This window comes from Lepisosteus platostomus, chromosome 7 (assembly GCF_059453375.1).
Source record: "Lepisosteus platostomus isolate fLepPlt1 chromosome 7, fLepPlt1.hap1, whole genome shotgun sequence".
Lineage (NCBI taxonomy): Eukaryota > Metazoa > Chordata > Actinopteri > Semionotiformes > Lepisosteidae > Lepisosteus > Lepisosteus platostomus.
The window spans coordinates 36,835,381-36,978,429 of NC_142617.1; the positions used below are offsets into that span (position 1 = coordinate 36,835,381).

The window sequence follows — 143,049 nt, forward strand, 5'->3', positions numbered from 1 at the left end:
AGCTTACAGCTGTGCCCTGGGTTTATCATGGGGAAGTTTTCTATAAAAATACAAGCACAAGCACTCTCAGACAAAACTTGACAAAACTAATTCATTATGTTTAATAACTGTTTTCTGAAATACATGTATTTATCAGTGATATCTTATTAATGAATTAATGAATTAAAAGAGTGTTCAGACATGAGGGAAAGAGATCTTTTAATCTGAAAGGAACTTGACTTATTTTTATGATTTATGGTATTTTATCATGGTTTTCTTTTTAAGTGTTTTATTAGTAAGTGGTATCCTTCCTTTTCCTTGGTCACTTCTTGGCAGCTTTGTTCGGTATCATTGTTTTTCTATGTGGCCATTTCATTTGTAATTATTTATGTAAGAGCATTTTATAAATGAACATTTTCAAGAAATAGAGGCGTGTTGTCATGATGTGAGAAAACATATTTGGCACAGTTCAGTCCTGGGTCTTTCAGATCTGTACTGTGCTTGCTGCAGAAATATTTCCATTAGAAAATTTTTACTTTTTAACTTATGTTACATAAGCAGTATATATTGATTTAATTCAGTCTATTTTATGTTTTTCTGCACTTCCTGCATAAGGTTATTCATCTCAAAGGCTGCTATTACAAAAATGTTACAAAACAATTTAAGGAAGATTACATTCTAGAAATATATGGCATTCCATTAAAATCCTTCTGGGTGGTTTGAGGTGTGTGGAAAGTACTTATTGAAAACAAGGGTCAGGAGTGGCATATGTCAGTGTACTGGAAACTCTTATCAGCATAGCTCATCCTTTCTTCTGAAGAGGTTCCTGGGATTCATCTGCAGGGCCACCAGCCCTGGTTCACACAGAGGACACCCAGGCACTATAGCAATGTAGACGTGATACTGGATAATCAATTGGTTAATATGCCAATTGGTTTATACAGTTTGTATACTGACATATACTGATCAAAGTGTTAGGAAGCTTGCACAGGATGTGGCATGCATTCCTCTAGCCCCTGAAATGTGTCCAGCCCTATCCAATTCCCTTTCTCTAGCACAGGGGTCCACAATCCTAGTCTTGGGGATCCAAACACCTGCTGGTTTCCATTGCAGCTGAACACTTTACATGAATTCTTAATGGAACAAACAAGTTGCTTGGTTAGAATCTTGGCAAGCTTTTTTTTTCTATTCAGATGTTGGAGTTTTTAAGTTACTAAAGAAGTGCATTAGTCAAAAGGTAACTTCCTAAATGCTTAGGGACTGAAAAAGAATTAAACAGTGTCTAATTAGACCTATTATTAAGATTTATTTAGGATTCCATTATTTTAATAGAGGAGCAAAAATTTGCAGTTTGTGGATCCTCAGGTCTTAGTAGGGAACCCATGCTTTAACACAGGGGTCTGAAGTCCTCATACTATGGTGGTTTTTCTGGTGTTCATATTTCTGGTGCAGCTCATAACACCTTAATTTGATCAGTTACCTAATTTTGAAAACCTAATACACTTTCTTGATTAAACCTACTTGTAAAAGCTGGACTGTTGCTCCCCAGGGTTAGGGATACCTGTGGTAGACAGAGACAGAGATAAAAGTAAGAGTGTCTGTGACTAAAATGCACATTTTATATTCCAGCAGAGCTCAAGAAAATGGGGATATGGTCATTTGTCTGGCCAGGAATGGTGATAAAGTCTGTCTCATGCCTTTACGTCCAATATGGGTTGCCTGCTAGTGAAAGGGGCAGATTATTTGACTTTGGGTGTCTAATATTTTGGCCATTGAGCATTGCTTCCAAACTGGATGATGGTTTTCTTTATACAGTATTTGCAGAAAGATACAGGGTTCAGATTAATGTTAGGTGTGACAAAACATAGCCTTCGAAATTGGGATTTCAGTCATTGTGGGATCCTTTAGGGAAATGTATGACTGGACTCTTGCACCATCATGTTACTAACAGCCCCAGGACGAAAAATGGGTCAAACAGTCTCTTCTAGTTTATATCCTAATGTATTGAAATATGTTCAGGGTTTATTTTCATAATAATCAAGAGTACTTTATAATAATAATAATAATAATAATAATAATAATAATAATAATAATAATAATAATAATAATAATAATAATAATGTTGCTTTATTAGCCCTATACAGTTTCTTGCATTAAGAATTTGTCTTTTCGCATACCCCAGCTCATCAGTAAGGCTGCTGTAACTAGGAAAACAGGGATAAAAAATCCCTGATGTCTTAGTTCATTTCCATTCTACTTGAACAATCTGGTTTACCTAATGCCCTTCCTTAAATCAACAGGTGCAGCAATCTCACTTCTGCAGTGTAGCACTGTATATGTAAAGTGCTTTTGGATCTTTTCTTACTGAAACTATAAATGGAATTAATTATTAAATTGAACTAATTAGTACCATGGGATCCTGAAACATCAATGCCTTTTATTTAACGTCAGCCTCAATGAACAAACAAATTCCATTAAAGAGTGGCTTTGCACCCAAAGGACTTTATGACTCCTAACTATATACCTACAGTAACTATATAAATGTATAACTATATACATTTACTAAATACCTAGACAAGTAAGCTCAGATGTGTTCTTAAATCCCCATGTAATGAAGTAAGGGCTTGCACAAGGCTAGTCAATTACTGATTCAGCTCACTTGGTCAGCTTGTCTATTCTCCTTTCGAAGTAACGAATGGGTAAATTTTGTGATCTCTTTTCCAGCTATTGAAAACCTGTAGGATTCTTTCTATCACATCCATGCAAAGGGTGTGCACGACTAGAAGGATTTCCGGTCATGGACTGCATGTGTCAGTTTAACTGGAAAATTAAATGTCAATCTTGTCAATGAAAACTGGTTTACATACTGTAATTTGCGAGTGGGTGGAAAGAGTGAATACTGTAGTATTACTAATTAAATGTGGTAAACACTGAAGTACTGTAGTAATTAGTATTGATCTATAATATATCAACAGAGTATTAAAATAAATAGAAAGTTATATAATCCAGGAAATGACAATTGTATTTGTACCAGGTGAACTAAAATTTTACTGAACAGGTTTGACAGTCCGGGCAGCAGCAAATGAATTCCCAGAATTTGATTAGTGTAGCACCATACGGTCTGTAGCGATTTCACACTATTGTCCAGACCATCTCACTCATATTGTACCTCTCTATTGAACTAGTGTGCTGTGTGATTCGTAGTCTCCAGGACCAGCATAGCAATGGCACGAACGCATTGTGCTCTTAGTAACAGGGTTCCTGTGTTAGCTGTTCTTTCTTTATTTTCACCATTCAACTGATTAAGTTGTCTTTAATGCTCGGTATAATCAAACGTCGAGGTCTTCCTTTCCTTTGCCCTCCTAAAGAACGTATTTATCTGCCACAATTCATGAGAGCGAAGCGCTGTAGCTGTTGCAAACGTCTATACTTGTTTCATAAATGTATAATAGCGGTAAGTGTCGAAAATCCTAAGCATAATTAATTTTTTATTCAGTCTTACTCATGGTGGTTCAATACGTTCATATATTATTTAATTAAGGCAGACCTACGCAATGTGGACTTAGTAGGAAGGGGGGGCAGGAAACAAAACGTAATAACATTTCTGAGATGTCCTGATTACTCAACTCTAGTGCGCTATAAAATTGACACGAGTTCGTTCAGTGAAACTTTAAAACTGATAAAACATTAGTGGTACTCACAGGGTGCCTCTAATAATAACATTTTGCAGGCTATTTCTTTGGCTAGGCGTCTTATATACATTAACTGAATTTAGAGGAGAAAAAACACATTGCCATTTGGCTGTTAATGCAAGGATTAATCTTTAGTTCTCAGTGATTAAACTGCGGCGAGTGACGGAGTTCGAAAATGCCTGGGACGCAGAAATCTCTTCTTTTCGAGGGGAAGGTGGTCTTTCTGCTTTTCCTTCCCATCGCCGAGGTCTTAGGTAAGAACCAAGGCAGCTATTGCTTTTGCTAACGTGCAAGATAAAAAGTAACGCTGTATGTTCTTTACTGATCTGAAGACAGTATTCAAAGGAAATGAATAACTGTTTACATAACTGATTTACAATGTTCCATCTTAAAAACATGTAGACCAATATATATATACTTATTGTATTAAGGATGCCTGGAAAGTAAAGAAACGTAGTCAGGGAAAATTCAGACACTTTGACGACGGACTGCATTCTTTACTAAATATAGAACTGTTTTCTTTTAGAGTCTTAGGTTTAAGAAATCAAATCCAATGCATACGAAAGTGGGGATTTTTTCTCTGCACATTATAAAATGATAAATTAAGAACCGTATCTTTAAAAACTAATTTTAGGAAACACAGAACATCAGTTGAACGTGTCGTTTAGAAGAAAAAAACATTGAAAACGTGGCAGCTGCAGTTCTCTGACAGAGGCGCTTCAGCACTGCTAGGTTCTTCGAGACTAATTGTAAAAATGTAAAAACACACCTTTCCGTATTTCAATACAAAATTATTCCAGCGAGGCACTATATCTGGAATATGTATGTGAAAATAACCCGACTGTTGCTGTAGCCTGATGGGTCATCATATTCATAGTTTTTGCCTTTAAGAAAACAATACTTATTTTAGGCGTGTGTAAAGTAATTGGAAGTTTTTTGTTTTTGTAGAAAAGGGGGTTTAAAATCATTTGAACAACAGCAGCACTGCAACGCAGATACTGTACACCTTTTCTCTGCACAGAAGGGAAATTGAAATACCTTTAACACATGCGCAATTAGCAAAGCGCTTTGTTGTTATATGAAAAAACGTGAAAAACGGAAAGCCGCTACAATAAATAGATCTTTATTATTCTGTAAGCGTTATTTTGTATTGCTTTCATATTTCAGGAAACTGTGGTCAGCCTCCGATGTATCCCACTGCACAGCCCCTGGAAGAGTACATGGGAAGAAAGGATTACTCCTCCGGGGCCAAAGTCACGTACAAATGTATAATAGGCTATAGACGACTGATGGGGTCTTCATCTGTCCAGTGTGTTGATGGGCAATGGACGCCACTCAAAATGATGTGTGAACGTCAGTAAAGTGTATTCAGCTTTTTAATATCTGATAAATAGTTTAATCTTGTAAATCGTGTTTACTCCTTAGGTTAAAGTGCCAAAATAAAGTCTTTCATAATCTGCTTTGATTGTATTTTCACTTTTATAACTGAGATTTACAGGTTCACCACTTTGTAAAAGAAGAAACAGAAGAATATTGTTTGACACAAATTTCCCTTTCTGCATTCTGTCTCTCATGCAGACTATTAAGTTTACCAATATAATGAATCTTAACTGCATCAGAAAGTTAAAAGTTTTCTTCACATTTCAAAGGCACAATTCGCCTCTGCCACATATTTTTTGAAGCATTTTGTAAAGTATGCTTGTATTATTGTTTGATATTTAGGCAAATCGTGCGGCTCTGCAGGAGAAATCTTGAATGGGCGCTTTAAATATGAGGATGTCCTGTTTGGGCACAAGGCTTTAGCCGAGTGTGATATTGGGTACGTTGCTGTCTGCTTTGAACTCTTTGTAAGGAGAGCACCCTGCTAATTTCTCATTTCTGGTGTGAATTGTATGCTCAACACAGTAAGGATAAAATCAAGAAAATATATTTTTCTAGTCTGAACAAAGATGATAACACATGGTCTTGATTTGGTTAATCAGTCCACTTAGGGGGCTTTAAGTGGCAAAAGGACCCAAGAACACATGTGCAAATTCAGTTTAGGACCATTATTCAGGACAGAGAAAGGGACACATCTTTACACAGAGAGGCTGAGGACTAGGGACATCTGAAGCAAATGTTGATTTCTGTGTGTTGGTTTCAGAATGTTGAGGCAGATTGATAAATTCTTGTGTCTGGTAAAACATTAAAAGTACTGTTTGAAATATACAGTAGTACAGAAGGAGCACAGTCACATTTAATCACTCCGTCTTCCATATATAATTTAATTACCTACTTGATATTTTTGTTTTTTTGTGTGCTTTTGACAAGGTACCATCTTGTTGGAAGAAACTACAGGCAGTGTCTAGACTCCGGCTGGGATGGGGATATTCCACATTGTGAAAGTAAGGATGTCAGGATGGTTCATACAACTTTTAATTGAAATTAAGTGAAGTCTTGTTCTTGTCCTATGTCCTAAATCATACTTGTTTTATTTTGGTTTGCACCAAATGTGGTTTAAACCAATTAGCTAATTTGTGTGACTATTTGAAATGTTCATGACCACATAGGTTTTAAAAAAAGTTGAAAGGATATTTAATTCAGTATAATTGGACTTTTTTAAGGCCAGTTTATTTCATCTGAAGAGTAGACTTGTTTTCTGTCTTTTTTAATTCCAACACAGAAGGATGAACTTTCATGTTCGCACCACTTTTTGTTCGGTTTGAAGTGCTATTGGACCAGTCTGATTCACATCTTTGTTCTGGTGTGTACAGCATGCTCTGTGCATTAAAAAAAATTTTGTTTAAGAAATCGGCTTTAGGGTTGCAGCCCGTGTACTGCACAAGGACCTGGAAGACTCATGGACTTGCTCTTTTATAAGGCCTGTCAAAGCCGTTAGTCTCGGGAGGTCCTGTGAGCACCACAGCACTGTAGCAGAGAGTTAGTGCTGAGTGGCTGTGATCGTCGCAGTTCCGCGCGGGGTCGTGCCCCCCGCCACCCGTTCCGTCCCCCACACCTGGGGTGCGAACCTGGGTCTCCGGCGTAACGCAACAGGGAACCAACCACGTGAGCTAAAGGAGACCTCCCCCAGCCCAGGCAGCTGAGGACCCTGCTACACGCAGTGAGGGTGCTGACATCACCACACTAGGTCCACTACACCCTCCCCTGCTGACCTTCGCCTCGGCGAAGGCGAAGGACACTCCACACTCCACACTCCTGCCCGAGTCACGGCACCAATGTGACAGTCACTGTTCCGCGCCGGGCCGTGCCCCCCTGCCGCCCTTTCCGTCCCCCACACCTGGGGCGCGAACCCGGGTCTCTGGCATAACGCAACAGAGCACCAACCGCGTGATCTAAAGGAGACCTCCCCCAGCCCAGGCAGCTGAGGACCCTGCTATGCGCATGAGGGCGCTGACCTCACCACACTAGCTCCGCTACATGGCGAAGGGGTGCTAACCTCCATGACATGACTACAGGCTTGTAGGTGGCTGGCAAGCTGCAGGAACTGCTTTTACTCTGAAACAGCGGAATAACACCAGACCCAATACCCTGATACCCCAAGAATGCCTAGGGCAAGAAAAGCCCAACCAATGCCTGGTGGGCATTTTGGGGGAATCCTCATTGACAGTCAGTTAACAATGTAGTCCAGGCTCAAGCCACCGTTGTGTGGAGTACAGAGCTTGACTTGAGCACTCTGAGACCCCTGGGAGCCTCAGCAAGCGCATGTCATAAAATCCAAAATCTGTGAGAGATTAAAATCACCACTTGAATGTCATAGGGTCTCGAGTGGGAGACATGCGCTGGGTCCAATGTTTTGTGGGTTTGGTTTTTGTGAAGATGAAGTATCAGAGGGACCTGTGTTTTGGCTCAGTGCTGCATTGTATAATTCAAATCAAAGGTAAAACCACTCTTGCTGTACTGTTGGATCTTGTTTTGCAGTTGTGAAATGTCCCGACCCTCCAGAGGTGACTGATGCTGAAGTGGCAGGCCTGACAGAGGGGCCCTTTGACTTCAACAGTGTGATCAGCTACAGGTGTCGGAGAGGGCAGCTCATTGGGGACAGGGAGATTTTCTGCACTGAGAATGGGACCTGGAGCAGCCCGCCTCCAGAGTGTAAAGGCAGGAATCTCTTTTTCATGCCTTTCGTTGTTTTTCTACACAAGCTTCTTTCATTACCTGGCCCAAAAAACTGATACTGAAATTATGTTACCCAACAATACCATTTCCCTTTGGTCATGGTAAAATTTGCTATTTTAATTTTAATCCATAAATGATGTTGCTGACTACAGTAGGTGAAGTTTGTATTCCTGCTTTTTTAAGAGATGTGGTACCACATAATTAGACCGTTACAACCCCAGAATAGCAGGACAATGCAGAATTCAGTGTAATGTTTTCTTAATTGACTCATAAACATTAACATCCACCAGGTCTGTGAAGGGAAATCAGTCAGTAATGTTGCTCCAGTAACATCATTGTTGTCACCTGACAATCCCCCGTCATTCAAGCTGACAAAAATCTGACGACGTTCATAAGTCATATGTGCCCCCTTTTTTGGGTGGGTTATGAATGTACATTACACAACAGCAGAATTAGTAAGTTTTACACGGCTCATACTGCACACAGTAGTATAATGAGCTACAGCACTTATTCGTGTACGAAGTGAAGTGCTCAGTTTTCATTTTGGATTTTTTTATCCCAGGATTGTAACCCCTTCCAGCAGGTCTTCAGATTCAAGCATCCGAGCGCCATGTGGTGTTTATGATCCATGCCCTGTGTTTGTTTCTTTTGTGCAGAGATTGTGTGTGCAAACCCCCGTGTGACCAATGGCAGAAAGACTCACGGATATGGCAGAACATATAAATACAAAGACATTGTTTCTATTGCTTGCAATCCTGGGTATCGTCTGAATGGAACAGGTCAGATTCTTTGTGGAGAGCATGGCCACTGGCTGCCTTATGTTCCACAGTGTTTGTACAGGAGAGGTAAGCAAGTTCCGTTTTCTGCTTTCGAACCAAACCATGCCACTGGGCTTCTAGCGTATGTCCAACCACATTTTTCCGCACAGACCTGACAAAAAGCATTGACTATGAAGAGTAAGAAAAGTTGCATTGCATAGAGGAGGTGTCCACTCTGACACAACATGTAGTTTTTTGTGTGTTTACAGCAGCCTTCCATTTCCTTTTCATTTGAGCTACTATGCTTCCTAGGAAGCTTCTTAAATGAGGTGGTGTCTAATGCTCGTTTTCACCTGTCACTTGTATGCTCGGACCAACATAAAATCATAACTCTTATGGTAATTTCGTAGAAAATGAAGGTGGTGGAATTCATAAATCTGCAAACAAAACAAATAACTAAGCCGCTTATACTGTAACAAAGCATTGTTGGAAGGTGTATAGATTAAAATCTGAAAATCGGGCTCAGTAACAATCTAATACTTGATACAGTTAGTTAAAACTTTCAGTCATTCTTCAGTATCACATTTTAAACCAGAACTATGCATTTTATATATTTAAATTATGTCAGCTTGACTATTGGTTGCGCAAATGTAATTTTGATTTATTTTATCGTGTGGCCAATTAAATGCAGCTTCTGGTGTAGAGTGCCTGCCCTACATGTGGACACTGGACTTCAGTAGTGGGTGAAGTGGGCACCTTTATATACAGTATGTAAATTACTTTGGCATCCTGTGGGATGAAAAGCTCTATATTAAAACAAGGAATTATCTATACCTGGGGTGTTCCCAGCAGATCTGCATGACATACTGACACCAGTTTCACCAACCTGTTTACATGGCTTTTGCTGTTCCTGTTGGTCTTGTAGCTATGACCTGTTCACAACCTTCTGTGGCTAATGGCAGAATGACCAGTCAACACAGACCCCTGTATAAATATAATGACAAGGTTACTTTTGCATGCGACGCTGGATTTCGTTTGAATGGGACTGGTAAAATCACCTGCAGAGAGTTCAACCATTGGGCGCCTCGCATTCCTCAGTGTGTACCTCTCAAAGGTAATAATTAATACATTTTCCGTCTTTGACTTGCCAGATCATTTTACTACACTTTATCTATTTGCATGAAGATGAAATTTGATTTTGATGAAAGATGATTTTATATGAAAAGGCACAGGGAGGTGAAATCAATATACTTTTATATTGTCCAAGCACAAAGACTAGAAAAAAGGAGGGCAGGAACAGGGAATGTATGTATATTTGATGCCACACTATCTAGTATGCCAAACATATAATGCACAGTATGTTTTCTGTCTTTGACTTACTAGATCATTTTACTGCACTTTATCTATTTGCATGTGTTTGTATATATTATGTTTTAGAATAGGAAAATGGGGTAGGAAGGTGAAATCAATATATTTTCATGCTGTCCAAGCAGGAAGACCAGAAACAAGTCTCATAATATGTGGAGGAACAACAGATAGTTATGCAGTATTTGATGCCACAGTACCTAATATGTCAAACTTACCTCAGTAAGAGCTCAGTAACTCAGATACAGAAGTGGGTTGATATTGTGATTTTTGTAAGTGCTAGTTGATATTATAATGACTGGGACAGAGACTGGAATTGAATCCTTGATCGAGGGGTTTTCATATAGATTAACCTACTGTATGATTCTAACTATAATTGTGAAGTTTTTTTTAACACAGAAGATAACCACTTAATCACTGAAACTTTTGCCATTTACCACTTGATTCTGTAGGTGCAACATTTTCCGAAATAGTGTGTGGCCCTCCTGGAAAGATAAAAAATGGGCGATTTGTGACAAACAAAACACATCTTGGGTCTGTAGCTACTGCTGTGTGTAACAAGGGGTGAGTACATCTTTATTTCTGTATGCAGAAGATCAATTCCAATGAATATCTGAAAAACATCTTTGTGTTATTTTCCAGTGTCTTTGTAAAATACTAATGATCTGTTGCATTTATATAGCACTTCTCATCCAATGGATCCCAGAGAGTTTAACATATTGGAGGGGACCCACTTTATCAACTATTTAAATATCAATGATTCCAAACTTTGTTTAAAATATTGGACAGGCATGTAGGTTGGGGTTATTTCCTCAGAGTAGACTTAATACACTTCCTTCTTCACAGTTTAAAAAGATGTAGTGTTAAAATTGTACTGATATATAGAGCATGTACCGAACAGCTACAGTATATACCTGCAAATACAGTAGGAAGTACTCTGGGAGAAAGTAAAAACTACTTTTGCTGTAGTAATTTGGCAGATAATGCATTCTTCCTTCATTCCATGCAGGAACATAATAATATTCCTTGTAAATTAAATAGAGGTGTGCTGTGCCCAGAGGTGTTAATTTGGAAAATAAGGAGCTATTTGTGAAAGGAAAGAAGGGGTGGACAGCAACCCAGTTGCCAGAGCGTTGCTTGATAAGGATAAGGATATAGAATTACAGTCTATAGCATAGAAAATCATAATCTCCTCACAGCCTCTCGTTATTTGTTTACTGTAGGTATCGCCTGGTGGGTCAAGGCCAGAGAAAGTGCTTGAATTCTGGCTGGGATGGTGATATTCCTCAATGTGAAAGTAAGCAGAGCAGCACTTCAATTGTTGGGGTACACAAAGGCGCCGATCCAGACCAGTTACTGAAAATGATCAGGACTGATTCTTCACACCACATTACAGAAATTGTTGTGTGCCTTGCAATAGCTTCATTTTTCTGTGATCTTTCACAAATTTATATATTTTACCTTTCCCGTTATTTTGCTGGTGGTGATGTTCAGTATGTCTTCATAAAGTTATCACTAAAAAGAATCTGCTGTCGAAAAAAATCCTTGCTCATTAAAATAGCATGCCAGTGCAGGCACACTTTCTCATTTTTGTCCTCAAAATTGTGTACCAGCTGTCACGCCCTCTGCAGCCAGAGGGCGCTCCTTCTCAGTCCTCTCCCTAGTTTCCTGTCTGCTGTCCTTCCGGTCTCTCTCTTTCCCTTGGGCTATATATTTCCGGGTCTTGCTCTCTGTCCTGTCTCAGCATTGACGTTCAGATGTCCTGAGACCCGCCTAGCACCAGGGCGCCCCACGTCCGCTCCCTGAGGGCATTGGTTTCTATACGGCATTCCTGAGCTCTTTGCACTAATGAGCCTGGGCCTTTTTCCCGTCTTGCCGCTAAGCATATGGGTCTTTTTCCGCTCTCCTACTCCCCACGGTTAGTCCCTTTGGACGTCTGTGACACCAGCATCAAAATCACCATGTGCCTGAGAGCAGGTAGAAAGTTAGTCAGCTTTACAAGTCCAGATTCCAAGTTATTTATTTTGTCTCATGAATAGGTATTTGGATAGACAGAAGAAAAAAATATTTTCTTAAAAAGTGGTGTGTGATGTTCTGTAGTTTTTCTGCTTCCTGCATTACAGCGGCACATTGTATATATTTCTGTGAGAAGGATCATTTCCATGGAACACACTTTACGGTATATATTAATCACATCATTTGTTGTCTTCTTTTCAAAATCTTGTCAGTAACTACCTGCATTTCTCCAAATGTGACAAATGGCTTCCAGAAAGGGAAGCTCAGTGACACTTATAAATACAGAAAGTCGGTGTCTTTTGCTTGCCATGAGGGGTTTCTGCTGAATGGACCCAGCAGTGTAACTTGTGATGAGAATGGCGAATGGTCCCCATCCATTCCGACATGTTCTGCACTCAATGGTAATCTGTCACTGACGTGCTTTCAGTCTTCAACTAACTGCCCAATACCTAACATTTGTTAAATGTTAAAAAAACATAAGCCAATTTTAAGAGATATTTATCTATTTATCTAAAACTTAACAGTTTGATCTTTATCAGTTACATTAATGCAGTATACTGGGAGGCATTATGCAGCTACTAATGCCTTTCACTATAAATTTGCTTTTAATGTTTTTACCATGATGCAGAGTGAATGCTCCTTTTTGAGATACTGCCAAGTAAATTTGAATTGCGTTCATTAAAATTAATGCCAATTTTAGAGAGGCATAAAGATTCACAAATGCTACAAATGCATTCCAATATGATACTTATTTGCTGCTTGGAGTATGTTCTGTACAATTTAAAAGCACCAGAAAAAAAGATTTGTGACTAACACATTAAGTGGAAAAGTTGTATTTGTCACAATAACGATGTCTTTATGTCCGAAAAACCTTTACTCTTCTGCCTTAGAAAAATGCAGTATTCCCCCACACCAGAACAATGCACATCCCCGAGTCGACTTCCAGACACAGAAGGAATATGCTTCTGGTGCTGAAGTGATGTACACGTGTGCACTGGGGTACAGGAGAGTGGGAGGCTTCTCATCTGTCCAGTGCATTAATGGAGAGTGGACACAACTGAAACTGAAGTGTGAACGTAAGTGATATGTCTGAATTTATTGAAGGTGTAGGTCTTATTCTGATATGAGCAATGAGTCCCTGCATCATTTAGGACAAATGAGTATTCTCAGCATTTGTTGATCTGAGGACTAACTTTAAAGCACATTTAATGGTTTACATCGATTTTAAGTAGTACTGCTGTAGCATGCTACTAAAGATTTAATATTATTTGTGGTAAAAGAGGGCTTCCTGTGATGGTTTTCAAGAGTAAAGATGGTTACCATTACCCAGCGGCAGCTAGAATGGCCAGCGTGATTACCGAAGTAAAACACATGGTATGAGAAGTGGCATCATTTGGTGTGTAAAACCCTAGATACATGGAAATAAAGCTTGATAACCATGCTGATGTTAACAGTAAATATAGAAAAGAACCACAGAACTGCAATAAGTTTGCGATTGTAAAAGCTCATCAAAACGTAGTAGTGAGACAACAACTTTGTTTCAGTCATTGAGGCATTCGTAGGATTAATGAATGTATCCCTCTGGTTACCCAGAAAAGCCTGTGGTTACATCCTACTTTTTTACAAATTCTATATGTTAACATACTACGACGATAGTATTCAATTATACGCTTTAACCAATTTTAAATGTAAATGTTGCTAGTGTCTTGACAGAAGAGTTTCAGAAAAATCCAGAAATGATTTTGAATTGCGCAAGTACTGGTTGAAAGGGAACCAATTTCATTTAATGAGTGATAAAGCACATGTTGTTCTGAATCCACTCACACTGACTTAAGGACGAAACCTGTGGTACAATGATGTGTTAAAGGCCTTTGCGTGTTAAAACAATTTTGTGGGGAAACGCAATATTTATGCCAAAAGTAATAAATACCGACAGGAACAAGACAAAACACTGGAGGGTTTGGTTACCAATGTGCACAGACTTGCAGAGCAGTGTAACTTCAGGCGTTTACTTGACCAAAGGAGGAAGAATTTCCTTGACAGAGGAAGAATTGTAGTTTGCATACTGGCAATACGGGCAGATTTGAAGATTTGCTTATGAAAAGAGATATTCACCTCTTGAGTCGAGATGCAGAAAAAACACAAGGAAGACCTTGGGAGAATAAACAAGTGCTTGGCAAGAACAAGACAGTTCCTCTGTTGGCCAGACCTGATGTGCATAACTGTATCAGGTGTGATCTCGTACACAGATGTGAGACCTGAATGACATCAAATGTTGTATAAGCAGTAAATCACCTTCTTAGGTGAGAGTATTTATTTGGCTCTGGTGAATGTCTGATGTTGGATGAAAGTCATTAGGGAAACACACAGAAATGAAGCATTGTTCCCTGTTTATCAAGAGAGCAACACTTTTGTGTTAAGGCTCTGTCACTTTCCATTAGGCTTTTCATTGGCAAGACATTACAGCCAAACACAGTCTGTTCACCAAGACCTCACCTCCCCTCACCAAGACCAACAGCTCATCATGCTTCGTCTTTGTGATAATTTTCACACTGCAGTTCCACTGCATCTGAAATGCCAGGTCACAAGCACCTGAGCATCAGCAGTATGAGGAGGCAGCAAAGCAGTTGTTGTTTGCAAACTGGATCACCACATGGTTTTAGGGGGGTCACTAGTGTTAATTAATGCTATAGATTATGATGGTGTGTGAAGCTTACCTGCACTGCCCAGCAAAGAAGTCCCTTTTTGCACATTAGGAGTGTCTAGTCGCTAGACACTGCACAGGACTATGTTCTTTTAATGACCAGTATTTTTAGCATATACATTCACCCAGCCATTTTCTAAACCCTTCATTCATTCTAGGGTTTCAGGGAAATGAGAGCCTATCCCAACATACAACAGATACAAGGCAGGAGACACCCTGGACGAGACTCCAGTCCATCACTCCGCAGACACACAAACACTCATACCAGACCCTACCCATATGTTTTTGGACTGTGTGAGGAAACCAGAGCTTTGCTGTGTCCCAATTCTTGTACTGAGCCCTAAGCCCTTCCTCCAAATCCGCAATTCTGTGATGTAGCTAAGTGTAGACTTGAAGTGTGCATCGTTATAAACGGGGTAATGGGACAACCTTGCGTGATGTCACTCGTTGGTTTCACGGCTCACAGTAAGAATGCTGTCTGTCGTTGATGCTTTTTTGCAGGTGGCTAAGTGCATGTCAGTGGATAATCTTTAAATTCTCCGCTTATCTATCCTTGCACAAAAGTAGTTACACATTGTGTTCATGTTGAGCATATTGAATGAAGTACAATACGCTAAGCAAAACTTGGCAATACCACTCTCTGTTTATTAAAAGCTTTGCAGTATTAAATGTATTTCATGTCGACTGTCCCAGTACAAAAATGACAGTACGAGGAACATTATGTGTTCATTCACATTCATTCAAAGTAAATTAAATAAGGTAAACTTGGCCATACTTCAAAGCTTTGTATTATTAAATACGCATACTGTTAACACAATACTCTGCAGGTAAAAGAATATTAATCAGTCAAAATGAGGTGACGAAATAAAAGCTTTATGTCAAAACGTTGTACCAAGAATACATAAAGTATGAATCGAAAGTAGCCTAATGAAATTTTGTTTTTACATAAATTATTCAGAGTTCGCACTGTCATGGTAATCCTGGAAAAGTTATGGAAAATTAAATTTCATTTTCCAGACCCGGAAAAGTTTTGAAAAATGATCAAATATCCATTATGTTTTGGAAAAGTCGCGGATTTATTTAAAATTGACCCCAAATTATCATGCCCTTTAATAAAAGCAAACTTTTAAAAAGATGCAGCGGCATTGCCTTGGCTAACATTGAAAAATAACAGTGTCGCGTCAGACCCTCTGGAGGGAATTTTAAAGTGAGCCGTAAAAGCTAGCTTAGTGCCCATGTCAAGATGCCGAGTAGATGTGTTTTCAGTGACCTCTGGTTAGCAGATGAAAAATACAAACTATGGGTCCAAAAAGATGAAGACCCAGGACGTGCGAGATGTAAATTATGCAGGGAAACCTTTGACTTGAAGAATATGGGTGAAGCTGCGCTAGCAAGCCACGCGAAGGGTAAAAAACACATTGACAATGATAAGGCTGCAAGAGAAACAATTGGAATCGGCACCTCTGTCAACTTATTTGCAGATAGCACAGCGAAGGTTACCACAATCACCTCACGGAGTGAGACAGACAAGCAAACACAGATATCAGCGTTTTACAATGATGTACTTTCTGCTGACGTTTTGTGGGCGCTGAAAGCAATTGATTCACATTATTCGTACAAATCGTGCGCCAGCGTTGGGGAACTGTTTAAAACAATGTTCCGTGACGGCAAAATGGCAGCTAAGTGTTGTTGTGGCAAAACAAAATCTGCATATTTGACCACTTTCGGAATTGCTCCCTATTTTAAATCGCTGATTGTCAGAGACGTGTCACGACAAGCAGGATATGCCCTGCATTTTGATGAGATTCTTAATCATGCACTGCAACTCATGCAGATGGATTTACAGTACTGTTCATGTGAGGATTTGGAATAGTGGAGAAGTGAAAGCTAGGTACGTGGGCTCGGAGTTTAGGGGACACGCAACTGTTGGGACATTATGGAGAAGATGCACAACCCGCTCTCATAAATCCATTCAGACTGATCTGATTTACAAATGAAAACTTTCAATATTAATATTGCAGGAACTATGTTCAGTTTGTCAACATGTTGAGGTACGTGAAATTATTCAGACAGAAAAGAGTTTGTGTTTACGCAGTGAAACATTTCAGGATTGAAAAAGGCCATATACAGTATTTCCCTAGCCTATGTGGTCTTACTGATGAGGAATGTTGCTCGTGTTCTAGGAATAAACATGCTGTTCAGGTAAAAGAAAAGTAATGCCATGCAAGAATGTATTTCAAATTAAAGTTTTATATCAGAAAAATCTATAGCAACTGTAGACACTTTTATTTATTGTTTTGATTGTTGTTGTTTTTTGTAAAAATTTCCTAAGAAATAAATCATAAGGGTGACCTTACACTGAGATATATTGGTCATTCTGTAAGTTGTAGTTGTATTTATGCTTAGTGGTATTGAACTGGCCTATGTATATTTCCTCTAACCAAGCTCTTGCACACCTGAAAGAACTAATAACCAAATCACCAAACCCTTAGTTGAAACAGGTGTGCAAGAGTTGGGTCAGAGGGAAAATGTGCAGGACAGGGCCCCCAAGGAATGAATTAACTACCACTGCTCTAAATCCCACAGATTACTGTTGCAGTTGTAAGGCCAATTTATTCATGAAAGTGCAGAAATATAGTCATGGAAATTTAGATAAAAGTTATGGAAAAGTCTTGGAATGTTGTTGGTAAAAATGAGTGGGAACCCTGAATATTGTGAATTTTAAAACTGGAAAAAAAAGTTAAATTTTCGAACACATGAATATTGTATTCTCTGTGGCAACGTCTCTCCGCTATGATAGGCTACAACATGAAAGGTCACCATGCCGCCAGGAGCTGGGGGCAATTCCCTTCAGCGGAATCCGTTCCAATGTGGACTTCAGAGAAGGGGGCAAAAAGGGCGCATTGGGGACGTTTTTTTGAGCACCCTTGTGAAACACAAATTTAGAAATGGGACACCCTGTTCCTTGCACACTTGAGCGGGAACCCGCATCTGAAGGACGCAAGACTGAAAGCGTGCATATTTGGACACGGCCTTTAGCATATACAGAAGACTTCTTTATATTTCTGACACAGCACTAAAAATATTCATTCATAGCATTGCAGCCAGACCAAAACAGAAAAGTTAATTGTTGTTTTTTTTCTTGGTGATATATTTTTCAGCGAAGTCCTGTGGCTCTGCTGGAGAGATTAGGAATGGGCGTTTCATGTATGATGGGGTCCATTTTGGTTCTCGGGCAACCGCTGTGTGTGATGAGGGGTGAGAAATAACAATTCCAAGGAAATCTTTTTTTTTTGCCTATTTCCAATCTGATATGTTTTAATTTAAGTATTGACTCAGATTCGGTTTTTAAAAGATGGCACTGTACACCGTGTTTGCTTAGAGAGCAGGATGCTAGAACCAGCATTAACAATGCTATGTCTTTAGTTTAGATGGTAACTAAATTATGCTCTCTTCGTCATTAGAAGTAATAAAATCTCCATCCCGCACATCTCTTTCCCTGTGTCCAGGTACCAGTTGGTGGGCAGGGGATACAGAGATTGTCTTGCCTCAGGTTGGAGTGGTGACATTCCACATTGTGAAAGTAAGTAGGACAACTCATCTGACACACTGAAGCTCTTACAGCAGGGATCCTGTAGGTCACCATTAAACCTTCAGTTTCTGAAGATTAAGTACAATGCCATTTTGATCAATTAAATAAATGATTTGTTAAAAAACATAGAGATCATTCAGGTCTAAAGTCTTAAGTACCCTTCTGCTCTTTAGCACTACAGTTCTTTTAATTGAACAGATTACTTGCTTACATTGTTCAGTAGCTCATGGATATTCCCAGTCTTTCAAAACAAGTGGTCTAGTGCTCTGCAGGACCAGGGTTGGAGACCCCCAATTTACACTGGAAACTTCACACCCAGTTTTGACCCACTGTATCAGTTGGGTGACATGGGGTTTCTTTGATGAAGATGAAAAATTAGGCCTTTTGGACATATTATCTCATACATTTGGTAAAGGGTGCCATTGAAGATGATGTACTATGGTGACAGCTTACATTTATGTAGCGTATTTTATAGCTAGACCTCCCCTCCCTCCTCTTCAGCTAAAGCATTGCAAGTAAGATGACAGCAGTGAGTCATTCCTAGCACACCACACCTTATAACATCACAGCAGTGACCAGGAAGAGCCATTTGGCTCATATTAAAGCAATTTCATTCAGGTCACATTTTATACATGAAACAGGGCAGAGTGCATGTTTTATTTTAGAAGCACCAACTCTGTACCACTTGAAAACACGTAGCATTTTTGTGAGGTTAAAAATGTCAAGCAATGTCAAACATCTGGGCTTGTCTGATATATTCTTACCTTTCGCATCCAGCTGTGAGATGTCCCGACCCTCCAGAGGTGACCGATGGTGAAGTGGCAGGCCTGGAGGAAGGGCCCTTTGACTTCAACAGTGTGATCAGCTACAGGTGTCTGAGAGGGCAGCTCATTGGGGACAAGGAGATTTTCTGTACTCAGAACGGCACCTGGAGCAGGCCACTCCCACAGTGTAAAGGTACAAGCCTTCGATTTTTGTTACTATTAGGTGGCCTGCGTCGGTTTTTCCATCTTCGTAATTTTCTTTACTTTTATTTTGTGAAATATAAATGGCTTTGAGATCATTGCTCTTAAAAGTACCTTTATAAAACCGTTATTATGTTAAGTATAGGCTATTAAAAATATGCTTTGGGTGGAAGAAAAAAAGAAATATTTTTTTTTGTGAAAAGGGAAATGAGAAGAATTATTGTTTAATTTTCTTAATGTTCCAAAACCACTGTGTCCTGTATAATGCAGTGGGGTTTGTGTCACTTGATTAAAAAAAAAAAAGTTTAATTTCAGTATTTTGATGCCAGCAGATGTTTTGTGCTGCCTGTGTGCCATCATGGCAAGACTGTGATGGTACCAGTACATCTTTATGACACACACTGTTTATGTGTTTCACAGAGGTTTATTGCATTAATCCTGTTGTGACCAACGGGAGACAGATAAGAGGTCGTAGATCAACATATAAATACAGAGAAACAGTGGCTTTTGAGTGTGATTTGGGGTACAAGCTGAATGGACCCAGCATGGCAATGTGTGAAGCAGATGGCAAGTGGTCTCATCTCCCAGCATGTGTTAGTAAGTGACTGTAGTGTTTGTCTCCCAACATAAAAGTGCAGATGCTGAGATGCATTACATGTAAGTTATGATAAAACCCTTATTTTATGTGAAGAGTATAGGAATTCTGAAACTCAGTAGTGCCATTGAATAGAGACAACACAAGTTTTAAATTACTGTTCAGAGTCAAAGATTATGAACTAAATCAACCTTTTAGATCAACCAAACAGGTAAACATGTATTTCATGCTGAAAGGAAAAGAAAAGAGACACCACATTTCAGCTGTGGAGCCTTCTTCAGGTGTCCCCCTCTTCTTATGTCCCTCATTGTAATGAAGCACTCTATGTGAGGTACTGTACCTTTGCTCTTGCTGGAGGTCATTCAGTTATGTGAAGTGCTCAGTCAGATAATTCAAAACAATGTCAGCATTAAGAAACTGAACAATGATTGAAAACGTATGTAATAACAATCAAGAAAGAGGGTGCATAGTGAGAAATTAAAAGCTGAAAAAGCCTGTAGAAATTGTGGAACAAATGTGGCATTACTGACTGTCCTACAGCAGCTGGACAAATAATTAAAGCATGTTAACAGCGTGAAATACTGAGAAGGCATTTCACTCTGTACAGGTTATGTCTGGGACACTTGAAAAAAACAAAGGTTTTGAGAAAGCATGTTCACCTTTGCTGCAGTGGCTAAACAAGTGCAACGAAAGGTGTGCGAGAAGGTGATATAATCTACACAGAATCTATTGCAAGATATTTTCAGGACACAGATTGACCCAGCCAAGGGACAAAAGGGTAATGGTGTCTACTTAAAAAGTCAAGTTACCGAAGACATCAGGATACAAATTCTGACTCCAGAACATTTACAAATTCAAGCACTGCAGGTAGAAAGGGTAAAAATGGGTCTTAAAATTAAAATAAAACTATATATTTAATATGTGATTGAAAACATATACAGCCTTTACCTCTATTAAAACAGTATGTACAGTGCCTCATACCCTTGCCATGAATAAAGCCTTGAATATTTTGGCACGGTGCATACTGTTTTAGAATTAAGTTACACATTATTCCATGTGAATGTGTCCTGTGTATATTTGTGAGTCTGAGTCTGTCTCTGTCTCTTTTCCTTTATGCAGAAGTTCAATGTTCTTCCCCTCTAGTACATGCTGGTAAAATAATTCAGGGTTCCAGTGGCCAATACATATATGGACACTCCGTAACCATCGAATGTGATTATAGATACCAGCTGAACGGTCACAGCAAGATTACCTGTGATAGAGATGGCCAATGGAAACCCTCCGTTCCCACATGTGAAAGTTCAAGTGAGTATATAGTTCAGGTCATCACAAGGTAAAACGAGAGCAGAAAACGTCTAAACCATGTCTTTTGCTTTTAATTCTGTCATAATTTAGAAAAGTTATACCTAATGTTAAATGTGGAGATTAGATTAAATGATTAATTTTATTGTCATCTTTACATCTGGGAAGATTTGTATCAGGGTGTTTTCATATTGTTTACATTTATTAGAAAAATCATCATAAGAGGTGACTTAAATTTCCTTCCATACCCATTGAATACTGATAATCAATGGAGTATTTCCCAAACATGTAGTGGAGCTAGCTCAGACACGGTGACATCATCACCCTCCCTGCGCGTAGCAGGGGCCTCAGCCGCCTGGGCTGAGGGAGGTCTCCTTTAGCTCATGTGGCTGGTTCCCTGTTGCATTACACCGGAGACCCAGGTTCACGCCCAGGTGTTGCGGGACCAAAGGGGCAGGGTGGAGCGGTGGAGGGCACGAGCCTGCGCGGAACTGCAACGGCCACAAACAGCAACAGTAAAAGGCTGGGAATAATACAAGTCCCAGATCCCTCCTGTCAGAGGCTCCAGGGTATGAATACCTACAGATGGATGTTTCGTGTCACTCATCAAGCACTGCCTGTAGAAGAGTCTCTTTCTTTATTACTAGACGTTTGGGTCGTCACTCAAAAGTTATTGTGTTAAAGCCAAAATATCAATATTATTCCGCAGTTAACTTTTTTTTATTTTGCCTCTTTGGAATGCATTGATAAAAGTTATATATAAACATGTTGTTAATCCTTTGTTCTTTGTAAGGTGCTCTGCAATCGTTCTTAAGATACAGCCTCTGTCCCTTGTCTCTCTGCAGAAGCTGAATGTCCTTATCCATCCGTGGATTTCACTGGAATACAGGATGGGTACAAATCGCGGTATACAACTGGAGACACTGTAACCCTAAACTGTGGCTATGGATACAGGCTGAATGGTCCAAGCAGCATTTGGTGTGATCGAAACGGCCAGTGGTACCCTAATCTTCCCAAGTGTGAATATCTGTGTGAGTGTGGAGGCTGACAGTAATACTAGAAGGAAGAAAAACAACCTGTTGTATTTCTAACCACCAAGCATCATGTTTCCTGGCATCTGCCATTTCTGGGCTGGAAAATATGCTTCATTTTCAATAGTGTCACCATGTGTTACAGAAATGATAGTGCTGTTTATGTTTGTTCCGCTATTGAAAAATGTAATGAAAAGTAAAAAATTACTATTCATATTTTTATAATAGCGGTTTATAAAATGTTTGCCTTGAAAGGGCATTTTCATTGCTTTCACATATAAAAGTTCAAGAGATGTTTTAAAAACAAATTTACCCAGTTACTAATTTGAGTTGGTTAAAATCACTGATTGACAAGTCAAAATGATGAAGTAGGTGGCTATTTTAGTGTGTTGTTAATAGTCTAGACAGTTAACTTTGACTTCTAGACAGAATAACATTGCAGGATAAAGACAAGGAGAAATGGATTCAGTACTTTTACTATACAGTATATCTAATACCTATACTTATTTCCTATTTGTTGTATAAAACAATAAAATATCAATTTTCATCTTTTCTTAACAGATTAACAAAATTGCAAGATTATCAATGGAAACTCAACGATCTGGAACAGCACAACTTTTCTCCTCACTAGATTATAAGCCATGGGACTGCGTGGAATGAATTTATACCTGCACTCTGTATACAAAATCAACAACGTTAAAATATTTAATCGAATGTTTATTAAGAATGACATATTGTGTCATACTTGTTTTCACAACCGATTTGGTCAGAAATAACGTTTGTATTTTTATAATTCAGGTAACACAGAAGCCTTTAAAAGACTCTTGAGCACCTTACCATTATACCACGACCTTAAATATTAACACTAACCCTTGTTAACGGTCCCTTTCTTTATCCTGTGTGATTTGTTTACTTTAACACATTTAAGAGTCTTTAATGATTAAGAAATATACATAGAAAAATATCCAAAGAAGAGTTTGCATACTTCTACATATCAGAGGTACAGTATATGTAAACACACACTCTTTGGTTCCTGTTTGTGAGAGGCAACCCTTCTGCCTTTTTTAGAAGTCAGAATGTAATCATAATATAATTTCATGTTTATGATTAATCAAACAGCAGTCAGTGCTTCTGCATCACCGGTCTTGGGTCCTGGGTTCCATTCTAGCTCTAGATAATCGGACTGCATGTTCTCCCCTTTTCTCCTGGTGCACTGGATCCCTCCCTCAGTTCAAATACCCTCTGCCCAGACTAATTGGGGTTTCTAACTGACTGCATGGATGGGGAATGACTGTGTGCCCTGTCAAGACCTGGTCCAGTGTGATTACCTAAACCAGGTTCTGAAATGGGTTGGTGGAAACTTCAACCTAAAAAATTGACTACTGTGTTGTTTCGACATAGTGCTTGGTTGTGGGTAGGTGGTAATATGCTTAATGCACTGCCTTCGTGCTAGTTTAAGCAACACGTGTGCCCCAAACCAGTTTCAGACATTTTTAGGCCTCTTAGGCATTAAGAACAGTTTTTACTTATACAAAAATATAATTCCAGAACACAATTAAAGTAAACAAATGGCCCAGGATATTAATACAAATAAGGAATCGGATTCTTAATGTTTAGATATTTACAAGACAGTTTATTCCTTTAAAAGAAGGTCCTTTAAAAGAAAAAAATAATGATAATCTGGGAAAACTGAATTCCATAATGTGAAATTCCTTTCTTTCCTTGTCTTTCAAATTATTAATAATATATTTTTGATTATATGAAAACTTTATTTTTCTGCAATAGCTTGTTTAATATTCAAGTCAGAAGCTACTGTATATTACTAAAAAGCCATCACAGCATTAGTTAATAAATGGAATAAAAAATGGAATAATGTCTTTGTCTCATTTTTTATATATATTCATTATTTATAAGTGTATTTAGATGGACCTAATGGCCTCCATTCGTTTGGAAACTGCAGTGTTATATAATGAAAGAGAGCTAATGAATATGCCGTACTATAATTCGTGTGAGTATTCATAGTACATTTTTTTTAAGACTGTTTACAGTGCTATATAAAAGTACTATATCTGACTCTTCCTAGGATGTCCCATTTTATGAAATTACAAAGTGATATAGTATGTGCAGTTTCTTTGTACTTAATAGTTTATTCAGAACCCAAATGCTGTATTTGATTACTTCTTAGAGTAAGATAAAAGATAAAGTAAATGTCAGCAAAACTAGAAATAAAACCTGTTGATTGCACACGTTTTCAGACAAAAGTGTTTGGTGGGAAATAACTGTGGCAGTAAAATCATAGCCTTTTTGAGTAGAAAAATGGATGGAGCAATGTACAGGCAAATACTAGGTGGAAAACCTGTTTCAGTCAACTAAAGACTTAAAATTGGTGGAGAATTCATTTTTCCAAGCACAAGTCCAAAGCCACACTGGTGTGACTGAAAAAAATATACAATATGTTGAACATATAATAATAATTGATTATTATTAATTACTTCAAAGTGTTTTGACCGCAAACTTTAAAGCAGTAAGATGTAAAAACTGTGCAAGAATTTTAATACTTGTACAATAAACTACTGTACTGTATATACAGTAGTCTAACATTGTGAATCTATTTCCACTTATTTTCAGTTGGCGTTTTTGCCCACTCTGTGATTTTCTCTAAATCTTTGTAATTCTATTACTTCTATTTCTGTTAACCACAACCCCCATTTTTCCATTATCTGAAAAGCAGATCATTGAGGGACACCTGGCTTACTTCTAACCAATTAGAAGTTGACCTAAGATGATAAATTGGTTTGACTGTTTGTTAACCAGTTCTTGATCCATGCTCTTACAGTACATTACTTTGGATCCTATGCATTTTATTATGAAAATTAATCTTTTATGAGGGACCTTATCAAGAATTTCCTGAAAGTCTAAATATTTTGGGTTTTATGCTTATCTGTTATACTTGTTCCTTGTCTGAAGAACTGTAGTTAAACAAGACCCTCCCTTTTTAAATCCATGTTGACTGTCTCTTAAAATGCTATTGATATGCTGTACAGTATATTCTTGTAATTTAGGTCTGTCATTTTCAGAACTTTACCAGTAACAGATATAAGACTGACTGGTTTATAGTTTTGTACCCTTATTTAGAAATCAATGTGACATCTGGTACGACTCTCATTTTAAATAACACTTCAATAATCCTAACTAGAATTCCATGACTAGGAACCAATAGTACTTGGTGATTTATTGATTTTTAGTTTCGTTAGTTCCTGTAAAACATCAATGCCATTTATGTTAAAATATCCAATATTTGATAGACATTATTGATGTCTTATATAAACATGTATGAAATCTTCATATATAATTTTTACTGTATTTTTATCATCAATAAACAATTACCTGCTATGCTGCGCACAACTTATGCATTTACTGTTTTTTTTTTACTGTTCTAGGACTAAAATGTCACTTAAGGACACTGCTTTACTATACATTATTTATTAAGCTGGTACTTTTATCTAAAGTGACACAGCTGCACATTTTACTTCAGCAATGTGGGTTGGGGGCCTTTGCTCAAGAATACAGCAGAATACAAAGAATACCACTCCAGATCTCAGCCCCACAATCTTCCAGTTATGAGTCACGACCCTAAACAATACTTTATTGAGGCCCTGAAGATCTTTAATCCCAAATGTTTTATTCATAGGAGATAAAATAGAATGACCAGTTGAAGCTTATACAGTAAATGTGTGCACCAGTAGCCAAGTGATTCAGCTTTGTAAATAAAACCACTTATCTTTTTCTAGCTTCTTTTAAACCACACACTTCTGATTTCAGTTTAAAACCATGGTTTATTTTTATACAATGATGTTTCAATCTCATAATTGTCGAACACCAGTTCAAATTATACTTAACAATTTTAGTGATTTGTCTGTTTAGTATTTAAACCTCACTTGACACATACATGTTCTTACTTCAATTTTTTATTCCATGTAGGACTTGAAAAAGTGACTGACCTTTACACGTTTCATAGCCATGAAGACAAAACATTTTGAATTGTGCACCATAGACCACCTACAAAAAAATGAGAGTGTAAAATAATTTGTGTTAACTTTATATATTTATATATTTCTAACTTAAGTATTTTGCTTTATATAGCAATATGAATTGGAAAGGTAAGGAAAAAAACAAACTTACAAGGTTTGTCTGGACTTGGAGTTGTGGTTGTGACTTCATTGTCTATAAAAAAAACAGATTAACCAACATTTTTTACAATTGTATTTTTAAAATCATTTTCTTCTTCCGGACATTCTTCCATTTAACAGGAAATCCTTGGCCAGCTAATCTCACCCTGCCCTCAGCAGGTCACAGATATCTATTGACATTACCCTTGACATGGCTTGAAACCATGACTCCTGGCTTGTGGCATTCAAGCTGTGCCAGAAATAAGAGAAATATTCTATCTGAAAAAAAAACAGTATAATAACAAGTGTCCTATGTCCGATGGATGTCCGAAGAAGGCTCCACAGCCGAAATGTTGTTTTCCTTCTTCTCTTTCAGCATGGGATAAACTTATTGTTCCTTTGCAGCTTACGCATGCTGATGCAGCTACCCACCTGAACTACTTCAACCTACTTCGGCTGCAACCCACTATGCCTTCCACAAAATCTTTTTCTAGATCGCTTCGTCATTCCTTCTCTTCCTCCCTCTCTTACTAAACCAGCATTCTGTCTCTTCACAGCGATCTGTTCCAAGACAAGGTTTTCTAACCACTTCCTATACTTTACAGATGGTGTCATTATAATATAATTCCTAAAGGATTTTGCCTGAAATTTAACACTTTTTCTTTTGACTCTGTAATGTAATGTTGTAATGTTTCTTTATTAGCCCTGTACAATTTCTTGCATTAGAAATTCATCTTTTCGCATACCCCAGCTTTTCTCCATGGAGACACAGACAGGGAGAGAAGCTTGGGGTCAGAGCGCAGGGTCTGCCATTGTACAGCGCCCCTGGAGCAGTTGGGGTGAAGGGCCTTGCTCAGGGGCCCAACGGAGTAGGATTCCTCTGCCGGCCGCGGGATTTGAACCAGCAACCTTCCAGTCACAGGTGCAGATCCTGAGCCACAGAGCCACCGCTCCGCCCAGCGTAACACTCACACCCAAAGAAGGCTCCACAGCCGAAACGTTGTTTTCTTTCTTCTCTTTTCAGCATGGAATAAACCTAATACTTGTTCTTGTGCAGCCTACGCATTCTGATGCAGCTACCCACTGAATACTGTCATATGCCTGTATTACAAATCTTAAATAATAAAAGGAATTGGATCTTTCACTGGAGAACAATTTGAACTTTTTTGCGGGATTGGAAATTAGACAAAACAATCGCAAAATTTAATAAAAAATCTTTTGATGTTTTAAATATCACAATGATTTTGCACTTTTCTCTTATTATCATTGTATTTGTTTTGATTTGTGTGCATTTTATTATGTTTTTTTAAACATGTGTGAAAATACTGTACTGTGCTTGGGTGCTGTATCTGGCTTGGGTTGTGTTATTTGTGAGATATTACAGTTCCTTCCAAACATATTGGAATTGATCATTTAATTGTATTTTATTTTGAAGCAGAAAAGATATTCAGACAATTGTCTGATGGGTGTCTATTGATTGTCACAACATCAACTTTTTTTGTTGGATAATTAGCCATTCATATAAGAGCTGTGAACATCCAAATATCCTGTTTGACGATAACTTTGGTTTCTCAGGTTTTTTTCTAAGTTTCTCCATTGCACCATTTAGGCCATTTTTCTAGAAATGCGTTCAACTAGAGTTGACTTGTTTTTGAAACCCCAAGTTTGCCCAAGAGCTTTTGGATTGCCAAAACCACTAGAAGAATGTTCACTGAACACACAAGGCAAAAGTTCTACTTCTTGTCCAGAATAAGAAATTATCTTCTATCAAGCGTGATGGTGGGAGTATTGCGGTTTGGGACTCCTTTACTGCCTCAAAACCTAAACAGTTTGCTATCATAGATGGAATAGATGGGCTAATTCTGGAGGAGAACATCAAGCCATCCATTCATCAGCTGAAGCAGAGCCAAAAGTGAGTCATGTGGCAGGACAATGATCCTAAACATTCAAGCAAATCTACAACAAAATGGCTGAACAAAAAGAAATTTCACAAAGTCTGATCTAAGTAAGTTTAACCTAACTGAAATGTTATGGATGGACCAGAAATGATAGGTTTGTGCACATGTCCTCTACTTGAAGCAGTTCTGTAAAGAAGCAGGGGCCATAATTCCTCACTGTACCTTTGAATGTTATATCCCATCAATTCCAAACAATAAGAAATTATTTGCCAGATTTTGGACATCTTGTCCCACGCAGCTTCAATGACAAAGAACAAAGATTTGCTCCTTAGACTTACTTTTAATGCACCAAGGAATCTTGGGCAACCAGCCGTGTTCTTCACATGTGATAGTGCTGGATCCTATGAGCTTATATCCATAATTGCAAGTAAAAGAAACAATATCTTTGTATTTATAGGGTGGTAGACGCCCATACACTTTTTTGCCATCATGTACAGTAGGAGTTTTGCACGTAATATCTGCAGAGAAAGAGTGAAAAAGATCATGTTTAACCAACCACCATGATAATGTTTTCAATTAAGTATGTCTTTAACTGAATACCCTTGTTTAACTGAGCATTTGTTTCCGGTCCCATCATTCTCATATATTTTAAGTAAAGATATGGTAATAAATTGCAAGCAAAACACACATCTAAATTTAAAATTTCAAAAACACATGACAGTTCAAATATTTCAATACATTAATGGGACAAAATAGTTTCAATATTTTATTTTGCCTTCCTTATTGATTAGTTATACTTGCAGCCCTGAAATAACCAATATAATGAAGTTATATACACAATAATATTCATTCATTGCTGTACCTTTGCATTTGGGAGGAGGCCCACTGTAGTTCCCATCCTTGGTACAATAGATTTCTTTCTCCCCAATTAAGTGGAATCTGTTGCACTTGTACTGTATAACATCTCCATATTTAACATCACCGGAGAAAAAGGACAGGATTTCACCATTCTCAATTTCAGGAGGACTTGGGCATTTGACGACTGTGGGAAGCAGATGTTTTTAATTTTAAACGAGCACATTGGTTTTCAGACATCGGTCTTCAAACATTTATCAATATGCAGTAAAAAAGTGAAAAAAAGCATTTTCCCCCTGGGGATGGGGGCTTCTAGATGGCACAAACAGCACATGATGAGCCCTGTTCTGAGTAGCAAAATTCAGCTGGCAGATTGCCACTGTAGGATGATGAGTGCCAACTGGCCAGGGCTGTCTAGACTGTCACTCACAAACAGCCAGCCAGTCCTGCCTCTTGTCAGCAATGGCACTTCTCGATCGGTGTGAACTAGTCACTGTCACCAGTCAGGCATGACCAAGACTCCTTGAACAAGAAAAGGTTGGAATTACTGTAGCTGGACAGGACTCTATTTTCCAGAAAAAGGCATCTCGTATGACTTTCCTGGAGCCTTTAGTCCTCCAGGGATGTTGATGAGAAGCAGACAAACTCCTCCAGTCAGCAATTTGAAACGTGAACACATTGGAGTACTCATCCTCATTCATTCTGTGTGGGTTGCTGCCAGAAAACCATCTTGAACAACTGCTTCTTTTACATTTGCACAAATGTAATACAAACAAATGACAATTCTAAATTTTCTAAAAATGGTTCTCATTGTCTTCATTTTGGGAAAGTACAGTGCTTTTGTCTAGCGGTACTGTGCATTATCATTAGGTAACGTCTGGAATTGAATGAGATTCTTGGTTATTTGAGCATAATATAAGGAAAAAAGGAGTTAGTCGGGCACTGACAACTCTATGAGAGAAGAGATGGAAGAAAGCGGAAAAATATTTTTTTAGATCAAGCAAGTCACGGCACTTGGTGTGAGCACAGTAACAGCCTGTGCTGTAACAATATGACATTTTGCTCATTCTGCTGTGGTCTTTGTTACCTTAGAAACTACAGGTGCTTTAAATCTAACTTCTGAACTGTTACGAGAGCATGACTAAAATCTGTCTTAGCACATGCCATTCCTTTTGTCAATATAAACAAATTGTAGTACGCAAATGATTAAGAAAGACGTTTTATCTCCAGCTACATGGGTTCGTTATTAAATAATTGTTCTGCTCTTGGTTCTTTCTTGAAACAAAGATGCACAGATGAATGGATCTGGAGCCTGTGACAACTATCTAAAAAACAGACTCTGGGGCAGGTAATAGAAAGAATATGAGATGTTTTGCATTTGTATTTGTCTTTACTCACTATATTCCTGTGTACTAAAACTTGTAGTTTCCTCTGTCCTGTTCAGAATTTCTAACATCATCAGTAGGCCAAAGGAAACACAGATTAGCTCGATTCTTGTGTAACGAGGCTCAGCTGTGGGTGATTAACTTGTTTCCCAGGGTATAAAAGGGCACAGCCTATTGTTTTATGTTAGGAAGGTTTGAATGACTAAAGTTTCTGTTTTGTTGCTGAAAGAAAACTATGGAACAAAAGTTTGAGTTGAAAACAAATGAAGGGCTTCAAAGTTGGAGCCAGGTTTAATTGTTGCTGATATTAATAGAAGCTGGAAGCTTATACAATGCTTGAAGTCTAAATAGTAACAAACTAAGGAAGAAATGTTTGTGAGGTTAGTTCCTTTGGACCAGAAAAGACAACTAGAAAATCCTGGTCAGCTGTGATGTAACATCCCCAAGCAAAATATTAAACAACAACAAAAAAAACTGAAACCATTCAAGGCCTTGATTAAAAAAAGAAGGGCTTGGCTTCAGAGCAGATTAGTCTACTTACTTTCACATACAGGAATATTACTACTCCAGGCGCCAGCTAAGCACTCTCTGGTTTTTCTGCCTACCAAGACGTATCTGTACACAAGACAAACAAAAACACAGAATGGTAGGAATGGGAGGGGGATTATAACTTTAATAAAACAGCCAGTACATTACCAACATAAACAGGAACTCATTCCAGATATGCTAAATGAAACATGGTCCAAATATTAAAAATGTATTCCTTTTTCCATCCACTATAAAAGTACAGTTTTACAGGAATATTTCAAACACTAAAGAACAAGTACACTTTACTGGACTACCACTTCTCTCAACAGTCCCCCTGTATTGAGACTCATGCATTTCAATGACTCATAGGCTTCCTGATTGAAGGTTTGGAATGCAGTGTATACTGCAACTTCTAGCAAATCTTTAAGGACGCCTTTAAGGAGCATATGATAACAGTTCAGAAGTTAACTCTGTTCAGACTGTGGATTGTTGTCTGAGTACTGTGTTATCCTGAAACAACATACCTTACCACACTTTTCTGGACTATTGCAATATACTGCACTGGTGATTGTGATTAATTACTCCATGAAGGGTACAAGGCTTTAATGACACCAAGAGTTCTGATTGAGCAATGTTGTCAAATGTTGTTTTGTATCATGTATGGTACTGTTGTTATATTGTATTATTGTCATATATGTTATATGTTTATGAGTTCCGATTGTGCAAGACAAATTCCCTTGGAAGCAATAAATGTTAATTCAAATTCAAGTCTATGGCATTATGAACAGACAGCACTATGACATTCATTCACAGTTTGTACAGTATCTTCTCCCATCTGGTGTGCACCTCCTTGGATTGTTGGAAGATGGTTTCTGAATCTTTTTAACCCTCAACATAGAAACACAGCAACCTATTTCAAGTATTTAACTATTTTAAAGTCACTGCCGAAGAAAACCTGGTGGACGGTGAAGCCCAAATCAGAGGACATGAGTGCATACGACGACGAAGTGCATTTCAAACAATTTGAAACAGGAGACACTTTTTTACACACAGTTTTGTGGGGGTCTGGGGAACAAAGCAGCTCAGCCACGTTGTTGAAGTTGCTATCAAATGGCTGGATGAGATCCTCCAAAAAAATGTTCTACTAAAACAACAATCTAGATAGGCTGAACGTCTTTCTCTGGATCGTAACAGTTCTTATGTTGCTATAAAAATTGCCAGTGACAAAGGGTTCCTATAAGCAGTGCAGATGTGGCTCATACAGTGGCCAAAAGGTTTCTATCTGGACAGTTTCAAGAAAGCAGCCATTGGAATGTATATCTTTCAAAACCGGGGGATTGTGTAGAGAAGTGAAGCAGTCTAACAAATGAGCAAACAAATACATTTGTTTTTATGAGTCCCATTTACATTTTGAAATGCCATCATAGTAAATGTTGCATTTTGCCTAGATAATCACCCCAATGGATCTACACTAAATATTTATACAACATTTATCAAGATGTTGGCCCATCTTACAATTACCATATATTAATACTGCCTGTGATAGCATGCCTCCATTACCAAGACGAAATTGGGCCCTGCCAATTCTGCCCTAAGATGTATTTTCTGGAACCATGAAAGGCAAGTTATTGCTTCTCGAAGTCAGAACCAGGCTCTTTCTGATTTCACACACAAGATGGCACTCACCCTTCATCACAAGAAGCTATAGCATGTGACCCAAAAAGGACACCTTTTGGAAGATGATAATGTCCATTAACTATTTCTCCTGGGGACCCGCAAGACTTGGCTAGATAGAAAGCAAAGAAAACAGTATGACACTCACTCACTGTGTGACAGTAGAATCATTTGAGTTTTGTGAAAAGTTTGTCTTAACTCGCTTGGCTGAAGGCCAACCTGCAGGCTAGAGGACGGGGAGGCTAGGACCCCCCTGCTTAGTGAAAAGGTGACCAAGAAATAGCAGCAGACATGGACATGGGGTGGAGGAGGGATGCAAAAACAATCAAAGAACAAGAAAAGGTCACATGTAGTATAGATGAGGCAATTACATCAGGATTACTTGTGAGTTGTGGCAGCTAATCTGAATTAGTTTGGCTTCCTTCATCCCTCCCAAACTTTCTTTAGAACTCCAATTCTGTAATGAATTTAATTAGTCATGCATGTTAAAATCTATTAAAATTCCACCATCCACAATGCTTTCATTAGGGAACTGTGAATCGTTTTTTTTAGAACACAAGTATGTCGTGAGGAAAGCTAAAATGGAACATTTTCTCTTGAAAATATTGAAACTGCTACTGACACGTTTTTCCACTTTCAGGTGAGGCCTCCTTGCTCTTTTGCATTAATCTTATTTGCAGAAAAAAACTCTGAAGATGCATTTTAAATCATTTGAAGCACACTCACGTTCACAGCGCAGAGTCAGACTGGTCCAGCTTTTCTTACTACAGATAATTTCAGGCCATCCGCCCCTCTGACTGTATCCTGGATTACAGACGTAAATCACAGTAATTCCTTCTGGGAAATCCTTCAGGCTGCCAGACTCCTCTGACAGGGTAGCCAGAGGTACATGTGGAGGTCTATCACATTGTCCTAAAAATAAACAGGTATATTGTGGTAAAGATGCTAACATCTGCAAGGGCTGGTGTTCTTGTTCTTCTCTGACTCTTCTCTGATTTTAATGCAACAGGTTTTTGTTCAAAAACCCCACAAATGCTTTGTGAATAGGGAATAGAAGGTCTCCACGGTGGACCTGGACAATCCATCCAAGTCCTTGATTACATCATTTGAACCACTACTCGGGGAAAAGAAGAACAAGAAATTGACTTAACTTAGCCTACCTGGTTGAAGGAATGACAGCCTGACTATAAGGATGCACCTATCAGAACCCCAGTCTCCCTCCAAAGGTTTTTTTTTTTACTTGAAATAAGCCAGGGAGCTGCTGCAAGGTTGATGATGGGCGGAGGGAGGGATGTGAAGTAGTGATGCTGGAATCCTGGTTCTTATACTAACTACACCGGGAGTTGACTTCCTCTGGAACATGTGTGTAAAATTCCATTCCAGTAGCTTAGTCAAAAACAAATTCAGCAAGGATAAATGAATAAATTAAATTGGACTGATATACAAAATGGTGGCATGGTGGCGGAGTGGTTAGCATTGCTGCCTCAAAGTACTGGGGACCTGGGTTCGATTCTAGACGTAGGGTGCTGTCAATGCGGAGTCTGAATCTTCTCCTCTTGTTCGTGTGGGTTCCCTCTGGGTGCTTCAGTTAACTTCAACAGTCCAAAAATGTACTGGTACCGTAGGTTAACTAACACCGGGGAAAATCGGCTCTGATATGAGTCTGTGTATGTCCTGCAATGGACTGGCATCCTATCTAGGGTGTATCCTGCTTTGTCCTCGTTGCTTGTTGGGAGCCTAGTTTGTCAGGACAGGCTCTGGCTCCCCCACGATTCTGAATGGGAAAAACCGGATGACATATAAACTTTGTTGGTCATTGTTCCCTCAGTACAGTAGGCTGAGTGGGTCCCCACATTGCTGGTGCAGAAATGTTCATCTGCAGAGTTTAGACTGTGCTTGCTTTTTTGTGGGTCAGTATGAATGACGAGACTGGAAATCAAAGGATTGGAGTGTGGGGACAGAGATTCCTCATTAAACTGTGAAAATGCTGTGTCAATCTGAAATGAATGACCAGAAGAGTTCAGTGCTAAAGCTACTGTAGCTCATATAGTATGAATAAGCAGTGGTGAATAACAACATTGACTCTCGTAACTGTGATTTAGGTTTTCTGAAGTTAAAAATGAAAGTCGGCAATTTGATTTGAGTATCCAGGAATGCGAGCAGTGTGAGTTATGAACACATTGCAAACGGAAAGCCAGGTGAGGTGTCTCAGTAGGTTCATTATGTGCTGAGTGGGAGTACTATATTTATAATTTGCACTGAGACTTCCTGTCTGAATGGATGATGATCAGGATTCACTGATAATGTTCTCCAATCATTAATATTGGTTTGGTGTTCCTTAAGCTGAATTAATAGCACATGCAATAACACTCTTAGTTCTACTGCTATTAACACTAATAGCTATTGGGAATCTGTTTTTAATTTATAACTAACTCTGGGATCTGCCACATTTTTGTAATGAAATGTGCTTATAAACAAATTAGTCCATCTATTCCTTATCAGAAATCTGCTTATTTCTGGCAAGGGAACAGCAATCTGGAGACTATCCCATGTCACACAGTGTGCAAGGGGGGTTGACGTGGCCAAGAAGCTTCACTCCAGAAGACGAAGCAGTGAAAGTACAAAAAGAACCATGAATAAACTGGTAATAACATAACAGGACACAGCAGTGTTAAAAAGTGAAAGAATCAACCAGAAAGTACTTAATCACATAACTGATAAACCCATCAGATAAATGGCAAAATCAGATTGCATTGAAGATTCTTCCAGTCATTGGTAATAGCAATGTGTGTACAAATACTGTATATTTTTACTGTGTCTCACCACACCTTCTGAACCTCCATTTACAAACACAGTTTTTAATAACCATCACATTCCTTTCTTAGAGGAATCAAATCTGGTCTTAATTTATCATACAATCATACATCATACAATACAATCATCATACTGTATCATCATACAATACACTCATACAATCACTTTGGAAGTCTCTTAACTTTTTTCACAAATTATCTAATCAGTTACAGAATTAGAAATTAATCTCACTTCTGTGGTGGAAGTGCATTTAAAACCAAGATCAGGTTTTGGAGTGTGGAATTAGCTTCCCAGCATTGGTATCAAAGCAGATACTCTTGATTGTTTTTACAAAACAGCTGGATGCAATCTTGGGATTTATCTAAAATTCATTTAAATTAACTACAATTAATTTAATTAAAAGCTATTACAAATGAGCAAGGTGGGCCATATGGCCTCCTCTCAATTATAACCTTTTTTATGTTCTCAGCTAGAACAATAAATGTAACGATATTCCACACAACTAACCTTTATAAAATAAACCTAAACCCTCCTGTAAAATAATACAGATGAACAAATCCTACCAGCAGAACAAAATTTCTGCACTATGGTCTTGTTTGTCCTGAAAGCTAAAATATTATTTTAGTTTTCAGCCACTAAAAAGTATGCAAATATATCAAATATATCAGATCAGAAGTCTGATAGAGGAAGAAAGGTTTTGTATTGTACTTACCTCTCACCTCCGTAGAACACAACCACAGAAGAAGACACAATTTAAAAGCACAAAACACAGGACTACATGCACACATTATTCTTCCTTTCAATCAACTGTGAACTTCCAGACAAAAGTATCTTGTCATTTATATGGTGGAGCAAAATGGATTTTGACAAGAATGCATCATTTCCAAACTTGATGTTTGTTTTGGGTTGAACCTTGTCATTTGGTTGTTAATAATTACCATATGTGTCACTGCTCAGAAAGTATCACTGCATTATGTTATATCAGTTTACCAGTGACAAAACTAAACTTTGACCAGGAATATATATATATAATAATACATTATAGTCTACATATATAAATGTGGCTTTGGGCTACTTGTTCCAGTGCATCCAAGATTCAAACCAATATTTATTCTAGATTGAACCAAAATGAATTGCTCCAGTTCAGCCCTACCTGTTGAGCAATCAACATTGAAACGTATCTGCTGGCTCTCAACAACACATTCTAAGTATTCACTTTAAAAAACAAACTGTTGTGTCTCTTCTGGGAGATCTGCATAGTTTCAGTATGACAAGGTTTTCTCTACGAGAATATACACCATGTGGAAACAGACTATTTTGTTGCCTGAACTTGCCTGAGTGAAACCTGACCTTGTGATCATGAACTAAGGAAGAACAAACACCAAGTCTGGATACAAACACCAAAGAACATAATGTTTTTTGTAGTAAGTGTTAATGCTTTCAGTGCTTCTGTACTTAAATGGATATCAAAAGTTAATGAAGTCTTTTTGTTTATGTTTGCATTTTATATACTTTATAACATTTATAAGCCACCCTTTTCAACTTCTAAAACTCTCTGTGGTTCCAATTAAGGTTCTTAGACTTTTCACGCCCAGCCTCACTTACACTAACATTCCACCATCATTCCTACCACTTCTCATGCAGCAACTCTTTGGTTACAACCATCTGATCCATGTGGCCAGGCTTTCAATCCTCAAAACAAGTGGGTTAAAGTCAACATACAGAAGCACTAAATGCTGCCCTTACTGCAATCACCATTAAGAGTACAGCTATGCATGATCAATAACCACAGGAAAACAGAATGTATAAAAACATTTTTAATAAACCTTTTGTTTCTTTCTCAAAGTATTGCTTTTACAATTCAGTGCTTAGGGACTGAAAACCTTTCATGTAACAGTATCTCAAAGGTAGGCGTACAGTAAATGTTGTGTGTTCCCAGTCTGAACTTGGATGTATTCAACCTGTGATTGTTCAAACAGTTCACTAAGATAATTCAGTGTTCAACAAAACTTGGAAAAATATAATCAATAAATAGGGATAGTTTGTTTTAATCCAAATTAATGAGTGAATATCTGTTGTAAACTGATGTGCCAATGGTGTTGTCTATGAGGGGCTTGTGTACTTATCCCGCATGTGAGTCAAGAGACAAAGTTCCAAAACAAATGCTAGTTTAAACAAAAAAGATCAGCCCAGGGAGAAATTTCCAAGCAGGGATGAAAAAAGGCAACTCACTTAAGTAAATTAAGTACATCCTGTAATACACACAACTGATCTAGTGGATAACAGAGGTTTAAAAAGGTTTCCAATTCTGGAGTGAAGTATCAAATGTAGAGTTTTCTGGGAACATTCTGAATCTGGTGTCTCTTGAATCACGGAAAGCAGATGGTGTGATGTTACAAGGAATGGGATGTAATTGAATCACTTTGACCTCAGACAAAAAGATTTACAAAGATTTACACAACAAATGGCTAATTGGTTTACAAATACTTACATTAGTATTTATACATGATGAATTTTGCATTGCTCTGCACATCTGTAATTGTGCATTTTCTACCCACTTGTGATGTTCTGGTGTTAATAACCTTAAGGTATTACTGGATCAGTGGCTCTGCATTTGTTTAATTAACAAAAGAGTGGCATGTATTATTAAGTTGCCCATTAAGATTGGAGGCAGAACCCTACGGCCCTGGCACTGCCAGCTCAAGACTGGGTCATGGGTCTAGCCTTCTGTCAAGAGGGGTCTCCCAGAAGCAGGGGCTGAGCTGCCTGGAAGGCTGAAATTGATTGGCATGGGCTCTTTCAGCTTTCTATCAAACTAACTCCAGTGACATTACCAACAGGCAGGCCACTTCAAAAGGCATAAACTCTCCGGTAAGGCACTGCGGAGTTTGTAATGTATCAAATGACAAACAGCTGTACAGTGGGGAGTGTCAGTGGCGTATCTCATTCTGTGGTCAAATGCATCTCCTTCTCCCCCTTGTGGTAAGGAAGTTGCCACCATAAAGCTAAGCCATTTTCAACTGGCGATTCAAAACGAAGTGGGAATGAATATAAAAATAAATAGGTATTCCAAAATTTAAAAATTATTTTACTCCCTTCTAGGAAAAAGGAGGAAGGGCCTTGGGTATGAATGCTGGGTATTTGTCAAAATTAAATGGAGTGAGCAGCAGATTTAGTTACTGTTGTCCTGGGATTTTGACACCTGCCTGTCAGGATGTTTATAGATACCCAATACATACTAGACAAAATATATTAAATATATTAAATATTCAGGTTATCCAAGACCACAGATCTGTATTTATCTAAATAAATGTGAAGAAAACATACTCAGCAATTAAATATAAAAAAGCAGACATATGGTATGGAAGACAGGCACAAATCAAACTGTAGAAATTAAGTGGACACATACTGTATAGCAAATTACCTTAATGGGATGACACAGAAGAAAATTTAAGGTAATAAAAGTTCAGTGTTACTTTAACTGTGGGTACAGCGAGGAATGTCACAACTTTAGACTCTCACAGTCCCTAAACTGCCCACATATTTCAGATTAAATCTTTTCACTACCGAATTCAGTAGTCTGACATGCATGATGTATTTTGTGGAGCCAACAGAAGAATAGGTCATGCGTGTGTCAGCAAACCAGTGTCAGAAAATATTTTACCAAAATTTATGTTACCAAAAGCCAACTGCAAATAATGCAAAAACATGCCCTGTACTCTGTTTGAGAAGCTATACAGCTATACTCTATGTATTTTTCAAGTACTTTCCATTCTACTCCTAGTAATGTAACAGTTCATGCTGCTGCTAGTTAGTACACACACCAGATATTAAGAAATTAAATTAAATTACATTATACTGTTGCAGTATCTTTTACAGTTGTGTTTTTAGGTCTGTGTGGTTTGAATAGTCTATGTTTCTCTCCACCATCTGTTAAGGATTCAGCTTTGGCTAAAGAGTCATCAGAATGTGTGTGAATTTACAGGCTATTACGACTTCCAAAAGTTAATTTGAACATTTAGAGCCTTGAGTTGTTTAGAGATACGCTGAATCAGTTATCAATCGTTTTTTTGCTTATTTTATTTACGCTTACTATCTGTACGCGTGACAAAAAAGTCTATTCCAGCATTGTGCAAACTGACATGCTGCTTTCAGGGGGTTTGTCTGAAGGTGGGAAGAGTTTTCTGACCACCTAGCCCAACACCTTTATGGCTCCGTCTCTCAGGGGAAGTTCAGACCCAAGTCCATTATCCAGCCAGCTCCGAGCTCTAACTGTAGTCTCACATCAAGGCTTAATCTTCCACAGCTGAAATAAATGAAACATAACACAGCAGTTTTAATATACTAAGCACCCAAAACAAAGTTAATGCATTGCAGACATTCAAAATGTATGTTTTTAGTTAAGTTTGCAAGATTGTTTGTGAATTTGTATTTGTATTAATTGAACAGGATCTAAGAATCTAATTTTAAATCTGTGAAACTTTCTTTGCTTCTCAGTCATGATCTGCATGCTTAGATTTTGCAACATGATTCCTACTTTGAACTGACAGCAAGCACAACAATGTGATCAAGCACTAAAGCCAATGGTGAATGATTTGGGGTTGAAACCATATGCTCACACCATTGACCTGCTGATTTGTGTTACTCACTCTAATATTGATGCCCAAGAGGTCGCTGACAACTCCTGAGACCGCAGACAGAATGACCACCCGAGTGATGTTATAGATGAGTGGGTTCACCGTCAGTCCATACAGCCTGAAGGGAGTGTCCAGCTCCTGAGGGGCAGGGAACAGAGTGAGAATCTGAAGGCATCACTGCACATGGGGAGATCTTAGGTACTTCATTTGCACAATGACCACAACTGCACAAAGAGCAAATCACTATTGCTTTCTGCTCTGTGGCCACTGAAAGTTTAAATACACCTAACAAAACAGGCAGAACTTTGTTTTCAAGAATCAGAATTTGTACAACTCCACATCATGCACAAAACGCGCCCACAAACGAAATCTGTCAAGACCTTTTTTAAAACAAATGCCACTATCCAATGAATTCATTGAGGAATACATGTTGAAGAAAAAGTCTTTATCAATCTACTGAACGTCCAAAAATAACTATTACACATAAATGGAAAAGGGTATAGAATTTTAGCTAAAAGCAAACTGGAGTTCAGGAAAGGACTGTGTAGAATTAATATAGTGTATCAACATACTTCTTGGGGAATTTAAAAGTGGTCACAATTTTACAAAACTAGATTGTGCCAGTTAAGGCACAGAATTTTAGACAGAAAAAATGCTTTTTTCAAATGAATATACAATACTGTTTTGCTTTATCACTGGGTTATGTTTGCACTTGTCTTGATTTAAAGGTGATTCTGGCAAAGCACTAAGAACTTGTTATCCACTGACAGTGTCACTTTACAGATTAAGAGGAGTCTTCACTTCTTACTTTCATCAGTTTTGTAGCCAGTTTCAACACATTGTTCACAATGTTCAGCTCTTCTTTCTTACTGGGTTTCTTTTCCATCTTTAGATACAAGTTGATCTGATGGGCGGAAAAAAAAAATACTTATTTGAACAGTTTTGCTGGAGAATCTCAAACAGCCGAGATCACTGGTTTCACTTCTGTGTGGGTAAAATGACAAAGTGTTGTACAATGATTCTTGTGCCAGTTATTGACTGAAAGAAAACAACAGAAATTCTCACACTGCCTGTGGACACGAGCTATGTGTCACATGATGCCGGAGCCCTACCTGCTCAGTGAGTAATACTGACATGTTGCTGTACTTTCTGTTTGTTTCAGAGCCCAGGGTGGCCAGACGCAGCAGGAAAATGACGAGAGACGATTCCCAGATCAGCAGCTCCCAGTTATACATGGAGTCAAGGAACGTGTGATGACTTTGAAGAAACTAGGCAGAGAGCAAATTCCAACTCAAAAGATGAGCTCTGAAAGTATCTTGTAGTCATTTTGCCATATTGCAATAAGCTCTTCTACTATTTAACATAACCAATGAAATTGTACACTTTTCCCTTTTGTTACCTTTGTAACAGTACGTCACCCCTGAATGGCCATCTACATCAGGAAATACAAGCATAGTTATTACATATCAAAGGCAGTTTTATCAAATAAAATACCAGTTGCTAATAACATTAATCTAGAACATTGTACTAGAAAAAGATCATGTTGGGCTGAAGAGACAATTGTTTTGTGCTGGGTTTTATTGTCAACCGTATCTCCCAGTTTCTGCCTGATCAATTATTTTTTGTCATAGTGAGATACTGGCAAACAATGGCATACCTCAAACAACCCAAGTCACGCGTAAATGCACAAACACCTGCCTGCTGGCTCTTATCTGTGGACAAGCAACCTTTTCTCGAGTTGCTTCAAAGTTTTTAAAGCTGGCTGACCTGTGCACAACAGACGAAGGCGATCGACAGTGCGACCAGGAAGACAGAGGAAACGATTACATCCACAGAGCGTTGGGGTCCACGTCTCTGCAAGAACAAGTGCTATGTCAAGATGAGGAACACTAGACTGTTGCCATCAAGCAACAGGTGCAGAACACCGTAAAATCACAAGAAGAACTGCTGATCGCCTTCCAGCAGGTGTAAAGGAATATTTTATACAATAGCCCCTTGTCAACCATGGGTATTAAGACTTTTAAAAACCCCTGTGGATAAGAAAACAGCAGCTGACAAATACATTAACTTAGGGGGAGAAAAAGATTAGGTTCACAAGGTTGTGGTTACACACCATCAAAGACAGCTAGGTAATCGTTTTGCTTACTAAACACAATAAAATCAATGACCGTAATGTTATATGTTGCAATGAAAAAGGATTACTGAACAATAAAATGCTGTTTCGTTTACCTTGAAACCAAAGCACTGATTTGAAAACATCATTTTCCTCCACCAAATCAAAAAATTCTCCATGGGCACGACATGTTTCACAGCCTATTGGCCACATTTATTTTCACATTTTAGGGGCTTTTTTTTCCAGTCATACAGCAAGAGTGATCACTAACACGGTTAGTGTGTGATAGAGCAGCATGTGATCCCACAATGGCAGACAAGCTACACGCATCTGACCACTCAAAATAAACAGCTGCCACCATTCATACTGTAGCTTCCACTCCTGAATCTGGGATGAGAAGAAGTCCCACCAAATGTGGTAAAGGGTTCAAATAGTTTGCAAAAATTAAGTATATTTATATTCTACTTTAAAATTTCTAGTACTAGTGGCTTTTGCCATGTTTTTCAATTTATGCACACACAAAAACATCGTGTTACCGACAGGTGCCATTCTTTTTAGCTGTTGAACTAAACAAATGGTCAGAACCACGTTTGCTACCTTGAGAAAGGAACGAAGCGACAGCCATATCTTCACATTCTGCACGTTCTTCAGTCTGAAGTGCGGTATCTCAGACTTCTTGGCCTTGCGGGCAGATGTCAGGTGACTGAAGAGCTTGGCAAAGAGAAGCCTCTGGGATAAAGGGAAAAGAGGCATAACTAAGAGCGTTTCTGTTGTGAAGGCAACACTCTTGTCTCTTGCAAGACTGAAATATAGTATATAGTTGTTCTCTCTGCATTTGTGTATAGCAAGATATTTATTAAAATGGTGTATATTATACATTCAGCACATTGCACACCAATAAACCTTGCTGTGCTGTGCACGACAACAGCAAATAAGATACAAAAATGAAAACAAAAATCCTGAAATAGCTGGATAAGATCCTTGGATCAATAAGATACTGTACACGTAGATTTCTCATGTCCCTATAGATCAAAACAATTATTATGAAATATTTTAGGTTAGATTGAAAGGTTCTAGACAGCAAAGGTAGACACTGGAGATTTCCCCTGTTCATTATGGCCAATAATCTTTCATCTAACAGGGCCTACTTGTCAGTGACAATTCATGCCACCCTGATAGGACCTCGCAGCTCAGCCCAGCCGCTCACCTGCTTGTACGTCCTCTCGGCCACACACATCATGAAGAAGAAGAGCCAGGAGAGGCACACACGCTCCAGCAGGGTGATGAGGAGCAGGGCGTACCCCCGGGGGTCGGGTGGCCCACAGGCCAGATGCAGGAGCTCCGCCGCTGAGAGAGAAGCCAGCAGCGCCACATCCAGCTGCCTGGTCATCTGGAAGATGAGGGGCAGAAGCGCCAGCACTACCGTCACCCCTCCTCCCAGCATCAGGTACCCCAAACCCTGCTCCTCATCCTTCACCTGTATAGAGGGGCAACAGTCAACACTTGATACCTCCGCACCCACGTACGCAAAACACCAGCAGGCTTAGCTGGTCTAGGATCAGCGTTTCTAGTAACACAGCTACAGTAAAAAAAAAAAGTGAGGGCCATTTCATGACTTAATGAATCATGTAAAAATTTAATCCCTGCTGAAAAGAGAAGAAAAGAAACACAAAGTTTCAGCTGTGGAGCCTTCTTTAGCTGTCAGGATGGAGGTTTGGTGAGAGAAGGGGGAAAGTAGCTCAGGGAAGAGGTGAAGGAATGACGGAGAGATCTAGAAAAAGATCAAGCGGAAGGCATAGTGGGTCACAGCAGAAGTACATTGAAGAAGTTGAAGTAGGTAGCTGTGTCACCATGTGTAGGCTGCAAAGGAACAAGTGAAGGTTTACATGCTTAATGAATAGTCCTTCAGGATGGTCTCAGTCTCACTTGAAGGGGCAGGCAATGAAGGAGCATGCTCACGGCCTTGGGAGACATACCCGGCTCATGATGACGGCGCTGATCTCCAACACTGACATGTCCACCTTCTTGCACTCTCCATTCTCCCAGACGATGGTGCTCACTCTGTCTGTGGAGGGGTGGCACGACTGTAGCCAGGACAGGTGACTCTGCTTGGAGAGACACTTTTTACCTTCACTACAATACACTTAGTTAAAAAATAAAAGCCCTCTCCATGTGCAGCTTTAAATCTTTGGTGTGATGGTGTTATCATCAATTATACAAATGTTCTGAAAACATTCCACCTCCATTCACTCTACTCAGTATTACCCCTGAAAAGACAGTTCTGAATTTATTTATAGGCAATATCAGTTTATAAATGGATTCATAATTCATAGTGACGGCATGGTCTTTAAAGATACACCATTAACATGAGAGGTGCTCTTTGAAAGAAACAGCTACCCGTCTGACTCTCTAGATAAAGCTGGTTAAAGTTAGCTGAGATGCTGGGAATTAGAGGCCTTGAGAGGTTTGCCGGTGAGGGGAGAGGCACCTGCTGGAGGAGGTCTTCCTCGGTTGTCCTGAACACGGTGGGGGGCAGGCCGTTATACCACGGGCCCCCCTCCCCGCTGTCACTGCTGCCGGAGGAGGCACTGTCGGGGCCCTGCAGCAGCTCCTCGCACAGCATGTCATCCGTGTCAGAGCCCAGCCGCGGGCTGTCCGAGGGGCGCCGAGGGCTGCCCCCTGCCCCCCTGCTGGCCGGCCGGCGCTCCTCCTGTGCGGCAGGAAACACCATGTTACCATACCTTCCTGACACGGTCACAAGACACTGCCTGAGCCTTGAGGAACCTTAAAAAACACACAACTCCTTTTGAGTCCATTAATTAACATAAGGGTTTCAGGGTGCAAAATAAAATATGGAAAAAATAACTGACTTCATTCAATCTGCACCACATACTGCTCAAAAATAAGCTCAGTGTTACTGCTGATTTACAGTCATTACAAAATAAGACACAATTTTAAATCAACATACTGTATACAGTAAGTGCAGTGGCTACTGAGGCTAAAGCAATGAATCAGTAAGTGTTTTTAGTTTTTACTGGCTAGCAGCTACATAACCCTGCAGCTCACAACTGGAAACCCACTGAAGCTAAGCAGGTGTGAGCCTTTCCTGGGAAGGCTAAGGTTGCTGCTGGAAGTGGTGTAAGTGGAACCAGTAGTGGGAAGTGGGAATTTCTCACCCTGCAGTCCGTGTGGGTCCTTATACCCCAGAATAGTGACTGGGACACTATACTGTAAACAAGGCGGCTCCCTTGACATACAGTAAAACAAGTCCTGACTCTGGGGTCATTAAAAATCGGAGGGCGTTTCTCTAAAAGTGCTTGGGTGGTACCCCAGCGTCCTGGCCAAATTTCCCACTGGCCTTTACCAATAATGGCCTCCTAATAATTCACATCTCTGACTGGCTTCATCACTCTGTTCTCCAACCCACTGATAGCTCATGTGTGAGGAGCGTACTGACGCACTGGGGCTGCTGTCACGTCATCCAGGTGGGGCTGCACATTGGTGGTGTTGGAAGGGAGACCCCATTACCTGTAAAGCGTGTTAAGTGGAGTGTTCAGAAACACGCAATATAAGTGTAAGGAACTATTATTATATAAGAAGGAAAAAAAGAGACTAAAAGAAAGTATTGTAATTCACCAAGCCACCACACTGTGGAGCTGCAATCTGAGAGGTTTCAGTCAGTCTGCTGTCCTACCTGAGACAGGGGGCTGTTATGCATTGAGAGTGCCCTCCTGCTTCTCAGGACACTGTCAGCTGGCGCTTCTTCGACCCTGCGTCTGCGCAGAGGAAGTATCTCGGCGTCATCCTCACTGGAGTAGTCATCGGATACCCCCATCACAGAGCTCTTTGAAAAATCCTGTAACAAAGTTTTAGAGAGGATTCCACAGCTTTACCCAACAAAAAAAGACTCCAATGAGTGGCAGTCTGCTTATTACTTCTGCTGGACATTAGTTTCTAATTAAGGTATTACCCTGAAAAAGCGAGACAAGAGTTTCAGCCTGTTTTCTATGTCAGACAAGAGAAAATTCCAGAAACCAGTGTCATTATTGCATCTTATTGCAAGAATTTGTAAATTCCTAAAGACCTTTTAAAAATATTATTGAGAAGGTTATGTAAATTTTCAAACAATTGTTCTAAGAAGTGTTAAAAATGTTAAAAAGTGATCATGGCACAACTGTGATTTTTTTATTCTAAAAACTAAAATGTTTAGAAAACTCCATGATATTGAAGTAAAGGAGTCACCTTAAGATATGTTAAGATTCTCAGATAATTACAAGATATATTCTGCCCAAACTAATTTGTAAGAAATTTGGTTTTACTGTCAGGCACATCCACCTTACGAGACTGAGATTGACATTATGAGATGGGTTTGTGTGAAGGCCATGGGGGTTACAGTGAGCTTTAATTTGGAAACAGACTCTTAAAGCCAAGGTTAAATAAATCATCATTCTCCACACAAAAAGAAAAAAACATACAAAAATAAGAATTGATAATAAAAGCCTATGATGATAATATTTTAAAAGCTCACCACTCTGTTAGATACTGCTAGACACGTCCCAGCATTCAATGCATGCCTTATTAAGAACTTCACTGAAGGGGGCTCTGACCTGTCTCTTTGGTGCTTTGGAATACTTGTCATTCTGGCCCAGCAGGCAGTGCTGCAGCTCAGGAGGTCTGTCTGCCTGGGCGTTCAGGCTGCCATCCCTCTGTGCTGTCTTGTCACCAGGGCTCCTCTCCTTCCTCGGCCTGCGCAGGGAACACACAGCAATGCCAACACTGACGACAGAAAGGCAGAAAGCATGGCGCTTGCATTTCTAGTCTAAAACCCTGAGCATAATTAAGAGCATCAGAAAGGGCACAAATGAGAGGAGGCCTTCCGGTTGTAAGCGGCTAATTGCCGTGAGGATCTCATACCAACTTTTCGAGAAAGAAAACAGGGTTTTGGCTGCAGCAATATGGCTGGGTACCTCTTGCCATACCAGCCTCCTGTTTTCACATTTAAAAACAGTTTCCATTTGTGTTCTCTGGTTTGTGTTTTTCAGGGATGACTTGGCGTACCTCTTTGAGGGTTTCAAAAATGTCTTCTAACTGTCTTTGCTAGAATAGTTCTCCGAAGCCAACTACTTTTGTATTTGACAAACCAGCAGTTTAACATCAAAGCTAGGAGTACTGTATGTTCCCACTCCCCCCTTATTCTGAGAGAGCTGCAGGGCAAGACTCCGACCTTCTCCTGCGTGCCGGGCCAGCTGCAGGGCTGCGGCTGGACTCTGTGGACACGATCTGGCAGTGGACTGTGCCCAGCAGCAGCATGAGACACATTGGGCCCACCAGTTCACTGATGTTCACGGCTGACGTCTCCAAATAAAGGAGCACTGCTAACACTGCAAGGAAACAAAATGCCAACAGCAGTGAATCCATACCTGGCCTGCCTTTTTTAGCTGGCCTCCTCATCTTTTCTGTCTTTTCTAACAGGGAATTATGCATTTCTCTCACATTTCCTAGCCTCTGACCTTACAAGTTCTTAAAGCCTGGAGGCCGAGTCATTAGAAGGGAAGTGCAGTCCAATTTTCTCAGATCGGTTTTCAAATCTCAGTATGAAAATCAATTAATTGACGGTAAAGAAAAATTGTACGAATTTTGAATTGGGCACAAAATAATGAACTTTGTGAAAGTCACCATGTTGTGACAAACTCGCATTTGAGTTCCCACAAATTGTGATGTGAAGCGGCCCTTCCTGCTCACAAGTCACTGTAATGTCTAATGTAATGCGATGTGATGTATGTGTGAATAAGTACAGGTTTAGCAGCAGATATTTCACAGCAGAAATGGTGCAACGTGATTTGCATGCAAAATTAACAAGTTAACAAGTACGTAGCATTTGTGGGCAAAACTGTTTCAAAGTCGAGCACAATACAGTATTTCTATTGGATTAAAAGAGAAGTATTCACAAGCCTGCTTGTTTACAATGTAATAAGGCTGTGTCAGATCAGCAAAGTTCTGTTTTCTCATTCTGAATCCAGCATATTGCGCTGTGCATACTGTACCTGGAAATTTTGCCTATTTTGTGATGCAAAATGGAGGTTTTACATGTTACAGTGCACCTTTTACTTTTATTGCAGTTTGAAATACACTCGTCAATGCTTATTCTTTCTAAGCCCGAAAGATCAAATTAGCGTTGCAGTTCCCCTTTAATCCAGACTGGCCTCTTCATTTTAAAACGCTGGAGGCAGGCTGACTCACTGGCTTGCTCACTGTCACCTCTGACCTCGAGGAGAAGGACTCACCTTGCAGGCAGTAAAGCAGCAGGAGCCATGTGAAGATGCACCTGGAAGTGACCTGGATCCACCACTGGAAGAAGACGGGAAAGAAGAGGACCCTCACGAGGCCCTTCCGTGTCAGGGATGTCCATGGACTCTCTGGCTTGGCCTTGCTGAATGTGGAGCCTTACGAAAGAGTCGTTCAGTCACCCAGCTAGCACCGCCCTACACTCCACAGGCCTTCATGAATAAACCTACACTCTCCCTTTACTTGGACAAATAACATTGTTCTTCAGGCCAGGCACTTACCTCTTAAGAGATCAACATCAATCAGATCAGCTTTGATGCGTCCTCTCTTCTTTGGTTTGTTTCTCAGACCCTGCGATAGACAGGCACATAAAAATCTAGCTGGTCACTACAGTTGGGCCTCAGGAAATTCACCACGCTTTTTCATCTAGATTTGGAATCACTGTTTTTTGTATTTCTTACCTACCGAAAGTGGAATTAGCAGTACGACTTGGAGAGAAGGTGGATGGACGAGTGCCCTTCTCAAACATGTCCGCTGATCAGAGCCAATTCTCAATCAATATGCTCCAAGCTCAGAGTGCCTTACAATTGAGCGAACCCCGACTGGGGGAGAAGCACACTGCAGGCTGACACATGGCAAGCTGAAGCAATGCCTGCCCTGTCCATCCCTGGCACCCAGTCGAGCGTCATTGTATGGGGAATCTTGATCTCTATTGAATCTGAATCAGCTGCAACATGGTTTAGGCTCAAACCAGTGATCACCGAGCAGCTCGACTGCTTGAATTAATTGGCGACAAAAAAAAACTTGAGAGTAGATGCACGCTCTTCTTTTAGAGAAGCAGACTGGTACTGTCTCTTCCCACTGTTGAAATGAGGTTATTTTTAAAGTATGCAACGTATTTTAGGTAAAATACTTTTACCTTAAAGTATCAGCTGAAGAAAGACTCTTAGTTACCTTTAACTCAGTTTGTTCTAAGGATTTCTCCCATATTTGCTGATCATAGGCTCCTATCTGAAAGAACAAGAAATATCTTAGGGCTTGCCTTCCTGTATGCTAAATATAACAAAACTTTCAGAGCAATAGCAAATTTTTTTCTTTCCAGTCAATGAATTAAAACTTTACTTTCAACTTGATGGTTCCTGTGATGCTCAATACAGAAAAAAAAGTCATTATTACCTTTTCTTGATACCATGCTATCGCATCTTTTTCATTTGATGCCATTTAGATTCCAATCAGGTCATTTCACTGCAAAAAGAATAGCAGTGGGAACAGATCAGATACTGGGATTACTAGAGGAATTAACACTTTTCACAGTTTATAACTCTGCGAAGTGAAGGTATAACAAATATCAGCATCGAACTAATGCAACAAACGCAACACTACAAAATCAGACGAATGAATTATAATGCAGAGATATTAGCCTGGATATTAACCGCCTGAGGGAGTAACAAGAGAAATGCAGGGCTGCAGGTTTACAGCACATACAAAAGGCCCATTGGTGCCTTATGAATCAAAGCTGATTACAGCAGATCTGAAGACCTGAAAAAACAAGCACATAGAACAGTGGGCTAAACCAGTTAGGCTAGCTCACAAAATGATTTTTGTTTAAGGAGGTTAATTGCCATTAACCCATTCTGAACACAAGAAAGTGATGAATTATCATTAACAGAGTTGTTTTTGTAAAAGTAAATAGCGCAGGTGTATTACGGCCACACCTGTCGATGTCACAGTATGTTGATGCTGTGTACAGTAAGCCATGACAATGTCAGAGGGTCAGTGTACAAGTATATCAACAGCGCTGGCCTGTTGTAAACTAGGCTCACAAGGTTAAACACTATCGTCTTAAAATAATATAAATATGTCTTTTACCAAAGTCAAACGTTAAGCCTAAACAAGTGATGTCCTCGAAAATACTAATACGGACTCCGTTCAATGGACACCGGTGGAACTGTCTGTCCATTGCCTGTATTCACTTTTGCAATTCGGTCGAGAAATCGATAATGCATTAAAAAGTGTACTGCCAGCAGTGCTTAATTCACTTTGTATACTGTATGTTGTAACACCAACACAATATCGGTATTAAAGCACTTGCTTACTTCATCTCTTCACCATCAGGGTGCATTAGTGTCTGTGAAGTACACGCGCAGATAACGGAACGTCTATGCCTTATTTGAATATAAACAATTACCAAGTTACACGGAGGTTCAAGGTAGAACAAGGAAATCGGAACCTGCCAAAGAAATAAAACATAATACGGATTTCCATTTCTCTCCCACAATCTCTTGTTGAGAAGGGCATCAGCACAAGTTAAGAGCTTTAGTACAGAATTACATAATTTTAAAACGTTCTTTTAATTACAAATATAAAAGCATTCACTTACCAAACAAAAGGCTGGAAATGACACTTAACTGGGCTCCAAGATTCATATACTTAGCCAACGATAATCGGCACCACTACCGATTTTACTGCCGCCGATTAAAAACAAAAGTTCAGATCTTCCCCAATTCCTGTATTTATTTCCTGTTCAGATCACAATGTCCATGTTAATATCTATCGGTAGGTATACATGCCGCATTCCGCAGTTCCAAATGATGATTTTTCAAATATAATTGTTGTTTCTTGGACGTGTCTGCAATGTCGTTTCAGAAATCCAGGAAACTGACAAGTATCTAGGTCCCATTATCCACAGAGAGGCATTTGCAGTTGGGCAAGAGAGAAAAGTTTTGCATTTCTACGCACCGGTTTGCAGCGATCAGTTGCAAACTTATGTCCTTCTGTCTTTACATACAGTAACACTGTCTTTTACAACATTAAATGTTAGCGTTAGCCTCTCACAGGTCAACACGCCGTTTCTTGGTGCACAATACAGAACAACAGAAACATTGTTTTAGTTTTACTTCCTTTTTCCGGGTTCACGGACTGACCAATTACTACAAGTCTGCGGTTTGTTAGAAGTGACAGTTCGGGCAGCGCTACTGTATTTACTGTGTGGTGTGCTACTGATAAACCTATGGCGTGTTTGTCATTTTTTAAGGAAACAAACACAAAAAAGAAAAACTGAAATGTCCTGTCATAAGGAGATGTTGGACTACTTAACATCTTAACTTAGTTAAGCGTACTTGAGAAAAGACAAATAGCTTATAGAAACATGTACGGGTGGGATTTTAAACCTATTTAGACAATAATAATAAACATTTGAAAAGTGTACGAATGTATCCTAAGTGTGGTTGCGCCAGTATTTCACTTTTGAGATTGCAAGAAACAGGAAACACATGATAAGAAACGATTGCAAAAGAAAGAAGTCGATTAGGCCCTGCCCTAGATCGTTTTTAAATTACAAATGTTAATTTATGCGAGGAAAGAAGCCAAGGTATCGACTTCAACAAAATGATTGGGTGGCTGCAGTCTCCCACAATGTTTTGTGTAAATACTGTTGGTGTTTTTGTTTTTGATACACTTCCTCTTCTTTTTTGTGTTTTATGTTTTCTGGTTTGACTAACGATATTGAATTTGAAGAATCCCTACGATTTGATTTAATTATGTTTTTTGAGTATTTTGTATACTAAGTGTTCTTCTTTTGGCTTTTCACGGTAGGAAACAGTACTCCTTTGAGCCCATGAAAGTACAGTACCTCATCAGTCTTATCTTGACTGATTCCAGTGTAACACATATATATTTATTTATTGAGGTAACCAAAATGTATGTACGGTACTGAATGAGGTCTTCCTATTGTATTTTATTAAATATCCTAACATTTGGTTAGCCTATTTTATTGTTTCCCCACATTCTATAGAAGATGGAAATGATATATAAGTAGAAATACATGTCTTTTTCATTGGTTGCATCTTTAAGCTCAACATTTTTCATTTCTGATTTATAATTTATGTTTATGTTATCTGCATAACACGTTTGTACATTAAATACTATTCTTCTGACGACCTCACCTCAAGCATTTGAGCATTTACCTTTTATCTGCACTATTTTCTATCATTTAACCAGTTCTCAGTCCAAAGACATTTGAAAATTAATCTTTATGAGTAGTTTTTGCAAAAACCTTCTAAAAATCTCAACTTTAACCTCATACAGTGCTCTGTTTGCAGTTAAGCTAGACCTGTCTTTAAAAAGGGTTACAAACACCTAGAATCCCATTGACATATAGATCATTCTATAGTTTGTCAAATAATCCATCCATCCATTTTCTAACCCTTCGTCCAATTCAGGGTCACAGAGGAGCTAGAGCCTATCCCAGCAAGCAACGGGCGCAAGACAAGCTACACTCTGGATGGGACAATAGTCTGTTACAGGGGACACACAGACAAAAATAGACATACACACTCACAGTTTTGGGCCAATTTTCCCAGCAGCCAATTAACTTACCAGCATGTCTCTGGACTGTGCAACAGGTGCTCTCTTGTGAGCACAAAGGGTCCCAATCCTACTGTGAGAGAGGAGGAAACTCAGTTGAACTGGCAGCCCAGTATGTGATCTCCTGTCACAGCCTGAGGAACAGTGAGTCTGTCTCCCAGTAATGCTCAATATGTTCACAGTATATGTAAATATTTTATGATATGTCTTTCTTGTAAATGTCTGTAATACAGTATGCATGTAGATTTTATTTTAGTTTTAGTTTTGTTTCCTGTTAATTTGATTATTTTTATTTCCTGTGGCAACACCGATTGTACCCATTAAATTGAATTGAATTGAAATGAAAAAAACACACCTTGGAGAGAGAAGTCAGGGAATCAAGAGAAAAGCTGACCTGTTTCTGGAGTGGTAAGGTGATGTCTGTGCGACCCAAGGCAGGTTTGATGTATGTCACATCAACTGCAAAGAACGATACAGGATCGACAGGATGTGGCTTGAAAATCCCTGCACCATCTCTCAGCTATAAAGGAGATAGGCTTATTGGATTCTTGACTCGCATATCAAATGGGCTGTGATTTATGATCTACTGTATGTAAAGCCAAATTTAAATGTCAATCTGTCATACATCGAGTCTTACGATAAAAGTGCCACATGTTCTACTCATTATCTCCTGCAATTATTGAGAAAACCCTGATATGTATGCAAAGCAAGAAAGTTTTTCACCATGCTTTCCTATTAGCAGTGTTAAAATTCACTCTGAGGCTTTCAGCCACAAGGTGTCAGTTCAGCTCAAAGTCAGCAATTCCACATCATTGTGTAGTCAAGACAGGTTAAGAATATTGTACTACAATGTGAGTCTGTACTGTGAGGAACTTGCATTTGGAGTTTAATCTGTAATCACATTTCTCTCCGTCTTTACTACCATTAAACCTTTATTTCAAATTATTATTCATTTAAATTTACTTGCTGTGAATTTTACTTGAATTCACTCATCATTTTGTGCTTTTCCTTACGTGTTAAGAATTATACATACTTTTTCCTTTCCTCCGTAATTCATTCCTCAGATCAGGAGCGGAGGTAACTTTGAGGCACAGCTGTTTAGTGGTCCGAAATGATGAAAAGCAGCAAAAAGCAAAATAATGCATCCCATTGTTTGGAAAGAATTATGAGAGCGGCTACACTACAGGTGATGTGGCTTCTTTCGGGTTTTCTGTAACCAAATCAGATCGGGCGGGGTGTTTAACTCCCTCCCCTGTACAGCTAAAAGGCCAAGTCAGCTGCCTCCTTGTGTGAAATCAATAATTAACACTCCTGAGAGCACAGCCTACAGACAGGCATCAGAATAGAAGTACTTGACCTGCTCCACTTCTCTCTTTTAGAAGGGTAAGCTGTTACGTTTTTCCTTGCTTCTCTGGCTTATGAATTAATATATAAATCTAATAATGTCCAAAGGGTTTTATTTAAAACAATTTCTTCATGTTTTATTGCATTCAATTTCAGTAGCGCAATATAAAAAATCAATAGATGAACAAATGCATACATTAATCTTATTGTTTCGGGGGGGGGGGGGGGATTTAATAGTGTGCCTTCACATACATTGTGTTGATGTTTTTGCCATTGATATGGAGTACTTGGCTCTATATTTTCATCTGTCAGACATATTTTTAAACCTTTTCTCAGTAATATTGCCGTGGTTTAAAATCGCTAATTCCATTACGATTTTTAAAACAAATTTCCAAACATTGCTTCAAAGCTTATGTTTGAAATACTTTTTGAATTGTGTAGGTGACCGGGGTGATTGGGTGTGATTAAATGTGAGTGTGTGAGTTCTGGGAACCGTGCCGTATACTGGTACGCTCTATGTAGTACCTGGTCATCTGAAGGTTAGATAAAAGTATGGACTGTTATAGGCAATGAGAGGCTTGGCATGGAATACTTGCAATACTGCCAACACTGTGATATTTCAGACTACACCAATGTTTCACGTGAAAAAAAAAATAGTTTCCTGTGTAGTAGAGTCAAAGCATGGTGTTCAACTGGGAAAAGGTGAATACCTATGAATCCACCATTAGAAATATTAAGCCAGAATATCTATCCATCCAATTTCTAATCCCTTCACCAAAGTCGGGTTCGCATGTCTATCCTACCAAGCAATGGGCATGCCAGGGCCAATTTTCCCAAAAGCCAATTTACCTACACAAATACAAATGCCACGCAGACACCACCCCAGGTCTGGAATTGAACCAAGGACCCCAGACCCATGAGGCAGCAAATGCTAACCACTGTCTCACAGTGCCACTTCAGTATAAAAAAATGAAAGATTAAAGTACAAAATGCTTCCATTATGTACAGAATGTCAAATCAATTCCTTTTGAAATTGAAAGTGCACTGTAACTCAGATTGGAGAAAAAAAATGTACAGTCCATAGCAGAGTCACATCACCGGGCCACAGCTTATCCTGATTTCCACAGCTTTAAGCAGACTGAAGAGCACATGAATCCCAGGCTGGATGGGACCCCTGTTAACCACAGGGATGACCCCAACAATGCTGGTCCCCATTTATACAGGTGGGGGACTGGAGCAACGGAGGTACAGGACCTCACTCAAGGGTACAGCAGCAGTGTCTGCAGTAGGGACTTGAACCCACAACCCGCCAATCATGAGTCCAAAGGCTTACCTACTACACCCTGCTATTCCACTATACTGGATGAAAGTGCCATAAAATGGGGAAAAAAGCTGGTTCTTGTCTTCCTGTCCTGGGTGGGGGCGGCCATTGTAGCCAGTGTCACCCTTTCCAGCCTCCCCCTTGGATTTTGATTGGCTGGTGAATCCTCAGGGGTCATGTATCAACAACGCCCGCGCTACGTGATCGGGAGGCCAGCCTATTCCCTGCGTAGCTTTGATGAGGATTTCGACAAGAAGAGCCGAAGCTTCCCAGCAGCAGAGAAAGTGAAGAAACTCTTCAGGTATGGGGCTCCTCTTCATGCTAGCCCTCCATCGGGTACACTGAAGGTTACCAAGACCAAGGGCCACCCCCCTTGCTGGCTTGTAGATCCCTTTGTTAAGTTATTGGCCTCACCCACCCCACCCTTTCAATCGGCCTTCTGTCCTGTCCTTGCCATCCATTCACATCTTCATCCTGCCTCGCAGTCACACCCCCTGGCCTGGAGCACATCACCAGTAACCTTAGTGCAGTCAACACTTCTCATCCACCATCTCCCTCTCTCTCTACCTGCCTCCTTCTGCCTGCTCCACATTCAATTCACTTCACCTCAAAGTGTCTTAATGGCCAGGTTTTGTTTAAGTACATTTTTATCGATAGGTCCAGAGCAAGCAGAAGAGTAGAAATTACAACATATAATAATATAATTCCATGCCAGATAACTGAGATGTTACAAATATTACTGTAGATGGACATTAAAAAGGCAATATTCTAATATTCATATTTGTATTTGTAGAGTATATTCATGTTGATATCAATTCAATATTAATAATATTGATTTAATTCTTGTGGAGTGATATTAATATTTATATATTTATAGTACTTTGTGAACATGCATATTATTGTCGGAGGCACGGATACTTTGTATACGTGACCATGTAACAAGCTGTAATGAATTCAACTGCTGTTTCTGTGTGTTTCTTTGGGATTACACTTGGTTTGGTTTCTGTGCTTGTCAATCTGGGGTGCCTGCTAACTAGTCAATCTTGCCTGTGTGTCATCTGTCATTGTCCAGGCTCACACTTGCCACACAGAAGCATATCTCTGTATTTCCAGGTCTGTCTGTGCTGGCACCTCTTACTTCACATTCTCCAGTATTTCCCACACTAAACTCCACTCAGAAATCCCATTACCAGAAGGAGAAAAACACGATGTAAAAGATCCAGTCACAGTTGTAGTGGTCATTGAAAAACTAAAGAAGAACTAAATGGAAGAGAAATTAGGAAAAAATTAGATTTGTTTTCTGCACCTAACAGAACAGTCTTACTTGTCTTTGCCAGGTGTTCCGGGTCTTGTCTGAAAGCTCTGGCCCTCAGACACTTCCCCATCCTTAGCTGGCTGCCCAAGTACAAAGTGAAGCAGAACCTCCTTGTGGATGTCATCAGTGGAGTCAGTGCAGGCACCATACAGGTTCCACAGGGTCAGTTTGAGCTTGTGAATATGTAATAATCATAATAACCATAATAATCATAATAATCATAATAATCATAATAATTGCTTACACTTATATAGCGCTTTTCTGGACACTCCACTCAAAGCACTTTACAGGTAATGGGGACTCCCCTCCACCACCACCAATGTGCAGCATCCACCTATGTAGTCCAAGGGGGCACAACACTGGTAACTGAGAGCTACAGACCAATCTAGGTCTCTAAGAACCATGATCTACGATAGGCTTGTTGTAAAAAAAAATGTATTTAATCAAACAAGCTGTTAGATCAACCAGTAAAAACTCTAGTGGAATGAAAACTAGAATTAGAACCTATTGCCCTTCAGGACTGGAGTTGAGGGAACCACATGTACTGTACTTTTGTCAAAAACACAGAGTTACAAAAGTCGCAATGAGAGCTCTTTCTCTTCACTTAATATTTTCAACACATTATATTTCCCACTATCAAGGCCTTTTTTCTCATGACACAACTCAATATAACTAAACAAGTTAAGTTGCAATTCTTCCACTATTGACCTATGAGTTTATCAAATAATACATCAGTTTGTATATTATTGTACATTTGTTTATCTATTATCATTCAGATCATATCATTACATTACTGAAGTTGGAGAATATACAAAGAAGCGCAATACCTAATACCTAAGCAAATTAAATGTTGTGAAAGTCAAATCGCATTATAACAAATGACCAATACTTCATTACGAAGAGTTCTCCTTGAAAGTACTGAGCAAACACACATTCCACTTCTCTGAGTTTTGATTCAGAGGAAGAGTTCCAAGTACTTCTAGGGGAACAGATTTACTGAAAGAAGATGATTAGTTAACTGTTAATCTCTAACATGATTAAATGAGATTGTATAGCCCAAGACCTGAAAAGTCCAGAGCTGAGATCCTTTCCATTCGAAATGTTTCTGATCTAGTCTTGTTTCTGATTGAGATATGAACATTGAACATGTCATTCACAGGTATGGCTTTTGCCCTGCTGGCGAACCTGCCTCCGGTCAACGGCCTCTACTCCTCTTTCTTCCCACTCATCCCATACTTCTTCATGGGCACTGCCCACCAAATGGTGCCAGGTAAAATGTTCTCCTTGGAGGAGCAAAATAGAACCTCCGTTCAGACACAGAAGATCAAATGTGTGTCTCTCCCTTCTCTCCCTTAATTCCCATTTATCTTGGACACCCAGACAGGTGTGTACTTAAATTTTGTTAGTACTGCAGGAATGTCAAAACCCCAGTGGGAGGAGTTACACCTACTGATACCATGTAATCACGAGATTCATTGTAACTATTTCACAGACTTTTCTATTTTTTTTTCTGCAGTTCTTATTTAACATTGTCATAATGCAATATTCATGGGGAGCAAGGCTGTCTGCACAGCCACAGCACAATGTTGGAAATTGCTTGATATCAGAGGTAAAACAGAAGAATTTCCACAGTCTGTAAATGTATCTTTGTTACATTGATATAGGTGCCCAGCAGTGGTTAGTATTTGGATTAGGGAATTGAATATTGCAAATAAAGACATTCCCACAAAATATGTGTGGGTTATTAAAATTTCTGCCTTCAAAAACCTTACGTATCCACTTAAATGTCCCTTAAATCCACTTACATTTGTGAACTATCATCGATAGTATCGTAAGAAGCTAGTCATTGTTAAATTCTGGAAATAGCTCCCATTCTCTTTGTCCATTATTTTAAATAGGAATATTCTGTGTGCCTATATATGATATTTCTGGATAATCACAGTGGCCTTATTGCAGCTTAAATGCAGTTGGCACTGTGCTGTGAGTCTCTGCATTGCCCCACCATGAATCATTGGATCCTGGCCCATCTTGATATTATTGATATGTAACTTCAACTGCTAGGATGCATGGTGCCAGTGGGAGTGTGGAGCTCTGTTGCTGATGCAATGAGAGTCCTGTTGCAGCAGACTCCAGTGTAGCTGTATGACTGTTTTGTAGGGTTAAATAGAAACTTGTGGGGTTGGAGTACGGTTATTCTTGTTTTTATTTTTTTATTGTATATTATTGTGTTTAGGAAATTAAATTCACTAAAAGACCCACCTTCATATGTACAAGATATTTGTACAATAAATTGAAAAATGAAAAAAAAACCATTGAATGCTTTTGCAGATTTCTGAGTGCAATACTGTATAGTACAACAAAAGGAGCAATAAGGAGCCCAGTGTTGGGAGCAGTGAGAAAATCTTTATCAGTAAGACTTTATTTGGACTGACTGAGGTTGACTAGGAATGTTGATGCCCCTTTTCCAGTACTGTGCAATTAAATTCAACTTGGGAAAACATCTCAGAGCATGCAGTCACTCTGTTTGTGAACCTGGAGAATTCTGGTACACCTGCACTGCTGTACCTAATACTGAGCCGGTCATGTGTGAGGGCTCCCTTCTGTAATGGTCTACTGCGTGTGAAATTTGAAAAGAGCTCCTTCTCTGCAGGCACGTTTGCAGTGCTCAGCATCATGGTGGGGATGGTGTGCTTAGATCTAGCGCCCAATTCCCAGTATGAGCACTTCAATGCCACCCTCAACAGCACAGTGCTGGATGAGGCAAAGATGAACGCCGCCCGACTGCACATCTCAGGAACACTGGCCTGCCTGACAGCACTCATACAGGTAATCATTTACTGCTCATCAATTTCAAGCTAGCCATTCGTCTTAAAATGTAAAGATGAATTTCTCCTAACCGTGACAAGATTCTTTTAATTGAAATTTTAACTTGTAAATTAAGGGTGAAACCTTTGATACCTTCTCTCTTAAGGATTGGAAATGTGTGTGTCTTCCAATGTAGATTTTACTGTCTCAGATCATTTCTGCATTTTTTTCAGGCTACTTTGCCATGTTACTTTTTTAATTGCCTTATATTACCATTTACATTGAAGACCACTGTGTGAAATATGACATGGTGAATGTCCTCCTTTGCATCCTTTTGTTATATTCTTTCTTGTGTTCCTAAACTTCTGCATAATCCTATGCAAGCATACCCTGTAATGTAACATGAGGACAACATTTAAGGCCCCTGATCAGGTAAAAAAAATTCCTTCTCGATGATAAAGTGCTTTATAAATCTAACTGGGGCAGTGTGGAAAAATGGCTAAGAATGCATTAATTTCTATTGTGTGGTGAGTCCAGACCCTCAATGTGGACAATGCTGTTGTAGTAGAGAATCTTAAGAGGAGAAGATTGAGTGCACCAGTGCATCTGGCTGCACAAACAGGCAACAACATTGCTGGAGGGTTATCCTGACATGACCTAATATCATATCCAATGAGACACTTCATGCCACAGAATCCGAGATAACCTCTGGAATACTGAGTCAGTACGCCCACGAATGACTTTGTTCATGAAGTTTGTCTGTTTAGTCAACTGATAATCAAATCAACCAAATCAACTGTTTAATCAAATGTATCTGTTTAATCATGAATTTACCTGTTTAACCAACCGGAATGTGGAGCAAAACATAAATCTGACACATATCAAATGGGACAATGGGAAACATGTTCCCGTGGAAACCAATGCAATAAAAACACTGGTGAGCGTGAAACTGGTGCTTTGCAGTCATCATTGTGTCCATGTGGACTTATCACCAGTGACATCACCAGCGCCTTCCATCAACCGTGCTGTCATCCACAGGTGTTTACCATGGTCTCATCTGCATCTTTATCAAATACCCTTGCTCTATGTCTGCATGGTTATACTTTATATTAAGTGAAAATACCTAATACATAAAGTCCAGACAATGTTCTAATGCTGCACTTAGGCAAAGAAAGTAATTATTTTGCTTATGACTTGCTTCTATTGTTTTTTTTGTGTTTTTTCTTGCTAAAGTTGCATGCTTAAAACGATTCTGTTACTTTTGAAATAAAGGACCAAACAACTTTAAGAATCCCCCCTATTTGCTAACCAGATAAAGATAAAGACTGGTTGTGATTGTCTCTCACTTTCTGCTCCCTGCCTGTGCAGATGGGCCTGGGGCTGATGCAGTTTGGCTTTGTAGCAATCTACCTGTCCGAATCCTTCGTCAGGGGCTTCATGACGGCTGCTGGGCTGCAGATCCTCATCTCTGTCCTCAAATACATCTTTGGCATCTATGTGCCCCCTTACAGTGGACCCCTGGCTGTCATCTACGTGAGTCTGTCTATATCTACATTCACTATGTGGCCTGTCATCCAGTCTCTTTGACCTCATGCCTTAACCCCACACAGATAGCATCTACTTAGTCTTTATTAATGTTTATTTGACTGTTGTCTGGTTGATTTCTGACAATCTGCAATATCTCTGAGAAGCACAAGGCAGAACTGCCACCAGTTTCCCTCTGCCGAGAACCATCACCAGACCTCAAACTGATGGAACATACTGTTTGGTTTGCTTCTACATACTATAGCATCACCCTCATCCTAACCTCAAGTAATGTCAAAAGGTCTCTGAATGTTTAACATTGTGATAGGACTCAGTGTGCTGAGCAGGTTACAGAAGTGATGTCATCCTCTGAAATCTCGACAGTGTAAAACTCCTAGGGAGTGGAGCTGGGCATGCTTGGAGCCCACAAGAGACCAGGATCAAATCCCAGCAGTGACGTGCAGAAGCCCAGAACCTTTTTATGTGGACCTACATTTTTTAGGTCAATGAGTATGAGAAATATTTGAAGGGGAATATTTTGAGAGTTTATAAAATGCACATCTGCGGATAACAGGCCTGTGTGTCTCCTAGACTCTGGTGGATATCTGCTGTGGGCTTCACAAGACCAACATAGCTTCCCTGATCTTTGCGATAGTCAGCAGCGTGGCTCTCATCGTGGTGAAGGAGCTCAACGCACGATTCCGACACAAGATACCTTTCCCCATTCCCATGGAGATCATTATCGTGAGTAAAAGGACAGAGGACACTCACAAGGCTTCTCACAGGGAAGCTTCTACCTTTTACCATACAACAGTTGCAATGAGCATCATTACTCAACACAGCTGATGACATAAATGAAGTGTCAGCCTTGTATTCTTGTATTAGTTAGAAAGGACACGGTTTGCAATATACGATGCTTTGACTACACTGCACTTCTTCTGGCTGTTGTACAGATGTCACTGAAACAGTTGTTTCCACTCAATTTATCAACTCATCAGCTGGTACAAAACAATATATTTATTTATTTTGACAAAAGTCCATTCATTTAAATTGGGATTAAATTGCTTATGGTATAGTAACCATCAAAATAGTCTAAGGATATACAGTTTCTTTCTGAATAGACCCTACTGAAGGCTAGTGAGGCAAAATCATTGCATTTACTCCTAGTCAGTAAAAAAAAATGGATCTTTGTCATAGTGATGTTTTCATAGTATTTTGGCACTTTTACTATGGATTTAATTTAAATGTGTTATGTCTCCATAGGTATGCTACCCTTGCATTTTACTGCACATTACCACAGGAATACAATGTGATTTGAAACTTATGATACACTTACAGTACATACTGTATGTATAGTGGGAATGAAAAGATGGTGGAGAATGAATTGAATGAACAAGATTACATGTAATGTGAAATTATTTTTTTCTATGCTTTGAATGGACTATAATTGGTTCATGGCTTTTTGAACATGCCTAGTGTAGCTCATATGGTTTTTTCTAGTGAATAATAATAAGATAATAATTAGGTATAACAATTTGTTTTAAGTAGTGTTTACCATAGTATGCTACAGAACTCTTGGTTCACTGTGTTAAAATCATAGGAAAACAAAACAAAAATGCAAAGTCACAGTAAATGCAGAAAAATACGATGTTAAGTACACCATGCAAACATTTCCCTGGGGCCTTAATGAAGGATTAAATTCTGAAGAATATTTGTATAAAATAATGTATAATACAAACATACAAGAAACGTTTTCTTTTTTCAACTTGTATTTATTTTTTAGTTCCCCATTTACCGGTCGTGTGAAGGCTGCTGATTTTAAATTGCTGGATTTGTACCTTAATGCAGATGGCCAGTCACCCTGTGAGGCCGATACTGTGTCCATTGTGTCCATTAATCTCCCTCTGCTCTCTCAGGTGGTTGTAGCCACAGCCATCTCTGGGCCTCTGGACATGCCACAGAAATATCACATGGACATTGTGGGGCACATCCCTGCGGGGTGAGACTGATTGACTCTCATTTCTTCACAGACAGACTCTATACTAGATTTAACTAGATTTTTTATTGCCTTCCCTTGCTGTACATTTTCTTGGAAACACTTTAGGTTCTGAATAATGAACTCAATTATGGAAACTCCATAAAGGCTTATGTGACCTAGAGACCAGTTAGTATAATGCAACTTAATTGACAGTTTTGCATCATGCTCACATTAGACTTGGACAATATAATGGATGCTGTTAATTTAGAGGATGTTAAATGATATAAGGATAGTTCAATCAACAATGGTACAAAATAACTGTAAGTATCCTGAATAGGCCTATTGTGTTTATTTTCTCCTTAATGATTCGAAGACTTTACTTTAAAATTCACTTCACTTGTACTGTAGCAAACATGATCACTTCTTACAACTGATTCCCTTGCACCCCAACCCTCCAGGTTCCCAGCTCCCATCATCCCTGAGGTGAGCCAGTGGGGGGACATGATCGGCACCGCCTTCTCTCTCGCCATCGTTGGGTACGTGATCAACCTGGCCATGGGGAGAACGCTGGCGGCCAAGAATGGCTACGACGTTGACCCCAACCAGGTACACGCTGTCGGCCAGGGAACTCTAATCGAGATCGCACCCACGCTCTTTGCAGTGTCTCAAGATCCAGTGCAGGTTTATGTGTGAGATCACCGGCGCTGACCTCCTAATGCTAGTTATTGTAACAGATTGTGTTTCGTTGCCTCAGACCGTTTAATGACAAAAGTTACTGCTATCTGGGCCTCTTCAGTGACAGAAGAGAGGTTGTTTTCTGGACTCCAGAGATTTTCTCGTTCTAATATGTGTCGTGCTGTTTGTCAGCTGTGGCCTGTAAATCAGTGGCACCAGTGCGCTTGTGTGACTGTGAGCAAGAGCTGTATTGCCCTTCCAGCTGATGCCTTAACTCTACCGCAGGATCTTGGGAGGAAAAGAAATCAAGAGGTCCTGCGGCACTGAGCTGATAACGGATGCCCCTGGGGACAATAAAAAGGAAAACTGGTCCTTGATTGTTCGCTGTAGCATAATTAACTAGCACAGAATCGCCACTTCTTAAAGAATGCAAGTGTCATTTGTTGGGTCAGCTGGAGTTCAATTAATATCAGTTAAACAATTTATGTAATATTTGTAGTGGTGGAAAGAAAGTGAGTTGAAGTCTCCTGTCCCTTGAATTTCGTTCACACCACTTCTTTCAAGCAGTCCTTTGAATTCTCTTTTTGTGCAGGAAATGCTGGCTCTTGGCTGCAGTAACTTCCTGGGGTCGTTTTTTAAGATCCATGTCATCTGCTGCGCCTTGTCGGTCACGCTGGCTGTGGACAGCGCCGGGGGCAGCTCACAGGTGAGCCCCAGAAAGAGCCTTTTAAATCCACACCCCGTTGTGCTCTTTGAGCTCTTTCCTTCTTTCAGTTCCCAATATGGGGCTCCTTAGTCTCCGGGGAGGAGGGGCAGACTCTACATTTTCTTCTTCCCAGCCCTTATCAGATCTAAAGTGTCAGTCAGCTTTTTCAAATCACGTCCTAAAATGTCCTTTTGCTCTTTACCTTTTAATTCTGTTTAATTTCTGAATGCCTGCCGCTTTTGTTTTGTTACATCTTGAATCGAACTACCAGGAAAGGCATTATATAAAATTAAGGCTAAGCCTATTATGTTATCTAACACATTTTCTAACCCACTGAAATAAACATACTTTAAAAATGGAGGTTAAGATCTTGTGGGGGATAATATATTCCCAATTACAAGGAAACAACAGATGTGGTATGATAAATGTTGTTAAATATTTGTATTAATTTGGTCCTTATTGACTTAATAAGTGCTTGTCTACCACTGTATAATTATACCACTGTATAACTGTGGTGTAACAAAGTGATTCCTGATTTAATTATTTGGTTCCTCCCACAGTTTGCCAGTTTGTGTGTGATGTTGGTGGTGATGGTGACAATGTTGGCATTAGGAGCGTACCTCAAGCCACTGCCCAAGGTAGGACCAGAACCACTTGTAAAAGCACTTTAATTCCTAAAAGGAGTACTGTGAAGATTCTCCTTATAATATTTGACTTTTATAAAATTGAGAGTACTGTGGAATGCTGGGTAAAGCATGACTAAACATAAAAAACTCCGACAGAAGATTAAGCACATTATGTAACAAGCATGGAAAAGCACATTAGGCTGCTGAAGGAAACAAGATATCATATCCAGAAGCCCTTTATGTATTTTAAACAGTCACTCAAGATAGGGATAGTACACATTGCACTGGAGAATTGCTAATTTAACTAGGTAATTATAGACCAAAACATATGACTTCTAGTACATGTACTGTAATGTTATGAAACACTTGTTAGAACTAAACTAGAGCCAATGTAACAGCTTCCTTCAAGAAACAGCTAGATTAGATCCAGGATAGATTAGCTACTGCATAACTACCAGACAGGACCAAATGGCCTCCTCTCATTTGGAAAACAAAAAATTTCATACATATTTGTGTTAAGTTTTAATATGAATTAGAGCGGATAAAGTTTTAAGAACAAGCAAAAATCTGTGAGATCACAAACGTCACATGAGGAACTTTTCTAATAATAGAGCAAGTAGAAATATATCTTATTTTTGATGTATTTGCACTTGTATTAAAAATATTCACATCCTATGAGCCATTTGCTAATTAATGTAATTAAGGTGTGATGAGCGCAGTTCAATATGAATGCCTGCCTCTTCCCTGTGTCCCTGTAGTCTGTGCTGGGAGCTCTCATTGCAGTCAATCTCAAGAACACTCTTCTACAGCTCACAGACCCGTACTACCTCTGGAAAAAGAACAAGCTGGACTGTGTGAGTGATACACATATAATTACCTCATAGATGAAGGGACTCCTTAGCCACAGCTTATCTTCCACTTCGTAGTTTTAATTTACTGCCGAATGAGACAGGTCAGAATTTGTTAACTCGTTTCAGTGTTGTAAAAAGTTTTTAACATCTAAGCCTTATAAATTAAGTGCTTAAATGCTAGAATTCTTTCCTGATAGCATGTGCTATGGTTATCATAAGATGACGCACACAGTTTCATTGAAGAAGGGTGGGACATTTTGGGAGTAAGATAAATTAAATTTGATAGCTTAGTTTGGGCACGTTCAAAGCTTTTTTTTCCCAGTGATCATTCTGCTGTAGATCTGGAGAGTTAAGAACTACCACCTGTTTACAATTCTGCACTTGTACTGTTCTGAATGTGCACTTGTACTGTTCTGAATGCTGTACAGTACAGCAAAGTGTAAATAAAACGTGTTTTAATCATGTTTTAATGCAAAATCAAATCATTAACGCGTTCATGACATTCATGGCCCATTAAAAAGAGTTTGTGTGAAGTACTTCTAGATAGCTTTCCTTGAATCTTATCACATGTCAGTCACACTTGCCTTTGTCTGTGTTTACATGGCATTAAGTGTTTGAACAAGAGAGTCATAGTGCTGTTTTTCACCTTCGTATAAATGCTTACTGTATCAGATGCTAGGGTAGGCAACCTGCAGGAGTAAGCTTAGTTGTGTTAGTAGGCCAATACAAAGCCGTGCTTAAAAGTTCAAAATATGCAGAATGGAATAAGTAACTTAATCTTGTATAAGATCATCGTTGAGTAAGTACCAGCAGAGACAAATACCCCTCATTTGGAAGCCACATCCAAAATTTCTTCAATAAGGTGTACAACCTGTAAATATTTTCTAGAGCCACAGTACAGTGATGTGAGCTTTAGATGCCATTCCAACCTGATTTCACTCACAGATTCTTAGGTAGGCAGCCTGGAATAGATAATGAGATAATGGAGATGATGAATAGATTTTTTGACCGTGGATGGCAAAGAGGTTTAAAGCAGTCAAGGCTTGGACACAGGAGAGAGCATGTCTCTCTCTCTTTTCCCTCCCCTCTCTTTCTCTGCAGTCTGTCTGGGTTGTGAGCTTCCTCGCCACTTTCTTCCTCAGCCTGCCCTATGGAGTGGCCATCGGGGTGGCCTTCTCAGTACTGGTGGTGATCTTCCAGACACAGTTGTGAGTGCATTTGAATTGTCATTAAGAATTTTAGTATTTTCAATGCTATATGGAATATGCATTCCATCCTGATGTATTTCTGATCCTAAAATACAGACAGTGGTGTCCTCAGATTCTTCAGAAACTATCTCCTCTTGCTACTGATTGCTGGCTCTTATATAACCATCCATCCATTTTCCAAATGCTTCATCCACTTCAGCGTAGTGGGGGAGTTGGAGTCTATCCCAGCAAACAACGCACGCAAGGCAGGATACACCCTGGACAGGATACCAATCCATCATGTGACACATAAACACTGACACACCCACACTCCCACCAGGGCCAATTTTGCCAGAAGCCAATTATCCTACCTGTATGTCTTTTGGACTGTGGGAGAAAACTGGAGCATCTGGAGGAAACCCACAAGAAACATTATGAGAAGATACAAACTCCACACAAATGGCACGCCAGGAATGAAACCTGGGGCCTCAGCACTGCCAGACAGAAATGCTAAGGCTAGTAGGAGGCCACCTGGGAGTAGTGCTGATGGGAAGGATAAGATAAGAAGATTATTACATATACAGCATATATAGTATTCAGATATGCTGACTGACTACTACCTGATACAAAAAGGAGCAGACGATAAAGATGTAAAGAGGAGTCTTTCTGTGTGCCCTTACAGCCGAAATGGTTCAGAACTGGGACAGGTCCTGGACACAGATCTCTACAAGAACCCTAAAGTGTACAGCAAGGTAGGAAGAAAGAGCATTGAAACAATACAGTCTGTCGGGTATTTATGTAGTGAACTGCAACATAATGAATGTTTTGTGAGAGACTCCAGTCACAATATACCAACAACTGTCTGAGTTTATTTCTAGTTTGCAAAAGGAGCTCATCATAAAAACAACACAAGATGAGTTTTCCTTAACTATTTGAAAATTGCTGTTAGCTTGCAGCTTCACACAACGTTCTCAACATTCATCAATTAAACAGTGTTTTTGCTTTGATATGAGGGGCTTCTTTATTCTCCCATGCTTGATCAAAATGACTATTCATTCTTGCAGGTGAAATACATCGAAGGGGTGAAAATTGTTAACTATTGCTCTCCTCTCTACTTTGCGAATGCAGAAATATTCCGCCGAAAAGTCATCAAAAAGGTAAAAACAGGTTTCCTGATTAATAATTGAAACATGCAAAGTTTAGAGTTTGGCCACAGTTCTCTTTCTGGTGGCAACAGCACAGAAAGGCTAGATGCTGTTCAGTACAAAGATTGTGCTGCTCTTAATGACAGATTATCAAAGAAAGAGAATCTCTAAAAAGGTGAATCTCTTTGAGTTATGTGGCACTCCCTCCACCCACGTTCCACATCCTCTTTATCCAATGGATCCTGACCCAGCAGACACAAGGGCAAGACAGGATACGTCCTGGATCAGATGCCAGTCGATTCCAGGGCTCTAACATACAGATACACATAGGAACAACTCAGAGGTACCACTTACCTATATATGGCTACCATTGTCCAAATAAAGAAAGACAAAAAATGTACACCTCTGTGAAACCAAATAAAAGAACAACCTCTTAGACGTTTGTCCCATTTCACTCCAATATATACTGTATTATTTTGTACAAGTTTCCCTTTATGAGAAATCCATGGTGGGTCTTACAGCAAATTAAGGCTTGTGGCTGAAAGTGAATGATTTTTATTTCATGCCATGTATTACCATGTACAGTATGCCAGTACTGTTCCTGTATTGTTTTACATGTGTTTCGACAGACAGGGTTGGACCCTGGGAAAATGCTCCTTGCCAGGAAAAAATTCCTCAAGAAGCAACAACAGGAGATGAAAGATCAGAAAAAAGAGGAGAAGAAGTGGAAGAGGAGTTCTCTGGTCAGCATGAAAAACCAGGTGCGGATAGCCAGGGAGAAGAGGGGTCCCCCAGTCTAGGCAGGGTTAACCTTCTTGTCATCAGGTGGGATCTACATGACCACAGGAAGCTTTGAGAGCACACTGAACAAAAAAGAAAGCAAAAATTTCGCAAGATCTCAAAAAGGCAGGCCACAAAAGTTGCATGTTGAAGAATGGCACTCGGATAGGCAGAATATACCACTTAATGGCCAAACAATTATAGTACTCTGATAGATGTGTCGAGTTGAGGGCTTCGTGCTCATGTCTGAGATGTTGTCTCTCAGCAAAGTATGTTTCAGTCAGAGCAAGCCTGAAAATACCACACCTTCCCATCAACAGCTATTATCAACAGCTTTTCCCAATGTTATCTTATTTTGCTACAGCTTTGCAATGTTTCATGCTAAAATTTTCCTGGGATATATCGAGGTGCAAGCAAGTTCATTCAGTCACAGGCAGACCATGTTAAAACCATGTTAATCATAGGGATGAGGTGAGAGAAGACATCATAGGATACAGTCTGTTCCTGGGTGCTGCTCGAAACTACCTTTCATTTTCTCTCACACAGACCACCTCATTGCAGCAGCTACAGAATGACTTTGACAATGTCGGCTCCACCAAAGGCAGCAAGCTGGAAGACGGCCTGTCCCCGACCTACGTCAATTTTAACTGCAGTGTGATAGAACTGAATGAGCCAGGCCCACATGACTCACATCTCCCTCCAATCCCGGTGCTTCCCCCACCCCCGCCTTTCCACACCCTGATTCTGGACCTAGCAGGAGTGTGCTTCATCGACCTCATGGGCATTAAAGTCCTCACCAAGGTGCTGGCTTCCCCGTCCTCCCTCTGTTCCAACACATCGCCACACACAGACAGGATCTCACTGGGGCTAGAATGAGTCTCTACTGAGCTCAAGGAATTTTCGATACATGTACAGCCAGTTTGAAACAGTTACTTCGCTGTATTTACCTCCTCAAAAATATCTAGTGGGCAGGTGTGAATAGACTTGGCTAATCATCACAGCCACTTACACTGCACAGACAGAAAGTGTGGACCTCCTCCACATGCTCTCCTCTGGCGCACCTCTGTCAGAATTGTTCAACATATGACATGAGGTGAACCCCACAGGGCCTTATAGGAAAGTTAGCAGCTACTGGAGGAGGAGCATATCTCTCACTGACAAAACTGGACATTTCCAGGTGTCCGGCTCCTAGGAGTCACTGTTGAGCAGAAAGCTGAAAATATCCAGACTGAATGCCTCCTTTCTCCCCACCCTAGTAGGACTCTGACAGTTTTGTGCTGCCACATGGCGGGTCTTGGTCATGGCTGGCTAATGACACAGCCTACTGAGACACCTGGAGTACAGGGCTCAACAAGCACTCCATGCCAGCGCCTTTACCAGCTCGGCCTTCAGAGCTGGTCAGAGCTTCAGTCAGAGCTCCTTTATCTTTATAACAGCAATATTAAAGTCTCTTTAAGGTATTTGCTCTTCAAAGTTTTCTAAAGGATCCTAATGTGTATTTTTAGTGTAACAACAGGCCTAAAATTGATAGCAGTATTGTAACTTTAATAATATAAAATTTAATTTTCATTTGCCGATTTTTACCAATTATGTCAAAGGCAACTTATAATAGAAGGAACAATTGATTCTTTAAACAACCTTCAGATGTTTTGTCATACATATGAGTGAGATCAATTTAATCTTAAAAATTCATTCCTTGATCAGTTAATCAGTTCAATTGACAGAGGAAACAACTACAGTCCATGCAGGTATGCTTGGTATGGGTTGTAATGTAAGAGACATTCAGATGGCTCTTATATCAAGTAATGAAGATGTGTTACATGCGGGAAGTCTATACGACATTGACCAACACTGACAAGATCCTGTGGGAGAGCTTTCCCATGATGCTGCAAACTCACTATTGAACACTATAACCCAACACATCCCATTAGAGTTTCACCGGGTTCATATGGAGGCTGATCCAATGCTTGAATGTTGTGCGAATGAGGAAATGCCTGGCTCTGTGAGTTGAACCATATCGTGTCTTTGGCTGTCATGTTGCAATATTAAGTGTTAAGAGAACTAGCTACTAGATGTTCTCCAGATAACTCCTGGCAGTGAGATGATTGGAACTGAGCTTTAATTGCACCCTATAGTGCCCTATTACTCCTCCACAATACCGGTCTTGCTAAATTAAACAGCACTGTGCTAATCGCCATTGATAGACATGGAGTTATCAGCAAAGCCCAGATCAAATCTCACTTCATCACAGAAAATGACATCATTTTATGTGATATGATCAACAGTACCTCCCTTCGCTGCCCCATACTACCGTGTAAATTGTGACTAATGAGTAAGGATTTGCTTTGTATCCCTATCTACAATGCTACTCACTGTAGTTCTGTGAAACCGATTGCAAAAGTGTTGAAGAGGAATGCCAGAAAACGGTAAAATAAAGTATCTTTGAGATAAAAATCAGAAACATTTAGATGACGAATGGGAAATAGTTGATGTTTTAAAATGGATATTTAACTTATGTTTTTACCAAAGAAGAAACTGACAACACTGAGGAAATAAAAAGTTCTATATGAAATAGGATAGCCTTGAAGTGTTAAAGGAAGTAGCAATATGTGAGATAAACACATGTTGAGGACCTGATGGTATTTTACCAATTATACGTAAGGCAACAAGAGATGCTGTTCGTAGTACATGAACAAAACTACTCCAATAGTCAGTCAAGACAGACATTGTGTGCATTGATTGAAAAATTGCTAGCGTGGTGCTCAAAACTATACGAAGTAAATTTAGACCAATAAACAGAGTTCTATTTTGTGCTTGGCTAATATAATTTCTAATAAAACAGCAGAAGAGGACGTAAACCAAGCATGTGATGATATATGTAGATTTTCTAAAAAATTTGAGATTATCATAAAATAATACAGTCAAATTATAAGGTGTCAGTGTAAAAGGAAATGTATCCATTTGGGTTGAGAACTGGCTAACAGATATAAAGCAGTGCCTATAAAGAGTTAATGCTCAAAATGGGGAGAGATCATAAGTGGAGTACCACAGGGATCTGTGTTAGCGCCACTTCCTTATTTATTTCAGTAATCTAGGTTGTGGCATTGTTTGTAAACTAATTACATTTACAGATGACACCAAAATTGGAGTACTAGTAAACATTGTATATTCTACAAAGAAAAATCTAAGGGATATACAGTAGATAGAATTCTAGACAAAATATAAATTAAGAATCTTTTTTAGATTTAGGGAACCAATGAGTGGGAAGAAGCTGCTTATGAGAAGACTTTGGTGTGATGTTGATTTCCATTTTGTACACCATGTGCAATAAAAAAAACGGAAATGGAAGATACTGCATTTAAAATAAATTGTATATAGTTAAAAATGTAGAGTTAGAATTAGCTTCCTGTTCAGAGGGAAGAACTAAGCACAGCACAACATAAAGACTCGCTTTTCTTTTCTCCCCTGTTTGCCGCCTTGTCTCTCTCTCTCTGTCGAGAATTTAGTGTGTTTGTGTAGTCTGTCTGACTGATCTCTGGCTCTGTCTCTCTGTGCATTGTAGTTGCACCAGCTGGTCCTGAAGACAGGCAGAGCAGCATACACTAATACACTTTCCCTTAACACCTGTAAAACAAACAATGGAGGCATTAGAACATGCCAACTGAAGCACAAGTTTCCAGGCGATGTTAATAATCTAAACACAACCAAAGAGAAATTGTGGCTCACAGATAAAAAACAAAAACAAATAAAATGTTAACTTGTTGCTTGTTTTGTATTCATATTAAGAGGAAAAGTTTTATAGGTATCAAGACCTGTGAAAGACCTTCAGGATTCTGTACAAGTGAAAAAAAAGTATATTTGATTTTTCCTTGTACCTACTGTAGGTAGGTTCAGACCTTTGCAAACATTGGGAGTATATTGTTGAACAAAACCCCATTAAGGACAATGAGAATGCACAGTAGATCTTTATTCACCAATGGTGTTCTCTTCCTTTTTATTTCTCTTTACAGATGAGCTCAAGCTATGAGAAGTTGGGTATCAGGTTGTACCTGGCGAATGTTCAAGGTAAGGTGTTTTTCTTGCTTTGGTGGTGGTTTTGTTGACATGAGGCCCGAAAACAGGGAAATCAGGAAATTTTCAGCCACAGGAATGAGTTTTCCTTTCTAATTGTTCAACGTGTGGGAATAAAAGTATTTTTTAAAGTTTACTATGCAACATCATGGAATTGTTTTTTTTTCTGTTTTACTGTTGAAGCTATACATTAGAAACATTGCTGTAAGGTGATGGAGGGGAAAATTTAGCAGCTGTCTTAATTGTCCAATCCTTCACCTGGATGGCTGATATGTCAGCAGGTTTTCAGTTCTACCTCTGCCCTCTGATTTTAACTAAACGTTCTTACTGCATATTGTCTAACATCTCTGTTTAAAAGTCTTTTCCAGTATTAAGGAATCAATTGATTGCAAGTGATCTAGATATCCTGTTTTAGAAAGGTTTAGACTACACTAGTCCTGGACTGGACAGCGTTGTTCTGTCACGCTTGTACGCACCTCTCATTCACAACTTTTCCAGTGTGAAGTCAACACAAGACTGTCAAAGCACAGAGCCACTTTTTCTCAAAACTATAGAGCTAGCAGGAAAAGGCAATGAAAGGTAGTATATATTTACGAGATAAGAATAAGTTTGCTTTATGATTGGACACAATCAGGTTTTTGTCTGACAGCATGCACTTTGTTTAACTTTGGAGAGTTATGTGATAATGAAGGGGTTACTCAATCTGAAAGTTAAAAGCTGTGCACTTTCTTTCTTCTTTGTGCTTTTCAAAGCCCTATTGCCATGCAAAACCCACATCAAAAAGTAATCACTTTCCTTTTTTGTTTTCATAATCTTTCTGTCACTGACTTCTTGCATGCTGCTTTTAAAGTTTCATAAGTTTTGTTTATAGTACATGCTTAAGAGTATAGCTACTAAAAGACGTCTGCAGTACTTCTGCTTCAGCATGTATTGTCTGCACATGAAACGGAGACATCTTATTAGACTTTAATACACCTGGGAGCTATGGCAGTCACACATTAAAAGCCCTGTTGTGCCTTGGCCTCACTCTCCTTGTTCATGGCTCTGTGTATGGCCACACTGTAGCTCAGGTGTACGAGGAGCTGGAGGCTGGAGGGGTGTTTGAAGAAGGAAGTTTGGACCCCAGTCATCTCTTTCTATCTGTTCATGATGCCATACTTTTCTCTCTGGACGAAGCACAGCACAGCACAAAAGACCTGGACAAGGTAGGACACATTCTAACACTCTTTATACTGGCGTGCTCTCACAAACCACAGTAAAGAGCAAAGTTAAGCATGAAATGGTGCAAAAGACTAGAAAAGACCAGTGGAATACACCCAGAAAGAACCAGCTGGGCAAAAACATATTATATTATTCAGTGTGCACATTAAAATTATCAAAAGCACATCCATTCAGTGTTTTTCTTTTGATTTGAGGACAGCTTCTTTGGAATTTGTTGATACATAAACCGATCAATTATAAGCAGCAAGCATATTGTGTTTTGGGGAGAGAAATTGGGTGTTGAACTAAATATTAACACCTGAAGAAAGAATCTATCTGAAATATTTTTCTTAAATATCACAAAGCATAGATATCCTGTCGCTGATTCTGTTTGTTGCTACTTGGAAATGGAAGTCACCATTGTGTGCTGACCTTACAGTGAACGTGTCAGGCCAAGCCAGGCCGGGCCGGGTTACAGTCTCATTTATTCCTTGAAGCCCACCTGAGTGGGTCTGTGTGTGGGGATGGCTGCTGTCCTTGGTGGCATGACACGGCCTTGACTCAGCGCCATGGAGTCCAGCCAGCTCAAACAGCAGTGCAGCGACTCCTCTGAACCGAAGTGCTGCTGCTTGTGGGAGAGACGCTGAGCAGCCAGTGACTGTCAGGGCACAATAAGCCCACTGTTGTGTCTCTGACTCATGTGTGCTTTTGTCCACAAACAATTCCTTTTTTTTTCGTTGTTATCTGTACCAGAGGATGTAAACTTTTGCGGCCTTGGAAAATGGAAATGGTGTTTAAGAAATCCAGGTCAAGTAAAAATCAGTACTGAGGTTACAAGTGACATTTGTTTTTCTTGGAAATTGGTTTTCTAAAAAGATTGTGTTCAGAATAAATTTACTCATCTCACTAAGACATTTGTTTAGAATGGAAAATGTCTCTAAAATCAGATGCAACCAAAACACCCAATGCTGGAAAAGGGAATGTTGGTCAAATGGAACACTGTTACAAATAAGTAACAAATATTGTCGCTTGCAAATACATAGAATGAAAGAAATTCAGACAGGTTAGAAAACCTCTTTAGATCTAGGAACAGTGCCTGAAACACCTTTAGGAAATGTACAAGTCATTTACTCATCTAATCTGTCATTCATCATTGAATTTTGTGAAGCAAACACTTTAAATGGGGTGTTCTGTTCTTCAGGGTGAGACGGAGAGGAAGGAGCTGGCCTGTGACATTGAGGAAGGGCAGACAGATTTGGAACAGGTAAGAGACAGTGTTCAGTCATCTTTTTTTTTGTTTTCAAGTCAGTCACAAATAACAAAGGGTACTTTTGTGAAAAGGCACATCATAGACTTCCAATTAGACAAGCAGAACTCTGTTACTGTACTGTGACCCACAGTTTGATCATAATACACTGTGAAAAAAGATCCTACTGAAAACACAGTATAATTCTTCTGAATAAGCTAAAAAGAAGACGTCCCTGTTTAGCTCACACTATTGAATGTCAGATCAGACTTGTGAAAAAAATTAACAGATTCATGCACTTCCACAAACCTTTTCTATTTATACTGTGAAATCATAATTTAAATATCGTTGGTCATGTAATGCAATTTTAAATAACGAACAAACATTTCCCTTTTGTTCTGAAGGTACAGAACTCTTTACAAGAGACATCAAAAATAAATAATTAGTTCTAGACTTGTACTGTAGCTGCAGTATGTAAATGTTACTTAGGTGCTTTAATTTGGGTTGTGCTGGTTTGAACTGAAGTGGTACAGTAAAGACAAAACGATATATTTTAACATGTCTTAATTGTTGTTTTGTCTCACGCTGTGCCTCTCGGATACTTAGACATGGATGTGTAGAATGTGTAGGATATCAAACGTCTATCACTTCTAATAAGTAGTGTTTTGTCAAGTAATATTTAACAGACATTCATATTCTGATGGAAATCCTTTTTAGATTATTCAAAAATATCCTCAAAGCAGCTCTATTCATTTTAAAGACTAGTTGGATGCATTTACATCATTCCTGTCATTAATCAAAGTGAAACACCTGCTTAACAAATCACAGTGCCGCCACACAGCTTTTACAGGATCTGTTACAGAACATGGTGGCCATGGTCACATTCATAATGCAACACTGTACAGCGCACCTGCTGAAAAGGGCAGTATTTAAAAACCCAAGGGGAATGTCTTGTTATTAAAATCAATTTATTTTATTTATTATCCAATGCTCGTTAATACTGCAGGCTATTTTACTGGACCAATTTGGAGTCAAATTAGTTTCTCAGGTGTACAAATGCCCGTGTTCCACCCAGAAACCGAACCCACAACCTTTCCATTCTAAGTTCAGAAGGCACTGCCTCACAACTTCTACCCCAGTTTGGGTAATTGCTGTCTCCAGATTTGGTGTCTTGAGAACAAAACAGTGATATTGTCATTCACATCATTTTAAATATAAATATACAACCACTAAAGGAAAAATAAAATATATAGATCACTGATTGTCAACCTAGGTCCGGGGATGCTCCATATCTGTTGTAATTAAGTTATTGGTTGAATTATGTCTTCAAGACCTCTGTTATAATAAAAAACTTGAAGATCATGTGGATGCTCAGATACAGGAGTAAAGATCACTGGTGTTAATTAAATTGTGGCTATGAGCTTACTCTGAGCTGTAGGTATTGCTCAGTTTTGTTTTTGTTCCTGTTTGCTTCTTTAGGTGACACTGGTGAACTGTCAGTAAATATTATAGTATAAATCCAAGGCAATGTATATTGTTAGAGGTCAGACAGTTTCGGGTTTTGTGATGGAAGTGTTTTCACACTGAAGCAAAAAGATAGCCCACACCCGTCTCAGGAGGATCTGAATGGTTGCAGCGGATTTGCACTTTTTGCATCTTTTATGGTAAGCTGAGTCAATTTAGCCACTCTCATATCAACGCCTTTCTTTGGTTTTGACAGGAAATGTTCTGAAGGGCGTCCAAGAACAGATGGCTTCTCAACTTCAGACCGACAAAGGGGGGTAGAAGGTTTGAGTAGGTGCTCAGTAAATGACCACACAACCCACCCTGCAGACTCTCACATGGACCTTATGCATGATGTTTGATTACTATAATCAATTATAGTATAAGCTCAAAAGACAAAACAATTTAGAAACTTGTGGCTTTGACTATATGCAAATCTGACTAAGTAACTCCCTACAAGCATTCTCTGCTTTTATTTCTTCACATATTAGCATGACACTTTTTGCAAAAACTATAGGGAGGGAGTACTGATAAATGGAATATATTAATATATAGAATACAATTGAAAGAATCTGTTCTATCCTGGCCATAAAGTGAAGTCACACAATTCTGTTAAATGCAATATGCATCTTAGTTCACTCAAGTAGTAGACACTTCCGCTGGAATACTGTTTATACAGAGACTTTTCCTGAAAGCTCAGTTTTCTTGTTTCTGCCTATTATAGGTTTAATTAGTGAAGTAGAATAACCTGGTGATATGTAATTAGCTTCTACATCTTTTCAGCCAGATCATGTTACTTTTCAAGCTCCACAAGGGTCTCCATATGCACATACAGTAGTATGCATGAACAAATTACTGTATCTTTTTTCTCACTGTACAACTGGCTGTCATTAGGAATTTGTCTAAGTGTGGTGGCAGCCCAGTTTGACCTACAACATGCAAATAAGTTATATGGCTTGCACTTTTACTTCTCTCTCAGAAGTTAGAAGAGGAAATCCAAAGATTGAGACCTCAGGCATTATCCCATCTTCAAAGACATTACTAATTGTATACATTCACACATGACCCTTTCACTCAGTGCATGAAGTTAGGAAAACTCTAATGCAGACACCCACCCAAGCTGTATCCATGCATACAGTATTTCAACTGCTTTCAGTTTGGTAAAGACCATACATTAAATTCTTGGGAATATTTTTACTTTGTTCAAAGAAACCAATGTATTTAAAAAGCTGTTAACTGTTAATGCTGTTAACTTGACCTGATTTACTGGGTGACACACACATCCCAGTTGTACAGTTTTGCTAGTCAAAATATAAATTATACGGTATTTTTGCAAGATGCTGTACATACGGTACCCTCTTATAGTATTGGGAGAGAAAAGTAAAAAATGTAACATTTGCTTTACAGTCAAGCAATTTGTGTTTGTGATCATGACATTAATATGAATGAACAAGTACAGATGTTTTATTTAGGGGGTAATTCTATGCATATATTTGATCACACCAGAACAAAAATATACTTTGTGTTCAACCCAGCAATTTTAGAGGTCATTCAAGTTTACTGTGTTTTGGATTGGCTCTTTCTCCTTGCCCTGCAATGAACAGGCATTTATTGATCCCAAAAAATGAAAGTTCCCCCCCATTTGGCAAGTATTCATATACTGTATATGATCATTGAAAAAATAAACTTTCAGACTCTACAAAATTCAAGATGATTAAACAGAACTTAGCAAAACAATTACAAAATAGGATAGAGGAATTTGAGTATTGAAGACTGGTACATTTATTTGTACTATATATTTTAACTACACAACATTAAGGGAAACATACACATATATCTTATTTTGCTCATCGCACTTCCTGAGATTTTGTGCAAACCGCTCTCTGGAGAGGATGTGTTTTTTACTGTTATTATTTAAATGGGTATCAGTTCTTGGGCTTTTTTCAGTTCATTGTGCAGGGAAAGAGGGAGAGTATTTGCTCTGTTAAGTACACTCAATCTCCACAGGGAGACATAAAGTAAGGAGCAGGCAGGTACTGAGATAGGAGAGGCCCTGCTCCTGATAAGGACTTCACACATTGCTAGATCCCAGCAGCACCACCAAGCAGCTGTGAAAAGCGAAAGTTCTTTAACACTTTCTTAGACTGCAGTTCTGCTGGACGCACTCTGTCTTTGACAAGAAACGCATGCAAACATCTAGACAACTGGAGGGCTTCGAAGGAGTCCTTCAGGCTGTGTAGTCTGACTGTACTCCCATTAAGACACCACATTTGCACTAAGAGAGATGTTGGCGTGCAGTTTTTGGTATCTGTAGAAGATTAATTTATTAAGATGTTAGTGAAGTATTTTAGAAATATGTTTTTTATATTTATGTTACATCTGTTTTTTTGTCATTTATGATAAAACGTATGCCAAGAATTTCTCCAAATATAATGCCTTTTAATTCTCATCAGTTGTAATAAAAGGCATCTCACACTTTCATACCCACAGCCACAATACTGTCTAAGGTTTTGTGTTGTCATAACCTCTGGATCTTCCAAAATCCAAAGGGTTTAAATAAATACAGTGTATTGAATTGTGATGCTGTTCTTGTGAATGTGAAGCCATACACTTCTTGTTCGTCTATGAGTTTTTTTTTCAATTGACAAACATTGTATTGTGTTTTCTGAACAAATATTGGTATGAATAAAATGCATTTGGCCTGCTCCCTCAAAACCAAGCTGGTCAGGGGTAATTCTCTGTTTTAAATTATTAATGTTGGTGGAAACCTGCAGTGAACTTTAAAAAGCTTTACACCATGTTTTTTATGCAGTTTGCAGATAGAACTACTGTATAGAGATACAGAACTTTTCCATGATCTTATTTGCTATAGCAGATATTATACTTTGATATTAACCTGCCAGTGCATAGTTTTGGGATAACAGGCCATATACTGCATACTAAATAAATGATGAGGGCTCTCTTGACTATTACGAATATTATATTTGTTATATACTTATCATCAACCATAAGGCCTGTTGGCTTTTGTCTGTATTTCTATTTGTGGTTTTATTTTGTTTCTGGGAAAGGAGTCTTCAGAAACAAAGGTCAGCTTCCCACCCCTAGTCTAGTTGTGTTGAAGGTCAACAACCACACACACAGGAGCAATGTCAGATTTAACAGTGGATCTTTTGACCTGTTCTTGTGCTTTTGATATTAAGTCATTGATAGTATTTGTATTAATTACATAGTTCGAATAGATTTCATTACTTCATCTGGGGGTCCTTATTGAAAGGGATTTTCCAAAAGGGGTCCTCTAGGCGTTATAGGTTAAACCCCCCTGGTTTACGTTTTATTCAGTTTAAATTTTATTCATTCATAATTGTCCATTAACTACTGAAACGTCAAAGGCGCCCTCTGCTGGGGAAAGGACCCATCGGAACACGGATTTTTTTTTATCGGTTTTTGCTTTTGTTGTTCCATGACTCTTAGTTCAATTCTTATATTTGTACAACATTATAATAACCTTTTTGACCAATACATTAAAAACGTATGAAAAAAAATATTTGTTTTTCAAAACTTTTATTCCGTTTCTCATGCCCTTATTAACAGCTGGTATCAGTTTTTAAACTGTACATACAAGTTTACTTTGGAAAGGTCCATTTTACCCAACATGAGCATCACAAACAAACTCATAAAGCCTAACTTAACATGGGTTACAGTATATATTAAATATGGCCAAGATCAATTCTGTGAAGTCTGGAGATATTTGAAGAGAGACAGTATAGAACTTGCAAATTATTAGTTACTAGTCTATGAAGTAACTATGACACCAGTTCAGAGTCACACAAAGCTTGTACAGCTTAAACGACATAACTTCATAAACAAAGACTGTAGTCCCACCCATCCATGCACACAAACACACACACCCATCACTGCAACGAACGGACAATATGCACGCCATTACAGGTAAGAAAGTGCTTTTTAGGGATTTTTTATTATTTTATAGTTTTGTTTTTCACCCATTTTTTTTTGCTGTGGACATTTCTCCTTTTTGTGGACATTGACAAGTCTAAATTGAAAGTTCTCTTGCCCTGTAACTTTCCTGTGCTGATATTTAAAGAGTACTTTGTGCCTGAAAGTGAAGGTTTTAACCAAGCAGAGAAAGTGCAGCTTTTATTTTATGAGTAAAACTCAAAACAAAAATGCTCTGTTTTTCTTATTTTCTAAAAGTCTAAAGGCTTATTTGTTTTCCACAATGAAACATTGTGTTAAAATAAAAAAAACTGTAGAGTATTTTACTTCATCACTATAAAATATTAAACAGCTCTTTCCAAAAACATCAATTTATAGAAAATATTCTGGGCAGATTAGAATCCTGCTTGGAGACATTGTATTGATTTCTCTTGTGCTCTTGTGCACTGAAAATGACACAAGTATGTGTGAGCCCTACAGAATTCATATTCAAAGATGATCTGACTGTTGGATTGTAAGCCTCACTGTTTTGCAATGACCAGGCAAAAACAACAAGAGTTTGGCCAAGGAAAGAAAAAGCAATAGTTGTAAATAAGAATTTGATGTAATTGGATATTTCCTGTACTGAATTAGCCTTGGGAAAAAACATAATTGAGTTGTGCTTGCAAATACCACCTTTAAACCAACTGCTGTGTGTATGGCTGTACAGAAGTATTTGTGTTTGTTTCATTCTATCGTATTCTTCTCTTTAGTTTTGGCGGCAGTGATCCTGCTGGCTTCTGTGGGTAAGTTAAGCCTTAATTTGAAGTAACACCAGAAGGATTAAGATTTGACAGAGAAACAAAAGGAAAACCAGAGTTTATAACAAAAAAACTCCCACCAGGTTTCTTCAGGGTTTGGAGCAGAATACCTTGGGCAGCACACATCCTCTTGAATTAAGTAAACCTCCTCAGTGAGTGTTAAATAAGTGTCCCAGTTTCATAAAGTCTTTTTCTTAACTTGAAACCTCTCCAAATGATCAATTGGGGAATGCTGCAAAACAAGGTGGATTGCAGGAAACCATCTGTACCAAGAAAACAAGTCAAACGTAATGTGTATTATTAGAGTAAGGGTGGGGCACTATTGCTGGGTTACACTACGTATGTATACATTAGGTATTTCTAATGAAGCTAAGTTGCTCTATCTATCCATCCTGAAAGAAGGGGAGCATTTATAACTGAGTTCCCACAAAGAATTACCTTTGACTGGTGTACAGCACACAGATTCCCTCATAAAACTGATCTGTCATTGAGAATTCACTTGACTTCCGTACCATTTGATATCACTATTCATCCTTTTGTGTATGCACACACACACATACAGTACATCTACTCACACAGATAGACACACACATATATCTACGCCTACAGTATACACCTACACACCTACACAAAAACAGACATACAGACCTATAGTATACACATCCACACACACCTACCCTTATAAAAACACAGACACACCTGCACCTACAGTATACATACTCTACACAGAAACATTCACACCTACAGTACACATACATACAAAGACGCACACAGATACACACATCTACACCTACACATACACTTACACACATTCACACCTACAAAAACACAGACACACCCACACACAAAGAGACACACACCTACACCTACACACACACAGAGACACACAAACCTACACACAAAGACACCTACACCTACAGTACACACACCCACACAAACACAGACACACCTACACACACTAACACCTACACATGCACATGCACACACACAAAGGTGACCCTGATGGGATGGTGACCCATGGTTTGGTGCTGCCTTCTGCCCTGTGCTTTCAGGATAGACTCTTGGGTGGCACAATCAAGCAGATTTCTGACGATGGATAGATAAAATAATAATAATAATTGCTTACACTTATATAGAGCTTTTCTGGACAATCCACTCAAAGCGCTTTACAGGTAATGGGGACTCCCCTCCACCACCACCAATGTGCAGCCCCACCTGGATGATGCGACGGCAGCCATAGTGCGCCAGAGCGCTCACCACACATCAGCTATCAGTGGGGAGGAGAGCAGAGCAATGAAGCCAATTCATAGATGGGGATTATTAGGAGGCCATGATTGGTAAGGGCCAATGGGGAATTTGGCCAGGACGCCGGGGTTACACCCCTATTCTTTTCGAGAAACGCCCTGGGATTTTTAATGACCACAGAGAGTCAGGACCTCGGTTTTACGTCTCATCCGAAGGACGGTGCCTGTTTACAGTATAGTGTCCCCGTCACTATACTGGGGCATTAGGACCCACATGGACCGCAGGGTGAGCGCCCCCTGCTGGCCCCACTAACACCTCTTCCAGCAGCAACCTTAGTTTTCCCCAGGAGGTCTCACATCCAGGTACTGACCAGGCTCACACCTGCTTAGCTTCAGTGGGTTGCCAGTTGTGAGTTGCAGGGTGGTATGGCTGCTAAAAGATGCATGTCTGTAAATGTCCAATTTATATTGCTGTGAAACACTGTAATTTCATTTCTTAATGAGATGGACTACATCATGAAAAAAATTACCAGTCAAATTAAAATAATTACTTACACCTACATGGGTTTCCCCACTGATAGCTGATGTGTGGTGAGAGTTCTGGTACACTTTGGCTGCCGTCGCATCATCCAGGTTGATGCTACACATTAGTGGTGTTGGAGGGGAGTCCCCATTACCTGTAAAGCACTTTGAGTGGAGTGTCCAGAAAAGCGCTATCTAAGAGAAAAGGAGTTCTTATTAATTATCATTATAAAATGCTAACTCCCATGGATTGTGGCTGTTCACGGTCTCTGTTTTCAGCTCTGTGTTCTCAGTACAAGCTGGTGTGCTATGTGAGCAGCTGGGCGCAGGACCGTCCTGGCGATACGCGGTTCACTCCGGACAGAGCCGACCCATTCCTGTGCACGCACATCATCTTCGCCTTCGCCGATGTTGATGAAAACTATAGCATGACAGCGCTAGGGCCTGGCAACGAGCCCCAGTACCGCTCCTTAAACGCACTCAAGGAACAGTCAGTGAAGTGCAAGATACTGTACCTTTCGACAGCTTCTTTATATTGTATGAATATAGATCCAAGGTCCCAGGTGCATTTCAATTTAATGGTGGGGAATCATTGTACATGTCTTGCTTCTGCTATAGGATGCTGTCGAAATCCTACATTTATGAGCTCTTCCGGGGTACAGCCACTCTTCTTCAGGTCAGATCGTAGAACATTGTGTAGGGCTTAGGAATCTGTGCATCCTTGTCTGAGCCGAAGGAGGTGGCTCAGGATATGACAAAAGATACTGTATGTCTTCTGGACTTTATCTGACTTTTGGGCCCAGTAACTGTAGCTCCTTCTTCGCTTTGCTTTGACACAAAACAGTGTGTAAAGTTTGTGGCAATCACATTGAATGCAGTGACACAACACGAACACACATGCAAGCAAACAAGCAAAAGTCTTGCTCACCTGATTCTGGATTCCTGTGTCAAGTTCGGTGGAAAACAGGACGTATAGATTCTGGGACATTTAATTCCCCTAGGCTACGATCCTGTCCCTTGAAAAATGCTTTTTGATGCTTTGGTGCTGCACCTCCTCCCCTTCCATTTTTTCTTTCTCTCTGGAACACACTGTGTATCCACCGATGTTGTGTTTGTCACCGTTGTTATCTGTTAGTCATGTTTCAGTAATTCCACTTATTGCCTGCTAATGTGGTAGCTCCTATCCTGTGCATTGTGTTTCTAATTTTCCTGGCAATTAAGTACTTAAGTAAGTAGACAAGTAAGTAATTAAATACAGAATTGCCTGGTCCTTTTTTTTATTTTCCTTGGGTACTCTTTTTGATTCTTTTCTCTGTGTATCTGTCTTTTTGATTATCTCTGGTTTCTTCTCCTTTCATTGTACTTTAAATGTTTGTGTACTGTATGTCTCTGTGGATCCTTGTGCCCGGCCTCACTGAGATGAAATATATCAAGTCTGTACATTGAGGACCCGGGACTTGATCATGCAGTCACGTTTACTTACTGTACCTCATCACAAGTGGAGTTTTGTAGTGACTAGACACTTCTGTCCAGATTATCACACTTGGATCTCTGCATTGATTGGTTTATTTTGCACGATAGTGCATCGTTCTATATGCATTCACCATACTCTCTGACATGAATCAAGTGATCTACACAGAAGCTTGATTCACTCCTAAAGAGGACGTGGCTCCCGTGTTGGTGTGTCCACCTGGGGCCTTGCTACATAGTATTGATGGAGCAAAGACATTGTTCAACAGTGCCATATACAGTATATTCCCTTCTGTGTTATTTGTTCTTCATTTTCAGCAGGGTTGGCATTCAGCAGGTTAAATGACTTTAAATCCTGTTCCCAATCAATGTTCTCACTTGTGAGGTGATTTAGTGCTTAGTCAACAAGTCATGACCAGTCATGAATGATCAATTAATCAAAAGAAATGAGAAGCTCATGAAGATTATGAAAAGTGATAGGACTCTGAAAGGAAGAAGAGCAAGATTCTTGCTCTATAATGATACATTCTTATGTCCCTTTGTCACAGGAACCCAGCTCTAAAAACGCTGCTAGCTGTGGGAGGCTGGGACTCAAACAACAACTGGTAATCTTCCAACGAAGCTCCATTCTTTTGTGTTTACCATGACTGCACAATCACAATAGCTAAAGGAAGTACTAATTACTGGAAATGTATTTTTAAAACAGAGTGTTTCAGTCTCCTAGCACAGACTGAGGGCTTTTCAGCTCAGTGCTAGAGCTCTTCTCATAATGGAGTTTGTCTTCCATTCTTTTTTATTCTTCGCAGCTCCCTCTTCCTTGTTTGTAATAGTACAGTAAATTAGGTGGTGGCTGCTGACCTTTCACTCATTTTATCCATGAGCTATAAACTATTAGAACTCCCAAGATCCCCTTTTTCGCAGGTTTACAAAGATGACTGGGAAACACTCTCGCCGAGCTGCATTTGTGGATTCTGTCCCAGGGTTCCTGAGATCCAATGGGTTTGATGGCCTGGATGTGGTGTGGCAGAACCCAGGTGTTTTTAGAGGAAAACACAGTGGTAAAAAACACTTCACATATTTGTTAAAGGCAAGAATTGTCACATTTTCTCAGCTTTATCTTCCTGTACTGTGTTAGTTCTGAAAGCCTTTTGCCTTCATGCTGCAGTTGGTTCTTTGAGCTTTGTTTTTTTTGTTTCAATTTGACTGGAATTATAGGGGTTTAATTATTATTAAAGGGCAGCATGGCGGCACAGTGGTTAGCATTGCTACCTCACAGTGCTGGGGCCCTGGGTTCAATTGCTGGGCGCTATCTGTGTGGAGTTTGTATGTTCATGTGGGTTTGCTCCAGGTGCTCCACTTTCCTCCCGCAGTCCATGGACATACTGGTAGGTTAATTGGCATCTGTAAAAATTGGCCCTGGTTTGCATGTGTACAGTATGTGCACTGCTCTGGACTGTCATCCCATCCAACCCCAGCTTCTCCATGGCCATGAACTGGCCATGAAAGTGATTAGACAATGAATGGCCGGAATCATTGTTAATAATGGACATTTTGAAATTACTTTAAAAGGAGTTCCAGAGGCTTTTTGATGAGAATACTCTAAGAATATTGCACTTCCAATTAAAGAGCATGGTAAAATGCTCATCTGTGTATATGGCACTGGACAATTCCATGGGCTGCAGTGCTGAGCTGCTCTGTCATACTGTACAGGAGTTGAGAGCTGCTTTTGAAGAAGAGGCACTGGTTTCTGGGGAAGACAAGCTGCTTCTCTCTGCTGCTGTCTCTGGCCTTGAGGAGTACGCCAGAGCTGCATACAACTCGCACACCTTCCCACAGTAAGAGGAAAACATGAAGAGAGGTTTTTTTCCTTTAACCCGGGGTCAATTCTATCATCACTGAATCTACAACTACAGGAGAACGTATCCAGATAATGGTTAAATTGAAATGGTTGTAGCCATTTACTTTTCCGAATACAGACAGAGCAACAAATTATTTGGGCTTTGAATTTAAAAGTACTTTACATACATCACTAAATGCATTTTCAAATACTAATCTGTGTGACCCAGGTCTGAAGGAGTTATTTTAGCCTGGCCCTTCTCAAAGACATTGTGCTTTGGGAGTTTGCCTTCACCTGATGCTTTTGTCTTTGCAGGTATGTTGACTTCATTAGCCTGATGACCTATGACTTCCATGGGCCATGGCAAGGGATGACCGGCCATATCAGTCCCCTCTACAGCCGCCCTCATGACTCTGAGGACCAGTATCTCAGCATTGTATGGCCTGATTGCTTATTATGTCCACCATTCAAACAGCTGCAGACTGTTCAGTTAAAAGCTCCTCCTAGGCAGTATGCTGGCGTGTTGTTTTTCCTGGCAAACTACTGGCATTGCGATATTTTACTGAAACAATCTGGATTAGCTTAATGCTTTTTATGAAAATATAGCAGGCCCATGTATGCTGTGGACCTGTCACTGTATTTTTCAGCTCACGAAGTGTGCATCTGTTCTTGAGTGTCCTCCTTCACCATCACAGTTTGACTGTTTTCTCAGGACCATGCGGTCAAATACTGGCTGTCCCAAGGAGTGGAAGCAAGGAAGCTGATCCTGGGTTTTCCTGCTTACTCCCGTACGTTCCGCCTCACAGACAGAGGAAGGCGAGGTGTGGGCGTCCCCGCAGAGGAGGGGCAGGCTGGGAAATATACCAAAACGCCTGGATTCATGGCTGCCTATGAGGTAATAGCAATACCAACCCCCACCGTCCTACTGACTTCAAGATTTGTGAAGTCATGCAAAGATGTTTCCCATTGATTACTTTATCTGCAGGAAAAGGCTTAATTGACTTACCATTAACATTAGGTATCCTAGCTTCTGTAACATTCAGCAAATAATGTTATTAAGTACAAACCCTTTATATGGTGGCACAGAGGTTAGCAAGTACTGCCTTGCTGTGCTGGGGCCCTGGGTTCATTTCTGGACATGGGGTGCTATCTTTGAGGAGTTTGTATGTTCTCCCTGTGCTTGAATGAGTTTCCTCTGGGTGCTCTGGTTTCCTCCCACAGTTAAAAAAAATACTGAAATGTAAACTGGCCCTGGCATGAATGTTTATGTGTTGTGTCTGTGTCTCTGCCATGTGATGGACTCTTGTACTAACAGGAGTGTATCGTGCCTTGCTCCTGATACTTGCTGGGACAGGCTCCAGCTCCTCTGTGACCCTGTACTGGCCTTTATTTAAAGGAGCATGTGAGTATCTTAGGTTCTGATTTTGTTTTTAAGTTCCTAAATTATTCATTTACGCATAAGAGAAGCTGCAACAAATCACCCAGTGAATTGATCAAAAGTAAACGTTCACGTTATTAGTAATGGATCGAGGCTCTCCAGGATCAACGCTGGAGACCCCATTTGTGAGAACTTAGCTGAAAACCAATGCAAGTCTCAGCTATAATGCTGAAAATAAAGCATTTGCTTAATCTTAAGGGTGGCAGCTCTATTCACATTTATGTCCTTCCACAGATTTCAGCATGCTCTTTTTCCTATGCTTCAGGTGTGCCAGTTCATCATGCGTGGTGCCCTTGTGAAATGGGACAGAAAGCAGAAGGTTCCCTATGCACTAAAAGGCAACCAGTGGGTTGCGTTTGATAACGGACACAGCCTGAGGAAGAAGGTACGTGTGTAATAGTTATAAAAACACCTCAGTTTTGGATTCTTTTGCTACATAGAGCACTGAAAATAGATCTTGGCTACAAAGCATAACCTTTAGTTTCTAACCTGAGGCTGTGTCCTGTCCCTTTCAAGGCCTATTTCAAATCAACTACAAACTTGTAGGAATTCCCATTCAAACGAAATAATTATTAAATCGTCAATTACTTGCAGCAAATCAGGAATTTGTTCTGAAGGTTCCCCATAGTTAGGAAGATTAACTTAAATCAACCCATAACCACCCTCGAGTCCAACACAATATACTCAAATGTTCACAAGACAATTCTGTTTTTTTCCTTAGATCTGCTCAAGTGCTGGTGGTGGATTACAGCTGCATAATCCCCCCTTAATTCTATAATTAATCTGCGGCTTTTAAATATGATTTAATGCAGCTTGCACAGACCTCATTTACTACTAACTTAGACTGCCATGAATAAAGGAAAATTATTCATGCACTTCTCAGCTTTGTATTGTATAGTGCATTGTTCCATAAGACTGTGTACATACTGTACAATGTGAATTTGCATGTGCTGTATGAGTAGAGCTCTGCTATTTTAAAATAAGCAGTGCACTAATAATGGAATTTTCCAGTTTTTTCAATATACTCTCATACCGGTAGGATTGAATCACTAAATCATCCTTCTTCATGACCGTCTAATTCAGGCTTGCTGGGGTACAAAGCCTGTGTACCAGAAACAAATGCCTGCTCCATTTTATGCCTGATGTAGGCTGTCGATTTGAAAATGGTGGGACTCTGACCTTCAGGATTTCCTTGGTTTCTGCAGACAAAGTGGCTGAGACACCTGGGCCTCGGGGGTGCCATGGTGTGGTCTCTGGACCTAGATGACTTCACTGGCTCTTTTTGTGACTACGGCACCTTCCCTTTCATCAGGCTGCTGAAGAAATCCCTGCTGTCCAGGCATCTGCACACCCCTTGTCCTGACCAGGAGCAGGTCAGATGAACCTGGGACGAGAGCCAGCAAGCAACTAAACACTGCTCCTCAGTGCCTTCTCCTGACTCAGTTCTCAACCCCCACTAACACTGCGCAATATTCTTGATTTCTCTTTCTTCCTGTATCTCCACTCCTCTCATCGTTCAGTTCATCTCGTATCTCTTCTACATCCATTTTCTAACCACTTTTTTACACACCCAGAGATTCCATGTGTGAAATTAAAAAACACTGACAAATAAATGAATAAATAATTTAAATTATGCATAGATGGTTTTGTTTAAAACAGAAGTAACAACTGTTTCTTTTAAAGTACTAACTTAAGTAATCTTTTTTTGTGCATGTTCATCAGCAAAAGGTTCGGTTGAGCTGTTCATACATGGCAAAATCAATTAACCATTAATAGCGTTTGTTCAGGAGCCAGATAAGCAACAAATTAGTTTAAAGATAAGTACTGCAGAGAACACAAGGAAGCAGAAATAGTGACTGCAAGACTGTATTTCACATTCAATGAGTTTCATAAAATTCTGTTGTACAAATTAATCAAGAATGACATTATTTAAACCATTAAGATTCATGCTGTTCTGTTATGAACATATTGATTAAATTTACAGACGTTATCAACATAAATGTTAGTGACAAAATATTTTGAACACACTCCCGTTCATCTTGTAATATTGGAATCATAACTAATTTCCATCTAGGGCCCGACAGCTTTGTGTGCTTGGAGGTTACAGGTTGTCAGTTGTTTTAGGTGCAGGCACAACAATGTCTAATAATTTAGAGCAGAAAAGAAATTTGATCAAGAAAAATGCAAACATTAAAACCCATGTTCAATAGAGCTTAGCAACAGAGACCAAATCCACTGTGTGTTTTTCATTCATCTTGATTTAGTAGAAGCTAAGCCAAAGCAAAATGCACTTTAGGGAAGTACAGCAATTGAATTCTCAGTATTTAAAAAAAATCAATAAAAGAAATTGTGATAGAATGCATAGAGCTTACTGACTGAAGTCCCTTCTTTGTTGTCTGCTTTGGTAAAATGCTAAATAGGAATTTCTTAATCCTATAGCAAGCCCATTCTAAACCCAAGCTTGATAAAAGCTACTCATTGCTCTTTCAGCTCATTTTTTTCCTGCTTGACCTTTTCTTCATGGAGTGAAATGATGACATCCACGTGCAATCCAAAGCATGGAGCGACACAGGAGAGTCCTCTAAGAGGGAACTTGTGTATTCTCTGAAGTCAAGGAACACAAGTGCCTGGTTCTACCAAAAAAAGAGATTCGTTCTCAAAGGATGCTTTACTTCGAGGACTTCACTTTGGAAAAAGATACTTCTGATCCATAAAGGTAAATCCTCATGGGAGCAGTAAGTGAAAATTCATATCCTGGTGGAGTCCTCGGTGTTGAGAGACATCTGTTCCGGATTGGCAGCAGCACAGCTCAGCTTGTTTTTGATCTTCTTGTTGGAGGTGATCATAAGGAAGGGGCTGAGGGAGGCATAACAGGAGGAGAAGAAGACTCGCATGTCCGCGATGACAGGGGGCACCTGTGCCACCGTCAGCATGTATATCCAAATGATGTTGTCGATGCCAAAGAAAACCACGTAGAGGGTGACCAGCGTGACCACGGTCTTGGCCGCTCTGGTTTCGGCCGCGTTCCGGGAGGAGCGCTGGTCGGGGCTGCGGATCTGCCTCACTTGCTTGCCGTGACGGTGCAGGAGGAGGAGGATGTAGCCGCTGGAGCACACCATGAGCCCCACGAAGATGAAGTCACGCCCCGAGACGGCCACCCCGTTGATGATGTAGGAGAGGCTGTCGCGAAAGTCCACGTGGCAGAACCCCAGGTTGAGCGTGAATTCAGGGACGGTGCCGTTGCGGGGGGCGATGGAGAAGAAGGGGGCCGCGATGCACACCGCCATGTTGATCAGCCACAGGGCGGCGAAGGAGGGGAAGAGGAGCTGGGACACCCTGACCTTGAGGCCCACCCAGCGGGAAGAGGCTGGGGCGATAATGATGGATTGGAAGACGCTGAGCATGCTGGTGATACAGACAGACAGGGCACGGGCAATCCTGTAGGCATAGATGACCGCTTTGCAGCCGCTGTCGTTTAGGAGGTCCTTTAGCCCAAACACAGTCATGGTCTGGGGGACGCAGCGGGTGAGGAGGAGCAGGAGGTTGGCAAAGGCGAGATGGCACAGGATCTTGTCCACGGGCTGGACCCTGCCGTCACTACAGGCAATGTGTGCATATGCCAGCAGAACCAAGAGATTGCCCAGGATTCCCAAGCCTGTTTGCAGTAGAAATGAAACCCCTTTAATTGTGATGCACAGGTCCATCCTCCAGAGTCCGGGCAGCCCAAGAAGTCACTGTGAGCCATGAAAAGCGAAAGCAAAGGAGGTTAACTCGCTCAAAAAGAAGCTTCTTACGCTTACAGACACTGCAGAAAGGAGTTTTCTTGTTTAGTTAATGTAATGTATTTATCATTGTTATGATATTGACTTGAAAGTGCACCGATAAGAACCATAATATTTGTGCTGTTCTTTCAGTGCATATGCATGAAAAAAAAAAGAATTTGGATTGGAAAAAGCGGACCAAGAACTGACCTTTTCTGGTAGGCTTTTGTGAAGTTTCTTTCTACCGTTGAATGTGCAGGTGTCTGCAGAACTTGAAGATAAAATAGTATAAAAAGAAAACGCTGAAACAAGCTGTAAGTATTCTCACTTTCAGCTCTCTCTGAAAAGTGAATTTGTGGTTCAGCTGAATCAGGAAGTCTGCAATTAGGTGCCCCTGTAAACCAAATTTATACCTTTGTCTGTGCCCCAGGAGAATGGCTGATGTAGAGTACTTACACCTGAATATGAAACAGCAGCCAGAATAGTTTCAGGTCTATTAACATACACAGGATATATTTATATGTATACACATCTTAATGATTATATTGTTATGTACTCTGTTGTTTGGTCTTTGACATAATTAAATTACATGCTCATTTCAATATGTACTAAGCACATTTTTCAGGCTGACTGATGAAGACTGTAAAGATAAATCTATATGGGTTATTAATACTGTTGTATTACAGTTTTCTATAAGTTGGGGAAAAAACTGGAAGCTAAAAAGTTATTAACTGTCTTCAAAGCTATTTTGATAATACTGTTACAAAGCAATGTGTAAGAAAAATTTTCAGAATTAATTTATAATAAAAGTGCAGTCGGGAGAAGGCAGTTGTGAAGAGAGAACATTAACCTTTATTAACTGTCTGATCAAATCTCTAATTATCACTTCAGGGACTCCTTTAAGATCCACCAGTTTAGAAAAAAAAAGTAAATTCTTCATTTCCAGCACTGGGGAGCAATTAAACTTGTTTATCAACATGATATTAAAGGCAGAGTTTCAGGCTGTATGTTTACACTTCTGCCCAGACATGAATGTGAACAGAATTAAATATGTTTATTTTTCATCTTCACGGGTACTGTATGCTAGTACGAAGTGTAAGCGATATTATTTTCATTTTCTACTCTTCACCTCTACCCACACACCAGTCTTATTCTGCTTCAGCATAAAAAAAAATGTTCATTTTAGTTTGCTCATAATCGCTGATCTTCAAAATCATTTTTATAACATTCATCAGTACACTAACACTACTGAACTAAACATTGAACTCGTTCCTGACTTCCTGACGCGTGAAAACAAAATACAATTTTTTCAACAAACAAAAACATTTTCCCAAGCGTCCAGCAGGGAGAGACAAAAGCAAGATATAACGTCTGATTTTTTTGTTCTTCAGAGCCACGCAGAGGTTTTTTTTTTGCGTTTAGCATTTATAGCAAGACATACTTCATCGGGTTATGTCTATGAGTTCACGACGTCGGAAGGTAAAAAGAATAATTTAACAAATGGCCACCTTTGTGTGACCTTCTTAAACGGTCGGTCAGTCAATTATGTTTGATGAAAGATATAATGCATATACTGGATAGGGGGTCCCGAACCGTGGTCCTGGAAATACCCAATCTATTCTTATAGCTTACCCTACATCTAAAGATTATAACCACTTGTTTAAGTAATTGATCAATTAAGCAAGTAACGTTTCAATGGAGGGAACCCTGATCATAGAGGACTGAATATTCTGTTATTTGATACCAAACATCTCTAAATTACCTAATTGCACACTCCGCCGATTCAAATGACCATAGGCTCCAAGGCCTTTAGAAAGTGATTATTTCAAGTTTATATTTAAACCCCGCTGGAGTAGAATAGAAGAGTAAAACGCACACATTTACAGTATATTTGATATGCCACTTAGCTTTCAAATGGTAGTTACATTTATTTTGAAATGTAAATAGGTGGCACATACAATAACAGCAGTTATAAACGCAACGTGGTATTTTTCGAAACTATTCACCCTGGATTGTATTTTAAAAAATACATGCGTTTTTGCAATTTTACCAATATACATTCTCTTCTGAGAATATTAGTCACGGTTCCTTTCCCGTCCTAAAAGTGGACAGGGTTTGATGTTTTTCAAGAAACGTGCAGTTGTAAAAACTTGGGGACCATTCCGGTACCACCGACACGCATTCCTGACAGGACGGCATCAGACGCACCTTAACGGAGGTACAGTACTACGCAATCCTGAATGGACCCTTGCAGAAACTGGTAAGACCTTTGTTTACTTCTTTCTAAGGTGATGGGGGGTTGCTTCACGAAGCGAGATTACTCAATTAACCAGATAATGTTTGTAAACATGTTGTCAAAAGTCAGGATCTCGGTTTTACACCGCAAGATTGAATTGTATCCGGTTAACTATAGCAATATATATTATATAACTTAGCAGCTTCCTCCGGGGCAAATTTAAATTTAAAATTTAACCTGACTGAGTTTAAGACCTCGAGTCAAATACAAATCAGTCCTGCAGGCAAGACAAAAAGATGTCGCCGTTCTTCGGGGGTCCAGTTCACATTGGAGCTTTGCGGAGAGAATGAAAGTTTACAGATCGCCCTTTACAGTTCGCTGAAAATGTTTTATTTGAACGACGTTATAGCATACAAAGTATACATTCACGATTTCGTACGCTTCCCTATGATACAGTAAATACTGCTTATCATAGCTAAACGGTAAAAGAAACTAAAACTCTGTTCATGGGACTGAGATTACCTGTGACCGGTGTAGTTTTTTTACTGTGCAGGCAACTCGGAGCGTTTCAGTAGAGCAACAGTGTGTTGTGTGTTAAGGAAAGGAGAGTTTTCAATTCATGTCTTTGTGAACATTCACAGCGTTTCCGGGCCATACATTAGTGAAAACAATTAGACAGGAGTTTCTTTAAATAATATTCTCATCTTTAATTTTATCCACTGGCATCTGTTCCCTGTAGCTTTCCATCATAATCTAAATTTTTCTTACAGCATTACATAATGGGATCTCTGGACCGCACAGACATCCTCATTATAGCACCCACAGAGTCAAACGAGGCTGATTTTTTAACAGAATATCAATTCACAGCATCAGTGTACTGTACCGTTAAGAATAAAACTCTTCACTTATACTATAGCTACTGTATAGACATCTTACCCGAGTTTCTGCTCAACTATCCCATTTGATTCAAACAACAAAAGTTCAAGTTCACATTTATTTATTTATTTCATTCCATCCATATACAAGTATACAGTGGAATGAAATATCGTTCCTCCTGGTCCACGGTGCAAATACAGACAGGACACTGACATAGATATTGTAGACAGGATAAACATGGTGCAAAGTGCAAATAGTGCAAATTACAAGGCAATACATACAGTAGTACAATATACACAACACACTGGTTTGTGATTTAAACCCTGTTTCTGGAATTGGGGCGGGTGCAAGTAGATTCCAGGGTGTTAAGGACCCTGACAGCCTGTGGGAAGAAGCTGTTACAGAGTCTGGTGGGGCTAGCCTGTACACTGGGATATCTTTTCCCAGATAGTAGGAGGGCGAAGAGTTTATGGAAGGGGTGGGAGGGGTCATCTACTATACTGGAGGCCCTGTGTGAGCAGCGTTTGTGATAGGTGACAGAAATGGAAGGGAGGGAGGCTCCAATGACGTGTTCAGCTGTTTCCACAATTCGTTGAAGGGTCTTGCGGTGTGAAACATTGCAATTCCCAAACCCAACAGTGATAGAGCTGGTCAAGGTGCTCTCAATGGCGCTTCTGTAGAAAGTGGTAAGAATGGGCGGGGGAAGGTTTGCCCTCCTCAGTCGCTGCAGGAAATAGAGACGCTGCTGTGCTTTCTTGGCTAGGGAGGTGGTATTGAGGGACCGAGTGAGGTCATCTGTAATGTGTACACCAAGAAACGTGGTGCTGCTGTGTCCACAGGGGAGCCGTTGATGTACAGTGCTGAGTGATCAGTGTGGGCCCTTCTGAAGTCAATGATTATCTCTTTTGTTTAATTGACATTAAGAGATTGATTGTTGTTTGTGCACCAGCCCACTAGTTGCTCCACCTCCTCTGTGTATGGTGAGGAAATGTTGTGGAAAAAGACAATATCCCTATAAAGGAATATTTTTTAGTGTGTTGATGATGATTCCTCCTCCTCCCGTTCCTCCAGTCCTACTCTGTTCACGCTTCTTGTTGGTTAATAATTAGGAACACTTTCATTCAGAGGACTGCACATTGGACAGGTATTGTACAGGATCCCTTTGGATGATATTGGACAGGGGTTACAGCGCTGCACCTTCACTAACACACACATGAAGGGAAGAGGCTGTCTCCGCCCCACTATACAGTATACAGTCCTGTAGTCCCGCCCCCAGGCGCTGTTCTCAGCCAGCCTTGCGTGCGCATGGCTAAAGAGCCCCGCGTGGCGCTACAATATTCTTGTATTTTGTCTTGACCTGCAGCCAGGTCCTGGTTCATTTTATCAGCGATTCTTTGTCAGGTGTCTTCTCTGGCTTTTGCAGCAGTTGCAGTACAACTTCTCACTATTACATCAGATTTGATCCTTGTAGTTTTCATGAAAAAGCAATGGTCACTGGATTAAGACACACGTTCTGCTGGTGTGGGTAAAGGACGCGATGCTCACCCCCTCCTGCCTGCTGATGTGAGGAGTGACTGCAGCTTAAACCTGAGTTGTTTTAACCGGGTAATTTAAACCCAAGTTTGCCTTCGTGAAACAGAGTTGACCTGAAGTCAGTTACCGGGTTAAGTATATCTGGATAACTTGAGAAACTCTCGAATTACTTAAACCTGCTTTGCGAAACAGTCCCCTGATGTTGTAAGATCATAAATATTTCCAAGTGAATGCTAAAAGTGTTGAAGGCTTTTCTCTCGTTGGCTCATCATTGCACGTGGCAGTTACCCAGATCGTGCGCCCCTAGCGGCTTGAGTGGACTTGCAGTTTACGTGCAGCTGTTGGGCCGTGGAGTTTTTAAAAGTGAATACTGCAAGGATTTTCACTGATGGGAGGAAATCCATTTGTTTTGCTGGAGGTGGCTAGTATGCTGCAGTGTGCTACAGCAGTTCAGTTCTTGTATTCAGTTCAACATTCAGTTCTAGTAAAACTACCTTTACAACTAAAGCACTACTTACTTGAAGAAATGTAAGCGTAACTGGGGAAATCTAAACTTTGCATCCCAAGATTTATTTTGGGACTTGCTATTTAAGTGGTCTTAAGATATTTTCATCTTTCATTCACTCTGGCAGTTCAACAGGGCATATCCTAATTAGCCCTTGGATCTCCAGAGACTGTCCTGGGATATTTCTCCAGTGTGTTAGATGTCCAATTGAAATGTCTGTTTTGAATGATTGGTTTCGAATCAATATCTGCATTATTTAGGTTTTAATTTTGTTTCAGTTGGGGGGTACACTCTGGGAGAGATGTTTCTAAAAATTCCCTCACGGTTGAAGTAAACCGTTTTACAATTCTTTTACACAGAACACCTGGGTTGTTGATCATCCAAAACCCCAAACAGATGAGAACCAAACATAATTAAAGGCTTCTAATGTCTCTTGGTTTTAATTGGGAGCAGTGGGAGAGATGTTTTAATTGTGTATTTTCTTGGGTTATAATGGCGTGTCGAGGGACACACACCATACGGTGAGTTTTACTGCCGGTCTTGTACATCTGCCACCTCTGGAGTTTTCTTTTGCCTCCTGGCCCGTTTGAGAACTGATGAGAGCTCCATGTCATACTAAGACACTTGAATCTGAGCTCGCCATAAAAAAAGAGTTCTATGCAGAAAGTTTAACTGTTTAGATCAGTGATAGAGTAAGGGTTTAAATTCAGTTAAAAAAACGGCCTTCCTGTTCACTGATGGAACATTAAAGAAGACCTTTAGTTTTATTAAAGGTTTCTTAAGGATTTTTCACTTCCCTCCTCTTCTTAAAATAAGAGAAGGTTATTAACCAAACAGCCTTAGTCTTTGATACAAACAGCATGAGATTTTGATGCCAAAATACTAAGATATATTAATTTGGTCTACTTCTTAAATATTTTCTTTATACGGCACAAATCCTCTTGATTCTTTGTTTTTTTTTTATATTGAGAGAGAATTTGAAAGCTTGCCTTTTGCCTTGCATAGTCCATTCTGTCTGTCAAAAGTGCTTTTTGTGTGTACAAAAAGTGTTTAGTGTATGTAAGGAATTAATCTGCCTTTTCTGTAACCATTCTAGGGAATTGGTTTCAATTAAGATTTTTTTTATGGCTCTCCTGATTTTAATGACTATAATTTAAATGGATATTCTTTAGGGTATATGATAATCTGGCTTGGAGTCCTTTTCCCCCATGTGCAACCATGTATAAAAAGATGCCTCATTTGACACCTGTATGATCAGCTACAGTGAACACTGAGGTATGTAAGATCCTCTTCTTTCTGCCTGGCATATTCTGTTTATGAGAACTTGGTTCATCAGAACCTTATTTGAAAATGTATGAGCTAACTGACGTTATGGAGTTCATATGAGTGGGGGAACAATATACAGAATTCCAGACCGAAGGGACTCTTAGGCATTTTGAAACGGCTTTTTACCGACAAAATGCAACTTTTCAAGGTTTGTCAATGAGTGATACAGAGTGTTGAAACATTACTTTAAACCTTTCAGAATAACCTAAACAATTGTGAGCGTCCCTGCATGTTCTGTTAAAACTTACTGTGGCTTCATACTTTTGAAAATCTGAAGCGATACGCTTTAAGATAAGAAGGGCTTATTCGTTTTCAACACTCGTTCACCAGGAGAGAGAGAGGAGAACTTTCTCCTCCAGAGCAAGCCATGGATCTGCGGAACCTGGCGAAGGCGGTCGCCACACTCCTCCAAAACGTGGTGGGGATCCCCGCCAACCTCACCGTACTGGGAGTGTTTGTCCATGTGGCCCGAACTGAGCGGCGACTTCTCCCCACGGACGCCATCGTTTCCCACTTGGTTTCCGTCAATCTGTTGTTGATCTTGACCCGGGGGATCCCACAGAGCCTGTCTGCGCTCGACTACAGGGGCTTCTACGACTCGGCCACCTGCAAGTTCCTTATCTTCACGTACCGCACAACCCGCGCCATGTCCATCTCGCTCACCTTCGTCCTCAGCGCCTACCAGTGCATCACCATCGCCCCTGCCTCCTCCCGCCTCTCCCGCCTCAAGCCCTGGCTCTACCGCTGCCTCCTGCCCCTCAACCTCTTCTTCTGGCTCCTGAACGGAGGCACCACCTACACCAGTATTCTCTATACCAGCCAGGTTAGGAACACCACGCTCAGCACCAACACTCTCAACCTTGGCTACTGCCTGGTGGTGTTCCCCAGCGAGGAGTCCTACTTTGCCAACGGCGTCATGTATCTGACCAGGGACCTGTTCTTCGTCATCCTCATGGTGCTTGCCAGCTTCTACATCCTGCTGCTTCTCTACCGGCACCAGCGGAGAGTGAAGGGGCTCCAGAGCTCCAGCATGAGCCAGGGGTCACGGGCTGAAACCCGAGCTGCTAAAACCGTGGTCACCCTGGTCACCCTGTACGTCCTGTTTTTTGGCGTTGACAACTTGATTTGGGCCTACACGCTCACCACGGAGAAGGTCCCGCTCCTCATGAATGACGTGCGAGTCTTCTTCTCCTCGCTGTATGCCTCGGTCTGCCCTGTAGTTGTGATTGTGTCCAACAGGAAGGTCAACAGAAGGCTTTCCTGCATCAAACTTGCTTGACGTTCTTTCTCTAAAGAAACTTTCATCTCCACTATTTAGATCAAAATGTACAGTATGTATTCTGTTTAATAAAGGTTTTTATCAGTTCTTGTTTTGTTGTGGTGTAGGGGGAGGCTTTTTGGTCATTTTTATTTTTGTTGGGGGGAGGCTGGGTGACCAGTCTTGGATACCGGGCCTGGAGTCCTATGTACTGTAGCTTTGTTTCATGAATGCTTTTCATAACAAACTTACATAAAAATGTCTTCCAGTCACTTCCTGGATGGCTGCAGTGGGATTCCTTTTCTGCTGCTGACTGTGCCTGACTTGTTGGTCTTAACATTGGGGATGATGGATTTCTGTTTTAAAAAGGTTTATGCCTTTCAGTCTAAACTGTTTTCAGGCTTCTTTAGGATGGTGAGGTGGTTAGATAGCACTACTCCGTCACAGCTCTCGGCTCCTGGGTTTCATACTGGAGATGTACCTGTATGTGTTTGTGGGCTTTGTGCGATATCTGTGGGTTTCCTCCCACTTTTATTCCAACTCCAACTCCCAGAAACATGCTGGCAAGATTAAAAGGAGCAGTTAACTTGTCCCTTCATTAGTGCCATGGTTAACTTGTCCCTTCATTAGTGCCATGCACTATGAGAGACTGGTGCACTTTCCTTCTGGAATAGGATCCAGATTGCCCTAACCCTTATTGGTATCTTTCCCCTAATCAGTGGATTAACATTTAAAGTACCTTCCCAAAGATTGGTTAGACGTATTTGAGCATTTGTAAACCTCAAAATTGCCCCCTGGGAATGAATAAAGTAGTTGTAATTGAATTTAAATTTAAGTTTTCTTTTGGATACTGAAAGATTGGTGATCTTGTTTTAGTCAGTATAAAAGTGACTGCAATGTTGCAGGTATAAATAAAAGGCTTGAAACTGATTTTCCCTAGAAATATTATTTGTGGCATATTGGTGCACAAAACAATTAATGCATTGAGCTTCAAGCACACTTTCTAGAAGTGTTTCTGTTAAACTATGCACAGTACCACTTGTTTTTCATTTGTTTTAATTAAATAGCTGATTCATTGTTTTCTTGTAAGATGTAACTGTAGAACACTTAACATTTGCTAAGTATAGGCTGTTAATGACTCTTGGTTTTAATTAGAGCTTGTGGAAACAACAGCACCTGAGTATTCTAATTTAAACCCCCTGGGATCTAACTCTCAGTGCGTTTTAGTCTGGTTAGGATTACGTGCACTTTAGTTGGAGAAAAACATTGAGTTGAGTAAACTTTGCTTTATGATTTAAATGCTTATTTAATGGTAGTGTCCACGGTGAGTGCAAGTGATTTTTTTTTAGTCAATACAGCATCTGTTCTGATAGTTTAACAGCATTGGATAGACCTTGAAAGACCATGAATGTACAGTTGTATAGAATGTGGTGACGTTAAGCAGTGGGTTTTGTCTATTCCTGCCTATAACTGGTCCAATAACTTTAAATGGCAAGATAATAAACCTAACACTTCTACCTTCACTACTCATAACAAAGCATTGATTTCTGATGGACTGTTTGATGCAAAATGGCTTCTATTCATAGTTGGGCAGTTTACTGTACAATCTGTAAAGTACCTTGTTCAAGGGCCAAGAGCAGCACCTCACCCAGATTTGAGCCCACAACCTTCCTTTTACAGTGCTATAAACCATTATCCCATACCCTTGTAATTATGGATTTTTATAGTTCTTTATGTGAAGGAGTACTACAATGAAATTCATAGTTTCATGATTTTCTGAAATCTGTCTGCTATATAATACACTGGATGTAGAATTTGAGTATTGTTATTTCAAGAAACTGCAGGGAACCAGTTGTCAAAATAATTATAATGGGTTTAAGAAACTATTCATTAATGTAACACTTTGTTGTTAAGTCAATCCAAAACTTATTAAATTGTTCTTTTGAAAATGTGTGTGGGTGGCCTGTTTTCAATTTCAAATCTCGGCACTTAAGCAGGAAGTATGATTTATAACTTTGACATTTCAGACCTCCAATATTCCTTTAATTAGATTGTGCTCTTTTTAGATTGTAGCCTTCTTGCTTTCATTTTCTTTTAAATAAGCACCTTTTTTGTCATATCAAGATACTGAATGGATTGGGGGAAAAAAGCTTGTTTTAGCAATGCCTCTTGCTGGGAAGAATACACTCATCAAAGACTGTTCTGAAACAGCTTGAAAGGCTGTGAATCCAGACACAGCTTTTTTAACTCTGCACACAGGGGAAGTAAGATAATCATTGTACTAGGCATAGTCTGTTGAAATCCGCTTTTCAGCAAAGACTTTAGTCCGGAATAAATGCAGCATTTCAGACACATGCACCTACAGTAGTATTTATTAACTCCAGTACATCTTTCTTTGCACCAAAGAATAATCTCTTGAAAGTATATGGTGCTGGTCCTTAAAAGTCTGACACATGCATGTTATTCAAAACATGGTCACTGGGCAAAAGTCACTTCAAGATTTGACAGCAAACTGTTTGCAAAAATGTTTGAACTGGGTAGCTTAGCAGCCAACTGTAAATATCCCAATGTGTGAATTTATGGTTTTGCAAGGCAAGCAGGAGCAACTACAATATACCCATTGAGAAATATTATGAGATTCTGTATGCACTGCAGACATCTTGTTAAAGAAGATAAAGTAACAGAAAACGTATTGGCCTTAACAAAAATGGAGCGTTAATATACTGGTGCACCATGTCTTCTGTTCAGTGTAGGATAAAAAAAAAACTGTTTCCTCAGCTTTAAATTTAATAAATGCACAGGAGTTCCTGATTATGGCTGATTTACACTTCTGTACTATGCCTTTTTTTGTCTTCTATCAGTTATTTTTAACAGGTGGCCCATGTACCTGGTTCCTCACCACCATGCCATCGCTGTAGTGCAGAAGGCATGAAAGCGGTTCATCCACTTTATTACAGCAGTTCTGAATGCCTCCTAAATCAAATGTATCCAGGTTCTAATAATGGAGCAATACGCAATATCTTCACAAAATCGGCCTTGTAGGCTCAGCATGATTACATATCGGCTGCCGTAGTAGAATTTAAGGACTCCCCTTCCCAGGTATCATGAGCAGTTAGGATCTATTGTACAAGTGTATGATAGTTCAGGTGGGCAGCTGCGTCAGCATGCGTGGGAGGCAAAGGAACAAGTAAAGGTTTATTCCATGCTGAAAAGAGAAGAAAGGAGACTCAACATTTCGGCTGTGGAGCCTTCTTCAGGTGTGAGAAAGACAGGGCAGTAAGCAAAGGTAATATGGCATAGGAGGATAAAAGTGAAAGAATGGTTATCAAAACCATTCCATGAGAATTACGAATGGTGAATTTCCTTGTAGGTTTCACTCAAAAAAATTAGATGGAGCTTCTGTTTATTTTTTTTTGTTCACCATGGTGTTGAGCGGGACAGCTTATTAAGATGAACTGAATTTTGGCGAATGCATGTAGGAGAGGGGAAGGGGTGTGTGATATGTTCACAGGTAACAATCTTCTATGTCACTTCTCCAGTTGAAGCTGTTTCTACTGTGTGGCCTCTGGTGGCACATAATGTTAATCTGAATGTACTGCATGAACCACACTGGAGAGCACAGTCAGAAGACTTTGTGAACCTATTTTCACTAAACATGACTAACTGTAATGGAAGCTTTCAAAATGCCAAGAAGATATTGACATAGTGTGGAAAATAGCAAAGGAGAACTGTCTCACTATTTGGCATTTTTCAGTAAATCAGGGGTTTCTTAATGATGTATTGAAATGACGCAACAAGCATAGTTCTGAAATCAACATATATATATATAACAGGCTGGATGTATAGAGGACCAGTTCAGGCACCCAGTAAATCCAGTGCTTTGTTTTGTTTGGGCAATATGTAAACACCATACAAGAGCTCTGGCTGTTTCAGATGTCTTTGTTTCAATAATTTAGTGTAAAACTGATGGTCATGATGCTGAAGGAGCACTGTAATGTCTGTCATTACAAGAAGTCATTATTGCATTATTGCCTTTCATATACTGTACTTGCTGTTTTTTCTTTTGGCTTCAGTAGTTTTCCAGCTATTTATACAAGCAATTTGCCTTTTTGCTGTTTGGTGCTGTACAGACCCAGTTTGCTCTCACTCATGAAATTGCACAGCATGTGTTGTAGCCCCTTCAGGTTCAGGAATCGTTCAGGCCTTTAAGAATGAAATAATACCTTTCAAATCCTTGAAATGAACTTTGTTTTGAGGATTTTATTACCCAGACCCCGCACTGGTATAAAAAATGCCACTTCTTCCATTTTGTAGTTGATGTTCAAAAACTTTCCATTTGGTGGCAAGTCTGTAGGCACCAGCTGTTGAAATTAGCTGTGTTATTGTGGTACTGTATCTTTTAAGGTCTGGCTGACAACTTGCTTTAATTGAGCTTCTATACAGGCGGCATGGAGTTGCCGTGGTTAGCATTCCTGCCACAGATTGGCGGGACCCTGGGTTCAATTCTGTACCTCGGGTGCTCTCTGCATGGAGTTTGTACAGTATGTTCTCTCCTTGATTGGGTAAGTTTTCACCAGGTGCTCCCACAGTCCAAACACATACTGGCAAGTTAATTGGTGTGCGTGCATGCCCTGTAATGGACTGGCATTCAATTCAGTTTATTTGTATATAGCGCTTTTCACAACAAGGTTGCCCCAAGGCGCTTAACATTGCAAGTGACCATACATCTTGTCAATACAGAACTGAAGACCAGAAGATAACGGAGGAGAGGAACCAAAAACTCCTTAGTAAGAAGAAAAACAAACCTCTAGGGGTCAACTGGTTGCCCAACCCCTTTGGGCATGCCAATATGCCAATTAATATTATATAATTAAAAAAATGGAAATAAATGAATGTGGTTATTAATCCATCCATCCATCATGTCTTCTGTGTGTTAGTACTCCATGCAGATCTCTGTAGACCTGTAAATTCCTCCTAAACTATAGCTATATCCACGGTGTCCCTCTTGGATCCATGGCAGTGCTGCAGCATCCAACTCAGATGGTCCCCAGCCCGGGCACCATCCAGACATGTGGCGAGGAGAATAGGATAGTTTGGTCAGAACAGATGTATCTGCCTGGTGGGCCAACATAGAGACACACAATGGCATGTACAGCAGCACCAGCAGCCACGGTTGCAGCAGGCTATAATGTAAGCCTTGCTCATTCCTCCTTGTGCCCATTTCTTGCTAGGATAGGCTCCGGCTCTCCAGTGTCCCTGAGTTGGATGGAGCAGCTTACTTACAGTACATACTGTAACTACTCTTCCATTATTTTCACTCTTCTGTGCTTTTGTGATGATACCATTACAATTTCTGCAAAGACAATTATAGTAGTTACCACGTACAATATTTTGAAAATAATTGATACAATTATAAATAAGTTTCACACATCTTCACATTTTATACAGTTAATGGTTTATTTTCGTTATACAGTATCCCCAATGAATAAACAGTCGATTGACAAATCTTAATAATCCGTGGGTTTTATATTGTCTTTGACTGCAAAAGATATTTAATAATCAATTTTTGGTAAGAGAAGTTGAATAGTTGATTTATCCATCTATACTGTATGGATTATGCAAATATATCCACATAGTCTCCATAATATATTTAAACGTGTAAGTGTTGGTAAAACAATCAGTAATTTATAGTGACAAACTATTCAAATACAGTACGTTGGAAACACCGGAACACAACTGGTGGACTACATCAGAGACTTGTATTTTAATGTGAGCTTAGTGTTTTTATTTATACCTCTAAGCAGATGTTTTCGAACACATTGTGCTGATACTGTATACTGGGGATGAGTGTATACAAAGAAATATTGTTAATTTAGTATTAGAACCAACAGAAGATTCAAAGCAGGAAGAATAAAGCAGTATTAACTGTGAGATCATTTTCTTATGATTCTATCCACTGTCCTTTTGTATTGATCCTTATTTTAAATTGTAAAGTGGCCTTAGATGATGACATGTACTAAGCAAACAATATTTAATTGTAACTTCCTTAAATACAACAACTTTAAATTACCAGTTTCTACAGGATTTCTGAAACAGAATCTAATTTAGGTCATTTCTCAAGGTTCTGCTCTTTGGGTCATCCTGGTAACCACAAGCTTTGATGTGCATATTTAAATGTACATTGCTTGTCACACGATGTTGAGCCATGACTAAATGTTCAACATCATAGCAACCCAGCATATGGAACACACGTAAACGTTTCACAGTGAAATAAACACATGAGTCACACGATGTTGAGCCATGACTAAATGTTCAACATCATAGCAACCCAGCATATGGAACACATGTAAACGTTTCACAGTGAAATAAACACATGAGTACTATCAGCTCTTGGGATGATATATGCTTTTATTTCAGCCATGTAGATTTTAGTTAGACCTCAGTCTCCTTGCAGTATTCCCACAGAGTATATGACCCCTCTTGAGAGCTGTCCGTGCTGCTCAGAGACTTTGTTTCTCCTGACCCGTCTTCCTTCTCCTGGGAGACGCCAGGCTCCTGCCAATCGCACCTCCACAGCACCTTGTCGCTGTCTCCATCGTCGTCCAGCCAGGACGTAGGAGACGACATGGGCACTCCAGGGAGCTGCCAGTCGACAAGACTGGAGCCAACCTGGAGAAGAGACGGGCCGATGTGACTTAAATCTATCATCTGCAAAGTGACAAGGAAGACGATAGTGGAGTATGTTTGGCCATTTCTCTTGTTTTCACCATGTCTACTCTGTATACAGAACTGACATTGAAGAGCAGAGAAGCCACTCATTCACTTGACCTAGGCTCTGTGAAGAGGAGTTTTGTCACAGTTTTTGAGTGGCTGTAATTATTTTTTCCATACTGTACATGTAAAAACGTGTCAAATCTATGCACTGGTTGATGGCACATGATCCACAGACACAGACTCACTCTAACAGGGAGTCCTGGCGGCAGTGTGCTGGTCTTGACGTGCGGTCGAGCTGTCAGGGGACGGGTCAGGCTCCTCGACGGAGCACCAGCCCACTTGGAGGTGGGGAGTCCCTCTCCAGCCTGAGGCGCCTCTGGGGAGCGGGGCTCTTGAAGGTGTTCTATTGGCTGTGATGTTTGGGGAGGAAAAGACAGATTAATAATGTCATTATAAAATAGATTTACACTCTATTAATACTACAGCTTAAACAAGGGCACAAACTGTACAAGACCGTTTGTGCTTCCTCTGCCCTTCCTCCTGCCTAAATCCCTTTCAGTTTCCAATCGTGATCCCTGTGTCGCTAGGACGTATGAAACAGTCCCTGGGATGAAAGCTTCTGTCCTGCCTGGTACACTTGGCTCGACCCGCAATGTTCGCGCAGTGTCTGTGTGACTCACGGTGCTCTGTCCGGTCTCTGGCTGCTTGATTCCTCCCGGGAAATGGTCTTTTTCCGGGGAGGGGTCGCGGCTGTCGCCTGGTGTCACGGCCGTGGGCTCGGTGGACAGATGTGCTCCCCTGAGCGCGTCGCCCTCATCTTCCACTAGGAGCGGGCTGGGAGGTGTCTGCTCACAAGAGCCTGTAATTCAAGGAACCAACAACGAACAAATCTGAAATGCGGAGTCCGATAAAGTACCTGGTTTGCCTTTTCTGTTACTCTGGGGAAGTTTAACGACGTAATAAAATCTCTAATCAGCTGTCTGCCGAGACGAGGGTGGTGATTTTCTAAGTTACTAGATGAGCCTCCCTACCCGTAGAAGTGGGGGTCGCAGATCTCGGGGTGTCTTCCTTGTCATCAGAGTGTTGAGGTCTCACGGGGGTCACCCCCCCGCAGCACACAAACACCGTGGCGAGGTGCACAAGGAAAAGGGGGAACTCTCCGTCCTTCTCCTCTGCTCTTTTTTTGGGGGTCCTCCTCCTTTTCTCTCGAGTGATTTCATGGTCTGGCCTTGGGTCTTTGGCCTTGCAGGCCTCGGTTCGTCTTTGGATGCAAAGATTCTGACCCATGGGGAAACAGAAACTTATGCGATTTGATGACTGTGACCCCTTTTTATAAGGCTTGAAAGTAGGTCGTCTGATGTCACCTGGATCACCATTCTGACGCTTTCACGTTGTTAAGTTATAGTGTGATGTCATCTGACACCTCATAAAGGCTTATTAATGTCAAGAAATAACCTTTATTTTATATAGTGCCTTTCAAAATGGCTTCTCAAACCGCTTTACAAAAAAAAACGGTTTCCAGCGGCCTTTGCAATATTTGTCTTAGTTTTGTGCTACATACTGCTCGACTCAGTTCTGAGATCCGACACCTTTTTGTGGTGGTTCACTCTGCTGTCTCGCGATGCCTGAGTTTGGCAGAGAGCACGCTTGGTGTGGAGTTTGCATCTTCTCCCCTTGCCGCCCGGATAAACTGGGCTCTCTAATTCGCGCCCCTTCCGTGTGTGTGCGTACTGTGCACAAAGAAGTCAGTCCATGGCGTGTGCTCTTGTAGCCACGCCTCTCCAAGGATTAAGATGAAAATATCATTTTTGGAGAATTGCGTACGCACACTGTTAAATACTGTACACTCATCCGTCGTTAAACGAGCACTTACTTTATTTACAAGTACTCGCTGAAACCAGCGGTGGATATATATACAGTACCTGTGTTTAGACCAGTGAACCGTCCTCTCCGCTTAGACGAGCTCCGAGCGAGTGTCCCGTTATGCTGGTTTTACTTTTCACTTCTGTCGGCTGTTTTCTCAACTTTATAATTCATGTTCAGATAATCACGTTAGTTATTGTGTAGAATAATAATCGGAATCTTTCTTCAATGAAATGAAACCCACTGTGCTCTAACAACGAGGGATGAATGCGCTACCAAACATATAAGAGACGGAATGGCCTCCGTGTGTTTGCAACCTTTTTTGTTTTTACGTTCTCAGTATAAATAATACTTAACCTGCCTCGGTGTTGACGCTGCTGTGTGCCAAAGAACAGTTTTGTCCAACTTCAGATTATCGCGCTACAAACTTGGGATCGCCGTCAGTGTAAATGAAGAGGACTGAGAGGGGACGGTTGGTTTCCGTGCTTTCGTTTTCCCTCGTTTATTTAAAAGTAGTAAAGTGGCAATATATTACTGAAAAAATAAAATATCTTCAAGCACAACGTATTTGTAACTGAAAATTAACATTATTTAAGCGAACGAGGTTTAACAGATACCAGCAGCGCCACTACATAAAGATGAACTTTACATATTCATCGATAACATTAATTAAAATGGATCAATGGATTCATAATATGGATCAATACCATAGGTGGGCAAATACCATATTATTCTGCAACTTTCCAGTGCCAGGCATCATGCTGTTGATTCGAAGAGCACTGTTGGGATGATGGCTGTCCCAGTTGCTTGAGGTGTACAGTTCCTTTGGCTTCCTGGCAGAGATGTGCAGAGACCTTTTGGTGGGCAGTGGCTCAAAAGAGTATCCTGAGTATCCTGGACACAAGTCAGTGCCCGCTTGTAGTTCTGTGTTTTTTAATGTTACAGGAAGTTTGGCTGTGACTTCAGAGGCATTATAATATTCACAGGCTTGGCAAAAAAAGTTTTGTCCATAATTGCTGATTATGTTTGATTAACAGGCCAGAGATTACACACCCTCTACTGAGCATATACTTTATTTTCCTGATATAAAATATCTTAACAAGAGGACAGAGCAAATAAAAGAGTTACGATCTAATTCCATGCAATACCAAATGGTCTTTGGGTCATCCTGGTAACCACAAGCTTGGATGTGCATATTTAAATGTACATTGCTTGTCATACGATGTTGAGCCATGACTAAATGCTCAACATCATAGCAACCCAGCATATGGAACACATGTAAACGTTTCACAGTGAAATAAACACATGAGTACTAAGCTCTTGGGATGATATATGCTTTTATTTAAGCCATGTAGATTTTAGTTAGACCTCAGTCTCTTTGCAGTTTTCCCACAGACTATATGACCCTTCTTGAGAGCTGTCCGTGCTGCTCAGAGACTTTGTTTCTCCTGACCCGTCTTCCTTCTCCTGGGAGACGCCAGGCTCCTGCCAATCGCACCTCCACAGCACCTTGTCGCTGTCTCCATCGTCGTCCAGCCAGGACGTAGGAGACGACATGGGCACTCCAGGGAGCTGCCAGTCGACAAGACTGGAGCCAACCTGGAGAAGAGACGGGCCGATGTGACTTAAATCTATCATCTGCAAAGTGACAAGGAAGACGATAGTGGAGTATGTTTGGCCATTTCTCTTGTTTTCACCATGTCTACTCTGTATACAGAACTGACATTGAAGAGCAGAGAAGCCACTCATTCACTTGACCTAGGCTCTGTGAAGAGGAGTTTTGTCACAGTTTTTGAGTGGCTGTAATTATTTTTTCCATACTGTACATGTAAAAACGTGTCAAATCTATGCACTGGTTGATGGCACATGATCCACAGACACAGACTCACTCTAACAGGGAGTCCTGGCGGCAGTGTGCTGGTCTTGACGTGCGGTGGAGCTGTCAGGGGACGGGTCAGGCTCCTCGACGGAGCACCAGCCCACTTGGAGGTGGGGAGTCCCTCTCCAGCCTGAGGCGCCTCTGGGGAGCGGGGCTCTTGAAGGTGTTCTATTGGCTGTGATGTTTGGGGAGGAAAAGACAGATTAATAATGTCATTATAAAATAGATTTACACTCTATTAATACTACAGCTTAAACAAGGGCACAAACTGTACAAGACCGTTTGTGCTTCCTCTGCCCTTCCTCCTGCCTAAATCCCTTTCAGTTTCCAATCGTGATCCCTGTGTCGCTAGGACGTATGAAACAGTCCCTGGGATGAAAGCTTCTGTCCTGCCTGATACACTTGGCTCGACCCGCAATGTTCGCGCAGTGTCTGTGTGACTCACGGTGCTCTGTCCGGTCTCTGGCTGCTTGATTCCTCCCGGGAAATGGTCTTTTTCCGGGGAGGGGTCGCGGCTGTCGCCTGGTGTCACGGCCGTGGGCTCGGTGGACAGATGTGCTCCCCTGAGCGCGTCGCCCTCATCTTCCACTAGGAGCGGGCTGGGAGGTGTCTGCTCACAAGAGCCTGTAATTCAAGGAACCAACAACGAACAAATCTGAAATGCGGAGTCCGATAAAGTACCTGGTTTGCCTTTTCTGTTACTCTGGGGAAGTTTAACGACGTAATAAAATCTCTAATCAGCTGTCTGCCGAGACGAGGGTGGTGATTTTCTAAGTTACTAGATGAGCCTCCCTACCCGTAGAAGTGGGGGTCGCAGATCTCGGGGTGTCTTCCTTGTCATCAGAGTGTTGAGGTCTCACGGGGGTCACCCCCCCGCAGCACACAAACACCGTGGCGAGGTGCACAAGGAAAAGGGGGAACTCTCCGTCCTTCTCCTCTGCTCTTTTTTTGGGGGTCCTCCTCCTTTTCTCTCGAGTGATTTCATGGTCTGGCCTTGGGTCTTTGGCCTTGCAGGCCTCGGTTCGTCTTTGGATGCAAAGATTCTGACCCATGGGGAAACAGAAACTTATGCGATTTGATGACTGTGACCCCTTTTTATAAGGCTTGAAAGTAGGTCGTCTGATGTCACCTGGATCACCATTCTGACGCTTTCACGTTGTTAAGTTATAGTGTGATGTCATCTGACACCTCATAAAGGCTTATTAATGTCAAGAAATAACCTTTATTTTATATAGTGCCTTTCAAAATGGCTTCTCAAACCGCTTTACAAAAAAAAACGGTTTCCAGCGGCCTTTGCAATATTTGTCTTAGTTTTGTGCTACATACTGCTCGACTCAGTTCTGAGATCCGACACCTTTTTGTGGTGGTTCACTCTGCTGTCTCGCAATGCCTGAGTTTGGCAGAGAGCACGCTTGGTGTGGAGTTTGCATCTTCTCCCCTTGCCGCCCGGATAAACTGGGCTCTCTAATTCGCGCCCCTTCCGTGTGTGTGCGTACTGTGCACAGAGAAGTCAGTCCATGGCGTGTGCTCTTGTAGCCACGCCTCTCCAAGGATTAAGATGAAAATATCATTTTTGGAGAATTGCGTACGCACACTGTTAAATACTGTACACTCATCCGTCGTTAAACGAGCACTTACTTTATTTACAAGTACTCGCTGAAACCAGCGGTGGATAAATATACCTGTGTTTAGACCAGTGAACCGTCCTCTCCGCTTAGACGAGCTCCGAGCGAGTGTCCCGTTATGCTGGTTTTACTTTTCACTTCTGTCGGCTGTTTTCTCAACTTTATAATTCATGTTCAGATAATCACGTTAGTTATTGTGTAGAATAATAATCGGAATCTTTCTTCAATGAAATGAAACCCACTGTGCTCTAACAACGAGGGATGAATGCTCTACCAAACATATAAGAGACGGAATGGCCTCCGTGTGTTTGCAACCTTTTTTGTTTTTACGTTCTCAGTATAAATAATACTTAACCTGCCTCGGTGTTGACGCTGCTGTGTGCCAAAGAACAGTTTTGTCCAACTTCAGATTATCGCGCTACAAACTTGGGATCGCCGTCAGTGTAAATGAAGAGGACTGAGAGGGGACGGTTGGTTTCCGTGCTTTCGTTTTCCCTCGTTTATTTAAAAGTAGTAAAGTGGCAATATATTACTGAAAAAATAAAATATCTTCAAGCACAACGTATTTGTAACTGAAAATTAACATTATTTAAGCGAACGAGGTTTAACAGATACCAGCAGCGCCACTACATAAAGATGAACTTTACATATTCATCGATAACATTAATTAAAATGGATCAATGGATTCATAATATGGATCAATACCATAGGTGGGCAAATACCATATTATTCTGCAACTTTCCAGTGCCAGGCATCATGCTGTTGATTCGAAGAGCACTGTTGGGATGATGGCTGTCCCAGTTGCTTGAGGTGTACAGTTCCTTTGGCTTCCTGGCAGAGATGTGCAGAGACCTTTTGGTGGGCAGTGGCTCAAAAGGGTATCCTGAGTATCCTGGACACAAGTCAGTGCCCGCTTGTAGTTCTGTGTTTTTTAATGTTACAGGAAGTTTGGCTGTGACTTCAGAGGCATTATAATATTCACAGGCTTGGCAAAAAAAGTTTTGTCCATAATTGCTGATTATGTTTGATTAACAGGTCAGAGATTACACACCCTCTACTGAGCATATACTTTATTTTCCTGATATAAAATATCTTAACAAGGGGACAGAGCAAATAAAAGAGTTACGATCTAATTCCATGCAATACCAAATGGTCTTTGGGTCATCCTGGTAACCACAAGCTTGGATGTGCATATTTAAATGTACATTGCTTGTCATACGATGTTGAGCCATGACTAAATGTTCAACATCATAGCAACCCAGCATATGGAACACATGTAAACGTTTCACAGTGAAATAAACACATGAGTACTAAGCTCTTGGGATGATATATGCTTTTATTTAAGCCATGTAGATTTTAGTTAGACCTCAGTCTCTTTGCAGTTTTCCCACAGACTATATGACCCTTCTTGAGAGCTGTCCGTGCTGCTCAGAGACTTTGTTTCTCCTGACCCGTCTTCCTTCTCCTGGGAGACGCCAGGCTCCTGCCAATCGCACCTCCACAGCACCTTGTCGCTGTCTCCATCGTCGTCCAGCCAGGACGTAGGAGACGACATGGGCACTCCAGGGAGCTGCCAGTCGACAAGACTGGAGCCAACCTGGAGAAGAGACGGGCCGATGTGACTTAAATCTATCATCTGCAAAGTGACAAGGAAGACGATAGTGGAGTATGTTTGGCCATTTCTCTTGTTTTCACCATGTCTACTCTGTATACAGAACTGACATTGAAGAGCAGAGAAGCCACTCATTCACTTGACCTAGGCTCTGTGAAGAGGAGTTTTGTCACAGTTTTTGAGTGGCTGTAATTATTTTTTCCATACTGTACATGTAAAAACGTGTCAAATCTATGCACTGGTTGATGGCACATGATCCACAGACACAGACTCACTCTAACAGGGAGTCCTGGCGGCAGTGTGCTGGTCTTGACGTGCGGTGGAGCTGTCAGGGGACGGGTCAGGCTCCTCGACGGAGCACCAGCCCACTTGGAGGTGGGGAGTCCCTCTCCAGCCTGAGGCGCCTCTGGGGAGCGGGGCTCTTGAAGGTGTTCTATTGGCTGTGATGTTTGGGGAGGAAAAGACAGATTAATAATGTCATTATAAAATAGATTTACACTCTATTAATACTACAGCTTAAACAAGGGCACAAACTGTACAAGACCGTTTGTGCTTCCTCTGCCCTTCCTCCTGCCTAAATCCCTTTCAGTTTCCAATCGTGATCCCTGTGTCGCTAGGACGTATGAAACAGTCCCTGGGATGAAAGCTTCTGTCCTGCCTGATACACTTGGCTCGACCCGCAATGTTCGCGCAGTGTCTGTGTGACTCACGGTGCTCTGTCCGGTCTCTGGCTGCTTGATTCCTGCCGGGAAATGGTCTTTTTCCGGGGAGGGGTCGCGGCTGTCGCCTGGTGTCACGGCCGTGGGCTCGGTGGACAGATGTGCTCCCCTGAGCGCGTCGCCCTCATCTTCCACTAGGAGCGGGCTGGGAGGTGTCTGCTCACAAGAGCCTGTAATTCAAGGAACCAACAACGAACAAATCTGAAATGCGGAGTCCGATAAAGTACCTGGTTTGCCTTTTCTGTTACTCTGGGGAAGTTTAACGACGTAATAAAATCTCTAATCAGCTGTCTGCCGAGACGAGGGTGGTGATTTTCTAAGTTACTAGATGAGCCTCCCTACCCGTAGAAGTGGGGGTCGCAGATCTCGGGGTGTCTTCCTTGTCATCAGAGTGTTGAGGTCTCACGGGGGTCACCCCCCCGCAGCACACAAACACCGTGGCGAGGTGCACAAGGAAAAGGGGGAACTCTCCGTCCTTCTCCTCTGCTCTTTTTTTGGGGGTCCTCCTCCTTTTCTCTCGAGTGATTTCATGGTCGCCCGGGGGGCGATCTGGCCTTGGGTCTTTGGCCTTGCAGGCCTCGGTTCGTCTTTGGATGCAAAGATTCTGACCCATGGGGAAACAGAAACTTATGCGATTTGATGACTGTGACCCCTTTTTATAAGGCTTGAAAGTAGGTCGTCTGATGTCACCTGGATCACCATTCTGACGCTTTCACGTTGTTAAGTTATAGTGTGATGTCATCTGACACCTCATAAAGGCTTATTAATGTCAAGAAATAACCTTTATTTTATATAGTGCCTTTCAAAATGGCTTCTCAAACCGCTTTACAAAAAAAACCGGTTTCCAGCGGCCTTTGCAATATTTGTCTTAGTTTTGTGCTACATACTGCTCGACTCAGTTCTGAGATCCGACACCTTTTTGTGGTGGTTCACTCTGCTGTCTCGCGATGCCTGAGTTTGGCAGAGAGCACGCTTGGTGTGGAGTTTGCATCTTCTCCCCTTGCCGCCCGGATAAACTGGGCTCTCTAATTCGCGCCCCTTCCGTGTGTGTGCGTACTGTGCACAAAGAAGTCAGTCCATGGCGTGTGCTCTTGTAGCCACGCCTCTCCAAGGATTAAGATGAAAATATCATTTTTGGAGAATTGCGTACGCACACTGTTAAATACTGTACACTCATCCGTCGTTAAACGAGCACTTACTTTATTTACAAGTACTCGCTGAAACCAGCGGTGGATATATATACAGTACCTGTGTTTAGACCAGTGAACCGTCCTCTCCGCTTAGACGAGCTCCGAGCGAGTGTCCCGTTATGCTGGTTTTACTTTTCACTTCTGTCGGCTGTTTTCTCAACTTTATAATTCATGTTCAGATAATCACGTTAGTTATTGTGTAGAATAATAATCGGAATCTTTCTTCAATGAAATGAAACCCACTGTGCTCTAACAACGAGGGATGAATGCGCTACCAAACATATAAGAGACGGAATGGCCTCCGTGTGTTTGCAACCTTTTTTGTTTTTACGTTCTCAGTATAAATAATACTTAACCTGCCTCGGTGTTGACGCTGCTGTGTGCCAAAGAACAGTTTTGTCCAACTTCAGATTATCGCGCTACAAACTTGGGATCGCCGTCAGTGTAAATGAAGAGGACTGAGAGGGGACGGTTGGTTTCCGTGCTTTCGTTTTCCCTCGTTTATTTAAAAGTAGTAAAGTGGCAATATATTACTGAAAAAATAAAATATCTTCAAGCACAACGTATTTGTAACTGAAAATTAACATTATTTAAGCGAACGAGGTTTAACAGATACCAGCAGCGCCACTACATAAAGATGAACTTTACATATTCATCGATAACATTAATTAAAATGGATCAATGGATTCATAATATGGATCAATACCATAGGTGGGCAAATACCATATTATTCTGCAACTTTCCAGTGCCAGGCATCATGCTGTTGATTCGAAGAGCACTGTTGGGATGATGGCTGTCCCAGTTGCTTGAGGTGTACAGTTCCTTTGGCTTCCTGGCAGAGATGTGCAGAGACCTTTTGGTGGGCAGTGGCTCAAAAGAGTATCCTGAGTATCCTGGACACAAGTCAGTGCCCGCTTGTAGTTCTGTGTTTTTTAATGTTACAGGAAGTTTGGCTGTGACTTCAGAGGCATTATAATATTCACAGGCTTGGCAAAAAAAGTTTTGTCCATAATTGCTGATTATGTTTGGTTAACAGGCCAGAGATTACACACCCTCTACTGAGCATATACTTTATTTTCCTGATATAAAATATCTTAACAAGAGGACAGAGCAAATAAAAGAGTTACGATCTAATTCCATGCAATACCAAATGCTCTTTGGGTCATCCTGGTAACCACAAGCTTGGATGTGCATATTTAAATGTACATTGCTTGTCATACGATGTTGAGCCATGACTAAATGCTCAACATCATAGCAACCCAGCATATGGAACACATGTAAACGTTTCACAGTGAAATAAACACATGAGTACTAAGCTCTTGGGATGATATATGCTTTTATTTAAGCCATGTAGATTTTAGTTAGACCTCAGTCTCTTTGCAGTTTTCCCACAGACTATATGACCCTTCTTGAGAGCTGTCCGTGCTGCTCAGAGACTTTGTTTCTCCTGACCCGTCTTCCTTCTCCTGGGAGACGCCAGGCTCCTGCCAATCGCACCTCCACAGCACCTTGTCGCTGTCTCCATCGTCGTCCAGCCAGGACGTAGGAGACGACATGGGCACTCCAGGGAGCTGCCAGTCGACAAGACTGGAGCCAACCTGGAGAAGAGACGGGCCGATGTGACTTAAATCTATCATCTGCAAAGTGACAAGGAAGACGATAGTGGAGTATGTTTGGCCATTTCTCTTGTTTTCACCATGTCTACTCTGTATACAGAACTGACATTGAAGAGCAGAGAAGCCACTCATTCACTTGACCTAGGCTCTGTGAAGAGGAGTTTTGTCACAGTTTTTGAGTGGCTGTAATTATTTTTTCCATACTGTACATGTAAAAACGTGTCAAATCTATGCACTGGTTGATGGCACATGATCCACAGACACAGACTCACTCTAACAGGGAGTCCTGGCGGCAGTGTGCTGGTCTTGACGTGCGGTGGAGCTGTCAGGGGACGGGTCAGGCTCCTCGACGGAGCACCAGCCCACTTGGAGGTGGGGAGTCCCTCTCCAGCCTGAGGCGCCTCTGGGGAGCGGGGCTCTTGAAGGTGTTCTATTGGCTGTGATGTTTGGGGAGGAAAAGACAGATTAATAATGTCATTATAAAATAGATTTACACTCTATTAATACTACAGCTTAAACAAGGGCACAAACTGTACAAGACCGTTTGTGCTTCCTCTGCCCTTCCTCCTGCCTAAATCCCTTTCAGTTTCCAATCGTGATCCCTGTGTCGCTAGGACGTATGAAACAGTCCCTGGGATGAAAGCTTCTGTCCTGCCTGATACACTTGGCTCGACCCGCAATGTTCGCGCAGTGTCTGTGTGACTCACGGTGCTCTGTCCGGTCTCTGGCTGCTTGATTCCTGCCGGGAAATGGTCTTTTTCCGGGGAGGGGTCGCGGCTGTCGCCTGGTGTCACGGCCGTGGGCTCGGTGGACAGATGTGCTCCCCTGAGCGCGTCGCCCTCATCTTCCACTAGGAGCGGGCTGGGAGGTGTCTGCTCACAAGAGCCTGTAATTCAAGGAACCAACAACGAACAAATCTGAAATGCGGAGTCCGATAAAGTACCTGGTTTGCCTTTTCTGTTACTCTGGGGAAGTTTAACGACGTAATAAAATCTGTAATCAGCTGTCTGCCGAGACGAGGGTGGTGATTTTCTAAGTTACTAGATGAGCCTCCCTACCCGTAGAAGTGGGGGTCGCAGATCTCGGGGTGTCTTCCTTGTCATCAGAGTGTTGAGGTCTCACGGGGGTCACCCCCCCGCAGCACACAAACACCGTGGCGAGGTGCACAAGGAAAAGGGGGAACTCTCCGTCCTTCTCCTCTGCTCTTTTTTTGGGGGTCCTCCTCCTTTTCTCTCGAGTGATTTCATGGTCGCCCGGGGGGCGATCTGGCCTTGGGTCTTTGGCCTTGCAGGCCTCGGTTCGTCTTTGGATGCAAAGATTCTGACCCATGGGGAAACAGAAACTTATGCGATTTGATGACTGTGACCCCTTTTTATAAGGCTTGAAAGTAGGTCGTCTGATGTCACCTGGATCACCATTCTGACGCTTTCACGTTGTTAAGTTATAGTGTGATGTCATCTGACACCTCATAAAGGCTTATTAATGTCAAGAAATAACCTTTATTTTATATAGTGCCTTTCAAAATGGCTTCTCAAACCGCTTTACAAAAAAAAACGGTTTCCAGCGGCCTTTGCAATATTTGTCTTAGTTTTGTGCTACATACTGCTCGACTCAGTTCTGAGATCCGACACCTTTTTGTGGTGGTTCACTCTGCTGTCTCGCGATGCCTGAGTTTGGCAGAGAGCACGCTTGGTGTGGAGTTTGCATCTTCTCCCCTTGCCGCCCGGATAAACTGGGCTCTCTAATTCGCGCCCCTTCCGTGTGTGTGCGTACTGTGCACAAAGAAGTCAGTCCATGGCGTGTGCTCTTGTAGCCACGCCTCTCCAAGGATTAAGATGAAAATATCATTTTTGGAGAATTGCGTACGCACACTGTTAAATACTGTACACTCATCCGTCGTTAAACGAGCACTTACTTTATTTACAAGTACTCGCTGAAACCAGCGGTGGATATATATACAGTACAGTACCTGTGTTTAGACCAGTGAACCGTCCTCTCCGCTTAGACGAGCTCCGAGCGAGTGTCCCGTTATGCTGGTTTTACTTTTCACTTCTGTCGGCTGTTTTCTCAACTTTATAATTCATGTTCAGATAATCACGTTAGTTATTGTGTAGAATAATAATCGGAATCTTTCTTCAATGAAATGAAACCCACTGTGCTCTAACAACGAGGGATGAATGCGCTACCAAACATATAAGAGACGGAATGGCCTCCGTGTGTTTGCAACCTTTTTTGTTTTTACGTTCTCAGTATAAATAATACTTAACCTGCCTCGGTGTTGACGCTGCTGTGTGCCAAAGAACAGTTTTGTCCAACTTCAGATTATCGCGCTACAAACTTGGGATCGCCGTCAGTGTAAATGAAGAGGACTGAGAGGGGACGGTTGGTTTCCGTGCTTTCGTTTTCCCTCGTTTATTTAAAAGTAGTAAAGTGGCAATATATTACTGAAAAAATAAAATATCTTCAAGCACAACGTATTTGTAACTGAAAATTAACATTATTTAAGCGAACGAGGTTTAACAGATACCAGCAGCGCCACTACATAAAGATGAACTTTACATATTCATCGATAACATTAATTAAAATGGATCAATGGATTCATAATATGGATCAATACCATAGGTGGGCAAATACCATATTATTCTGCAACTTTCCAGTGCCAGGCATCATGCTGTTGATTCGAAGAGCACTGTTGGGGTGATGGCTGTCCCAGTTGCTTGAGGTGTACAGTTCCTTTGGCTTCCTGGCAGAGATGTGCAGAGACCTTTTGGTGGGCAGTGGCTCAAAAGAGTATCCTGAGTATCCTGGACACAAGTCAGTGCCCGCTTGTAGTTCTGTGTTTTTTAATGTTACAGGAAGTTTGGCTGTGACTTCAGAGGCATTATAATATTCACAGGCTTGGCAAAAAAAGTTTTGTCCATAATTGCTGATTATGTTTGGTTAACAGGCCAGAGATTACACACCCTCTACTGAGCATATACTTTATTTTCCTGATATAAAATATCTTAACAAGAGGACAGAGCAAATAAAAGAGTTACGATCTAATTCCATGCAATACCAAATGCTCTTTGGGTCATCCTGGTAACCACAAGCTTGGATGTGCATATTTAAATGTACATTGCTTGTCATACGATGTTGAGCCATGACTAAATGCTCAACATCATAGCAACCCAGCATATGGAACACATGTAAACGTTTCACAGTGAAATAAACACATGAGTACTAAGCTCTTGGGATGATATATGCTTTTATTTAAGCCATGTAGATTTTAGTTAGACCTCAGTCTCTTTGCAGTTTTCCCACAGACTATATGACCCTTCTTGAGAGCTGTCCGTGCTGCTCAGAGACTTTGTTTCTCCTGACCCGTCTTCCTTCTCCTGGGAGACGCCAGGCTCCTGCCAATCGCACCTCCACAGCACCTTGTCGCTGTCTCCATCGTCGTCCAGCCAGGACGTAGGAGACGACATGGGCACTCCAGGGAGCTGCCAGTCGACAAGACTGGAGCCAACCTGGAGAAGAGACGGGCCGATGTGACTTAAATCTATCATCTGCAAAGTGACAAGGAAGACGATAGTGGAGTATGTTTGGCCATTTCTCTTGTTTTCACCATGTCTACTCTGTATACAGAACTGACATTGAAGAGCAGAGAAGCCACTCATTCACTTGACCTAGGCTCTGTGAAGAGGAGTTTTGTCACAGTTTTTGAGTGGCTGTAATTATTTTTTCCATACTGTACATGTAAAAACGTGTCAAATCTATGCACTGGTTGATGGCACATGATCCACAGACACAGACTCACTCTAACAGGGAGTCCTGGCGGCAGTGTGCTGGTCTTGACGTGCGGTGGAGCTGTCAGGGGACGGGTCAGGCTCCTCGACGGAGCACCAGCCCACTTGGAGGTGGGGAGTCCCTCTCCAGCCTGAGGCGCCTCTGGGGAGCGGGGCTCTTGAAGGTGTTCTATTGGCTGTGATGTTTGGGGAGGAAAAGACAGATTAATAATGTCATTATAAAATAGATTTACACTCTATTAATACTACAGCTTAAACAAGGGCACAAACTGTACAAGACCGTTTGTGCTTCCTCTGCCCTTCCTCCTGCCTAAATCCCTTTCAGTTTCCAATCGTGATCCCTGTGTCGCTAGGACGTATGAAACAGTCCCTGGGATGAAAGCTTCTGTCCTGCCTGATACACTTGGCTCGACCCGCAATGTTCGCGCAGTGTCTGTGTGACTCACGGTGCTCTGTCCGGTCTCTGGCTGCTTGATTCCTCCCGGGAAATGGTCTTTTTCCGGGGAGGGGTCGCGGCTGTCGCCTGGTGTCACGGCCGTGGGCTCGGTGGACAGATGTGCTCCCCTGAGCGCGTCGCCCTCATCTTCCACTAGGAGCGGGCTGGGAGGTGTCTGCTCACAAGAGCCTGTAATTCAAGGAACCAACAACGAACAAATCTGAAATGCGGAGTCCGATAAAGTACCTGGTTTGCCTTTTCTGTTACTCTGGGGAAGTTTAACGACGTAATAAAATCTCTAATCAGCTGTCTGCCGAGACGAGGGTGGTGATTTTCTAAGTTACTAGATGAGCCTCCCTACCCGTAGAAGTGGGGGTCGCAGATCTCGGGGTGTCTTCCTTGTCATCAGAGTGTTGAGGTCTCACGGGGGTCACCCCCCCGCAGCACACAAACACCGTGGCGAGGTGCACAAGGAAAAGGGGGAACTCTCCGTCCTTCTCCTCTGCTCTTTTTTTGGGGGTCCTCCTCCTTTTCTCTCGAGTGATTTCATGGTCGCCCGGGGGGCGATCTGGCCTTGGGTCTTTGACCTTGCAGGCCTCGGTTCGTCTTTGGATGCAAAGATTCTGACCCATGGGGAAACAGAAACTTATGCGATTTGATGACTGTGACCCCTTTTTATAAGGCTTGAAAGTAGGTCGTCTGATGTCACCTGGATCACCATTCTGACGCTTTCACGTTGTTAAGTTATAGTGTGATGTCATCTGACACCTCATAAAGGCTTATTAATGTCAAGAAATAACCTTTATTTTATATAGTGCCTTTCAAAATGGCTTCTCAAACCGCTTTACAAAAAAAAACGTTTTCCAGCGGCCTTTGCAATATTTGTCTTAGTTTTGTGCTACATACTGCTCGACTCAGTTCTGAGATCCGACACCTTTTTGTGGTGGTTCACTCTGCTGTCTCGCGATGCCTGAGTTTGGCAGAGAGCACGCTTGGTGTGGAGTTTGCATCTTCTCCCCTTGCCGCCCGGATAAAATGGGCTCTCTAATTCGCGCCCCTTCCGTGTGTGTGCGTACTGTGCACAAAGAAGTCAGTCCATGGCGTGTGCTCTTGTAGCCACGCCTCTCCAAGGATTAAGCTGAAAATATCATTTTTGGAGAATTGCGTACGCACACTGTTAAATACTGTACACTCATCCGTCGTTAAACGAGCACTTACTTTATTTACAAGTACTCGCTGAAACCAGCGGTGGATATATATACAGTACAGTACCTGTGTTTAGACCAGTGAACCGTCCTCTCCGCTTAGACGAGCTCCGAGCGAGTGTCCCGTTATGCTGGTTTTACTTTTCACTTCTGTCGGCTGTTTTCTCAACTTTATAATTCATGTTCAGATAATCACGTTAGTTATTGTGTAGAATAATAATCGGAATCTTTCTTCAATGAAATGAAACCCACTGTGCTCTAACAACGAGGGATGAATGCGCTACCAAACATATAAGAGACGGAATGGCCTCCGTGTGTTTGCAACCTTTTTTGTTTTTACGTTCTCAGTATAAATAATACTTAACCTGCCTCGGTGTTGACGCTGCTGTGTGCCAAAGAACAGTTTTGTCCAACTTCAGATTATCGCGCTACAAACTTGGGATCGCTGTCAGTGTAAATGAAGAGGACTGAGAGGGGACGGTTGGTTTCCGTGCTTTCGTTTTCCCTCGTTTATTTAAAAGTAGTAAAGTGGCAATATATTACTGAAAAAATAAAATATCTTCAAGCACAACGTATTTGTAACTGAAAATTAACATTATTTAAGCGAACGAGGTTTAACAGATACCAGCAGCGCCACTACATAAAGATGAACTTTACATATTCATCGATAACATTAATTAAAATGGATCAATGGATTCATAATATGGATCAATACCATAGGTGGGCAAATACCATATTATTCTGCAACTTTCCAGTGCCAGGCATCATGCTGTTGATTCGAAGAGCACTGTTGGGATGATGGCTGTCCCAGTTGCTTGAGGTGTACAGTTCCTTTGGCTTCCTGGCAGAGATGTGCAGAGACCTTTTGGTGGGCAGTGGCTCAAAAGAGTATCCTGAGTATCCTGGACACAAGTCAGTGCCCGCTTGTAGTTCTGTGTTTTTTAATGTTACAGGAAGTTTGGCTGTGACTTCAGAGGCATTATAATATTCACAGGCTTGGCAAAAAAAGTTTTGTCCATAATTGCTGATTATGTTTGGTTAACAGGCCAGAGATTACACACCCTCTACTGAGCATATACTTTATTTTCCTGATATAAAATATCTTAACAAGAGGACAGAGCAAATAAAAGAGTTACGATCTAATTCCATGCAATACCAAATGGTCTTTGGGTCATCCTGGTAACCACAAGCTTGGATGTGCATATTTAAATGTACATTGCTTGTCATACGATGTTGAGCCATGACTAAATGCTCAACATCATAGCAACCCAGCATATGGAACACATGTAAACGTTTCACAGTGAAATAAACACATGAGTACTAAGCTCTTGGGATGATATATGCTTTTATTTAAGCCATGTAGATTTTAGTTAGACCTCAGTCTCTTTGCAGTTTTCCCACAGACTATATGACCCTTCTTGAGAGCTGTCCGTGCTGCTCAGAGACTTTGTTTCTCCTGACCCGTCTTCCTTCTCCTGGGAGACGCCAGGCTCCTGCCAATCGCACCTCCACAGCACCTTGTCGCTGTCTCCATCGTCGTCCAGCCAGGACGTAGGAGACGACATGGGCACTCCAGGGAGCTGCCAGTCGACAAGACTGGAGCCAACCTGGAGAAGAGACGGGCCGATGTGACTTAAATCTATCATCTGCAAAGTGACAAGGAAGACGATAGTGGAGTATGTTTGGCCATTTCTCTTGTTTTCACCATGTCTACTCTGTATACAGAACTGACATTGAAGAGCAGAGAAGCCACTCATTCACTTGACCTAGGCTCTGTGAAGAGGAGTTTTGTCACAGTTTTTGAGTGGCTGTAATTATTTTTTCCATACTGTACATGTAAAAACGTGTCAAATCTATGCACTGGTTGATGGCACATGATCCACAGACACAGACTCACTCTAACAGGGAGTCCTGGCGGCAGTGTGCTGGTCTTGACGTGCGGTGGAGCTGTCAGGGGACGGGTCAGGCTCCTCGACGGAGCACCAGCCCACTTGGAGGTGGGGAGTCCCTCTCCAGCCTGAGGCGCCTCTGGGGAGCGGGGCTCTTGAAGGTGTTCTATTGGCTGTGATGTTTGGGGAGGAAAAGACAGATTAATAATGTCATTATAAAATAGATTTACACTCTATTAATACTACAGCTTAAACAAGGGCACAAACTGTACAAGACCGTTTGTGCTTCCTCTGCCCTTCCTCCTGCCTAAATCCCTTTCAGTTTCCAATCGTGATCCCTGTGTCGCTAGGACGTATGAAACAGTCCCTGGGATGAAAGCTTCTGTCCTGCCTGATACACTTGGCTCGACCCGCAATGTTCGCGCAGTGTCTGTGTGACTCACGGTGCTCTGTCCGGTCTCTGGCTGCTTGATTCCTCCCGGGAAATGGTCTTTTTCCGGGGAGGGGTCGCGGCTGTCGCCTGGTGTCACGGCCGTGGGCTCGGTGGACAGATGTGCTCCCCTGAGCGCGTCGCCCTCATCTTCCACTAGGAGCGGGCTGGGAGGTGTCTGCTCACAAGAGCCTGTAATTCAAGGAACCAACAACGAACAAATCTGAAATGCGGAGTCCGATAAAGTACCTGGTTTGCCTTTTCTGTTACTCTGGGGAAGTTTAACGACGTAATAAAATCTCTAATCAGCTGTCTGCCGAGACGAGGGTGGTGATTTTCTAAGTTACTAGATGAGCCTCCCTACCCGTAGAAGTGGGGGTCGCAGATCTCGGGGTGTCTTCCTTGTCATCAGAGTGTTGAGGTCTCACGGGGGTCACCCCCCCGCAGCACACAAACACCGTGGCGAGGTGCACAAGGAAAAGGGGGAACTCTCCGTCCTTCTCCTCTGCTCTTTTTTTGGGGGTCCTCCTCCTTTTCTCTCGAGTGATTTCATGGTCGCCCGGGGGGCGATCTGGCCTTGGGTCTTTGGCCTTGCAGGCCTCGGTTCGTCTTTGGATGCAAAGATTCTGACCCATGGGGAAACAGAAACTTATGCGATTTGATGACTGTGACCCCTTTTTATAAGGCTTGAAAGTAGGTCGTCTGATGTCACCTGGATCACCATTCTGACGCTTTCACGTTGTTAAGTTATAGTGTGATGTCATCTGACACCTCATAAAGGCTTATTAATGTCAAGAAATAACCTTTATTTTATATAGTGCCTTTCAAAATGGCTTCTCAAACCGCTTTACAAAAAAAAACGGTTTCCAGCGGCCTTTGCAATATTTGTCTTAGTTTTGTGCTACATACTGCTCGACTCAGTTCTGAGATCCGACACCTTTTTGTGGTGGTTCACTCTGCTGTTTCGCGATGCCTGAGTTTGGCAGAGAGCACGCTTGGTGTGGAGTTTGCATCTTCTCCCCTTGCCGCCCGGATAAACTGGGCTCTCTAATTCGCGCCCCTCCCGTGTGTGTGCGTACTGTGCACAAAGAAGTCAGTCCATGGCGTGTGCTCTTGTAGCCACGCCTCTCCAAGGATTAAGATGAAAATATCATTTTTGGAGAATTGCGTACGCACACTGTTAAATACTGTACACTCATCCGTCGTTAAACGAGCACTTACTTTATTTACAAGTACTCGCTGAAACCAGCGGTGGATATATATACAGTACAGTACCTGTGTTTAGACCAGTGAACCGTCCTCTCCGCTTAGAAGAGCTCCGAGCGAGTGTCCCGTTATGCTGGTTTTACTTTTCACTTCTGTCGGCTGTTTTCTCAACTTTATAATTCATGTTCAGATAATCACGTTAGTTATTGTGTAGAATAATAATCGGAATCTTTCTTCAATGAAATGAAACCCACTGTGCTCTAACAACGAGGGATGAATGCGCTACCAAACATATAAGAGACGGAATGGCCTCCGTGTGTTTGCAACCTTTTTTGTTTTTACGTTCTCAGTATAAATAATACTTAACCTGCCTCGGTGTTGACGCTGCTGTGTGCCAAAGAACAGTTTTGTCCAACTTCAGATTATCGCGCTACAAACTTGGGATCGCCGTCAGTGTAAATGAAGAGGACTGAGAGGGGACGGTTGGTTTCCGTGCTTTCGTTTTCCCTCGTTTATTTAAAAGTAGTAAAGTGGCAATATATTACTGAAAAAATAAAATATCTTCAAGCACAACGTATTTGTAACTGAAAATTAACATTATTTAAGCGAACGAGGTTTAACAGATACCAGCAGCGCCACTACATAAAGATGAACTTTACATATTCATCGATAACATTAATTAAAATGGATCAATGGATTCATAATATGGATCAATACCATAGGTGGGCAAATACCATATTATTCTGCAACTTTCCAGTGCCAGGCATCATGCTGTTGATTCGAAGAGCACTGTTGGGATGATGGCTGTCCCAGTTGCTTGAGGTGTACAGTTCCTTTGGCTTCCTGGCAGAGATGTGCAGAGACCTTTTGGTGGGCAGTGGCTCAAAAGAGTATCCTGAGTATCCTGGACACAAGTCAGTGCCCGCTTGTAGTTCTGTGTTTTTTAATGTTACAGGAAGTTTGGCTGTGACTTCAGAGGCATTATAATATTCACAGGCTTGGCAAAAAAAGTTTTGTCCATAATTGCTGATTATGTTTGATTAACAGGCCAGAGATTACACACCCTCTACTGAGCATATACTTTATTTTCCTGATATAAAATATCTTAACAAGAGGACAGAGCAAATAAAAGAGTTACGATCTAATTCCATGCAATACCAAATGGTCTTTGGGTCATCCTGGTAACCACAAGCTTGGATGTGCATATTTAAATGTACATTGCTTGTCATACGATGTTGAGCCATGACTAAATGCTCAACATCATAGCAACCCAGCATATGGAACACATGTAAACGTTTCACAGTGAAATAAACACATGAGTACTAAGCTCTTGGGATGATATATGCTTTTATTTAAGCCATGTAGATTTTAGTTAGACCTCAGTCTCTTTGCAGTTTTCCCACAGACTATATGACCCTTCTTGAGAGCTGTCCGTGCTGCTCAGAGACTTTGTTTCTCCTGACCCGTCTTCCTTCTCCTGGGAGACGCCAGGCTCCTGCCAATCGCACCTCCACAGCACCTTGTCGCTGTCTCCATCGTCGTCCAGCCAGGACGTAGGAGACGACATGGGCACTCCAGGGAGCTGCCAGTCGACAAGACTGGAGCCAACCTGGAGAAGAGACGGGCCGATGTGACTTAAATCTATCATCTGCAAAGTGACAAGGAAGACGATAGTGGAGTATGTTTGGCCATTTCTCTTGTTTTCACCATGTCTACTCTGTATACAGAACTGACATTGAAGAGCAGAGAAGCCACTCATTCACTTGACCTAGGCTCTGTGAAGAGGAGTTTTGTCACAGTTTTTGAGTGGCTGTAATTATTTTTTCCATACTGTACATGTAAAAACGTGTCAAATCTATGCACTGGTTGATGGCACATGATCCACAGACACAGACTCACTCTAACAGGGAGTCCTGGCGGCAGTGTGCTGGTCTTGACGTGCGGTGGAGCTGTCAGGGGACGGGTCAGGCTCCTCGACGGAGCACCAGCCCACTTGGAGGTGGGGAGTCCCTCTCCAGCCTGAGGCGCCTCTGGGGAGCGGGGCTCTTGAAGGTGTTCTATTGGCTGTGATGTTTGGGGAGGAAAAGACAGATTAATAATGTCATTATAAAATAGATTTACACTCTATTAATACTACAGCTTAAACAAGGGCACAAACTGTACAAGACCGTTTGTGCTTCCTCTGCCCTTCCTCCTGCCTAAATCCCTTTCAGTTTCCAATCGTGATCCCTGTGTCGCTAGGACGTATGAAACAGTCCCTGGGATGAAAGCTTCTGTCCTGCCTGATACACTTGGCTCGACCCGCAATGTTCGCGCAGTGTCTGTGTGACTCACGGTGCTCTGTCCGGTCTCTGGCTGCTTGATTCCTCCCGGGAAATGGTCTTTTTCCGGGGAGGGGTCGCGGCTGTCGCCTGGTGTCACGGCCGTGGGCTCGGTGGACAGATGTGCTCCCCTGAGCGCGTCGCCCTCATCTTCCACTAGGAGCGGGCTGGGAGGTGTCTGCTCACAAGAGCCTGTAATTCAAGGAACCAACAACGAACAAATCTGAAATGCGGAGTCCGATAAAGTACCTGGTTTGCCTTTTCTGTTACTCTGGGGAAGTTTAACGACGTAATAAAATCTCTAATCAGCTGTCTGCCGAGACGAGGGTGGTGATTTTCTAAGTTACTAGATGAGCCTCCCTACCCGTAGAAGTGGGGGTCGCAGATCTCGGGGTGTCTTCCTTGTCATCAGAGTGTTGAGGTCTCACGGGGGTCACCCCCCCGCAGCACACAAACACCGTGGCGAGGTGCACAAGGAAAAGGGGGAACTCTCCGTCCTTCTCCTCTGCTCTTTTTTTGGGGGTCCTCCTCCTTTTCTCTCGAGTGATTTCATGGTCGCCCGGGGGGCGATCTGGCCTTGGGTCTTTGACCTTGCAGGCCTCGGTTCGTCTTTGGATGCAAAGATTCTGACCCATGGGGAAACAGAAACTTATGCGATTTGATGACTGTGACCCCTTTTTATAAGGCTTGAAAGTAGGTCGTCTGATGTCACCTGGATCACCATTCTGACGCTTTCACGTTGTTAAGTTATAGTGTGATGTCATCTGACACCTCATAAAGGCTTATTAATGTCAAGAAATAACCTTTATTTTATATAGTGCCTTTCAAAATGGCTTCTCAAACCGCTTTACAAAAAAAAACGTTTTCCAGCGGCCTTTGCAATATTTGTCTTAGTTTTGTGCTACATACTGCTCGACTCAGTTCTGAGATCCGACACCTTTTTGTGGTGGTTCACTCTGCTGTCTCGCGATGCCTGAGTTTGGCAGAGAGCACGCTTGGTGTGGAGTTTGCATCTTCTCCCCTTGCCGCCCGGATAAAATGGGCTCTCTAATTCGCGCCCCTTCCGTGTGTGTGCGTACTGTGCACAAAGAAGTCAGTCCATGGCGTGTGCTCTTGTAGCCACGCCTCTCCAAGGATTAAGCTGAAAATATCATTTTTGGAGAATTGCGTACGCACACTGTTAAATACTGTACACTCATCCGTCGTTAAACGAGCACTTACTTTATTTACAAGTACTCGCTGAAACCAGCGGTGGATATATATACAGTACAGTACCTGTGTTTAGACCAGTGAACCGTCCTCTCCGCTTAGACGAGCTCCGAGCGAGTGTCCCGTTATGCTGGTTTTACTTTTCACTTCTGTCGGCTGTTTTCTCAACTTTATAATTCATGTTCAGATAATCACGTTAGTTATTGTGTAGAATAATAATCGGAATCTTTCTTCAATGAAATGAAACCCACTGTGCTCTAACAACGAGGGATGAATGCGCTACCAAACATATAAGAGACGGAATGGCCTCCGTGTGTTTGCAACCTTTTTTGTTTTTACGTTCTCAGTATAAATAATACTTAACCTGCCTCGGTGTTGACGCTGCTGTGTGCCAAAGAACAGTTTTGTCCAACTTCAGATTATCGCGCTACAAACTTGGGATCGCTGTCAGTGTAAATGAAGAGGACTGAGAGGGGACGGTTGGTTTCCGTGCTTTCGTTTTCCCTCGTTTATTTAAAAGTAGTAAAGTGGCAATATATTACTGAAAAAATAAAATATCTTCAAGCACAACGTATTTGTAACTGAAAATTAACATTATTTAAGCGAACGAGGTTTAACAGATACCAGCAGCGCCACTACATAAAGATGAACTTTACATATTCATCGATAACATTAATTAAAATGGATCAATGGATTCATAATATGGATCAATACCATAGGTGGGCAAATACCATATTATTCTGCAACTTTCCAGTGCCAGGCATCATGCTGTTGATTCGAAGAGCACTGTTGGGATGATGGCTGTCCCAGTTGCTTGAGGTGTACAGTTCCTTTGGCTTCCTGGCAGAGATGTGCAGAGACCTTTTGGTGGGCAGTGGCTCAAAAGAGTATCCTGAGTATCCTGGACACAAGTCAGTGCCCGCTTGTAGTTCTGTGTTTTTTAATGTTACAGGAAGTTTGGCTGTGACTTCAGAGGCATTATAATATTCACAGGCTTGGCAAAAAAAGTTTTGTCCATAATTGCTGATTATGTTTGGTTAACAGGCCAGAGATTACACACCCTCTACTGAGCATATACTTTATTTTCCTGATATAAAATATCTTAACAAGAGGACAGAGCAAATAAAAGAGTTACGATCTAATTCCATGCAATACCAAATGGTCTTTGGGTCATCCTGGTAACCACAAGCTTGGATGTGCATATTTAAATGTACATTGCTTGTCATACGATGTTGAGCCATGACTAAATGCTCAACATCATAGCAACCCAGCATATGGAACACATGTAAACGTTTCACAGTGAAATAAACACATGAGTACTAAGCTCTTGGGATGATATATGCTTTTATTTAAGCCATGTAGATTTTAGTTAGACCTCAGTCTCTTTGCAGTTTTCCCACAGACTATATGACCCTTCTTGAGAGCTGTCCGTGCTGCTCAGAGACTTTGTTTCTCCTGACCCGTCTTCCTTCTCCTGGGAGACGCCAGGCTCCTGCCAATCGCACCTCCACAGCACCTTGTCGCTGTCTCCATCGTCGTCCAGCCAGGACGTAGGAGACGACATGGGCACTCCAGGGAGCTGCCAGTCGACAAGACTGGAGCCAACCTGGAGAAGAGACGGGCCGATGTGACTTAAATCTATCATCTGCAAAGTGACAAGGAAGACGATAGTGGAGTATGTTTGGCCATTTCTCTTGTTTTCACCATGTCTACTCTGTATACAGAACTGACATTGAAGAGCAGAGAAGCCACTCATTCACTTGACCTAGGCTCTGTGAAGAGGAGTTTTGTCACAGTTTTTGAGTGGCTGTAATTATTTTTTCCATACTGTACATGTAAAAACGTGTCAAATCTATGCACTGGTTGATGGCACATGATCCACAGACACAGACTCACTCTAACAGGGAGTCCTGGCGGCAGTGTGCTGGTCTTGACGTGCGGTGGAGCTGTCAGGGGACGGGTCAGGCTCCTCGACGGAGCACCAGCCCACTTGGAGGTGGGGAGTCCCTCTCCAGCCTGAGGCGCCTCTGGGGAGCGGGGCTCTTGAAGGTGTTCTATTGGCTGTGATGTTTGGGGAGGAAAAGACAGATTAATAATGTCATTATAAAATAGATTTACACTCTATTAATACTACAGCTTAAACAAGGGCACAAACTGTACAAGACCGTTTGTGCTTCCTCTGCCCTTCCTCCTGCCTAAATCCCTTTCAGTTTCCAATCGTGATCCCTGTGTCGCTAGGACGTATGAAACAGTCCCTGGGATGAAAGCTTCTGTCCTGCCTGATACACTTGGCTCGACCCGCAATGTTCGCGCAGTGTCTGTGTGACTCACGGTGCTCTGTCCGGTCTCTGGCTGCTTGATTCCTCCCGGGAAATGGTCTTTTTCCGGGGAGGGGTCGCGGCTGTCGCCTGGTGTCACGGCCGTGGGCTCGGTGGACAGATGTGCTCCCCTGAGCGCGTCGCCCTCATCTTCCACTAGGAGCGGGCTGGGAGGTGTCTGCTCACAAGAGCCTGTAATTCAAGGAACCAACAACGAACAAATCTGAAATGCGGAGTCCGATAAAGTACCTGGTTTGCCTTTTCTGTTACTCTGGGGAAGTTTAACGACGTAATAAAATCTCTAATCAGCTGTCTGCCGAGACGAGGGTGGTGATTTTCTAAGTTACTAGATGAGCCTCCCTACCCGTAGAAGTGGGGGTCGCAGATCTCGGGGTGTCTTCCTTGTCATCAGAGTGTTGAGGTCTCACGGGGGTCACCCCCCCGCAGCACACAAACACCGTGGCGAGGTGCACAAGGAAAAGGGGGAACTCTCCGTCCTTCTCCTCTGCTCTTTTTTTGGGGGTCCTCCTCCTTTTCTCTCGAGTGATTTCATGGTCGCCCGGGGGGCGATCTGGCCTTGGGTCTTTGGCCTTGCAGGCCTCGGTTCGTCTTTGGATGCAAAGATTCTGACCCATGGGGAAACAGAAACTTATGCGATTTGATGACTGTGACCCCTTTTTATAAGGCTTGAAAGTAGGTCGTCTGATGTCACCTGGATCACCATTCTGACGCTTTCACGTTGTTAAGTTATAGTGTGATGTCATCTGACACCTCATAAAGGCTTATTAATGTCAAGAAATAACCTTTATTTTATATAGTGCCTTTCAAAATGGCTTCTCAAACCGCTTTACAAAAAAAAACGGTTTCCAGCGGCCTTTGCAATATTTGTCTTAGTTTTGTGCTACATACTGCTCGACTCAGTTCTGAGATCCGACACCTTTTTGTGGTGGTTCACTCTGCTGTTTCGCGATGCCTGAGTTTGGCAGAGAGCACGCTTGGTGTGGAGTTTGCATCTTCTCCCCTTGCCGCCCGGATAAACTGGGCTCTCTAATTCGCGCCCCTCCCGTGTGTGTGCGTACTGTGCACAAAGAAGTCAGTCCATGGCGTGTGCTCTTGTAGCCACGCCTCTCCAAGGATTAAGATGAAAATATCATTTTTGGAGAATTGCGTACGCACACTGTTAAATACTGTACACTCATCCGTCGTTAAACGAGCACTTACTTTATTTACAAGTACTCGCTGAAACCAGCGGTGGATATATATACAGTACAGTACCTGTGTTTAGACCAGTGAACCGTCCTCTCCGCTTAGAAGAGCTCCGAGCGAGTGTCCCGTTATGCTGGTTTTACTTTTCACTTCTGTCGGCTGTTTTCTCAACTTTATAATTCATGTTCAGATAATCACGTTAGTTATTGTGTAGAATAATAATCGGAATCTTTCTTCAATGAAATGAAACCCACTGTGCTCTAACAACGAGGGATGAATGCGCTACCAAACATATAAGAGACGGAATGGCCTCCGTGTGTTTGCAACCTTTTTTGTTTTTACGTTCTCAGTATAAATAATACTTAACCTGCCTCGGTGTTGACGCTGCTGTGTGCCAAAGAACAGTTTTGTCCAACTTCAGATTATCGCGCTACAAACTTGGGATCGCTGTCAGTGTAAATGAAGAGGACTGAGAGGGGACGGTTGGTTTCCGTGCTTTCGTTTTCCCTCGTTTATTTAAAAGTAGTAAAGTGGCAATATATTACTGAAAAAATAAAATATCTTCAAGCACAACGTATTTGTAACTGAAAATTAACATTATTTAAGCGAACGAGGTTTAACAGATACCAGCAGCGCCACTACATAAAGATGAACTTTACATATTCATCGATAACATTAATTAAAATGGATCAATGGATTCATAATATGGATCAATACCATAGGTGGGCAAATACCATATTATTCTGCAACTTTCCAGTGCCAGGCATCATGCTGTTGATTCGAAGAGCACTGTTGGGATGATGGCTGTCCCAGTTGCTTGAGGTGTACAGTTCCTTTGGCTTCCTGGCAGAGATGTGCAGAGACCTTTTGGTGGGCAGTGGCTCAAAAGAGTATCCTGAGTATCCTGGACACAAGTCAGTGCCCGCTTGTAGTTCTGTGTTTTTTAATGTTACAGGAAGTTTGGCTGTGACTTCAGAGGCATTATAATATTCACAGGCTTGGCAAAAAAAGTTTTGTCCATAATTGCTGATTATGTTTGGTTAACAGGCCAGAGATTACACACCCTCTACTGAGCATATACTTTATTTTCCTGATATAAAATATCTTAACAAGAGGACAGAGCAAATAAAAGAGTTACGATCTAATTCCATGCAATACCAAATGGTCTTTGGGTCATCCTGGTAACCACAAGCTTGGATGTGCATATTTAAATGTACATTGCTTGTCATACGATGTTGAGCCATGACTAAATGCTCAACATCATAGCAACCCAGCATATGGAACACATGTAAACGTTTCACAGTGAAATAAACACATGAGTACTAAGCTCTTGGGATGATATATGCTTTTATTTAAGCCATGTAGATTTTAGTTAGACCTCAGTCTCTTTGCAGTTTTCCCACAGACTATATGACCCTTCTTGAGAGCTGTCCGTGCTGCTCAGAGACTTTGTTTCTCCTGACCCGTCTTCCTTCTCCTGGGAGACGCCAGGCTCCTGCCAATCGCACCTCCACAGCACCTTGTCGCTGTCTCCATCGTCGTCCAGCCAGGACGTAGGAGACGACATGGGCACTCCAGGGAGCTGCCAGTCGACAAGACTGGAGCCAACCTGGAGAAGAGACGGGCCGATGTGACTTAAATCTATCATCTGCAAAGTGACAAGGAAGACGATAGTGGAGTATGTTTGGCCATTTCTCTTGTTTTCACCATGTCTACTCTGTATACAGAACTGACATTGAAGAGCAGAGAAGCCACTCATTCACTTGACCTAGGCTCTGTGAAGAGGAGTTTTGTCACAGTTTTTGAGTGGCTGTAATTATTTTTTCCATACTGTACATGTAAAAACGTGTCAAATCTATGCACTGGTTGATGGCACATGATCCACAGACACAGACTCACTCTAACAGGGAGTCCTGGCGGCAGTGTGCTGGTCTTGACGTGCGGTGGAGCTGTCAGGGGACGGGTCAGGCTCCTCGACGGAGCACCAGCCCACTTGGAGGTGGGGAGTCCCTCTCCAGCCTGAGGCGCCTCTGGGGAGCGGGGCTCTTGAAGGTGTTCTATTGGCTGTGATGTTTGGGGAGGAAAAGACAGATTAATAATGTCATTATAAAATAGATTTACACTCTATTAATACTACAGCTTAAACAAGGGCACAAACTGTACAAGACCGTTTGTGCTTCCTCTGCCCTTCCTCCTGCCTAAATCCCTTTCAGTTTCCAATCGTGATCCCTGTGTCGCTAGGACGTATGAAACAGTCCCTGGGATGAAAGCTTCTGTCCTGCCTGATACACTTGGCTCGACCCGCAATGTTCGCGCAGTGTCTGTGTGACTCACGGTGCTCTGTCCGGTCTCTGGCTGCTTGATTCCTCCCGGGAAATGGTCTTTTTCCGGGGAGGGGTCGCGGCTGTCGCCTGGTGTCACGGCCGTGGGCTCGGTGGACAGATGTGCTCCCCTGAGCGCGTCGCCCTCATCTTCCACTAGGAGCGGGCTGGGAGGTGTCTGCTCACAAGAGCCTGTAATTCAAGGAACCAACAACGAACAAATCTGAAATGCGGAGTCCGATAAAGTACCTGGTTTGCCTTTTCTGTTACTCTGGGGAAGTTTAACGACGTAATAAAATCTCTAATCAGCTGTCTGCCGAGACGAGGGTGGTGATTTTCTAAGTTACTAGATGAGCCTCCCTACCCGTAGAAGTGGGGGTCGCAGATCTCGGGGTGTCTTCCTTGTCATCAGAGTGTTGAGGTCTCACGGGGGTCACCCCCCCGCAGCACACAAACACCGTGGCGAGGTGCACAAGGAAAAGGGGGAACTCTCCGTCCTTCTCCTCTGCTCTTTTTTTGGGGGTCCTCCTCCTTTTCTCTCGAGTGATTTCATGGTCGCCCGGGGGGCGATCTGGCCTTGGGTCTTTGGCCTTGCAGGCCTCGGTTCGTCTTTGGATGCAAAGATTCTGACCCATGGGGAAACAGAAACTTATGCGATTTGATGACTGTGACCCCTTTTTATAAGGCTTGAAAGTAGGTCGTCTGATGTCACCTGGATCACCATTCTGACGCTTTCACGTTGTTAAGTTATAGTGTGATGTCATCTGACACCTCATAAAGGCTTATTAATGTCAAGAAATAACCTTTATTTTATATAGTGCCTTTCAAAATGGCTTCTCAAACCGCTTTACAAAAAAAAACGGTTTCCAGCGGCCTTTGCAATATTTGTCTTAGTTTTGTGCTACATACTGCTCGACTCAGTTCTGAGATCCGACACCTTTTTGTGGTGGTTCACTCTGCTGTTTCGCGATGCCTGAGTTTGGCAGAGAGCACGCTTGGTGTGGAGTTTGCATCTTCTCCCCTTGCCGCCCGGATAAACTGGGCTCTCTAATTCGCGCCCCTCCCGTGTGTGTGCGTACTGTGCACAAAGAAGTCAGTCCATGGCGTGTGCTCTTGTAGCCACGCCTCTCCAAGGATTAAGATGAAAATATCATTTTTGGAGAATTGCGTACGCACACTGTTAAATACTGTACACTCATCCGTCGTTAAACGAGCACTTACTTTATTTACAAGTACTCGCTGAAACCAGCGGTGGATATATATACAGTACAGTACCTGTGTTTAGACCAGTGAACCGTCCTCTCCGCTTAGAAGAGCTCCGAGCGAGTGTCCCGTTATGCTGGTTTTACTTTTCACTTCTGTCGGCTGTTTTCTCAACTTTATAATTCATGTTCAGATAATCACGTTAGTTATTGTGTAGAATAATAATCGGAATCTTTCTTCAATGAAATGAAACCCACTGTGCTCTAACAACGAGGGATGAATGCGCTACCAAACATATAAGAGACGGAATGGCCTCCGTGTGTTTGCAACCTTTTTTGTTTTTACGTTCTCAGTATAAATAATACTTAACCTGCCTCGGTGTTGACGCTGCTGTGTGCCAAAGAACAGTTTTGTCCAACTTCAGATTATCGCGCTACAAACTTGGGATCGCCGTCAGTGTAAATGAAGAGGACTGAGAGGGGACGGTTGGTTTCCGTGCTTTCGTTTTCCCTCGTTTATTTAAAAGTAGTAAAGTGGCAATATATTACTGAAAAAATAAAATATCTTCAAGCACAACGTATTTGTAACTGAAAATTAACATTATTTAAGCGAACGAGGTTTAACAGATACCAGCAGCGCCACTACATAAAGATGAACTTTACATATTCATCGATAACATTAATTAAAATGGATCAATGGATTCATAATATGGATCAATACCATAGGTGGGCAAATACCATATTATTCTGCAACTTTCCAGTGCCAGGCATCATGCTGTTGATTCGAAGAGCACTGTTGGGGTGATGGCTGTCCCAGTTGCTTGAGGTGTACAGTTCCTTTGGCTTCCTGGCAGAGATGTGCAGAGACCTTTTGGTGGGCAGTGGCTCAAAAGAGTATCCTGAGTATCCTGGACACAAGTCAGTGCCCGCTTGTAGTTCTGTGTTTTTTAATGTTACAGGAAGTTTGGCTGTGACTTCAGAGGCATTATAATATTCACAGGCTTGGCAAAAAAAGTTTTGTCCATAATTGCTGATTATGTTTGGTTAACAGGCCAGAGATTACACACCCTCTACTGAGCATATACTTTATTTTCCTGATATAAAATATCTTAACAAGAGGACAGAGCAAATAAAAGAGTTACGATCTAATTCCATGCAATACCAAATGGTCTTTGGGTCATCCTGGTAACCACAAGCTTGGATGTGCATATTTAAATGTACATTGCTTGTCATACGATGTTGAGCCATGACTAAATGCTCAACATCATAGCAACCCAGCATATGGAACACATGTAAACGTTTCACAGTGAAATAAACACATGAGTACTAAGCTCTTGGGATGATATATGCTTTTATTTAAGCCATGTAGATTTTAGTTAGACCTCAGTCTCTTTGCAGTTTTCCCACAGACTATATGACCCTTCTTGAGAGCTGTCCGTGCTGCTCAGAGACTTTGTTTCTCCTGACCCGTCTTCCTTCTCCTGGGAGACGCCAGGCTCCTGCCAATCGCACCTCCACAGCACCTTGTCGCTGTCTCCATCGTCGTCCAGCCAGGACGTAGGAGACGACATGGGCACTCCAGGGAGCTGCCAGTCGACAAGACTGGAGCCAACCTGGAGAAGAGACGGGCCGATGTGACTTAAATCTATCATCTGCAAAGTGACAAGGAAGACGATAGTGGAGTATGTTTGGCCATTTCTTTTGTTTTCACCATGTCTACTCTGTATACAGAACTGACATTGAAGAGCAGAGAAGCCACTCATTCACTTGACCTAGGCTCTGTGAAGAGGAGTTTTGTCACAGTTTTTGAGTGGCTGTAATTATTTTTTCCATACTGTACATGTAAAAACGTGTCAAATCTATGCACTGGTTGATGGCACATGATCCACAGACACAGACTCACTCTAACAGGGAGTCCTGGCGGCAGTGTGCTGGTCTTGACGTGCGGTGGAGCTGTCAGGGGACGGGTCAGGCTCCTCGACGGAGCACCAGCCCACTTGGAGGTGGGGAGTCCCTCTCCAGCCTGAGGCGCCTCTGGGGAGCGGGGCTCTTGAAGGTGTTCTATTGGCTGTGATGTTTGGGGAGGAAAAGACAGATTAATAATGTCATTATAAAATAGATTTACACTCTATTAATACTACAGCTTAAACAAGGGCACAAACTGTACAAGACCGTTTGTGCTTCCTCTGCCCTTCCTCCTGCCTAAATCCCTTTCAGTTTCCAATCGTGATCCCTGTGTCGCTAGGACGTATGAAACAGTCCCTGGGATGAAAGCTTCTGTCCTGCCTGATACACTTGGCTCGACCCGCAATGTTCGCGCAGTGTCTGTGTGACTCACGGTGCTCTGTCCGGTCTCTGGCTGCTTGATTCCTGCCGGGAAATGGTCTTTTTCCGGGGAGGGGTCGCGGCTGTCGCCTGGTGTCACGGCCGTGGGCTCGGTGGACAGATGTGCTCCCCTGAGCGCGTCGCCCTCATCTTCCACTAGGAGCGGGCTGGGAGGTGTCTGCTCACAAGAGCCTGTAATTCAAGGAACCAACAACGAACAAATCTGAAATGCGGAGTCCGATAAAGTACCTGGTTTGCCTTTTCTGTTACTCTGGGGAAGTTTAACGACGTAATAAAATCTCTAATCAGCTGTCTGCCGAGACGAGGGTGGTGATTTTCTAAGTTACTAGATGAGCCTCCCTACCCGTAGAAGTGGGGGTCGCAGATCTCGGGGTGTCTTCCTTGTCATCAGAGTGTTGAGGTCTCACGGGGGTCACCCCCCCGCAGCACACAAACACCGTGGCGAGGTGCACAAGGAAAAGGGGGAACTCTCCGTCCTTCTCCTCTGCTCTTTTTTTGGGGGTCCTCCTCCTTTTCTCTCGAGTGATTTCATGGTCGCCCGGGGGGCGATCTGGCCTTGGGTCTTTGGCCTTGCAGGCCTCGGTTCGTCTTTGGATGCAAAGATTCTGACCCATGGGGAAACAGAAACTTATGCGATTTGATGACTGTGACCCCTTTTTATAAGGCTTGAAAGTAGGTCGTCTGATGTCACCTGGATCACCATTCTGACGCTTTCACGTTGTTAAGTTATAGTGTGATGTCATCTGACACCTCATAAAGGCTTATTAATGTCAAGAAATAACCTTTATTTTATATAGTGCCTTTCAAAATGGCTTCTCAAACCGCTTTAAAAAAAAACGGTTTCCAGCGGCCTTTGCAATATTTGTCTTAGTTTTGTGCTACATACTGCTCGACTCAGTTCTGAGATCCGACACCTTTTTGTGGTGGTTCACTCTGCTGTCTCGCGATGCCTGAGTTTGGCAGAGAGCACGCTTGGTGTGGAGTTTGCATCTTCTCCCCTTGCCGCCCGGATAAACTGGGCTCTCTAATTCGCGCCCCTCCCGTGTGTGTGCGTACTGTGCACAGAGAAGTCAGTCCATGGCGTGTGCTCTTGTAGCCACGCCTCTCCAAGGATTAAGCTGAAAATATCATTTTTGGAGAATTGCGTACGCACACTGTTAAATACTGTACACTCATCCGTCGTTAAACGAGCACTTACTTTATTTACAAGTACTCGCTGAAACCAGCGGTGGATAAATATACCTGTGTTTAGACCAGTGAACCGTCCTCTCCGCTTAGACGAGCTCCGAGCGAGTGTCCCGTTCTGCCGGTTTTACTTTTCACTTCTGTCGGCTGTTTTCTCAACTTTATAATTCATGTTCAGATAATCACGTTAGTTATTGTGTAGAATAATAATTGGAATCTTTCTTCAATGAAATGAAACCCACTGTGCTCTAACAACGAGGGATGAATGCTCTACCAAACATATAAGAGACGGAATGGCCTCCGTGTGTTTGCAACCTTTTTTGTTTTTACGTTCTCAGTATAAATAATACTTAACCTGCCTCGGTGTTGACGCTGCTGTGTGCCAAAGAACAGTTTTGTCCAACTTCAGATTATCGCGCTACAAACTTGGGATCGCCGTCAGTGTAAATGAAGAGGACTGAGAGGGGACGGTTGGTTTCCGTGCTTTCGTTTTCCCTCGTTTATTTAAAAGTAGTAAAGTGGCAATATATTACTGAAAAAATTAAATATCTACAAGCACAACGTATTTGTAACTGAAAATTAACATTATTTAAGCGAACGAGGTTTAACAGATACCAGCAGCGCCACTACATAAAGATGAACTTTACATATTCATCGATAACATTAATTAAAATGGATCAATGGATTCATAATATGGATCAATACCATAGGTGGGCAAATACCATATTATTCTGCAACTTTCCAGTGCCAGGCATCATGCTGTTGATTCGAAGAGCACTGTTGGGATGATGGCTGTCCCAGTTGCTTGAGGTGTACAGTTCCTTTGGCTTCCTGGCAGAGATGTGCAGAGACCTTTTGGTGGGCAGTGGCTCAAAAGAGTATCCTGAGTATCCTGGACACAAGTCAGTGCCCGCTTGTAGTTCTGTGTTTTTTAATGTTACAGGAAGTTTGGCTGTGACTTCAGAGGCATTATAATATTCACAGGCTTGGCAAAAAAAGTGTTGTCCATAATTGCTGATTATGTTTGATTAACAGGCCAGAGATTACACACCCTCTACTGAGCATATACTTTATTTTTCTGATATAAAATATCTTAACAAGAGGACAGAGCAAATAAAAGAGTTACGATCTAATTCCATGCAATACTAAATGGTCTTTGGGTCATCCTGGTAACCACAAGCTTGGATGTGCATATTTAAATGTACATTGCTTGTCATACGATGTTGAGCCATGACTAAATGTTCAACATCATAGCAACCCAGCATATGGAACACATGTAAACGTTTCACAGTGAAATAAACACATGAGTACTAAGCTCTTGGGATGATACTGTATATGCTTTTATTTAAGCCATGTAGATTTTAGTTAGACCTCAGTCTCTTTGCAGTTTTCCCACAGACTATATGACCCTTCTTGAGAGCTGTCCGTGCTGCTCAGAGACTTTGTTTCTCCTGACCCGTCTTCCTTCTCCTGGGAGACGCCAGGCTCCTGCCAATCGCACCTCCACAGCACCTTGTCGCTGTCTCCATCGTCGTCCAGCCAGGACGTAGGAGACGACATGGGCACTCCAGGGAGCTGCCAGTCGACAAGACTGGAGCCAACCTGGAGAAGAGACGGGCCGATGTGACTTAAATCTATCATCTGCAAAGTGACAAGGAAGACGATAGTGGAGTATGTTTGGCCATTTCTCTTGTTTTCACCATGTCTACTCTGTATACAGAACTGACATTGAAGAGCAGAGAAGCCACTCATTCACTTGACCTAGGCTCTGTGAAGAGGAGTTTTGTCACAGTTTTTGAGTGGCTGTAATTATTTTTTCCATACTGTACATGTAAAAACGTGTCAAATCTATGCACTGGTTGATGGCACATGATCCACAGACACAGACTCACTCTAACAGGGAGTCCTGGCGGCAGTGTGCTGGTCTTGACGTGCGGTGGAGCTGTCAGGGGACGGGTCAGGCTCCTCGACGGAGCACCAGCCCACTTGGAGGTGGGGAGTCCCTCTCCAGCCTGAGGCGCCTCTGGGGAGCGGGGCTCTTGAAGGTGTTCTATTGGCTGTGATGTTTGGGGAGGAAAAGACAGATTAATAATGTCATTATAAAATAGATTTACACTCTATTAATACTACAGCTTAAACAAGGGCACAAACTGTACAAGACCGTTTGTGCTTCCTCTGCCCTTCCTCCTGCCTAAATCCCTTTCAGTTTCCAATCGTGATCCCTGTGTCGCTAGGACGTATGAAACAGTCCCTGGGATGAAAGCTTCTGTCCTGCCTGATACACTTGGCTCGACCCGCAATGTTCGCGCAGTGTCTGTGTGACTCACGGTGCTCTGTCCGGTCTCTGGCTGCTTGATTCCTGCCGGGAAATGGTCTTTTTCCGGGGAGGGGTCGCGGCTGTCGCCTGGTGTCACGGCCGTGGGCTCGGTGGACAGATGTGCTCCCCTGAGCGCGTCGCCCTCATCTTCCACTAGGAGCGGGCTGGGAGGTGTCTGCTCACAAGAGCCTGTAATTCAAGGAACCAACAACGAACAAATCTGAAATGCGGAGTCCGATAAAGTACCTGGTTTGCCTTTTCTGTTACTCTGGGGAAGTTTAACGACGTAATAAAATCTCTAATCAGCTGTCTGCCGAGACGAGGGTGGTGATTTTCTAAGTTACTAGATGAGCCTCCCTACCCGTAGAAGTGGGGGTCGCAGATCTCGGGGTGTCTTCCTTGTCATCAGAGTGTTGAGGTCTCACGGGGGTCACCCCCCCGCAGCACACAAACACCGTGGCGAGGTGCACAAGGAAAAGGGGGAACTCTCCGTCCTTCTCCTCTGCTCTTTTTTTGGGGGTCCTCCTCCTTTTCTCTCGAGTGATTTCATGGTCGCCCGGGGGGCGATCTGGCCTTG

The 143,049-nt window shown here is 41.4% G+C and overlaps 7 protein-coding genes across 17 annotated transcripts; 4 read left to right on the plus strand and 3 right to left on the minus strand.

Annotated features, from left to right (window-relative positions):
- The first annotated feature begins 3,193 nt into the window (after positions 1–3,193).
- LOC148658650 (zona pellucida sperm-binding protein 3 receptor) lies at positions 3,194–23,988 on the plus strand. 3 transcript variants are annotated; one of them, XM_088640114.1, is made up of 19 exons: positions 3,194–3,433; positions 3,807–3,925; positions 4,839–5,024; positions 5,394–5,490; positions 5,982–6,055; positions 7,590–7,769; positions 8,444–8,632; positions 9,471–9,659; positions 10,363–10,474; positions 11,134–11,207; positions 12,139–12,327; positions 12,817–13,002; positions 17,792–17,888; positions 18,140–18,213; positions 19,000–19,179; positions 19,608–19,784; positions 20,902–21,087; positions 21,930–22,115; positions 22,677–23,988. In XM_088640114.1, the coding sequence occupies exons 2-19, from the start codon at positions 3,847–3,849 to the stop codon at positions 22,679–22,681; spliced, it is 2,460 nt and encodes an 819-aa protein (XP_088496240.1). In that variant the 5' UTR covers positions 3,194–3,433; positions 3,807–3,846; the 3' UTR covers positions 22,682–23,988. The 3 variants fall into 3 exon arrangements, with proteins under 3 accessions (XP_088496240.1, XP_088496242.1, XP_088496239.1); XM_088640113.1 differs by lacking the exon at positions 3,194–3,433 and having other exon boundaries at positions 3,583–3,925; XM_088640116.1 differs by lacking the exons at positions 3,194–3,433; positions 20,902–21,087; positions 21,930–22,115; positions 22,677–23,988 and adding an exon at positions 20,046–20,561 and having other exon boundaries at positions 3,582–3,925; positions 19,608–19,819.
- Positions 21,208–36,307, minus strand: LOC148658651 (C4b-binding protein alpha chain-like). Of its 3 annotated transcripts, none has more exons than XM_088640119.1 (9): positions 36,151–36,307; positions 33,351–33,536; positions 32,637–32,736; positions 30,964–31,037; positions 29,045–29,224; positions 28,521–28,700; positions 26,298–26,339; positions 26,117–26,174; positions 21,208–21,575 (listed from the first exon to the last, which is right to left on the minus strand). In XM_088640119.1, the coding sequence occupies exons 1-8, from the start codon at positions 36,224–36,226 to the stop codon at positions 26,128–26,130; spliced, it is 885 nt and encodes a 294-aa protein (XP_088496245.1). In that variant the 5' UTR covers positions 36,227–36,307; the 3' UTR covers positions 21,208–21,575; positions 26,117–26,127. The 3 variants fall into 3 exon arrangements, with proteins under 3 accessions (XP_088496245.1, XP_088496244.1, XP_088496243.1); XM_088640118.1 differs by lacking the exon at positions 21,208–21,575 and adding an exon at positions 21,783–21,962; XM_088640117.1 differs by lacking the exon at positions 21,208–21,575 and having other exon boundaries at positions 25,932–26,174.
- A 933-nt stretch (positions 36,308–37,240) lies between these two features.
- On the minus strand, positions 37,241–51,401 carry phtf1 (putative homeodomain transcription factor 1). Of its 6 annotated transcripts, none has more exons than XM_088640121.1 (17): positions 50,854–51,400; positions 49,650–49,718; positions 49,428–49,484; positions 48,755–48,824; positions 48,473–48,631; positions 47,413–47,569; positions 46,796–46,934; positions 45,883–46,044; positions 44,677–44,898; positions 44,165–44,293; positions 43,396–43,665; positions 42,786–42,917; positions 41,843–41,929; positions 41,188–41,343; positions 40,884–40,979; positions 40,088–40,213; positions 37,241–39,744 (listed from the first exon to the last, which is right to left on the minus strand). In XM_088640121.1, the coding sequence occupies exons 2-17, from the start codon at positions 49,692–49,694 to the stop codon at positions 39,724–39,726; spliced, it is 2,028 nt and encodes a 675-aa protein (XP_088496247.1). In that variant the 5' UTR covers positions 49,695–49,718; positions 50,854–51,400; the 3' UTR covers positions 37,241–39,723. The 6 variants fall into 6 exon arrangements, with proteins under 6 accessions (XP_088496247.1, XP_088496246.1, XP_088496248.1 ...); XM_088640120.1 differs by having other exon boundaries at positions 44,165–44,296; XM_088640122.1 differs by lacking the exon at positions 49,428–49,484 and having other exon boundaries at positions 44,165–44,296; positions 50,854–51,401.
- A 2,696-nt stretch (positions 51,402–54,097) lies between these two features.
- LOC148658653 (solute carrier family 26 member 9-like) lies at positions 54,098–79,830 on the plus strand. The gene is made up of 21 exons (XM_088640127.1): positions 54,098–54,221; positions 55,675–55,804; positions 56,841–56,980; positions 57,978–58,088; positions 59,469–59,644; positions 60,992–61,156; positions 61,739–61,891; positions 63,064–63,146; positions 63,584–63,731; positions 64,393–64,506; positions 65,067–65,144; positions 65,891–65,986; positions 67,085–67,191; positions 67,853–67,922; positions 68,235–68,327; positions 68,945–69,076; positions 69,642–69,896; positions 73,106–73,160; positions 74,232–74,371; positions 75,568–75,630; positions 77,333–79,830. The coding sequence occupies exons 2-21, from the start codon at positions 55,680–55,682 to the stop codon at positions 77,342–77,344; spliced, it is 2,316 nt and encodes a 771-aa protein (XP_088496253.1). The 5' UTR covers positions 54,098–54,221; positions 55,675–55,679; the 3' UTR covers positions 77,345–79,830.
- Positions 79,831–80,976: 1,146 nt separating this feature from the next.
- LOC148658654 (acidic mammalian chitinase-like) lies at positions 80,977–90,013 on the plus strand. Of its 2 annotated transcripts, none has more exons than XM_088640128.1 (10): positions 80,977–81,063; positions 81,822–81,854; positions 83,915–84,125; positions 85,654–85,710; positions 86,027–86,192; positions 86,816–86,940; positions 87,258–87,378; positions 87,655–87,837; positions 88,646–88,765; positions 89,586–90,013. In XM_088640128.1, the coding sequence occupies exons 1-10, from the start codon at positions 81,048–81,050 to the stop codon at positions 89,760–89,762; spliced, it is 1,209 nt and encodes a 402-aa protein (XP_088496254.1). In that variant the 5' UTR covers positions 80,977–81,047; the 3' UTR covers positions 89,763–90,013. The 2 variants fall into 2 exon arrangements, with proteins under 2 accessions (XP_088496254.1, XP_088496255.1); XM_088640129.1 differs by having other exon boundaries at positions 89,529–89,664.
- A 610-nt stretch (positions 90,014–90,623) lies between these two features.
- On the minus strand, positions 90,624–92,084 carry ora1 (olfactory receptor class A related 1). Its single transcript, XM_088640130.1, has one exon. It carries the CDS (start codon positions 92,082–92,084, stop codon positions 91,128–91,130), a length of 957 nt encoding a protein of 318 aa, XP_088496256.1. The 3' UTR covers positions 90,624–91,127.
- A 1,425-nt stretch (positions 92,085–93,509) lies between these two features.
- Positions 93,510–101,824, plus strand: LOC148658656 (olfactory receptor class A-like protein 1). Its single transcript, XM_088640131.1, has 3 exons — positions 93,510–93,620; positions 94,247–94,401; positions 98,948–101,824. Exons 2-3 carry the CDS (start codon positions 94,382–94,384, stop codon positions 99,894–99,896), a joined length of 969 nt encoding a protein of 322 aa, XP_088496257.1. The 5' UTR covers positions 93,510–93,620; positions 94,247–94,381; the 3' UTR covers positions 99,897–101,824.
- The last annotated feature ends 41,225 nt before the right edge of the window (positions 101,825–143,049 follow it).

Excerpts from the sequence above, each read along its gene's own strand:
- LOC148658654 (XM_088640128.1), top strand. Across the intron at positions 85,711-86,026 it reads TGGGACTCAAACAACAACTG|GTTTACAAAGATGACTGGGA; the intron begins GTAATCTTCCAA and ends CCTTTTTCGCAG. Across the intron at positions 86,941-87,257 it reads AACTCGCACACCTTCCCACA|GTATGTTGACTTCATTAGCC; the intron begins GTAAGAGGAAAA and ends TTGTCTTTGCAG.
- LOC148658653 (XM_088640127.1), top strand. The coding sequence starts at position 55,680 with ATGTATCAACAACGCCCGCGCTACGTGATCGGGAGGCCAGCCTATTCC. Across the intron at positions 56,981-57,977 it reads CACCATACAGGTTCCACAGG|GTATGGCTTTTGCCCTGCTG; the intron begins GTCAGTTTGAGC and ends TGTCATTCACAG. Across the intron at positions 63,732-64,392 it reads ACGACGTTGACCCCAACCAG|GAAATGCTGGCTCTTGGCTG; the intron begins GTACACGCTGTC and ends CTTTTTGTGCAG.
- LOC148658651 (XM_088640119.1), bottom strand. The coding sequence starts at position 36,226 with ATGTGTGCATGTAGTCCTGTGTTTTGTGCTTTTAAATTGTGTCTTCTT. Across the intron at positions 26,340-28,520 it reads GATTCCTTGGTGCATTAAAA|ACAATGAAGTCACAACCACA; the intron begins GTAAGTCTAAGG and ends TTTTTTTTATAG. Across the intron at positions 26,175-26,297 it reads TCCAAGTCCAGACAAACCTT|GTGGTCTATGGTGCACAATT; the intron begins GTAAGTTTGTTT and ends ATTTTTTTGTAG.
- LOC148658650 (XM_088640114.1), top strand. The coding sequence starts at position 3,847 with ATGCCTGGGACGCAGAAATCTCTTCTTTTCGAGGGGAAGGTGGTCTTT. Across the intron at positions 7,770-8,443 it reads CCCGCCTCCAGAGTGTAAAG|AGATTGTGTGTGCAAACCCC; the intron begins GCAGGAATCTCT and ends TCTTTTGTGCAG. Across the intron at positions 12,328-12,816 it reads GACATGTTCTGCACTCAATG|AAAAATGCAGTATTCCCCCA; the intron begins GTAATCTGTCAC and ends CTTCTGCCTTAG.
- LOC148658656 (XM_088640131.1), top strand. The coding sequence starts at position 94,382 with ATGGACCCTTGCAGAAACTG. Across the intron at positions 94,402-98,947 it reads ATGGACCCTTGCAGAAACTG|GAGAGAGAGAGGAGAACTTT; the intron begins GTAAGACCTTTG and ends CTCGTTCACCAG.
- phtf1 (XM_088640120.1), bottom strand. The coding sequence starts at position 49,694 with ATGGCATCAAATGAAAAAGATGCGATAGCATGGTATCAAGAAAAG. Across the intron at positions 42,918-43,395 it reads CCGAGAGGACGTACAAGCAG|AGGCTTCTCTTTGCCAAGCT; the intron begins GTGAGCGGCTGG and ends CCTTTATCCCAG. Across the intron at positions 39,745-40,087 it reads TCTTGGGCATCAATATTAGA|CTGTGGAAGATTAAGCCTTG; the intron begins GTGAGTAACACA and ends CATTTATTTCAG.
- ora1 (XM_088640130.1), bottom strand. The coding sequence starts at position 92,084 with ATGGACCTGTGCATCACAATTAAAGGGGTTTCATTTCTACTGCAAACA.